Below are 144,179 nucleotides of genomic sequence, written 5' to 3'. Positions count from 1 at the left end.
TAATAGCCTCTCCGAAGTGATGTGCTGGATTTTGCTGAATATCTGCAAGCTCCCTTTCGTTTTACATCTGCTCGACGATTTTCTGTTGATTGATTATCCATCTTCTCAAATCCGTCGTTTTGGACATTCTAAGAAATATTTTTAGCGACGTCGGCATTCCCCTTTCCGCTGAGAAAACTCTGGGACCCTCTACTTCATTAGAATTTCTGGGGATTACCCTAGATTCAATGCTACAGCAAGCTTCTCTTCCCCCCGAAAAACTAGGTCATTTTTGGAATCTTTTCCCTCCCTACATTCCATATCAAAACGCGATTTGCTTTCACTACTTGGACACCTAAATTTCGCTATGAGAATCATTCCTCAAGGCAGGGCTTTCATCTCCCAATTGTTAACTCTCGCACATTCCATGGAAAAACTAAGCGATCAGATCCAACTAGACGAAGGCTGTTTATCTGACATTAAATTCTGGAAAAGACTGCTTAATGAGTGGAACGGTATTTCTTTTTTCTACAACGACAATTTCGAATCATCACTCCAACTCCAATTATTCACAGACGCGGCCCCTTCAATTGGTTTCGGGGGGTTCTTCCAAGGGCAATGGTTCGCCGAAAAATAGCCCAACGACTTCCATAAAACCGATTCCGACTCCGTTTCATCCGCGCTTTACGAGATTTACCCTATAGCTGTCGCCAGTGTCATCTGGGGCTCAGAATGGTCATGTAAATGTATCTTGATGCTCTGCAATAACGAAGCCACAGTCGCCATCATTAATAAAGGGAGATCCTCTTGCCTTATGATCATGCCTTTTCTGAGACGGTTAATTTGGCAATCAGTTGTTTTCAATTTTATTATCAAAGCTGAACATATACCCGGTCACTTCAATGTTATTGCTGATGCGCTCTCTCGATTTCGATTTCAGACGTTCAGACAGCTGTGCCCCTCAGCCAACCCGGATCCTTTAATCTGCCCTCCGTTAGCAGACATAATTCTGAACTAAACGACCTGCTTACGTCAGCTAGAAATTACATTTCTAAAGGCGTCGCTCCCTATACACTCAAAGCCTACACGTCTGCATGGTCCGCTTTTCTAATGTTTTGTTTTTCCTTCCAAATTTCTGTTTTTCCTATTCTAATTTCGACCGTTTGCTCCTTTCTCGTCTCTAATTTTAAAAATCGCAATCTCAAAATTTCTTCTATTCGCAGACTCCTCGCCGGCATCCAATTCTACGCTAAATTTTATAATCCCAATTTTCAAAGCCTTTTTTCTGATTATTCCATTCGATTACTTCTCAAAAGGCTAGCTAAATCTTCCATAAAAATTAAAGATAAACGTCTGCCTATTACCCTGCCTATATTACATAAATTAATTACTTCCGTTCGCTATGGACATCTCTCTGTGTACCTCAATTTTCTTCTCGAAGCAGTTTTTTTATCTGCTTTCTATGGGTTTATGCGTCCAGGGGAATTCACTTCTGAAACCAATCAATTTGATCCTGCTCGCGGTATTTCCTTTTCTGATATACGATTCGGAACCTAAATTCTTCACTCTCTTCCTCAAGCACTCAAAAACCGATGTGCAAGATTCTGGTGTTACCTTAACAATTTCTAAAATCAATAATAAATTCTGTCCCTTCTCTGCCATGGTGAAATATCTTAAAATCCGACCTAGAACTTCAAAAAACGCACCACTTTTTATTTTACCTAACGGAGCACCCCTTTCTAAGGCCAGTTTTAGATCTCACTTAACTACTGTTCTCAAAAGCTGCCGTCTATCCCCCTCTCTCTATACTGGCCATTCATTCAGAATTGGTGCAGCTACCTCAGCAGCTGAACGAGGGATCTCTACATCAGCTATTAAGATCATGGGCAGATGGTCTTCCTCAGCATTCGAATCATACATCAGACCTGATTCCAAATCCATTCTTGAAGCTCAGCAAGCTCTCCTGTAACTAATCAGGTAAATTCATGCAATTACTGGTGGTGGTGTTACTACATCTGTATGGTCTATTAAGGCTGTATATGTCATGGCTATTTTGTACGGTCTTTCGAGGCCTGTCCGTGTCTGCCTATCGTGGCTGTCTGTGTCTGGCCTATCGTGGCTATTTCTGTACAGTCTATCGAGGCCTGTCCGTGTCTGGCTATCATGGCTATTTTTCTGTACGGTCTATCAAGGCCTGTCCCGTGTCTGCCTATCGTGGCTATTTCTGTATGGTCTATCGAGGCCTATCTGTGTCTGGCTATAATGGCTATTTCTGTACGGTCTATCGAGGCCTGTCCGTGTCCGGTCATCATGGCTATTTTTCTGTACGGTCTATTGAGGCCTGTCCTGTGTCTGCCTATTGTGGCTATTTTTGTACGGCCTATTGAGGCCTGTCTGCGTCTGCCATTGTGGCTGTCTGCGTCTGGCCTATCGTGGTTATTTATGTACGGTCTATCGAGGCCTGTCTGCGTCTGCCTATCGTGGCTAATCATGGTCTATCGAGGCCTGTCTTGCGTCTGCCTATCGTGGCTGTATGCGTCTGGCCTATTGTGGCTATTTCTGTATGGTCTATCGAGGCCTATCCGTGTCTGGCTATCATGGCTATTTCTGTACGGTCTATCAAGGCCTGTCCGTGTCTGCCTATCGTGGCTGTCTGGGTCTGGCCTATCGTGGCTATTTATGTATGGTCTATCGAGGCCTGTCTGTGTCTGGCTATCATGGCTATTTTTCTGTACGGTCTATCGAGGCTGTCTGTGTCTGCCTATCTTGGCTATTCTGTATGGTCTATCGAGGCCTGTCTGCGTCTGCCTATCGTGGCTGTCTGCTCTATCGTGGCTATTTCTGTTGGTCTATTGAGGCCTGTCTGTGTCTGCCTACCGTGGCTGTCTGCGTGTGGCCTATTGTGGCTATTTATGTTGGTCTATCGGGGCCTGTCTGTGTCTGCCTATCGTGGCTGTCTGCGTCTGGCCTATCGTGGCTATTTCTGTTGGTCTATTGAGGCCTGTCTGTGTCTGCCTATCGTGGCTATTTGCGTCTGGCCTATCGTGGCTATTTTTGTTCGGCCAGTTGGGGCCTGTCCGCGTTTGCCTATCATGGCTGTCTGCGTCTGGCCTATCGTGGCTATTTATGTTCGGCCTATCGGGGCCTGTCCGTGTCTGCCTATTAAAGTGTTTAAACTAAACTCTCAGTTGTTTGGACACACACGATCACGTGGACATTACACTAATTACAACGGGGCGTAGGTCCCGCCCAAGACAATATCTGATTTGCTATCGCACTAAGAAGGACGGGTCAGATGGACACGCTTATAACCCATTGACAAGCAGCTTTTTGCCTTGCCTTTTTGCCCTGCTTGCAGTGACTTGGGCTCTTACCTATTTTTTGTGCTTACCTTTCCATCGTCCAGCTTCAAACCACCAAGAGCTCACTCAAAACTCATAAACTCTTCCGTAAGATCCTTCGCTGAACTTCGTCAAAGAAAAAGTCACTCCAGACTTAGAGAAAACTCTGTTGCATAGCAACCTGCAATCCAGGAAGTGTCGAATGTCACGAAGTGCCACCCATTGACAGTAAAATAAATGGACACAGTGACCCCATTGGAACTCAATTGAGACAAGTGAAGCCCATTTTTAGCTATCTGACGCGCAGACTCAAACTAAGTTTGATGACATCAGCAACCTGTCTGACAGATGTAAATCTTCTAGTAGCTGTGCATGCAAACTGCCATCATTAATCTTTTTTGGTCTTCCTGTTCTTGTTTTGGTTAAGTGATTGATCCCCACCGGTTTCCAGTTCCCTCATCACCTCCTGAGTGTTTAAATACCCGGTCTGTTCAGTTCTCCCTCGTCCGTGATTAAATGTATTGTAGATGTGTAAATGTGTCAATGAATGTTAATGCTGAATGTAACCTAGTATATTGTCTGTATTCCCCTTCGTCGTCAGTAAACTCCTCATTTATTCCAGATCCTCCTCTTGCACTTTGTTTTACGTTTAACACTACCATAGTTTGTAACAGAATCACGGACCTAAACAGTTTACTTAATTTAGCGGCATTTTTCTTTCTTTTTGGTTTTTTATATTTTTTTTCCCTCCCCCGGAATGGCCATCCCAGCAGTCCGTCTCCTATGCCTGGAGCAACTGGACCGTTCACTGGAGAACCACACCAGGGACTTTTTAGATCTGTCGTGCCTTACTCACTTCCCCGATCGCTCGCTCTCCAACTTCTTCTACACTGGCCTGAGCGAGCGGTGTAAGGCACGCCTACCAGCGAACGGTCCCCGAGAGGATTTCGCCACTTTCGTGGAGTGGGTGCTGGAGAATAATGGATCTTCATGGACCGTCAGCACCGCCAAAGAGGATATCTCCAGCCCCACTCCCGATCCAGAGACCAGCCAGCCACCATCATGCCGCACGGAGCCAGAGCCCACCGGAGCCGCAGAGCCTGAGCCATCCACTGACAGGAAGCAGGATCTCGAGAGCGTGACTGACCAGGTGTGCGAGCCGGCAACACCGTGCATCGTGGGCGTCCTCGTGGAGATTGAGGGCGTGGAGGAAAGCCCTGCCCACACTCCTGCGACTGAGTGTGAGCTGTATGCGATCTCGGGAAAAAACATGGAGCAATTTATGGATCTGATAGGCTGGTCTATGGAGGCAATCCCTAATTTTCCTGTTTCTCCGCTGGTTCCGTCCAGCACTGATTCCCCTGTATGACCTTTCAGTCTCCCACTCCTACCTCCTCCAGTCATTTCCTCTGCTCCATTTCCACTGGTTCCATCCAGCTATGAATTTTCTGTATTTCCGCTGGTTCCGCCCAGCCCTGAATTTTCTGTTTCTCCGCTGGTTCCGCCCAGCCATGAATTTTCTGTTTCTCCGCTGGTTCCGCCCAGCCCTGAATTTTCTGTTTCTCCACTGGTTCCGCCCAGCTCTGAATCTTCTGTGTGTCCGCTGGTTCAGCCCAGCTCTGAATCTTCTGTGTGTCCGCAGGTTCCGCCCAGCTCTGAATCTTCTGTGTCTCTGCTGGTTCCGCTCAGCTCTGAATCTTCTGTGTCTCCACTGGTTCCGCCCAGCTCTGAATCTTCAACTTCCGGTCGATTTCCTTGCCGCCTGGTGCCACCCGGCAAAGCCAACCAACCACTCACCATCGAGTGCTGTCCCTCAGAACGCGTCATCGACCGACTGCCAACCAATCAATGCCAGAAAATCCCTCTCCAGCAACTTCGTTACAGAAGGGAACGCATGCACCCACAAGGAGCATCCAAACGCAAGCACACAATATCTCCTAATTCTAGCTGAAACTGGTGCAAATCTTATTAAGAAAATAAACTAAGATTAAAGTGCTAGTAGATTGATTCTCTCAGGTTGCGGCCAAGAAATAGTGTCTAACGCTAGACACTTGGGACTCTATTCCCCCTCCGTTAATAACATCACTTTTCTCTGTCACTGTTTTTATGAATTTTTGTGTGTTTTCGTTAGTTTAGTTTGTGTGTATTAGAGTAGTTTAATAAAGCTTGTTTGATTTTACATACCACTGTCTTGTGCTGTGTTACCTTGCTCATAATCAGTTATCATAATTTCATGATATTATTACCGTAGGCCACGGGATAATATTTTGTCCAGAATTGATAAAAACCCTAACCTCAACTTATCGGTGGACGAATAGTTGATAAAGTGTTAAATATTAATTCTGAATAATTTGCATAGTAATTTGGTTCTTATTCACTGTAATTCAATCCCCTTTGAGTTATATTGATCTTAATTCCCTTATTAATCTTACATATAGCCTCCATAAATAGTACACTTGTGTTCTCGTTTATGCATCTCCTTCTGACAGAGACAGATCTAGATTCAGTGGTAGCAGACCCTTATGAAAAATAACCATGGTTTTATTATAGTAAAACTGTAGTAACCCATGGTTTTTTGGCGTATTGACTGCCATTTGTAAAACCACAGATTTACTACAAATACCATGGTTAAACTATGGTTAATGTACAAAATTCCCTGCTTTACGCATGCGCGAGTCCAGACTTGTCCAGACTTGTCTGGTGCATGCGCAAAAGTTTTCAGTTAGACGCTACTGTCCAGCATAATAGTTTGATACGGAGTTTCCCTGGCTTTATTCCTTTAAAGTCTGTTTTTCCTTTGTGTGGTATTGCTGTGCGTTTATAACTCCGTAAGTAATAATATTTATTATCATAGTAGATGTGTTTCAGAGTGTGTCATAGCGTAATTCAGTTTATTTTACCTCAGGAAAATAATTGCATCAATATAAGTACCATAGATGTAATCCTCACGTATATGACGAATTTATTTGTTTATTTGCAATCAAAGATGCTTATTTATTTGTTTAAGAGCATCGCTTGTCATATGTGTCAATGTAAATATTTATTTAGTCTCTGACCAGCATTTTAATAATTATTACAATGAGCACAGCGGAGCGCTAGAACAGCGCGCGCACACACAGTGTAATTTGACACCACTTGTAAGCAGCAGCAGTCCCGGTCTGCTAATAAAGCTGCATAAGTGTTCAAATGTGAAAATAAGCTCTTGTTTATTTTGTTTACTATTTCATCAGACAATTAGTTCTATGTAGAGTTCCTATATCATACAGTATATTGTTTTATCTTTGCATCTGTCATTTCTCATTTCATATTATAACATGTATATTTATCATCTTTATTTGTTTCCTGACAGAAACCACATTTTGTGCATATTCACACAAATAAACATTCAGACTTGACATGTTCACTCTGGAGTAGCTGCAGTTCTTTCTAACCGGAGAAATAGGCCAGCTGAGTTCCAACCACCCAACTGCGCACAGAATATCCCACAAATTGGTCCTTCGAGCCGGATCGGGACATCAGCTGCGCTATGGCTACATCCAGAGATTACTATGAGGGAGAACAAGTACCAGATCCTCGTCCAAGTCGTACCCGGCGGGTACCCACCTACTTGGAGGATTATGTGCTTGATTATCCACATCTGATGCATGCTCATCCATCACCAGCAGATGGCACTCAAGGAATACCTAATGTAAGCCAGGACCCATATAAGGGCTATATTACTCCTCCTCCCTTGGAGAGAGACTTTGAAGGTGGAAACCTGCACCACTTGGAGGCACGATGGAGAGATTTAAGCAGTGAGATGAGAGAGCTTCAGATCAGAATGGACAGTGCTAGACAAGCATCCTTCGCTTCTAGATCTCCTGTTTATGCACATTATAAGAGCATTTCTCAGGCTGAACTCAAGAACATGGGATTACAACCTTCTATGACTGTAGCATCATCTCCACACTATGAGGAAACACTCTATCATGAGCCCCCTATGCAGCAGCGCCCACAATCAAGCATGCAGCCAAGTAATATAGCTCGTGTAGCTTCTCTGCCAGGGCCGAAACCTCAAAGGCTGCTTTCTGAACTCCGACGGGCAGACTCATGGCCTCCTACAGCTGCCCAGCCTGCCCATCCTCAGATACAGCATCAGCCAAGCCTGATACAGCCTGCGCCTTCTCGTGTGCAGCCCCAACGTCAGCCAGTTGCTGCACAATCTGTTCCAGTCTCACTGCCGCCACAGTACCAGCAGACAGTGCCAGCTCCAGTTCAGCCTGTGCCAATTCAACCAACAATGCATCTGCATCACCCTTTTCAACCACCACCTCCTCCTCCTCGGCCTGGACCACAATCACAACATTATCATCCTACAAACAATGTGACGCCTGGACTGATGGAGATGGTCATTGCTTCTTCCTATGGCATACCAAAACCAAGGCTGGCAGTATTTTCATCAGGGAAGGAAAGTGATTTCCTGATGCTCAAGAAAGGGTTGGACAGCGTCCTTGGCCCACACAGACATTTAACAGAGGACTATAAGTATCAAGTGCTTTTGGATCACCTACATCTGCCTGCTGCTTACCAGGTAGCTAAGAGGTATGTCAACAGCCCATATCCTTACACCAGTGCCATGCAGGCTCTTGAACAGAGATACGGTCAACCAAGACAATTAATTCAGAGCGAGCTTAGAGCAATCCTTAATGCTCCAGCTATTCGACCAGGTGATGCACAGGGATTTGAAGACTTTGCAGCAACTGTTAACACACTTGTGGGCATGTTGAACACAATGGAAGGGCCATCTAGATATGAGCTGCAGTGTGGTTCCCACGTTGACACTTTACTGACCAAACTTCCTGTCAGTTACAGAGACTCATTCATAGAATACTGTCTCAACCAGCACATCATCATGAGTGGCAGTTCTAGAACTTATACATTGTCAGAATTTTCGGAGTGCCTGGAAAGGAAGTCCCAGGCCATTCAGATATCTCGACGGGTAAAAGGGCCAGTGCAACCAGAAGCCTTTCGGCGAGAACAGAAATTCCTTCCTCACTCTAAAGCCAAGTCAGCCACAATTCTCACAGGCAGTGAACAACCTCAATCCATCAATTTGCCCTCTAGCTCATCCACAGGATCTAAAATGGCAGCTACAGCTAAAAAGCAGGATCGCTTTAAGCCCTTTTGTCCCTTCTGCAACAACCATGAACATTACCTCAATGCTTGTCCAGCTTTTTGCAGGTTGAACCACACTCAAAGGGGAAGCTGGGTGAAGGACCACAATAAATGCTGGAGGTGTGGACGAGGTCACAAACCAGACAGCTGTACTCTTAAGAGAGCGTGTTCTACATGTGGGGGACTCCACTTGCCCGTTCTACATGAAGTTGCAGTTGCTGTGGAGAATCAGAGCATACTAACAGTGAGCACAACCAATTCTCAAGTTTACTTGGATCAAACCTGTCACTCAGGCAGAGTCATGCTGAAAGTAGTTCCAGTAAGACTTGCAGCGGCAAAAGGTTTCTGGACACTCATGCAGTGCTGGACGACGGGTCTGAAAAAACAATCATACTACCTGCAGCAGCCAAACATCTGCATTTAGAAGGACCTGAGGAAGTGCTGGCTCTTAGAACAATAAGACACGACCTTGTTCACCTGAGAGGTACCACCGTCTCCTTTGAGGTATCAGCTCTGTCACACCTGAATGTAAAACACCAGATTCATAAAGCTTTCACAGCTGCAGATCTTAATCTTGCTGAGCAGTCTTGTCCAGTAGACACGCTGAAGAGAAGATATGGACACCTCAGGGACATTCCTTTACAAAGCTTCACCAAAGTACAGCCTCTGCTGCTCATAGGATCAGATTATCCGCAGCTGATTACACCAAACTGCCCAATTCGTATGGGTCCGCTTGGTAGCCCTATAGCAGTACACACACAGCTTGGCTGGACAGTGCAAGGACCAACAACCTTTTTCCAGCAACCCTCAAACATAAGCTCATGCCTTCACACCACATTCCTTTCACCTACACAAGAGTTACGTCAACATGTGGAGCGACTGTGGCAGCTTGACATACTGCCATCAAGGAACGAAAAAGAAGTAGTCCGTTCTAAACAAGATAAAGCTGCACTTGCCATGTTGGAACAGAAAACGGTACAAGTAACAGTTGATGGTGTGAATCGCTACGCTACTCCACTGCTGCGAAAAGTGGATGCACCCAAATTTCAGGCTTCACCAAATGCTGTCATGGCTCTTTTAAGAGCCACAGAACGCCGCTTGATTAAGGACACTAACCTGGCAAATGTGTATAACAAGGAGATTCACAAACTTGAAGAGGCTGGCTATGCAGTCCGAATAACCAGTGCAGAAGCAGCCAATTCCACTGAGTCATGGTTTGTTCCTCACCACATTGTGCACCACAATGGCAAAGACCGTGTGGTGTTTAATTGCTCTTTCAGCCATCTGCAGACAAACCTAAATGACAATCTACTGCCTGGTCCCACCCTTGGTCCACCACTGCTGGGAGTCCTGCTTAGATTCAGACAGCATGCTGTTGCCATAAGTGGAGACATACGAGCCATGTTTCACCAGATCAGACTGCTACCTGAAGATCAGCCACTGCTCCGCTTTCTTTGGAGGGACATGGAAAGAGAGCGCACCCCTGACATCTATGAATGGAGAGTATTACCATTTGGGACCACATGTAGTCCATGCTGTGCCACATATGCTCTCCAGAGGCATGTCAGAGACAACACTGAGGGCAATGAAGAGGTAGTTGAGTCTATCCAGCAGTCTTTCTATGTGGACAACTGCTTACAGTCACTTCAGTGTCAGCATCAGGCTAAGAAACTCATTGACAAAATGAGAACATTGTTGAATACTGGTGGGTTTGACATAAGGCAGTGGGCTAGCAATGTTCCTGATGTGATTGCTCACCTACCCTTCGAAGCAAAATCAGAGGGCTGTGAACTGTGGTTGTCAGCTAATAAAACTGATCCACAAGAGTCAGCACTTGGATTGATGTGGCACTGTTCACAAGACACTTTCAGTTACAAACACAGACCTGTCTCTACAAATGGTGAAACCTCAATGAGAACTGTTTATCGCATCCTGGCAAGCCAGTATGATCCACTCGGATACATCATACCCTTTACTACAAGGGCCAAAATTCTGGTTCAAACATTATGGAAGAGGGTTGAAAGCTGGGATGAACCTCTACCAGCTGATCTCCTTTCAGAATGGCATGCATGGGAAGAAGAGCTTCCAAACCTACAAAAAATAACAATACCTAGGTGTTACACACCAGCATGCAACAACACATCCTCTACTCTCGATATACATGTCTTCTGTGATGCTTCAGAGAAAGCATATGGCTCTGTGGCATATTTACGGGCAGAAACGGATGACTCTATCCAAGGTGTGTTTATCATGGCGAGGTCACGCGTGGCACCTAAGAAGCAACTCTCTGTGCCACGCCTTGAACTCTGTGCAGCATTGTCTGGGGCTCAGCTTGCCAAAACACTGAACTCCGAACTTACTCTTAACATCAGACAGACAGTCATGTGGTCAGACTCAACCACCGTGTTACACTGGATAAACTCTGAGTCATGCACCTACAAAGTTTTCGTAGGCACACGAATTGCAGAGATTCAAGACCTTGTTGGATGTGAAAACTGGAACTATGTAGATTCAGACAACAACCCTGCTGACGATATAACCCGGGGTAAGACCCTCACAGATCTGTCCCACACCTGCCGATGGAACCAAGGTCCAGAATTTTTGCAACAGTCTCCAGACCACTGGCCTATCCACCCCTCAGTGCCAGTGGAAGACTCAGATGAACTCCGCAAATCCAAATTCTGCGGTAATGTCTCAATCAATCATACCTCTTTACCTAATGTAGATAACTGCAAATCATGGGACAACCTTATCATGACCACATATGAGTTTCTGCATGGTGCTGCAGCACCCCCTATGTCTGCCACAGACCGCATAGAGACTGAAATGGCTGTACTCAAACGTGCACAGACTGAAAGCTTTCCTGATGAAGTACATGCCCTTCAAGCCAACAAACCTGTGCATTCAAACAGTCGATTAAGTTCCCTTGCTCCAGCATTAGACCCTGATCTAGGCCTGATTAGAGTTGGTGGTAGATTACGGAAAGCTGCAACACTACCAGAGGATGCACTTCACCCTATTGTGCTGGCACCAGAACACCCCATAACCAAACTGTTAATCCAAGATTTTGATAACCGCCTGATGCATGCAGGTCCTGAAAGAGTCTTCGCTGAGTTAAGACGAACCTATTGGGTTCTCAGAGGCCGTCAGATGGTCAAAAAGCACCAGAGACAATGTGCTGAATGTAGGAAATGGCGTGGCAAGCCTGTTATACCTAAAATGGCAGACATACCAGTTTCTCGTCTGAGGATTAATCAGCCTCCATTCTGGTCGACAGGGATGGACTGTTTTGGTCCCTACGTGATCAAAATTGGCAGACGGCAGGAAAAGAGATGGGGCATAATATTTAAATGTCTCACTACAAGGTGTGTACATCTCGACTTGTTATGCAACATGGATGCAGATTCCTTTTTATTAGCCCTCAGACGCTTCATAGCAAGAAGAGGAAAGCCCTTTGAACTTATCTGCGACAGAGGGACCAACTTCAGAGGGGGAGAGCGTGAGCTCTCTGAAGCTTTCGCAGAAATGGAACCATCCCTCCGAGAGCAGCTAGCCAACCAAAAAATTTCCTTCATATTCAACCCACCGCACGCGCCTCACTTTGGAGGAGTATGGGAGAGGGAAATTAAATCTGTCAAGGCTTCCCTCCAAGTTGTTCTGAAAGATCATACCTTCTCAGAGGAAGTCCTGAGTACAGTGTTGATCGAGGTGGAGGGTATCTTGAATTCAAAGCCCCTGGGGTATGTATCGTCTGATATAGCGGATCCAGACCCGATTACCCCCAATTTGCTGCTTATGGGGCGGCGAGATGCTTCCCTACCTCAGGCTGTCTATGGACCCAGTAATCTGCTTGGACGGCGTCGCTATAGACACAGCCAAGTGATCGCTGATCACTTCTGGACCCAGTTCCTCAGAAACTACCTACCAAGTCTTCAACTTCGACAGAAGTGGCAGAACATCACACCAAACCTAGCAGTCGATCAGGTTGTATTGATTGCAGATTCCCAACTTCCCAGAGCCCAATGGCCTGTCGGAAAGATAACCAGAGTCCTACCAAGTGATGATGGTGCAATCAGAGCTGCTGAAGTGGACATTAAAGGCAACACATACATCCGCCCTATGGCCAAACTGATTGTGCTACCAGAAATGCCTGAAGATTAGCTTGTAGCACCAGTCGCTAAGCTGGACATTTTGTGGAGTTACAAATTTCCTGTGTAAATTTGTGGGGCGGCTGTACAAAATTCCCTGCTTTACGCATGCGCGAGTCCAGACTTGTCCAGACTTGTCTGGTGCATGCGCAAAAGTTTTCAGTTAGACGCTACTGTCCAGCATAATAGTTTGATACGGAGTTTCCCTGGCTTTATTCCTTTAAAGTCTGTTTTTCCTTTGTGTGGTATTGCTGTGCGTTTATAACTCCGTAAGTAATAATATTTATTATCATAGTAGATGTGTTTCAGAGTGTGTCATAGCGTAATTCAGTTTATTTTACCTCAGGAAAATAATTGCATCAATATAAGTACCATAGATGTAATCCTCACGTATATGACGAATTTATTTGTTTATTTGCAATCAAAGATGCTTATTTATTTGTTTAAGAGCATCGCTTGTCATATGTGTCAATGTAAATATTTATTTAGTCTCTGACCAGCATTTTAATAATTATTACAATGAGCACAGCGGAGCGCTAGAACAGCGCGCGCACACACAGTGTAATTTGACACCACTTGTAAGCAGCAGCAGTCCCGGTCTGCTAATAAAGCTGCATAAGTGTTCAAATGTGAAAATAAGCTCTTGTTTATTTTGTTTACTATTTCATCAGACAATTAGTTCTATGTAGAGTTCCTATATCATACAGTATATTGTTTTATCTTTGCATCTGTCATTTCTCATTTCATATTATAACATGTATATTTATCATCTTTATTTGTTTCCTGACAGAAACCACATTTTGTGCATATTCACACAAATAAACATTCAGACTTGACATGTTCACTGTGGAGTAGCTGCAGTTCTTTCTAACCGGAGAAATAGGCCAGCTGAGTTCCAACCACCCAACTGCGCACAGAATATCCCACAGTTAATATAGCAAAACCATGGTTAATTTGTGGTTACCATGGTTTAACTACAGTAACCATGGTTTTTTGGTTTTATTTGTAGTAAAACCATGGTTAATTTTCGTAAGGGGAGATCAATATATCAAAGAAAATACAGAAGTGATCAGATAGTGCTACATCCTTAATAACAATGGATGAAATGTTTAGACCCCTACTGATGATTAAATCTAGAGTGTGTCCACCTTTGTGTGTAGGTCCATGCACATGCTGAATCATGTCAAAAGTATTTAGAACCGTAGTTTTGTTTTCAGCATTATTTATGTAAATATTAAAATCCCCTGCAATAGCAAAACATTTAAACTCTGAGGAAATCATTGATAACATTTCTGTGACCTCTTAGGCAAAGACTGGAGAGCATTTTGTAGGCCTGTAAATAATAATAAACAGAATGCATGGAGCACCTTTCGGCACAATCCCTAGATATTTAAAAGACAAGTACTGACCAAATGACACTTGCTTGCATTGATAGACATTTTTAAAGGGGGGGGGGGGGGGGTGAAATGCTCGTTTTCACTCAATATCCTGTTAATCTTGAGTACCTATAGAGTAGTACTGCATCCTTCATAACTCCAAAAAGTCTTTAATTGTATTATATTCATAAGAGAAAGATAGTCTGTACCGATTTTTCCCGGAAAAACACGACCGGCTGGAGGCGTGACGTGTGGGCGGAGCTAAAGAATCACGAGCGCCAGTAGGCTTTTGCGTTGAGAGCATGTGGAAGCTGTGACATTACCGTGAGGGAAAAACCATCATCCAAAACAAACCATGATTCAGATTCAGCTGTTTATTTATGATCCAGAATCAGATCCCGAAGCTGAAACTGAATGAGAGCAGCAGCAGCAACGACTCGCTCTGAGCGTGGCTCGAACCCGGGTCTCCGGCATGAGAGGGGACGCACTAACAAGGAGGCAGAGATATTTTAAGCAGTTTTACTCAACGCCTGCGGTTCCAACACACGATCGTGACCCTTTTTCGTTGGGATTGCATCAGCCTTAAGAAATAAACGATACGCAAATCCGTCGTCAAACTGGGCCTTGTTTGTAAAACAAGCATCTTCGAAATGCAGGGAACAAACAAAAACACTTGCACAACTCCGTTGATGCTCTGTAAAAATAAACTCCATCCACTGGTCCCTTAATGCTGTTTTTGTTTTGGTAATCTGTGCAGGGTTGTCTTGCCCTGGCAACCAAAAACACACTTCTTTTGTGACTTTTCGCGATGCTCTCGCTCTGATCAGTGAATCGATCTGATCAGTGAAATGTCTGTGCTCAGCCTCGCTATACGGGAGCGCACGCTCTTCCGGCAGAAGTTCCCTTAGGACCCATATAAGGAAATTCCACTCCTTCCAACGTCACACAGAGCCATACTCGAAAAAAACTTTCCGAAACTTGTGACAAACCGGAAGGAGTATCTTGGGAACAAAAATACTCCTTCAAACATACAACTTAATTTTTGAAACTTTGTCAGTGTTTAGCATGGGAATCCAACTCTTTAACAGTGTAAAAAACACAGTATGCATGAAATAGCATTTCACCCCCCCCCCCCCCCCTTTAAATAGAGCAGCTACACCTCCACCTCTCCTAACAGTCCTGCAGACACTCATGAAAGTAAAGTTAGGAGGGGCTGCTTCATTGAGAATTGTTGCACTGCAGCTGTCTTCTAGCCATGTTTCGCTTAGAAACATAAAATCCAGATTGTTTGTGGCTATAAAGTCATTGTTTAGAAATGATTTATTTTTTAGTGAGCGAATGTTTAAAGATGCTAACTTGATGGCAGTGCTTTGTGTCTTTACATGAATCTTAGTTTGATGCATAATAGGCAGCAGATTAGATGTGTTTGCCGGGGATGGAAATGCCAAATGCGGGTGATTTTGTGTTGTGGCAGGTAAACTCGTTTCACCTACCGGCCACCTTGGCGAGTAAATAAAAATAGCATACTGTTTCACCCGGTCGGTGGACAAAAAAGTTCATTTCCATTCCCGGGGTGTGTACAACATGCAATGAAGTGTTCCGGTAATATCATCCGAAGCAGCTCCGTGGAGAAAGGCAGTGTAAACCAGGCTCGAAACGGCGGCGTTGTTTCCAGTACAGTGTTTGCAGCTGAAGTTAGTGCCGCTGGTGGAGTGATATATCTGTTGGTTATTTCCAGTACATTTTATAGTACGCTCTCATGATTTACAAGATCGCGTGAAGAGTTTCATTTGTTATCGTTCACAAGTTTCTGCATACTTTCATGTCTCTGTCAAACCCCTGTAAGTTCATTTTCCTCCAGCATTCTGCAACATTTTAGATTAAATGGACAGTTTGTGTTTTTCTTATTGTTTTTAATGGCATAATAAGCAAATTAAGAAACAGTATTATCGGTCACGTGTCTAATAACTTCTATCCGGGGGATGCATTTTATTTCCAGTCTTCAGGTACTTTTTCAGAAGTTAGCTCTGTTGCTAGTAAGTCAATCCTCTACATTGTGAGTAAATCACTCACATATGTGACTAAATCTTCCTTCTGGTTACTAAAGGATGTCTAATATTAGCCAATGGCTAATAAATTCTCAGATTTTACTCACCAGTGTGTTCCTGTTTAGCACAGATATTTTTACTTGCGAACACTCTGTGACTCTCCGTCAGATGATCTGTGCTTTTTTTTCCCTCAATGGATCTGCAACGGACCTGTATAATGTACTGTAAACTAGTGTTAAGGAGCACAAATCATCATCGCTTTCTCTCATACTCGCATAGAGAAAGAGAGAGAGAGCGAGAGGGGATTGATGTGCTACATTTAAACAATATTATTTATTGTATATTCCTGTCAAAATAGCGAGTTCCTATGGAAGACTTCAGCTTTTAAAAGAACTAAGAACAGCTGAGTTTTCCGGTAGTGGGTGGAGTTAATGCGCGAATGGCAATCTCAATGGCTGGCGCTCACCTATTATCGTCCATGTGTTTTGATTTTAGCAAATCAGTTCGAGTGAAGACACAAAACCTGATTAATATTCATGAATCCAGCAGCTCATTAATCCTTAGTAATCATTAGAGTGTTTTATAGTTTTTATTAGTAGGAATCGTATTATTATTATTATCCTATCAGTATTTTGTCCAAGATTTCTTATAGTGATACAGTGTTGAACAGGGGACTTTTCCCCACGTGTTCCCACAACCACAAAAAAAATAACAATAATACACTTACAGATACAGATACAAATACTGGTGAATCCTTTCCTTTGGAATTAAATACAACATTATTAATGCGTACAAAACTGTTTATAATGTTGTAAAAATGTTTCTGTACATTAAAAAAGTTCAGTGCAGTGGTTGGAGCTGAGAGAATGAGCTACTTCAGGCTGTTTCAAAACCTATAAACTGCCTAGATAGGCAGCATTTTTGAGCATCACTGTAAGAGAAAATGTCCCTATTTCACTGAGACTTTAAATTAAACTGCTTAAGTATTGTAGATCTTGTAGTATTAATTTTCACATGCAGTTACACATTGTCGGTTAAAAACAAGAAATTGGCTGGTAAAAACATTGTGTGGCTGGTAGATTTTGAAATCAACCAGCCACAGTGGCCGGTGGACAAAAAAGTTAATTTCCATCCCTGGTGTTTGCCCTTTGGCTTGAAAAGGCCTTAGACTTTCTATCACTGAAATAGAGAAAGCTACAGGCACACTGGGTTCCCGCTTGTTCTGTAAACATTTGTGAATCTTGCTGCTATTATAGCAGGGACCCGACCCATATCACTGAGAGCTGCTATCAGTTGTTTTTGGTTCACCTCCAGCAGCGTTGTGGCAGGGGTCAGAGAGCTCTCACAGGAGCAGGGCCCATGGGATTTAGTGGTTGGAGGCCCTGCCGTTTTTTTTGTTGATATCTGCGGGCTTGCGGCGAATGAGTGTGAGAGTTTAGTCCCAGCATACACCAATTCCTCTGCTGGAGGGAGGGATAATGTGTCCGGTAAGTGGGGCTGTGTCTCTGGTGTTTCCGGTGACTGTGATATGTTGTAATGGCTTCCCTTGCTGTTTTCCAGAAAGTCGTCCTTGGGTGCTGAGTCTTGTAGCTGTTTTGATACATCACAGTCTGTCTGTGAGGAGCTCTGTGGGCAGGGCTCAGCTGGCATGGTGTCCATCGTCTGTGCTTGTTGTGGCTGCATGGTGTTATCAGTGTCCTTGTGGGTTATGTCAACCACATGATGACTCAGACCTGGTGTGTGTGTGCTGAATGGAATGACACACTCTGCTGAAGGATGTCGGAGGGAAAAGTAGATATTGTCCTTAAACACTCTAGCACCAAGTTTGTTTGGGTGGAGGCCATCCGTTTTAAACAGTTGTCTATGACCCCAGGAAAGGCAAGGCAAGGCAGGTTTATTTATATAGCACATTTCGTACTCAATGTTATTCCAAGTGCTTTACATAAAAGAAAGTAAAATAATCATGAAGAATAATAACAAAAATAAAACAAGCAATTTTAAACTTTTAAAATTACTTAAACATTTAAAAACAGTTAGAAAATGATTTTACATAAAAATAATAATAAAATAAAACAGTGAAAATATAGTGCAATCAGTTCGGACGTTGCACAGTGCTCATTCAATAAATGCACAGCTAAAAAGATGCATTTTGAGTCTAGATTTAAATGTGACAAGTGTTTTAGCACTTCTGATCTCTTCTGGAAGCTGATTCCAACTGCTGGCAGCATAGTAACTAAAGGCGGACTCCCCTTGTTTTGTGTGAACCCTTGGTATTTCTAACTGACTTGATCCTAGTGATCTGAGTGCTCTGTTAGGTTTATATTCAGTGAACATATCTGCAATATATTTCGGTCCTAGGTCATTTAGTGACTTATATACGAGTAAAAGTATAAGATTGAAGTTGTCAATGAAATTCACTCCTTTTATATTACAAGATCTTTGTAGCCAGATGTTTAGCCCAAGCAACTGTGAAAACACATTTATTCTCCTTGCTGGGAGTGGTCCATTGATGAACGACTGAACTTTGAGTCTTTGAAGTGTTTCAAAGAGTTCACTGAAGTCCTTCTTAAGGAGCTCTGACTGCTCTTTCCGAATATCATTCTTCCCCACATGGATGATTATTCGATTTGCAGTCTTATGCTTCATCAGAATATTCTGAAGTTCCTCTTTCACATCAGAGACTGTTGCCTGAGGAAGGCAGCATGTTGTTGTAGTCCTGCTACTGATGTTTCTGATAATAGAGTCACCCACTATCAGAGTCCTGGGCTCGGCTGCACTCTGAGCTGAATGTCGCCGTCTGCTCGACCTTGAGCACCTGTTTTTAGCAATGTTAACTGATCCGATCCATGTTTAATCACATTTGGGGATTCCTCACCCGCATTCATTAATGCTTCAAATCTGTTCTCAAGATGTATAGGGGTTGTAGAAAACGTCTAAGGTTCCTTATGTAACCCTAGTTCCTCGAAGGAATGAGACACTGTGTCGATGACACTTTGGGGAACACATCCAGCATGATGTCTCTGAATAGTGTTTGTAATCAGTCCAATGGATGGGTGAGACGTCATAGGTGGTTGACGTCAGAAACCAGGAAGCATAAAATCACGAGCACCGAAGCCGGCAACCACCAACAAAGGATGAAGCAAGCGCCAGCCAAAGATGCTGGAAGTGTGGCACTGCGACGCAGCGTCTTTTTCCTTCGAGGAACAAGGGTTACATACTTAACCATAGACGTTCCCCTTCAGGAACTCGAGCTGCATCAATGACGCTTTGGGGAACGAGAAAACCCCTGCTGCCAGACTTTCAAATCTCTGCCTAGTGTGGAAGAGCACAGCTAAAGCGAGAGAAGGAGACAGGAGCCTGACAGTAATCGGGGACAACCCATCCAATGGCCAGCTTCAGAAGCAGTGAGTCTTGACCCTCAAGAGAGGGACGATCAGAGGACTCGAGGCTTAGGATAGCATCCTGATCACCGCTTAGCATACGCTTCTTCTCAGCCTCAGCGCACCATGGAGGAAACATGCAACCACAGGGTTTCTGCCCACTGACTGGCCACCGAGAGGGGCGTGGTAGGCCACCATGGCTGCCACATAGACCTTCAGGGTGGAGTGAGTCAACCCTGCTGAGAGCCTGGAGGAGCTGTGGTCTCTTCAGTCTTTCCAGAACTCCCAGGAGAAGAGCAATCGGGGAAAAAAGTACAAATGAAGCCTCGGCCAGTGGGGCTGGATGAGTCCGAGGAAGCCAGAAGGCACAGTGCAATGTCTCTCGAGTTGTAAACAGATCCACCCGAGTCTGGCCAACCTCTCCAACTTTGCTTCATCACCTTGGTGTGAAGCCACCATTCCCAGGGCCTAGGCAACTGCCTCAACAGGTTGTCTGTTCCCATATTAAGATGCCCAGGAATGTGGACTGTTCTCAGCGAGAGGAGTTCACACTTGGACCACACAAGGATCTGGTACCTATTTAGGCAAAAAGGTTGGGCAGGGACAGGTGTGTCCTGTGGAGGAAAAAAATATCTGCCGTTGTTGAATTTCCTATTCCTACCACCAAAAGAGAACTACGTAGATTTCTGGGGATGACCGGCTACTATAGAGGTTTTTGTAAAAACTTTGCCTCTGTAGTTTCCCCACTTACAGACCTTCTTAGTACCTCTAAGAAATTTGTTTGGACTCCAGAATGTGCTCATGCTTTTAATGCTGCCAAGGATATTTTGTGTAATGCACCAGTGTTGTCTGCTCCAAATTTTGCCCTCCCGTTTAAACTACAGGTGGATGCAAGCGCTGTTGGAGCTGGAGCAGTGCTTTTACAGGAGGACCGTGATGGAATTGACCACCCTGTGTGCTATTACTCAAAGAAGTTTTCAAAGTGCCAGCAGAGGTATAGCACTATTGAAAAGGAGGCATTGGCACTGTTACTAGCCTTGCAGCACTTTGAAGTGTACTTGGGAGATCACAGTAACCCAGTCATCGTTTACACTGACCATAACCCCCTGGTTTTCCTGTCCCAAATGGCTAATTCCAACCAGAGGTTGATGCGGTGGTCCTTGATGGTGCAGGGATACCATCTGGATATTCGCCATAAGAAAGGCTCAGAGAATGTTGTGGCCGATGCCCTGTCCAGGGTCCATTCAGTGGAAAAATAAGTGTACTAATGGGTTGGGGGGGTTGTTTACAAACTTTTTGTTAGTTTGAAATCTCGTGGTGGGGGTGTTACGTCCCAGGGCTTACTTAATTGGGACTGTCTCTTGTGTATGTGCCTTGTGTTCTTTTCTCTAGCCCTCTCAAGTGCTGACAAGGACTAACAGGTGAAGACCAATTAGTGGATGATTCTTCTGATGACTGCCCTATCCTGATTGGCCCACAAGAGGAAATGCTTGAAGATAAAAGACAGAGTTGCGATGTCTGAAGGGTGGGAATTTGGAGCGAGAGTACCTTCTGCTGATGTCACCAGAGTTTGTAGCTGATTTTGTTGTGATTAGAAGTTTGTTGATGAATTTCTAGTGGGAGGATTTATTCAGCCCAAACGTGAGTTATTTTCTTTTGTTGTTAGAACTAAGGTTTATTTTTGTTTTCCTTTGTTTTCATGGGAAGCTGTAGGGAGGTGGTTGCTATTTATTTTGATTATGCTTTTTCTCCTGTTTAAGATCAGTTAGGGAGTTAGGGTAATCTTTTGTATTTTGTTTTCTTTTTATTTTGTAGGTTAGTTAGGTTTGTTTTTGGGAGTTAGTAGGTTTTGTTTGTTATGTTGGCCTGGACCCCTCCTGAAGTTATATTTGCTTCCTTGTGTTTAATAATGTGGCGAGTGGGGCGGGGCCGAGAGGCGTGGGAACGAGGAGTGAGGCCAGGTGTAGTGATTGGAGATGAGCTACACCTGCGCCCCACCGCCGGTCTTGAGTCCTTCACGGTCGTCACTCCAGTTATATATCCTTCCATCTCCTACGTGGGACTCAAGACCGGCGGTGGGGCGCAGGTGTAGCTCATCTCCAATCACTACACCTGGCCTCACTCCTCGTTCCCACGCCTCTCGGCCCCGCCCCACTCGCCACACTCATCTCCAATCACTACACCTGGCCTCACTCCTCGTTCCCACTCCTCTCGGCCCCGCCCCACTCGCCACATATAAATTCTTGGATTCTTCATATATTCTGTTTTCACGTTACTTGCGTGGTTGTGTGAGTCAGTAGAAGGGAAAAACTCCCTCCATTTTTCCTCCATTTTCTTTATTACTCCCTCCCATCCCCTAGACTGGGGAGGTATAAATAGTTTGTATAAATGGCGTGACCGCAGAACTCCTAGGTGGTTGACCTAAGAGACCACTGCTGTGTTGTCGGTGTGCAGCAACACATGGTGACATCTTAGGTCTGGGAGAAAGTACAGTAGTGCTCAAAACACAGCCAGCATCCTCAGGGCAGATGATATGCCATGTTGGATGGTTGCCACTCCACAGACCGAGGACGGGGTGGCCACTCATGACCGCACCCCAGACGATGAGGGATGCATCCGTTGCTAGCATTAAGTGGTGACAAGGAGATCCCAGCACCGGGCCCTGAGACAAAAACCAAGGTTTTCACCACATGTCTAAGGCACGGCCGCATGACCTTTAGCATGCAAAGTGGGTTTCCCCTCGGGGAGAACCCCTTGGTTTTGAGCCACCACTGTAGGGGTCTCATGTACGGCAGGCCAATAGCATTCACAATGGACTCAGCTGCCATCAGACCCAGCAGTCTCTGAGACTGCTTGAAAGTGAGTGACCAGCCTTCTCTCACTCTCATGACTGCAGTGAGGATCGACTTGATCTGAGCAGGTGACATATGTGCCTGCATTGTGGTCGAATCCCACACCAAGCCCAGATAAGTGGTTCTCTGTACTGGAGAAAGCACACTTTTCTTGGCGTTAAGTCTTAACCCCAGTTCTTTCAATTGAGCGAGAACGACACCTCGATGCTGAACCGTCATCTGCTCTGATTGAGCTAATATCAACCAATCATCAATGTAGTTGAGTCGTGAAAGTGTGGGGTGAGAGTACAAGGCCAGAGGAATATCCGTATTGGTAGGCTTTTGCCCCAAAAAGCAAACCTCAAGGACCTTCCGATGAAGAAGGATGGAAATAAGTGCATCTTTCTGATAGATCGTGACACACCAGTCCTCAGACTTAGCCTGTGCAAGTGTGCTGAACTTCAGTCCCCTGACTGAGCGGTTCAAAAGCACAGATCTAAAAAAGGACACAACACCTCATCCTTCCTCGGAACAGTTAAGTACCGGCTGTAGGACCCAGACTTTGCAACCCGAGGAGGGACCACCTCGATGGCCTCCATCCTCAGGGAGAGTCTAAAGTGCATCAATTAAAGCAGCACATTAACGGTGATTAAACTGAACTGTTTTAATGCATTGGCCTTGTCACAAACACACACACACACACACACACATACTGTATGGCACATTGTGTATCTGTTATTCACATTTTTCTTAAAGTTTAAAAAACAACTTAAAAAAAAATAAAAAATAAAGTGCTATCGCCAGGCCCTGAGATCGGCTGAAAGGATTAAAAAACGGTATAACACAACTTGTTAACCTTAAAAAGCCTATTTTCAAAGTCCTTTAAGAGGACTTCTGAGGGATTGATTGAAGCAGGAATAGTGATTGAATCAGCCAGTTATTGTGATATATTCACATTGCCAGTTGCGAAGACATAAAATTAAAATAGTGTTTAGTGCATGTTATAAAGCTAATAACAATAATAGCTTAACAATCAAAAATATATGCATAAATAAATGTAGATAAAAATTTAGATTATTTTTTTTTTTATTAATAGAGGCCATATACTAAACGTATTGCATTATTCCACAGTACTGCATAGATAAGTATAACATTTGAGTACTGAATAAGTCAAATTCAAGTCTTCTTGATCTCACACACACCATTTCACCATTTGCCGCCATTTTCCTCACACCGGAATATAAACAACGGCTCGTTCAAGATCCCCCGGTGAAGAGGGTGGTGACGCGATGGTCTGACCAATCAGAAGCAACGGTACAGGCGGCTCTTGATGACGTAGACTGGGACATGTTTCGCGCAAGTTCATCTGACGTCAGCGAGTTCACGGATGTAGCGTTAAGTTTTGTAAACACGCTAGCCGAACAAGCTACGGATACAATAAATATAAGGACATTCTCAAATCAGAAACCATGGGTGGACAGATCAATCCGTGCAGCAGTAAACAAACGCACTGCTGCTTACAACGCCGGTCTTCTATCGGGAAACATGAGCGAGTACAAAGCATCGTGCTATGCTCTCCGGCGCGCAGTAAGAGCCACCAAACACAGACACAGGGAACGCATTGAGTCACATTTCCAGCTAAATGACTCCCGACGCATGTGGCAAGGACTAAGGACCATCTGTGACTTTGGAAATAAATCCTCTGCAGAGGCGAGAGCAGATCCGTCGCTGGCTGACGAGCTAAACACTTTCTACGGCCGCTTTGAAAGCAATCGAAGCAGTGCGAGTCTGCCGATCAGCGCGTCAGGAAGCAGCAGTCAGAGCAGCGATGATCATGCGATCACCGTGTCAGAGGACGAGGTTCGGAGGGCACTAAAGAGAGTGAATGTAAGGAAAGCAGCTGGACCTGATGGGATTTCTGGCCGTGTTCTGCGGTCCTGCGCTGATCAGCTCGCTGGTTTGTTTACATCCATTTTTAACGAGTCTCTTGCTACATCGGTGGTTCCCACCTCACTCAAAAAATCGGTCATCATCCCTGTGCCTAAAAACAAACTCTTGTCTGAATGACTATCGTCCAGTTGCCCTCACATCAATAGTCATGAAGGTCTTTGAGGGACTGGTTAAAAACGTCATCTGCTCCTCCATCCCGGATACTTTGGACCCTCTTCAGTTTGCTTATCGCCCAAACAGATCCACAGATGATGCCATCTCTCACATCCTGCACTCTTCTCTCACACACATCGACAGCAATAACAGGAACTATGTGAGGCTGCTATTTATTGACTATAGCTCAGCTTTTAATACTATAGTCCCCATAAAGCTAGCTTCCAAACTCATAGACCTCGGACTGAATTCTTCACTCTGCGACTGGATCCTTGATTTCCTCACCGGCAGACCTCAAGTGGTGAAACTAGGCCAGCACACCTCCAGCTCCATCACCCTGAACGTAGGAGCCCCACAGGGCTGTGTCCTGAGTCCCCTGCTCTACTCTCTTTACACACATGACTGCGTGTCTTCGCACAGCTCCACATCCATTATCAAATTTGCTGATGATACTGTGGTTCTGGGCCTCATTCACAACAATAATGAGACCGCATACTTGGATGAGATAGAGAAATTGACATCATGGTGCCAGGACAACTGTCTCTCTCTGAATGTGAGCAAAACTAAAGAACTGATTGTGGACTTCAGGAAGAGACAGCAGCAGCCCTACACTCCTCTTATGATCAGCGGGACCCCTGTGGAGAGGGTGAGCAGCTTCAAGTACCTTGGTGTAAACATCTCGGAGGACCTCACTTGGACTACTCACATTCAAACACAGGTTAATAAATCCAGGCAAAGACTGTACCATCTGCGACAGCTGAGGAAATTCAGGGTCTCACCAGCAATCCTGAAAACTTTCTATTCTGGGGCTATAGAAAGCGTATTGACTCAGTGTATCTCAGTGTGGTATGGGAACAGCTCCAGACAAGACTGCAAAGCCCTGCAGAGAGTTGTGCGCTTAGCTGAGCGCATTTCAGGGTCTGCTCTCCCCTCTCTGCAGGACATCTACCTCAAACGCTGCAGAAGTAGAGCTGCAAAAATCATCAAAGACTCCACCCACCCCAGTAATCATATTTTCACTTTGCTGCCATCTGGTAAGCGCTTCCGTAGCCTGATGGCAAAAACTGAGAGACTCAGGAGGAGTTTCTTCCCCCAGGCCATCAGGCTCTTAAACTCTAAACCAGCTTCTTAACATCCTCATGCCTCCACTTAATGTTCACTTTATCACTTTCACTTTATTCACTACCTCACATAGACACACTGACAGTGTCGCCCTGTTTTGCACATTTGCTTCTTGTACATTCCTGGGTATCTTAATATTTAAGACTACAGTAAAATGCATATATGCACATTGTACATCCCTGTACATCTTAATATTTAAGACTACAGTTTACACTCATGCACATTATTTTGCGTTCTATATTTAATTCTACAATATACATTTTTTATATTTTATTCTTATATTTTTATTGTTTACTTTTATTTCATTCTTACATAGCTTTATTTATGTATATTTTCATCTGTGTTGTTTTCTTTAATAATTGCACTGTCCATGGAGCGGACCTGACTCACATTTCACTACTGGTTATATATGCTATATATAATTTTGTATGTGACGAATAAAAATCTTGAATCTTGAATCTTGAATCTTGAATCACACAACCTGTTTACTGTGCAAGCACAACATTTTACTGTTTGCTTTTCGACTAGTACAACCCTCTTTCCTTAGGTCAAGTATGTAAACCTCTTTGCCACATGCACTCGAATATATTGTTACAGAATACCCGGGTGGCTGAGGAGTAATAGAAAGATATACGATATACTCTTCGTAATCATCGCGAAGAAGGAGGCAGGGACCGGCAGACAATCAAATCAAACTTTAATGATAAAATAAATACAAAACAGCGCGTCAGCCCCTCACGGACGACTGACGCGCACAAATAGAAAGCAAACACAAACTAAAACCTAGGCCTGGTCCTCTGTCGTCGCTCCGGTTTTATATCCCTCCATCTCCTCCATGGGACTCGAGACCGGTTGGCCGAGCAGGTGTCGCTCATTTCCAATCACTCTACCGGCCTCGCTCCCGTTCACACGTCTCTCGGCCCCGTCCCACTTGTCACACATAGTTTTATTGAAGGCACAAGCAGAGGAGCGGGTAGTGCAGGGTAGAGTGATGAATGGTAGTGATGAATGGATCCGTGATAGCTGGGTGAAGACGTCAGAGGAGGGAGGTGTACCACACACATGCACGATGGAGACTTGGATCTTCGGGGGATCGCTGGAGAGAGGTAAGTAGAGGTTAGAGTTAGTCCTTAGAGTTAGCATACAGGTAAGACCTTGTGTATTTATAGTGCTGATGTAATTGGGTCGTGATGAGGGTCAGGTGGAAGTGATTAGTATTCCGGTGAGGGCATGCACTGTGAGTGAGTGGAGGTGGAACCTGCCGTATTTCTAACAGTACCAGAACAGTACCCCCCTTCCCATGGCCCGCTCCTGAGGGCTGAGGACCCCGACGATGTGGTGGACGTCCTCTTCCCCTGGGAGCTGGTCAGTCAGGATGATTGGAGTGGAAGGTGTTAAGTAAGTTAGGATCCAGAATGTCATTGCGTGGGACCCATGAATGTTCCTCTGGACCATATCCTTCCCAGTCCACTAGATATTCAAGTTGTCCACCATGCCGCCGGGAGTCCAGGATGTCTTTAACTTCATAGGCTGCACCGTCTTCTAGGAGGAGTGGGGGGGGGGGGGGGTATTCGGTTTCACCAGGTTCTGTGGAAGGAGAATAAGAGGGATGGCGAGGTTTCAGGAGAGACACATAAAAAGTGGGGTGAATCCGGTACTCAGGAGGTAATTGCAGTTTATAAGTGACCGGATTGATCTGCTGAAGGATGGTGAATGGGCCAATGAATCTGGGACTTAGCTTGCGGCAGGGCAGGTGCTGGCGGATGTCCCGGGTGGACAGCCAGACCTTCTGACCAGGTTGGTAAGTTGGGGCCTTGGATTGGCGAAGGTTGGCTGTCTTTCTGCGTCTGCGTAAGGCCTGCTGGAGTTGGTGGTGTGCCGTGTCCCAGACCCTCTCGCTCTCCCCCGGAACCAGTAGTCGATGGCGGGGACATCCGAGGGTTCACCTGACCAGGGGAATAGTGGAGGTTAGTAGCCGAGTACGCACTGGAATGGAGTGAGTCCAGTGGTAGGTTGTCGAAGGGAGTTTTGTGCGTACTCGGTCCACCCTAGGAACTGGTTCCAGGAGTTCTGGTGGCCGTGACAGGAGGTACGGAGGAAGCGTCCAATCTCCTTGACCTTCTTCTCCGTCTGCCCATTAGACTGGGGATGGTATACGGAGGACAGGCTGATGGCCACACCTAGGAGTGAATGGAAAGCCTTCCATACCCGGGAGATAAACTGAGGACCTCTGTCCGAGATGATGTCCTCTGGGATGCCGGAGTACCTGAAGACATGATTAAATAATAACTCAGCCATTTCCATGGCCGTGGGCAGACCTTTCAGGGGGAGAAGACGACTTCATCAAGACGACGATGATTTAGAAAATGTATCCACTATGACAAGAATGCAGGTATTATTATCTGAAGGAGGAAGATCAGAAATGAAATCCACCCCTAGGTGTTTCCATGGGCGTTTGGGGACGGGCAGAGGATGGAGCTTGCCTGATGGAAGATGGCGTGGGCTCTTGGATATGGCGCAGTCTTTACATCCGTTCACGTACCTTCTGACATCCGAGGCCATGTTGGGCCACCAGAAGCATTCTTTAAGCAACGAGAGGGTTTCATTGACCCCCTGGGTGACCTGTGCCAAGAGATGTGTGAGTGGAATGAATGAGTGGAGTGTGCCGTGTCCTGGGAATGTACTGATGTCCCGGTGGGCAACCCGGCAGGGTGTTTGTAGCAGGATCGGTTGGAGGAAGGGTCTCTGCATACCATGTAATGGGGCAGATGATGACCTTTTCAGGGAGAATGGTTTCGGGTTATTTCGAGATTCTCTTCGGGGATGTGACAACAGGACAGGACATCAGCCTTCACGTTCTTTACCTCTTGGCGATAAGACTTGGTAAAGTGGAAGCGGGTGAAGAATAGTGCCCAGCGGGCTTTTTCTCGGGTTTAACCTCTTGGCAACTCGAAGATACTCCTAATTTTTGTGATCCGTGAGAACCAGAAAGGGGTGTTTGGCTCCCTCCAATGCCAAATGCCAATGCCTCCATTCTTCCAGGGCCAACTTGATGGCCAACAGCTCCCGGTTGCCAATGTCATAGTTTACCTCCGCTGGGTTGAGCTTCCGGGAGAAGAAGGCACATGGGTGGATGCGACTGGGATTCCGCTGCGGCTGAGACAGGACCGCTCCTACTCCTGTGGTTGAGGCGTTGACTTCCATGACGAAGGGTCAGTCGGGGTCAGGATGGATCAGGAGTGGAGTGGTCGTAAAGGGCTCTTTGAGGGTGTTGAAGGCCTCTGTGACAGCAGGAGTCCAAGAGAGTGATTTTGGTTTGTTTCGGAGGAGACTAGTGAGAGGGCTGGTGATGGTACTGTAATTTTGGATAAACCGTCTATAGAAATTGGCAAAGCCAAGGAATCGTTGTAGTTCTTTGATGGTGGTAGGAGTGGGCCAATTTCTAATGGCATTAACCTTCCCCTCATCCATCCGGATCCCACTGCTGCTGATGTTGTACCCAAGGAACTGCACTGAGGGCTGATGGAAAGAGCATTTCTCGGCCTTGAGGTAGAGCTGAAAGGTCCTCAGGCGTTGCAGGACCTCCGCAACGTGGCCTCGATGTTCCGCTAGGCTCCGGGAGTATATGAGGATGCCATCAATGTAGACGAGGACGAACTTATGGAGGAACTCCCGGAGCACCTCGTGAATAAAATCCTGGAAGACGGAGGGGGTGTTAACAAGTCCATACAGCAATACACAATACTCATAGTGGCCAGTAGGGGTTATGCAGGCAGTTTTCCACTCGTCCCCCTTTCGTATCTGAATAAGATTATAGGCGCTGCGGAGGTCCAACTTGGTGAAGAAAGTGGCATCACGGAGATGTTCCAAGGCAGCTGGGATGAGGGGAAGTGGGTATCTGAATTTGACGGTTATGTTGTTGATAGCCCGATAATCGATACAGGGACTCAAGCCTCCGTCCTTCTTTTCCACAAAGAAGAAGCTCGAAGCAGCATGATGTAATTGTTAGATGGACAAATGTAACCCTGGGCCAGTGCCTCCTTGATGTATTCCTCCATGGCCTTCTCCTCGGGAATGGATAGGGGGTAGATCGTTCCTTTAGGCACTGGATCACCCGGCAGCAGATCAATGGCACAGTCCCACGGTGGTATTGGAGGCAGCATGGAAGCCCATTTGGGCCAGAAGATGTCACTGAAGGGGGGCGTAGCAGGTAGGGATGGAAATTGATTGGTTTTCCACTGGGCTCTCTCTTGAGGTAGAATAAACTGGAAGAGGTGCAGGAGAAGGTTTGGCTGGGACAGGACAAACGGAGATGCAGCTCTTGAAACAGGCATCGCCCCACTTCAGGACTTCTACCGTTTTCCAGGAGATGACAGGATTGTGCTGTTCCAACCATGGGCGCCGTAGAATGACATCAGCGGTGGATTCCTCCAGAACCAGCAGATGGATTTCCTCGTGGTGGAGTAGTCCGGTTTGGAGGGAAATGGGACCCACACTATGACGTACACATCTTTTACTCAACGGCCTGCCGGTAATTGTGTGGACTTGCCAGGCTGACAGCTTTGCCGTGGTAATGAGTTTGAGTTGATGGCAGAGGGTGCCAAAAATGAAGTTGCCGGCTGACCCAGAATCGAGGAGGGTGGAAACTGGAAGAGAGATGTCAGCGGCAGTAAGTGTCACAACAATGATATGGTTTCATTTGGTATTTTGAAGGGAGGATGGCACTCACCATGGGACGAGGAGGACGGACGGGGCATACAGTGATGATATGCCCCGGGGCTGCACAGTAGAGGCATAGATTCTGGGCCAGCCGTCTTTGTCTTTCAGCTGCGAGGGTCGATATGAGTCCACTAGCATGGGTTCGTTGGCTGGTTGCCGGGTCGGCAGAGTGGTGAGGTGGAATACACCTGGCCCTGGTGCTATTCTAAGCACGACTGCATACGGGTGGCGAAGCGGATGGAAAGCTGGATGAACCATTCAAGTCCGATGGTGTCCTCGTATGCAGCGAGATGCAACCGCACTCGAGGTTCCAATCCCTGACAGTAGGTAGTCAGTTAAGCCTGTTCGTTCCATCCACTGGAGGCCGCTAGAGTCCTAAACTGAAGGGCATGTTTATTGACAGACATTTTTCCCTGTTTGAGATTATACAGCTTCTCACCAATTGACGAGTCCCAAGCTGGTCTGCCAAAAACGTATCGGAAATGGTCAATGAAGCTGGAATAAGACTGGATAACTGGGTTATTTTGAGTCCATATAGAATCTGCCCACAGTAGTGATTTCCCTTGCAGTTGAGAAATTACGAATTCTACCTTGGATCTCTCGGTGGGGTATAAGTGCGGATGCATCTCCAGGACCAGCGAGGATTGTAGGAGGAGTCTAGTCCTGTAGGCTACACAATCATGGAAGACTGCTGACTTGACAGTTGTCCAAAAGACAACCATCCACACCTTTGCACAAGGAGGGCAAGAAACAAAAGAGGCTGGCTGTTCACAGAGCTCTGTGTACAAGCACATTAATAGAGAGCTGAAGGGAAGGAAAAAAGTCTACATGCAGCAGGGATAACCGCACCCTGGAGAGGATTGTGAAACAAAACCCATTCAAAAATGTGGGAGAGATTTACAAAGAGTGGATTGCAGCTGGAGTCAGTGCTTCAAGAACCTCTATGCACAGACGTATGCAAGACGTGTTTCAGCTGTCGGATTCCTTTTGTCAAGCCACTCTTGAACAACAGACAGTGTCAGAAGCATCTCGCTTCAAAAAGGACTGGACTGCTGCTGAGTGGTCAAAAGTTCTGTTCTTTGATGAAAGTAAATTTAGCATTTCCTTTGGATATCAAAGGAAATGTCCCAGAGTCTGGAGAAAGAGAGGAGAGGCACACAATCCACATTGCTTGAGGTCCAGTGTAAAGTTTCCACAGTCAGTGGTCCACTGTGTTTTCTAAGGTCCAAGCTCAACACAGCCGTATACCAGGAAGTTTTAGAACACTTCATGCTTCCTCATGCAGATTTCATTTTCCAACAGGACTTGGCACCTGCACACAGTGCCAGCTTCCAATACAGGTTTAAGGATCATGGTATCCCTGTTCTTAATTGGCCAGCAAACCTGCCTGACCTTAAGAAAATCTATGGGGTATTGTGAAGAGGAAGATGTGATATGCCACATCCAAGAATAAAGAAGAGCTAAAGGCCACTATCAGAGCAACCTGGGCTCTCATAACCTGAGCAGTGCCACAGACTGATCGACTCCATGCCTAGCCACATTACTACAGTAATTCAGGCATAAGGAGTCCCAACTAAGTATTAACATGCACTTACTTTTCATTTTCATACTTTTTAGTTGGCCAATATTTCTAAAAATCCTTTCTTTGTATTGGTCTTAAGTTATATAAAAGTTTTCTGAGATACTGAATTTGGGATTTTCCTTAGTTTTCAGTTATAATCATCATTAAAATAAATCAGTCTGTGTGTAATGAATGAATATAATATACAAGTTTCACTTTTTGAATGGAATTACTGAAATACATCAACTTTTTTTGATTGGTTTACTCAAGTATATATTTGTTTAGATACATCCGTTTCTTCAAGAATATATTGGTTTGTGTATACAAATATATTGGTTTATTCAAGTATATATTAGTTTATTTACAATCAGTTTCCCTTATGTATTGGTTAGTATATATTGGTTTATTCAAGTATATACTTGTTTAGTTACATCGGTTCCCTCAACAATGTATTGGAATAGCATATTGGTGTAAACTACAACACACACATCTCACTAATTCAGAGAAATAAGTATTCTTGGTGACAGCAATGCATAGTGCAACATCTTACACAAACTCATTAAATGGTCATTAACAGTCCTTAAATGGTCACCAGTGGAGTCTGAATGTCATCTAGTAAAAAAGTTTGGCGCACAAAAAAATCTTACTGATTTTTTCTTTTCTTTATATATATATATATATATATATATATATATATATATATATATATATATATATATATATATATATATATATATATTTTATTTATTTATTTATTTATTTTTTTTGAGATATCAACCTAAAATTTGTCACAGAACTTGTTCAGTTGTTTAGCTTTGATTTTCTTTAGTTAGAAAGTAAGTGTTACGTTTCAGAGTTGCAAAATATACATTTTATAAAAAACTTTAAAAAATTTAAAAAAAATTCATAATCTTTTACTATTGCAACAATCTGTGAAGCGTTCCCTTTAAAAAGATACCATCCTTAAGTCTGTGCTCTGAAATAATCAAGATTTTTTAACAGTTAAGTTGGAAAAGTATTTTCAAGTCTATGCTCAAAAAATGGGATAGACAACTTTTTATTTGCACAAAATTTGAAAATAAAACGTTTTTAAACTAAGCAAGACACTGTAACTACAGGACTACAGTTGAAGAGCTCTGATATTCAACACAAAAGTGTTTTGGGTTTGTATAGTCATCTTCAGTTCTCTCTTCACAGCAGGTCAGTCAGTGTACCATTTGAGTAAATGAATTACTTCGGGATATTGGTTTGTTTGAACTCAGAGGGAGTGTCAGCCACATTAAAAAAGTTAACATCTTAAGTCATTTGTGGATTAATGCGTATTGGAGATGCAAACTGTTTAAAATGATTCAGTTTCAATTTGGTGAACTACAAATGATTAGTTCGCGAACCGGATATCACAAACTTCTTTGTTTTGAATTCTCACAAAAAACACAAAAGAGAAGACGATGCTGAATGACAGCAACAGAGTCGTAGTTTTTGCTATTTTTGGACCAAAATGTATTTTCGATGCTTCAAAAAATTCTAACTGACCCTCTGATGTCACATAGACTACTTTGATTATGTTTTTCTTACTTTTCTGGACCGTGCACACAGTATCAATTTGCAATTGGTGCGTGCAGTATATAAAAAAAAGCGGAGCGTCACGAGCCTATGGTGACAAAGCCTGCCAGAGCCCACCAGAATGGGCAGAGCCATCTGGCTATTTAAACAGGCGTTCATCCCACAGAATTCTCAGGTTACTTCAACTGATGCAACGACGCTAGCAATGCTGTATTCATTCCCGTACCTCAGGGAACCAAGTTTATGTTAGTGACCAATTACATTCCCTGTCAATTCTACACTTGTACTGCATCTGCTTAAGACGCTATGGGAAGACAGTACAATCACGCCCTGCTAATGTAGAAGAACGACTATAAGTATCATAACTTCTGTAAGTAAGCAATGCCCATAGAGAAGTTAATAACAACCCAAGGGCTGAGCTCCTTGAGGTCAGACCCGGCCTGGTTAATCGTTTCTAGAGTATTATTGCAACTTCGGCACCCAAGGGGTTGAGAGCTAACATGTGAACTAATGCTAGAGAGCTTGAGTGCGATATCCGTAGGGGCCCAGGAAGGGGACTTTATCCGCATCTTGATTTCTGTTACCATAAGCCATAAATGGCGCTTGAGCATCACACCACCATTAACCCTTTTGAGTCGATTAATGCATATACGAGTCATTTTCTCCTGATAACCCCGAAAATAACTTAAATTACACTTTCAGTTTTGATAGTACAGATACGAGCAATACATCAATAGAATCTGTAAAAGGTCTACTTCTTTGTGCATTTATAAAATAAAGATAACAAACAAGGTGTGTTGTCTGCAGCCTTTGTCTGCAGTGATCTTCATTTACAAACACATCATTAAAATGAACTGTAACTCAGTGAATATCAACAGGGAACTTTCTTTGCAGTCCTGACAAGGTTTCTAACCTTAATATCTTTAGGCTCAACTGCTCCAATATTTGCTTGTTGAACTCAGAATGTCCTTTTAAGTTGATACACAAAGGCCATTTCCAAGTTAAGCTCATTCATATTCATTGGTATTTCAACCATATCTACCTGCATATCTACCTAATTAAACTAAAGAATAACATGTATTTCAACAAACCAATGTATAAATGTACAAACTTCAACAAACCAATGTATCTAATCCAATATATAATTGAAGAAAACAATATGTTCTAACTAATATATACTTGAGCCAACCAATGTATTTGCCGAAAACAATACATAAAAACTGGAATATAATTGAATAAACCAATATATACTAACCAATACATAGTTGAGGAAACCGATGTATCTAAATAATATATACTTGAATAAACCAAAAAATCCTAACCAATACTTGAAGAAACCAATATACATAGAGGAAACCGATGTATCTAAGCCAGTATATAATAAATTGAAAAAATATCTAAACGTGAGTAAACCAATGTATCTAAAACAATATACAGTTGAACAAACCAATGTATACCTTAGCGAACCATTGTATCTAATCACTTTTAAAGACTTTTAAATTAAATGTTTCCTCCTGGTGGAATGACCTCCCCAACTCAAGTGTTCCTGTAGCTCAATTGATAGAGCATTGTGCTATCAAGCACAAGGTTGGGGGTTTGATTCCCCAGGAACACATGATAGGTAAAAATTGATAGCCTGGATGCACTGTAAGTCGCTTTGGATAAAAGCATCTGCTAAATGCATAAATTTAATTTAAATTTAATTTAACTCAATCCGAGCAGCTGAGTCCTTAGCCATTTTCAAGAATCAGTTTAAAACACCTCTTACATCTTTATTTGACCCTCTAAGTTTAGCACTCACTATTTTAATTCTAACTACCTTTCTAATCTTTTTGTATTCTATCTATTTTCTTTTTATTTATTATAGAATTACAAACAAGTCCTCTAAACACTAGCTTGCGCTATTCTTTTTCTATTATATAGGTTTTCTTTTTATTTATTATATTATTTAAAAGCCCTTGTTATGTGTACTACATTTAAGCTAACTGAGACTTGTTATAGCACTTATATATCATAGAAAACAGTGGAATACAACACAAAACCATACTGACTGAAACAACAATATATTCGCAAGGCCTAAAAACACAATGCCAAAAATAATAGCGGAAACATGCAAGTGATAGTTCTGTGGTACATCCTAATTATTGAGCCCTGGCATGTATTTATCATTCAGTACCATGGTGTAATGTATTAAGGGCTGTAGGTACGTTATATATGTGATTTTTGTTGTTGTTGTTGTCGTCTTCATATTTCTAAAAATGTTTTTCGAGTGCACATTTGAATGAAAAAAAAAAAAAAAAAACCCGGCTGAAAAGCCATGAGTGTACACACACACCTAGCTGCTACCATTATTGTAAGACTTTTTACACTCTTTCATCCTGTCTCTTTATTTTGTTCTGTTGTTCATAAAGGAATGGTTCAGTTGTTCATTCCAAACCTGTATGCCTTTTTTTTCTGTAAAAATCAAGATTACTTTTGGAAGAAAACTGGTTACTCTTTTTCTATGTAATGCAAATGATGTATTTTATTTTATTTTATTAATCCTCTGCTTTTGTACCATTTATAGCACATTGTTATTTTTCTAGTCATTTACATATAGCAGCTAATAAATTGATAAATAGTTTTGAAAAATATAGTCTCCTGCTCGCATACAATAGCTTTGTGAGACTGATGATTTTTTTTTTCTGTCTCATTAAGTCATTAGATGCGTATCACTTTATGTGAAAAGCCTATTGTCATAACTTTGCAGACTATTCTTGCACTGTGAAGGGCTACACATTTGTAGGATAGAACTGGATGGAGATGTAATCCACAAAAAATAATAATAATAATAAATAAATAAAACAAAATAGCCTAACTTTACAGAAAGATAGAAAATATTACTATTGTAATTGTTTTGTGTTCCATCCAAGGATTTTATTTGGTGCATAAATTCTATAATTCAACTGTTATGAAAAACTAGTTTGGACTAGGTTTTGTTGAGAAAAAAAAGGCTTTAATGCAAATGGATGTGGTGTCACAACAGAATTACAGTCTATAGTCATGTTCAAGGGAGCATTACACCATACACAGTGAAATGGCTTAGCGAAATCTATTACAATAGTATATAATAGTACTACTTATTGATCAGCTGAATCAGAAGTCGATGAAATATCAAACAATTGGTGTTTAAAGAATTTTCAATTTGAAAATAACAGACCTTATTGTCTCTTTTAGCTGAAACCCTGGCCAAAACGCTCCCTGGCATCCTGTCTGAGTGGCAACAAACCAAAAAACAAACATCAAACAAAAACTTCAAATTCATGTGTATCTTCGTTGCCACAAAAGTAGCCAATCAGAAACTACTATGAATCCTCAATTAATTGGTCAGTTTCATTCTTTCAGCTCTGAAAGTTGTAAAATTCCAAAACCAGACTTCCCAGAAACCTCCCATAGTTCTGAGCCCATTAAATCAGAGAGCATTGTCAGCCATACAAAAACAATGTATTCTGAACTTAATGACCCTGCAAATCCAGTGGTTCACCTTTTAGAACCGCGGTTAGGGTAGAGTCCAGTGGTCTAGACTCTTGAGTCATATTACGGTGAACCCAAGTAACTTTCTAAAGCAAAATTTCCAAAGCAAAAGTTTTTGGAGTCTGAATTAATACACTTCTGTATTGAAATTGCATAGTTTTTTATTGTTGTTTGAAGTCATTTGAGTTATGAAGAGATGCTGGGGTCTCTGAGTCATGTTTTAAATTCTTGTTCGAAGTCTCTGCTCTTTTCTGCAATTCTTTAGCAGAAGCAAGCCGAAGGACACACATGGCAGCACGACCACCACGAACCACCGAAGGTTTTGATACAAAGCCAACAGGCACTGATATCCTCTCCACCATCTGTGTTAAGACTTTGTCCTGTTTAAAAGGAAAACAAAAAACAAAACTAAAATTATGCAATCATAAAACATATTACTATGGCATAAATCATTGTATTGGAACAAACATTAATACACACAATGATTCTCAAAATTATTTATTTTCCTCAGTTAGCTCATAATCCAGAATGGTAGTTTCACTGGTAAAAGGATGATTTACACAGCCTCACAGATAGCTTACATTTTTTGTATGGATTTTTGTATGTATATAAATGCTATGAAATTAAGAGCTGTATATATTGGCTGGTAATACACAGCATAGAAGGTAGAAAGTCACTTTCCAGAATCTTAACATTCTCTGTTCTTCTGCAGTGGAATAAACTGCCAAAACTGGCCATTGTTGTGGGATCTTATAAATTGCTCACACTGCTCTTTATTTGTTAGTTTCGCTGGTAAACTTGTCCCATAGACTTCCACCATATGCATATTTATGTAAAGAAAAGTTATTACTATATTGCAGTGTCAGAGACAAGATATTTGTCATTAGTCTTGTTATGGTTCTGGGACATTCCTTCAACTAAAGACTTTCTTTGTGCACAGTGAAACACTATTCATTTTAAACAACAAACTTAGCTGATGGACAACTGAAAAATAGACTGAATTACTAAACAAATGCATATTCTGTTTCCATACCAGTGGTGTGCCACCGTCAGTTCTTGCTCTGATGGTGAGTCTGACGTGGTTGTTTTTTTCCAGCCAACTGACAACTTGCCGCAGTTTAGTGTCCAAGTCATGAAGGGATATATCGGAGGAAAAAATGAGCTCCTTTGATTGGACAGGCCCTGCAGATGCAATAAAAAGTTTCTTCAATGAAGCACAATAAGGAGCTAGAGAATCATACACTTGCAAGACAAAATAACTAACCCCAAAATGACTTAAGAGTTGTAAATAATGTAAGAATGTACATTTTTGGCTCAACTATCACTTAAAGTGATAAAGTAAGTATATTTTTTAAAATATTGGAGAATTGTTGGATATTGGAGTCTGATTCTCACTGTAGTATGACTGCAATATTGCAGCTTTGATTATATATTCAGCTTTTTTTTTTTTTTTTTGGACTGAAACGCACCTTTCTTGGCTTTCTGTGTGTCTCGAAGTTTCATCTGCTCTTCATGGATCTGTTTCCCTTTCATCAGTCTGTATAATGGAGGATCACAATCATCATTTATGGCAACAAGCCGCAGCCCTGTTTCGTCCATCAGTCGTATCACATCAGCACGGTGCATTGTACCCAATTCCTCTCCATCCTCACCCAATAACTGTATATGACGCTGGCCAATCTTCCTACCCACGCTGGCAAAAGTGACTCGTGCTCTCGGGTCCGACTTTTTAGTTTCCTTCTGGAAATCGGACACACTGGTGCTCCCGCCCTCAGTGTCTGTGGAGAAGTGGCAAGAACATGCTGGCCTGAGGGTTGATGGGCTCCTTGCCAGACGTGAGGCAACCAGGCTGACGGGTCGAAGAGGACAGGGGCTTAGTGCCTGACTCAAAACAAACCTCAGGAATCCCAGAGACATCCTAGAAGAAAGTGTCATGAACATTACAAAGAAGGGTCTTTCATTTTTTTAGTCCACCTCAGATTATAATGTCAGTGTACACTACTGGTCAAAAGTTAAAAATAATTCAGTTTTATTTATTTTTTTATGTTCTTGAAAGTCATCTCTCCTGGTCAGCAAGGTTGTGAAATATTAGGCTACTGTTTTCTATTTGAATATATTTTTTTTTAAATGTAAATAAATTATTTTAATGCAAAGCTGAATTTACTCCAGTCTTCAGTATCACACGATTCTTTACATTACATGAATATTAAGAACATATATTACAATTGAGAATGCAGACATAAGAAACGTATTACAAAAACATATTAAAAGAACTTTGTAAAAATGCTTTTGACCAGTAATGTTAACAACTGAAAAGCGCAAAGAATTGGTGAAACCAAACAGACACTTATTCAAAATGCACCATATACAAATCATAAAATACTTACTCAAAACCATTTACTCCATTATTAAAGTTTTTGATAGAGTAACGTTATAGTCCTTTGATTTTCACTAACAAACACAAAACTGACCGAAGCGGAGTTACTTACACTAGAGTCGTACGGAACCGACGTCAAGGACGAAGAAAATGATATCAGTCAGGTAATTTCAAGACAAATAATCTGGGTCATAAACATAAAATTTGACCTCGGAATGAATAAATAAAACTAGACTTCGCTGACTGACAAAACGTATCTTGGCGCACACGTGTGACATCACGCCAACGCGCCGTTCCATCTTCTTCTTTGGTGTTTGCGGCAGCTGGCATCCAATTTGTTGCATTACTGCCATCTACTGTACTAAATTCCCTTTACTGTCCAGACAGTTTCTTTTTAAAAAACCTAATAAACATTTCCTGCACTTCTGTTTCTCTACAAATTCTAAAATACTTGAACGCGCCGCTGCAGTGTAATTTAAAATGTTATGTAATTTTCTGAGATTTGTAGATGTCTTTTGGAAAGAAGTACAACGTTGCTTAATATAAAAAGTTATTTATCGGTATGTTTTGAATAGCCTATTTAACATGCAGCGTGAAAAAAAAAGTATAATACTATAGGCTATTACATTTTTACCAGTAGGAAAAATCTGTATAAAATATGCTATTATATAAAAGACTAGAATTGTTTGTAGAAGGGATATTTTGCGCATGTTATTAGACGTTTGTGTAACAACAACATTAAATTGCCTAGTTCATTTTAATTTGGGAATGCATTTAATAACCCAAGAGCTCTTAATAGCATATCATTGCGTAAAAAGATTGAGCTCTCGTGGGTCAGCTTCTGTGCGCTCGTCTGTGCTTAACTCGAGTTGACACAATTTGACCCGGACCACAACGCTCATTGGTCCTCTTTATACCTTTATACTGCTCTCTTGACACTTTTTTTTCAAAGGCTCCATTGAATTAAAAAAAATAAATAAATAAATAACTACGACACGATCAACTTTATAATAAAAGTAACTCTTTTATATTTTGTGCTAGTTTTGTTCTTTTCTTGCAAAACATAACTTTTAAAAAAATATGCTAAATGGAGCAATATTTTGTTTCTGATCCATGTTTGTAAATTAATAAATTGTTATTATTATTTAAATGTATTTATTGTAATTATTATTTTGTCTCTTTGCAATTTATTTATATTAGTTTTATTTTATTAATTAATTAATTTATTTTAAAATGAATCCCCTAATAGAGATACGCATACAGCTCTTTTTATGTACTTAGTCTTAAAAAGCAGACAAAAACTTTGTAAAGGCTTTCTAATATGTGTTTTAGACATTGTGGGAAAGGCAGCATGGGATGACCCTGTGGCTTAGGCCTTAGCTGCATTGAAACAGTAAATCTAGAGATTTTACAGTCAGCTGAGCAGCAATAGATTAATTTGTTTAACGCTGATGGGTACAAAGAGCCTCTAATCTTTGCTGTTCTCAATGGCTTTAACCTTCGTGTCAGAGAGAAGCTGCTGTGTTTCTAAGGCTCCATTTCACCCAGAATTCCTCTGTCACCTGCCCAACTGCAGGTGCACCGACAGATCCCTCCCATCAGAGAGCTGTGCACAGGAAGTGCAAATAGGCTGAGGTCATAGGCCATAGCGGAGGCGCTTGTTATGTTTCCATCAACAAGGTTTGAGTTTCAAAGAGCAGGCAGGAATAGAAAGAAGGGGGAAGAAAGAGTCTGAATGCAAAAAGAGCCTAAATTTAAAAGAGAACAGTAGAATAGGACTATTCTTTTTTATTTTGTGGGGGTTGGGTGATTGGATGGTTAACTGTGTGTTAAAAAAAAAAAGAAAGTACTTGCAAGTATTTAAAAAAAAAGTTTTTTTCTATAATTGCATTGTTCCATTTATTCGGTAATGTTTGAGTCTATTTAAGTATATAGTAATGGTGTAATTTTCTTCTTTAACCTGTTAAATATAGGAGTAATTTTAAAAGTTAGATGCAGACCGAATTCAACAATGCTGCCCTTTATTACAGAACTAAAGTGCATAATGATGAACCTCCAGTCTATTCAGCAAATGGGACTTTAGACTAAGGAAGCTGTGAGGGCATGAACCACAAATGTTTGGAGAAAGAACTTCGTCGCAAAGGAGATGGTTGACAAAAAAAATGTGCCGCCTGCAAGCAGCAGGTGGATAATTGTACACGCTTGACTGCGCCAAGAGAAAGATGCGCTTGCAGAAAGAGCATTCATGAAGCAGCCTTAGGAGCTTCCTAGTTTGCTAATTAGTGCAAGGATACCAGTTCTTCTAACTGGCACCCTGGATAGTGGCACACCTTTCAAACAAAAAGGATGTTACCATACAGAAGTTGCACAGTATCTTGTCGAAAGGGAATCTTATACTATCCTAAACACTGCCTTCTTTTCAACGTCTCTCTGTTTTTGGGTTGTATGAGTCTTTGTTTGTTGCTCATGCAGCACATCTTTGTTTGACTATTAACAGTATTTTGAGTGACATGTCTAAAGAGATTTTGTCAGGCTTGAATAGAATATTCCTCTGCAGAGTTATACAGAGTTTTTATGGTTAGATATTTGAACAAATAACACACCGTAATTTTTTTTATTTTTTCAGACGAAATATGAATTTTTCTAAAAAAAAAAAAAAAAATACGGACATTACATAAAATCATTTAAACATTGATAATGCACTTGATTATATAGCTATAGACAGGTTCTAAAAACTGCCAGGGCTGAGCATTTCCACAGATTCATTGGAAATTACCAAAACAGTCCAAGGTTTATATTTAGCACAGTGGCTAGAATATCAAATAACCCGATGAAACACGATTTAAATATTCCCTCACAGTTTAATAGTAATGACTTTATGAATTTCTTCACTGATAAAATAGATAACATCAGAAATACAATAACAAATGTAGATTCTACTGCGTCTAATACTCCAGCTTCATTAATTGCACCCAAAGGTAACTGCTGTGCTTTACAACTATAGGACAGGAAGACCTACATAAACTTATCTAAATCAACAACATGTTTATTAGATCCTGTACCCACTAAATTACTGAAAGAGTTGTTACCTGTAGCAGAAAAAACGCTTCTCAATATTATTAATGCCATCATCTCCCAAAACCATTCAAGCTGGCAGTTATTAAGCCTCTTATTAAGAAACCACAACTAGATCCAAGTGAACTGGCAAATTATAGGCCTATTTCAAATCTTCCATTTGTGTCTGCTCAATTGTGCTCCTTCCTGCAAAAAAAAAATTCTGTCAGGTTTCAGGCCCCACCATAACACAGAAACTGTACTTGTTAAAACTACAAATTACTTGCTTCTTGCGTCAGATCAAGGCTGCATCTCACTGCTAGTTTTACTTGATCTTAGTGCTGCATTTGACAACATAGATCATGAAATAGTCATAGATTGTTTACAAAACTATACGGTATTCAAGGACAGGCTTTAAGATGGGTTGACACTACCTGTCAGATTGCTACAACTTTGTTTATATTAATCGGGAGTAATCTAATTTATTATCAGCAAAATATGGAGAGCCACAAGGATCTGTCCTAGGCCCTCTAGGCTATTTTCAATATAGATGCAGCTCCTTGGTAATACTATTAGAAAATACGGGATAAGTTTACACTGTTATGCTGATGATTCTCGACTATCTCAACGAGACTATATGAAACTTCTAAATTATCTAAGCTTACAGAGTGTGTTAAAAATGTAAACAACTGGATAACCAATAATTTTAATTATTTATTTTCCATAAAACAGTACACAGAATCTTGTAGATTACAATCTGCAACTAGATGGATGTATTATTACTTCCTCTACTGTCAAAAATCTGGGTGTTTATTTGACAGCAACTTATAATTTGAAAACCACATTTCCCACATTACAAAAACAGCAATGTTCCATCTTAGAAACATTTCCAAGCTACGAAACATGTTACCCGTTTCTGGTGCAGAAAAGCTAGTTCAGGCATTCATGACCTCTAGACTGGACTATTGTAATGCAATTCTAGGTGGTTGTCCTGCATCTTCAATAAACAAGCCACAGGTAGTCCAAACCAGTCCTTACCAGGTCAAGAAAATATGATCATATTACCCCAATTCTACAGTCTCTGCACTGGCTACCTATTAAGTTCCATATTAGTTAAAAAACATTATTACTTACCTAAAAGGCCCTTAATGGTTTAGCTCCTTTGTACCTAACTAGCCTTATACCATACTACAATCCATCACGCTCCCTAAGGTCACAAAACGCTGGACTTTTGGTAGTACCTAGGATAGCAAAGTCTACTAAAGGAGGTAGAGCTTTTTCACATTTGGCTCCCAAACTCTGGAATAGCCTTCCTGATAATGTTCGGGGGTTCAGACACATTCTCTCTGTTTAAATCTAGATTAAAAACGCATCTCTTTTGCCAAGTATTCAAATAATGCATCTATCTGATCAGATGTGCATTATTATTCTTTATCTTGGGTTAAACTAATTAATTTTACTTGGTTGGAACAGCAGCTACACTAATTATGTCCCTATTTGTTTCTCTGTTTTACCATGGTATTTATATCCCAAGGTAACTAGGATTTACACAAGCTCCAATCTGGATCCTGAACACCTGAGAAGAGATGATGTCACCCCCTCAGAGGACCTCAGATGATGCTAACCCTGAAACAACATACAGAACTACCCAATTTTGCTATAAGTGTGATTGCATCGTATAATAATTGCTGTTAATAGTGTTCATTGCCTCTTTGATTTCATCTGTTTGATTTTTCTGTACATTTCTGCCATATACACATAAACTGACCACTGATAATCTACTAAATATTATAGAAATTATTATTTTTTCCTGTAAAGTTGCTCTGCAATGATTTTAATCATAAAAAGTGCTATACAGATAAACCTGAATTTAACTGAATTGAACTTGAATGAAAATTAGCAAAACAATTAATCACCCTCAGGCCATACAAGATGCAGAGTTTGTTTCTTCATCTGAACAGATTTTAAGCATCACTTGCGCACCAATGGATATTCTGCAGTGAATGGGTGCCACCACAATGAGAGTTGATAAAAACAGCTGATAAAAACTTTACAGTAATCCACAATAACCAAACAACTCCAGTTCATTAATTAAGTTCCTGTGAAGTGAATATTACTTTCTCCAGTGAAAATCTTGTCTTGTCTGAATAAGGAGAAAAATATGCACAGGCATATCATGCACAGCAAAATGTTTTAAACTTATTTAAATTCTAATATTAATGAAAATGCAAAAGTAATTAATTTCATTAAAAAAAAACTTAAAAATTATTTCATATATTTTTTATATAATAATATACCATATAAATACCAGAGATGTATATAAGCTTAGATAGGAGGCTCTTCGAATATTTTCTTGGACAAAGACAGTCCTTGGAGTCAAAATTGTCTCTCATCAACCAAAACTCTTTTCCACAGCTCGAGTGAGGAACCATCAATCCCCTCTTGAAATTCTGAAGAAAAGGGAAAGAAATCCTTCCTCGCCAAGCACGAGTACTCTCAACATTTTCTGATTTATATCAGTACTTCATAGTGCCTCCAACTGTTTTAATCCAAATAAAATCAAAGGTAGTGTTTCATTAGCTGTTATTTTTACATAATGATCCTTTATCAGTGGAATGATTTTTTTTGTATTAACATAATTATCCAGCTCTCAGCGGCTTGTGGGGTCCTCAAGGTCTAATTGGCCCTGTGGCATGATGGGAAATAGCACAAGGTGTCGCGTTGGGCAGGTGTTGATGGTGGAGGTGAGTGGCAAACGTGGGGCAACGCAGAGGCGGGTAATTACAGGATGAATTTCACTTTAATAAATGTGGGAGATGCAGATAGCGGGGCTTTCTACCTAATGGCTTCTGCCTCTGGAGCCACTTTAGACAGCGAATGATCTGAAAGAGTGTTTAATTAACACATGCACTCTGATCCAGAGAGAGAAAGAGAGAGGACGAGAGGATGAGAGAAACAGAATGAGAGAAAATGTAAAACGAGTAAATACAAAGAATAATTTAGAGAATATAAGAGGAGCAGACAGAAAAGAGAATGGAGGAATGGAAGGGGCAATAAGAAGATGCAGAGAGAGGTTACTTATAAATATATATATGTATATATAATTGCAGCTGCAATGCTAGAATGTTGTGGTTTATTGCCAATGTGTCACTGTGTGGTTGCAAGTGTATATTACTTAATAGCCAAAGATGTGAGCAACAGAAAAAATGCAGCAATACCAATATGAAAGTGTAAGTGAAAAGCAGTGTCACATACTAGAAACATAAGCTCAGACTTGCAATTTGCAGTGAATTAATTGCTGTTGAGCTTTATTTTCACTGTTTGCAACCTGAGGATACAATTACCACAATTCATCACCTGGCAGTTGAAATGAACTTTGAAATTGTTTGTAAAACAACTGTGTTTCTGTTTTCATCTCCTTTTGACCATGATGTTAAGTTTGATTGCCTAATTTTGGAGGCAACGTATTATGGGGACTGAAGTATTAAAATCAACTAATTATTTTTGATTTCTTTTCATAACCATCCTTTCTACAAAAGTTTTTAAATGATGTAAGACAATAAACTGTCTGCACACTTGAATCCTTAAAGCAAATTTAATCAAACGGTCAAACGGTTTGACCGAAAGCTTGGTGATTCAATTTGCTTTAAGGATTCAAGTGTGCAGACAGTTTTTTTTTTTTTTTGAGATTTGCAGTCTTGTTTGTCTGTCACCTTGGTGATCGTGAGTGTGGTGTTACTCCTTCTAAATGATAAAAGACAAAAATGTAATCACTGATAACACTAATAGTATTGTATTTGTATTTTTTTTTTAATGTATTTTAATGTTTGTTTGTTTTTGCAACACTTTATAGCCAGTTGTTTGTCAAAAGCAATGAAAAGGCAGCTTAAAGTAACAAGAGAAATAGCATCAAATCTGTTTCATCTTACAGTTATGTATACAACTAAGTGAAACAGATTATGGAAATATACATTTGGTGTTACGGCGACTTGGTTTCAATAGCTTGTTTGGATGAAAGCAGATCTGTATGCGAGTTTGCAGTAAATGGGAAGAGGAGATGGTGGGGGGTGGTTGCCTATAGGCCTGTGTTAGCCAAGAGAAAGTCTGCTGTTTTACCTGAAGTTATGAAATGCTATTTTTAAAATGACAAAGACATAAAAAATGGAACATGAATGAATAGTTCACAAAAATAGCCACAACTTGTTTTAGAATTGAGTGAATTTCCATTTCATTCCAGCAGCTTCAAGGTTGCAGACCCTTGGGCTACACCAAACCAAAAATCTCCTTAAATGAACAGTTTCACTTTTTTACAGTGTAGGTCGGGGAATCCACTTTCTTCAGCATTATGCATCACTGTTACAAAACAGTAGGCCTAATGCTATTTTGAAAATGAAACGCAAGTTCACTTTGCCTGACACGGGTTCACATAACGCGTCTCTGTTATCGGCTCCTATGCAGACTTGTATGTGGGTGTGGTGGTGGTGGTGATGATGGCGGCGTTCGCGTCTCACTCTCTGTTGGCGTCTGTCTGTGTGAGTATCCGAGTGTGTGTGTGTGTAGTGTGTATCTGTGTGTAGCTCCGTGGAGTACTCCGGGCCGCGCGCTCGCTCTCCCCACTCAGCTCGAGCTAAAAGCCCTGGAACGGGACGGTAATTGCCCAATTAGGCCTCTCGCTCGGCGGCCCGTACCGCTCTCTCCGCGCCTCCACGCCACCGCTCGCACCGATAATTGAGCTGAAAGCAAACGAACGGCCGGCAGACAAACAAGCTACTAGAAAATAATTACTTGGAGTGTTTCTTTTCAGTAGCTGTACAGCGGATTTCATTATCGTGAATAGCCACTAAAGCTGCTCGAAACGCAGGTAGTTGTCTTTTTCATAGGGACTTGATAATGACATTAATTTGTCTTAATGGCTGGTTCTATTGTTATAAATAGGAAAATGAGCCGAAATTGTCTTGCTGTGGCGAGGCGAAGAGGACTCCGTCGAGCTCCAGGCAGACATGAGGAGTTAAATTGGTGTGCTTGTCAAATTTCCAATAATTTGTTATATGGAACACGAGTAATGCCAGTGCCATTAGGGTTCATTTTCCCTAAATTCATTACTGCCCTTGTTTCCCTTTTATGTTTATAATGCCCAATCACATTTCTCTCTGCTTCAAGTGGTTTTACAAGGATTGGGCTGACTGACAGACAAAACACACGCGCGCAAGTACGCGCGCACACGTATGCCTTCTTGTGCAGTTATGCGCTCACTCACTCACAGAGAGAGATATGCATACTGACACACAGGCACTACTAACAAAACTGTGATATTCATAGTACCAGATGTTGTGAGATTACTTTGGTACCAGTGCGGATGAGAACTGTCAAGTGTGTATTTCAGTGCTGTTAGCGCGCTAATGCGGCTGATTCGGGGATGCTGGAACCTTTCCCCCAATAATTTAAAATGACATTACAGCAAAGTAGACATAATGGTGAATCAGTCCTGAGGAGATGACTGCAAGCATTAGCTTCAACAAAGTACCATGATCTAGTACCTATAATTGCTGTTGCTTTTGTTTATCAACAGGGGGCGACGTAGTAGCATTCAGCTGAAGATATTTCAGTTAATCTATATACACATCCTAGACATTTAACTTCTAGAAAGCATGCGGACATTAATAGGGCAACACAATTACATTGTAAAAAATATTTTAACGAAATGAATTACAACATCCCTGTATCTATCCATTCAGCTTGTCACAATCATTTCTTTAATTTTAGGATTTACTCTTAGTTTTGGCACTAAATTATATTAAGTGTATATTTAATTATATATTGTATCTATTATGTACAGTTTAGAGGACAGCAGCATCAATAATAACAGAACAAAAAGGAAAGAAAAACAGTAATAAAAGTAGCAGGGTAGAAATTTTGATAAATTCATTTTTTTTTTCAGATGTTACATTTGCTTTATCTCTGAATAGTTTTTTGTAATGCATGCATTATACAAGGATAATTTTAGAATTTTATTAAACATTTTCTATAAGCATTATTGCACTACACATGATTCAAATCCAAAAGTTATTGGTTTGCCAATTCATATTTAATGAGTAAATAAAGATATAAAGAAGTGAAATTAAAGAAATTGTGCTGAGCTTCTATCTGATTAATTTCATTCATCTTTTATTATCTTCAACCCACCTTTTTCACTTTTTCATATAAACCGTAAGAAAATGCAAAATAAATAAATAAGGTGCTTAATAGTCTTAAGTGGATTGTAATTGTTCTAATGAGCATGATTCTCTAATCTGTAATATTCTCTTTGAGTGGGAGCCACCAACGAAAACACAAACGCTCAACATTTTAGCAAGTCCCTGTTTTCTGCATGCTGTCCTACTGAGTTGTTTCATTTTGAATGCCATGGTTAAATATTTCTAGAGCTTTTCATTTGTGCCTTAAATATATTAATCATTATGAAATAATGATTATGATATTATGAAATTGTGTTTTTAATTAAATATAGCACAGGTGGGTATTTACTACAATGCAGAGCATTTTACATGTCATAAATTGTCTCGAGAGAGAAATTGGAATCACATTGGTTCACTTCCTTTTATATAATATAACAATTAGATAAAAATATAAAATACAAAATTTCTAAAATGGCAAACTAAAAGGAAATGTTAATGTCAATTTTACTGTGTTTCAAACAAATTAACCTTTTGCCTTTAAAAAATGTAATAACAGTAGTAGTAGTAGTAGTAATAAAAACATTTACGTTAATTTCTACATTTTTGCGCATTATTTATCATTAAGGCTCATAGAAACAACTCCAACCTCATATTTGTCACTATTTATAAGCATGTAATACATTCAAGAGATTCTGACATTTTATTTTTAATGGACTGTGATTTTTGACACACTAATTCTAGTTAATTCTGAATGCATCGATCGGACATTCAACATATTCAGTAAATTATTCCTAAAGCTTTTTTTGACTGGAAAAGTGAACTCATGCCACATATAATTCAAACACCTAGAAAAAAGTGCCATAAATATCATAGCTGAAAAAAAAAAAAAAGATTAATGAAAGTGCTTCAACCAAAGTACAATCTTCACAATTCTGCTTATGATTTTTTTCAGCTCTCTTGCCTGTTAAGCTTACATTGTAAATGAATACTTACAAACCCATGTCTGACCTTTTATATAAACTGGGCCATACATTTAAATGTGTTTTACAAATGCACAAATTTAAAGTTTATATGATATGATAATCAACCAGACCACAGATACTGGAAGAGCTTAAATTGTATTTAACCATTTTAATTAATGACCATTAGTCACAAAGACATACAAAATTAGTATTTATATTTTTAATGTCTAAATGAAGTTGCTTGGTGTAAAAAGTATAGTATTTAATCTTGGAAATGTTATGAATTCAAGTTAACTGTTAAAAAAAAAAAAAACTATTTGAGAATATTCAATTTTATTATTAGTTAAAAGTATTTTTTTTTTAATCTTTAACATCATGTTCTGTCACGGTATTCTTTGTAATTTTCCTTTAAATAAAAAAGCCAATCAACCTACAAGAGGTGAGAAATTAGATCCAAGAAGCAACATTGTGTGAAATCTGTGACATTGGTTTGTTTCACTCTCAAACATTACACCATGTGACGAAACAACATAATAAAATATAACACATTATAATATCAAAATCTAATAACAGAAATTATCCAAAAAAATCTTAACATTAAACTTTTTGCTTTCAAGTCCAAGTTCATTTATTTTGTATAATATGGATTTGGAATACAGTGGGGAAAATATTTATTCGATCCCGTGCTGATTTTGTATGTTTGCCCACTTACAAAGAAATGAAGGGTCTGTAATTTTTAAGGTAGGTTTATTTTAATGGATAGAGACAGAATATCAACAAAAAATCCAGAAAAAAAAAACACATTATGTAAAGGTTAGGAATTGATTTGCATTTCAGTGAGTGAAATGAGTATTTGATCCCCAAGCAGAAACCCTCGTTGGCAAGCAGAGGTAAGACATTTTTTGTAGTTGGTCACCAGGTTTGCACACATCTCAGGAGGGATTTTGATTCACTCCTCTTTATAGATCCTCTCTAAATCCTTAAGGTTTCTTGGCTTTTGTTTAACAACTCGAAGTTTGAGCTCCCTCCACAGATTTTCTATAGGATTGAGGTCTGGAGACCTTAATGCAGTTCTTCTTGAGCCACTCCTTTGTTTCCTTAGTGGTATGTTTCAGGTCATTGTCATGCTGGAAGACTCAACAATTACCCATCTTCAGTGTTGTGGCTGAGGGAAGGAGGTTCTCGTCCAAGATTTTACAGTACATTGCCCTGTCTATTTGCCCCTCAATGTGATGAAGTTGTCCTATACCCTTAGCAGAAAAACAACTCCAAAGAATAATGTTTCCCCCTCCACTCTTGACTGTAGGGATAGTGTTCCTGGGATCATAGTCATCATTTATCTCCCTCTGAACACGGCGAGTCGAGTTAATGCCAAAGAGCAAAATTTGGGTCTCATCTGACCACAGCACTTTCTCCCAAGCCTTCTGTGAATCATTTAGGTGTTTTTTGGCAAACTTTAAACAGTCCTGTTCATGTGCCTTCTTGAGCAGGGGGCTTGCAGTTGCTGCAAGATTTCAGTCCATTGTGGCGTAGTGTGTTATCAATGTTTTGCTTGGTGACTGTGGTCCAAACTGCCTTAAGATCCTGAACAAGATCCTCCCGTGTAGTTCGGAGCTGATCCCTCAACTTTCTCTTGATCTTCCTTACCCTATTGAGGTCAGATCTTGCACGGATCTTCAGACTGAGGCCAATTGATGGTTATTTTTTTATTTCTTCCACCTTTAATCGCACCAACAGTTGTCTCCTTCTCACCAAGCTTCTTGCTGATGGTCTTGTATCCTATTACAGCCTCATACAGATCTACAATCTTGTCTTTGGTCTTGCCCATGGTGGTGGGAGAAGTTGGAATAGAAGATCCAGATTGTGTGGACAGGTGTCTTATACACATAGCGAGCTGACATTAGGAGTAACTTCTTAAAGTGACAGAATTAATTTGTGTATGGACCACTGATCTATAATATAGAAAATACATATTTCCTTTTATAATTTTTCATCATTGCTTTTTCCATTTCATTTTTAATTTGTCAAATGTCTCATTATAATTACCCATATTCATTCTAAAAATAACTGTTCTCAAGCATCTTTTTTCAAAATCACTGGTTGTACGTCGCACATTATATTCCTTTTGTAGGCATTCTGCCACAGTACCTGAAATTATTTTTCATTAAATGTAATTGACAATTATTAATAACAATTTAATAATTTAAGGAATGACATTGCTGATGTTTTTCTTATATGATTGCATACATAACAGAATAGCAGACACAGCATTTGTCAAGTTAATGTATGTCTATATCACATTATTTGTTAGTGTGGTCATGTTGCATTCTGTGTATTTTATTTTCTTGTATATGTGTGTGTGTGTGTATTTCTCTATGTGATGTGTAGATTTTTGTCTTTGTATTTCAACCGTGTGTGTGCTTGTGTGTATTCATGTTGGTTCAGTATGACTCACTGATATGAGTGCTTTGACTCTGGTGGGAATGTTGTGCTCTTGTGAGCTGTGTGTTGTGTAACTGCTCTCTAATAATACTTTTTAAACAACTCTCTTTAAACTTCCCAACGGAACTGTCAGCCAACAGTGCTGACCTGCTGCTCAATAAAACACCATTTTATATCCAGAGGGTCACACTGGTGCCACATTAGAGCTGAGCAAAGCTGAATTCAGCATATTAGTCGCCCACTGGGCCAAAGCATTAGATTAGAATGTTATGATGATTTTACATAAACGATTTAAACTCTTGTGGATTTTACTGAATGGTAAGACCTCGTTTTTAATTGTGCGTAACCATTTGAATTAATCTTGTCAGAGTTGTAAAAGGTTCATATGCAGACAGATGTATACAGTGGCCTTAAAAAGTGTTTGGACAGTTAAGCTACATTTAAAAGAGTATGAATTTCATTACATTAAATACAAAGTGGCTTGTGCAAACAAATTAAAGAATATCTCAGCAATTTCTTCTATTAACGAAGTGATTTTAAGCATTTTTTTGTGGATGTATAACATTCACAAAAAATATTAATCTACTTATTATTATGCTTTACCAGCAGAGACAACAGGAAAATCAGTACCTGTACCACAGAAGCCAAATGAAAACAAGAAATCTGTAGCTGTCTTGATGAATTTATTCAATAAATGAAGCAGTTTGTGCAGCTTTTAGTGAATAAAAAAATTATAAATTATAAAACAAGAAAACAAAAAATTCTTAAGAGAATTTTTAAGACAGTTGACAGACCCCAAAATACTTGCATTGAATTATCAAGTTTGCTCAAAAAATTTTACAGCGTAAAATAACAGAAAGAGAAAGACAAAATACGAGCATAAATGGTACAACATGCACAGGGTAGAATGACTTGATGAAAGAGAAAATCCTGGTGCATGGCATTGTTTTTTATTGAACTGTGTAATTTACTGTACATAAAAATGAAATGTGAGAAGGTAATGCAGCATCTAACACCATTTTGGAATTGGTACTTAAAGTACCAAACAGTGATGCTAACGTTATCTACTGAATGCACATTCAGTTTTTGGTATCTACTGTGTAGTGTACGTTTTTAGCTAGCTTTAGGGTCTAAATACTTTATGGGGCCACTATATATTTTTCGAGCCTCTGGTTTTCATTTGAATTTGCGTAGGTGTTTGTATGCACACGACACACTCTCCATACAGCCTCATCTCCAAGATACAACACACACACTCAAATACGCAAAAAAAAAAAAAAAAAAGTGAAGGATGGGTGACTTTTATTGGTCCGGCAATAAAAGAGTCGGATGAAAGGAGAGAGGGTCCAAAAGAGAGAAAGAAGCATTCAGAGGGAGGGGCAGAGGAGTGTGAAACAAGGTCTCATCCATCAGTGGTGTGGAGGAGCGACATTCCAGCACTGTTAAACGGGAGGACACACTCACTCACTGCCACAATGGAGGGGGGGTGCAGCTGGGCTGCAGCTGGGAGGAGCGAGGAGTCAAAGCACAACCTCCCTCACCTCCTTCTTTAGCTTTCTGTTCTTCTCACAGCCAATTCAGCAAACTCTATGGCCATGACCAATGTAAATTTCAGACGCTCAAAGCATGCATACCAGCAATAGGGTCTTTGAAGACTTTGATATTTGGCTTTTGGCTGTCTTTGCTGAAGATTGTGAGATTCAGTCAATGGTATCGTGGTTAGTCGATTGAGTTTGTGCTTGAGATGCAGTTGCTTGTGTGTACTTGGAAAATTTCCTGCCATTTTTCCAAACTGTTGCCTTTTCGACAAAGATTCTTCATTTCTCCTCCTCTTGCCTTTAACTCCCATCCATCGTTTTGCGAGCCGATTCAGCAAACTCTATGGCCATGACCAATGTAAATTTCAGACGCTCAAAGCGTGCATACAAGCAAAAGACCCTTTGAAGACTTTGATATTTGGCTGTTGCTGTCTTTGCTGAAGATTCTGAGTTTCAGTCAGTGGTATCGTGGTTTATCAGTTGGGTTGGTGCTTTTGATGCAGTTGTTTGTATTTTTGGAAAATGTCCTTCCATCTCTCCAAACTGTTGCCTTTGTGACCAAGATTCTTCGTTTCTTCTCATCTTGTTCTTAAACCACATCCAATATTTGGTGAGTCGATTAAGCAAACTCTATGGCCATGATCAATCTAAAGTTCAGATGCCAAAAGCGTGCATACCAGCATTTTGGTGCTTATTATCAGTTGTTTGTATTTATTTTAGAAGAATCTTTGGAAAAGGTCCTCTTATCTCTCCCAACTGTTGCCTTTATTAAACAAACTTCCTCATTTCTCCTCTCGCTCTTTAACTCCAGTCCTTCAACCAATTCAGTGAACACTATGGCCATGACCAATGAAAATTAAGGATGCTTAAAGCATGCATACTAGCGATGAATTCTTTGAAGACTTTGATATTTAAGTAAGCGTTCTGGCCAATTATATTGTGGTTCAATGATTGGGTTGGTGCTGAAGTTTAGTTAGAAAGCTTAAAATTTATGTTGCTTTATTATCCAGTTGTTTGCAACCAGTATTGAAAAATGCCATCCCATCTCTCCATTTGGTGCCTTTACAGCTAATATTCTGCTCATTTGTATGGTTTCCCACTCTCTTTAGCTGCCTCAATCATTGAATGAGCAAATGGCCTGTTTGAAGATTTGGACTTTTTGCTTTTTTTATTGAGAATGTGAGTTTGATGAAGGGTATTGTGATATAATGACTTGTTTCATATGCGGTTTTCTAAAATTATTTTAGGGTACTGGAAGATTTAATTCCACCTCTACATATGTTGCCTTTGTGATCCAGATTCATCACGTTTGTCCTTTTTTCTCAGTCCCTAACTCTTTGGCACATGCAGGTGTTCAAGTTTAATCTGGTTTATCCATATTTAGAAATCCAATGTTTTGGTGTCCAGGATCAGGTAATTCATCTTATTTTTAATATGCCAGTTTTTCAAAGCAATATTTGAATTGGATAACCCTAAATCATATACATACTTTTCCAGATGACTTGATCTGTATTATTCTACCTATAATGGTAATAAGCCCACTTGCTGTTTTATTTTACGAGAAATATATGCAGTGTTGGGGAGTTACTATAGTTACATGTAACAGAATTACATAATGACAAAATAAATGTATCTGTAATCTGTTATAGTTACTGAAATAAAATTTGTAGTTTAAATTACAGTTACTTATGGAGATGTTTCTGATTACAAAGGGGGTTATGTCTAAATATTTTCAGACACACACAAACAGATTTAACTGATTTCGGTAAAACTTTATTTTAAGGTGTCCTTGTTACACATTTTACATGTACTTACTATTGTAATAACAATTCATTATGCATAATTACATGCAAGTAACATATAAGACAAACCCTAATCTTAACCATATAATAAGTACATGTAGTCAGTTAATATTTTGATTTTGAAAGTCTGATAGTAATCAGTTTTGAATACTACAGTAAGGTTATCCCTGTCTGTTTTAATGCTTTGAAAGTGAATAACAGTTGAAAACATTAATTAGAAGCTTAGATAAATAATCAAGTTATATTATTTAATAAAGTAATTGAAATAGTTATACTACCTATTATATTTCAAATAGTGTAAATAATAATCTGTAAGCTATTACATTTCCAAAGTAACCGTCCATACACTGAATAAATGTTATGCTGCATGAAGATGGAACATTATTTCACCCATATTTTGACATTTTATTTTCACAAATGTTATTTGTAACATTAAGACATTTGGCTTGCATTTAATATGCTTTTCATGTACGGTATATAAAATAACTTTTGTAAAACTAGGACATGTTTTTGACTTACTGTATAGAGGACGAGTTTTGGTCAGCCGGATCACACAGCGATTCATACATATTTTGCCAGGTGGCTAATTCGTACGAATTCGTACGACCACACTCGTACAAATTCATATGAGTTTACCAAATCGTAGGTATTTTATGAGTTGCACAATTCTTATTAAATTGTATGAATGACCTACACCTAACCCCGCCCGTAAACCTAACCGACACTGCGTTTTAAGATAAATCATATAAAATCGTATAAAAAAAGAGTGAGGTCATACAAATCTGTACGAATCAGCCACCTCATAAAATACGTACAAATTGCCGTGAGATAGTGTTGGTTTTGGTCCAGAAATCTTTTTGTGGAATCCTGAGTTTTTGGATCAAACTGTCTTACTAAAACATGTTGAAAAACACATAATGATGTTCAAGATCAAGACTGAATTTCATGATCTAATTAGATCTTTCTTTTGAACAACCCATTTCCAGATTTGATTCAATCTGATAACCAAAATCTGAACATATTTCTTTTGAATTTGAATGGTAAGCTATTTCAGTAAATATGTGTTCATAAAATTGCTCAAAGAATGCATGCTTTATATCTTTTTGGCACATTGAATCAGGTGAGTTTCAGTGGTTTTATGGCTAGTTTGGTGATCTTCTTCTAAAAAGCCAAACCAATCATTACCAAATCTTGTGAGTTATATTGTTTCCTGTATACTAATAATTTTAGGAAAGGCCTTTGCACTTCCTTTGAAACCTTTTGTTTGAACTTGTTTGTTGCTCCCCAACTCTTGTCCATGTTTGGTGTGCATGTATGTTAATGTTTTGCCAATCTGAAGCATGATTGCTCAGCTCTTGGAGAGCAGGGATTGGTGGATGTAGTCTGTGCATATTTAAGAAAGTGTTTGGTCAAATTGTAGGGAGCAGGTGATGGCTTTTTGGAGTGCACCCTTTCACACCCCTCTTATTTTGCGGTTGAGCAGCGTGAAGAGGTGGGAGAGGCAAAGGGCCTCCATCCCTCTCTCTCAGGAGCTGCACCTGCCCAGAGACTGTGTGTGTGTGTGTGTGTGTGTGTGTGTGTGTGTCTGTGTGCGTGTGTCTGTGTGTGTGTGTCTTAGACTAAGTGTGAGAGAACTTTGAACTTTGACCAAATGACCCCAGGGCCTTGCAAATGGCAACCTGCCCTGAATAACTGTAACACATGCAGATGCACTAACCAAAACATTGTGTGATTTTACATATATAAGAGATTTTAAGTACAACATGAAGCAGAAGTCCCTGAAATCCATGGTAAAGTGCATGATAGTCTATGATAAAAACATGTAACATACAACACACTTTATTTTAAGGTTCAATTCTCATTACTAACTAATTAACTACTTTGAACTTTTGCCTCAATAGACTCAGAATTACTGCTTATCAATAATAGTTAGTAAGTAGTTAGGTTTAGGTATTGGGTAGGTTTAGGGTAGAATATGGTCATGCAGAATATATTATTTTTAAGTATTAATTAATAGCCAATATGCTAGTAATATGCATGCTAATAAGCAAGTAGTTATTAGTTAGAATTAACTAGATTAAAATAATTGCACATAATAGTAGAAAATAATACAAAATGAAAGTAAACCCATCTTGGTAACACTTTAGAATAAACACATATTCTCTGTTTTTCTTGAACAAACAAATCCTTGTATTCTCCTCATTCATAGTTAGTAAAGTAGTAGTTAAATTTAAATAAAGGTATCTAAAATATGGTCATGCAGAATAAGGCATAAATAAATGCTTTATTGGGACTCTTAAACAGCCAGTATGCTAGTAATATGCATAGTAATAAGCATCTAGTTGATAGTGAGAATTAGTCCTTAAAGTGTTCTTGGCAACATCAAGCTTGGCTTATCCAAACAGAGCCAGTTAGACAATCAAATGTTTTAAAAATATCTTCTCTCATGGTTTTAACACTGTAAAAAAAAAGTTAGTGATTTTTACATAAAGTCACTGTTAAATGCTATAGTAAAAACCCATTAATTATAACCATTAACTATACATTGCCTTAACATATGGTGAACAATGTAAACGGATTATCATCACATTACATTAGCCTACCATTTTACTGTAAACCACTGTAAACCATGAATCCGGTCTGTGTCCTTTTGTCCGATTGCCACCAGAGGTGACCCTTCTATTATATTGACACGTCACCCTGGACTACATTTTTCATGTTCCATTGCACTGATTGGACTCACCTGCAGTCAATCACAAACACTATATTATGCCCAGTCAGATCCTTCTTACACTGCCGAGTGTTGTTTAGCGTTTATCACTCTCTGAGCGATAGCTTCATTACAGAACCAGTTTAGTTTAGTTTTGTTTTGTCTTAGTTCCCAGTCTAAGTTCTTGGTCTTGTTTTGTCTTGTGATCACCTGTTTCCTGATTATCTGCCTGTATTGGTTTTCTTTTGTCTTGTCATTTGGACTTTTTGCACATTGCCTGGACCATTGCTCATGTTATCGGATTACCCCTCTTGTCAAGCCCTTTGGATATTGTTAGCCTTCAACCTGTTTTGGATTACCTTCTTGCCTTGCCCTTATCTGTTTGCTCTCGTCTGAACCTTGTCTGTTCATCACTCTGTCAGTTTATGGACTATGCTTTGTTGTGTGTTGTCTGTTTATTCACTGTGGGTGTCGCTGAGGAGGAACGTGACACTGCCTATGTGACTGAGATGGCAGATGCACCAGTTTACACTCGTAAAATGGCAGCGACAGCTGATCTTGTTCGCAAAATCGCAGCCACAATAACGCCTCGTCATGTCTCAGCTGCCATTCCTGAGTCAAGCCAAGTCAAGTCACTGCTGCTCTTCATGAGTCAAGTCAAGTTACATCTGTTCATTCGAAGTCACATCCAAAATCAAGCCATGTCTCAGCTGATCGTCTAGAATCAAGTGCAGAACCTCCAGAGATGTCGGTGCCCATTCCATATTCCAGAACTCTCTGACTGTCATGTAACGGCTATGGAGGCTATCAGTGAACTCTCTGACTGTCCTGTCACAGCTATGGAGGCCATCAGTGAACTCTCTGACTGTCATGTTATGGTTATGGAAGCCTTCTGTGAACTCTCTGCCTGTCCATTCATGGCTATGTAGGCCATTTATGAACTTTTATCCTGCTCTGAACCAGCCTTGGTGGCTGATTGGCTTGTCCATCTTATCTCAACCAATGTGTCTGATTTGGACAACTCAATGGTCTGTCTTGTCTGACAAGGAATCTAAATCGGAGCTGTTTGTCTGTCCTAATGCTTCAGTAGAATCTGAATTTATTGTCAGTCCCAATTTAATCAAATCTGATGTTGAACCATCCATCGGTCCAGTTTCTATTGATGAGCATGTTTGTGACATGTCAGCCTGTCCAGTTATAATCAATGCTCTTGACTTAAATCTATCTGTATTCCCAATTTTGAATAATATTTATGAATTTTCTGAGTCCAGTTTCAGTCACTGAACTGATTGCCTGTCCAGTTTCACTCAGTGAGTCTAGTTGTGAACTGTTAACTCAATCAGTCTTTACCAAGGATTCCAATGTTGAATTGTCTGCCTTTTCAGTTTTAGTCAGTCAGTGGTCACCAGGGAAAAGCTGGATAAACCTCCCCTGTGATTATGCCACCTGAGGACCACACTTCCACTAAAAATCTATTGGAACCAGTTGGTTATTTTCACTTCTGAGAAGAGGCTTAGTATTTGTTTGGAGATGTGAACTGTTTTGATATTTTTTATCCAGTGCAATGACAAACACTTTTTGGGGGCACAGGTTGTGTGCTATATTAGTCAATTATGATCTACTGTTGTATTTAGATCATATTTAAAATACCAGAAAATTTGTACTAATGGTTTAGATGGTTTAGAAATAGAGTCATCAAAGTTTAAGTTTCATTCGTAAACTCGACAGTATGGTCTGTGTGTTGTTTTCTCTGGTGTGGTCTATGCATGAGAACGCTGGCTGCGGGATACAATACTCATTTATAAGGTCTGTCGTTCTCATGACAAACTGTCATGGTGATGCCGGCAGCTCTTGTTATGTTAGACAAACTGGGTACAAATGGGGTATTATTTGCCACACAGAGGTCCGTTCGGGCTTCATCTGGATCTGGGTCTGTGTCATTGCACCCCTGGTTTGCTCTGGTCCACTGAAAGCTGGTTTCCAGGGTGATAGAGAGGAGGAGGGGGTCGTCAGTGGCCCCTCCTCAGGACTGCGTCCCGCCGCGTGTCGACCCCTCAATAATGCGCATCTGCAGAAAGGCAGGGAGCCTCTGCTTTTGCCCACTGACCCGTTCATACTGCAGCCACACAAAAACACACCCAACAAATTTTATACCCCAAGCACAGGCCTTCTCTCTAGCGTCGCCTGTTGTCATAACTCAACACACACACACACACACACACAGAGTAAGAAAGAGAGAGAGTGAGAGAGAGAGAGAGAGAGAGAGAGCAGTTGCCCTGGTCATTAGTAAAGGGGAAAAGTCAGATGCAAGAATGAAAGAAACCAGGGAGAAAAAAAATCAAAGGAAAAGTTAAACAAAAGGCAGCTCTAAAACACAAAACACTCCATGGAGATTTGGGAAGAAAAGGGGATATTGGGTTATGAAAATGAATCAGGAGGCTTTTATAGCACATGCAAATGGGGCTTTTTAGATTTCTCATTTATTACCCTGAGAGAGAAGCTTTCAGCCCGCTGTCTGTACAACCATCTCTATATAGTCTGATATATGCAACCCAGCTTTAGCTCTGCCCTGTGATAGGGCAGCATTACAACACAGTTGTTATTTAGTGTTTTGTAATATTTAGTCTGTCATTTATAGCTAATTTCTTTCACATTTAGTCAAGCAAAAAGTGACAACATATAAAAGGCTATTATACATGAAAAAAAAAACAATAAGGCAAATAACATATTAATTATATTTCGTAATATTAATGATCAGCCTGGCTGCAAATGATCACTTAATTTTCAAAACTTAGTGTGAAAGGGGAATGCTAGATAGTATGAGAAGAATAAATCCTTTAAAATCGTGAAGAAAAAGTTCAACTAAAAATGACAATTCTGTTATAATTTACTCCCAAGCTGTTCAAACCTGTTGGAAGATTTTAACTAATGTAAAAAAATTTTTTCAAAGAAAAGGAAATATCTAACAGATTTGAAACTATTTGAGTGTGAGTAAACAATGACAGAATTTTCATTTATTTTTCACAAGAGATTTATCTACATATAAGATAATACTCATTAAACATCCACTGTTAAAGCTGGTTCCCCCTTGTGTTATTTTCAAAATATGGGTAACACTTTATTTCAAGGACCTATTCTCACTATTAACTAGTTTCTTATTAGCATGCATATTACTATATTAGCTGTTTATTAGTATTTCTAAACCATATATTAATATAATTATTCTTCATGACCATATTTTAGATCCCTTAATCCGACCCTATATGTAGACTTGCATTTTATGCAACTAGCCACTGCATATTTTATAAAGTTGAACATTAATATAAGAATTAAATCATAATCCTTTTATTAATTTTGCATAGGAACAGTAACAGCTCCCAAATTTGCTTTGTGTGGTAACAGCGAAATTACAGATTTATACTAAATAATTGGATTATTGTTAATTAAAAATTAATAGTTAATTTGATTAAATCAATATGATACACTGAGTTACACCAACAATATAATTTTTTTTAGAAATAATAGAAACTCTTAAAGTAACAAGGGCACATTTTCCCTGTTACATTGTAAAAACAGTAAAATCAATCGATTTAAGCGTGGACATCAAATAGCAGGTGATTCCAATCAAACTCCCTCCCATCCGTCATCCCTTAATCCTATCCTGTACCTCCCTTTTGATCCCTCTCTCTACTCCTCCCACTATCTCTTCCCAAAAGATGGACAGAACAAGTGGGAGGCAGATGCTGAAGGACAGGCCATTGAAGGGAAGATTTAAGAGAAAAACACAGAGGAGGTGGAAATGATGAGAAAAGTCAAACACATCTTTCTGTACCCTGCGACAATTTAAGGACCTTCTGGAACCGGTTTTGCTTGGGCAGTCACTCTGAGAGGTGGAAAATGTGGTTTGCATTCCTTGACTTTTGTTGTCTGGGAGTGTTTTGGGCAGTGAAAAAGGAACTGGCTCAAATTGGGAGAACAATAGCGAAACCTCGGATGACAGGACCATCACTGCCGTCCTCAACACTTTGAACAGTCTTGTCAATGGGGACACTGAAGAGGTCTGCATTCTAAACATTGTCACATATGTGTACAAACCTCTTGAAAGAACTTTGCTGACCTGCCTATCTGCCTTTATGGGGGTTCAAATGGCAAAACACTTTCTTTGTGTTGGAGAGTTCATTAAATTCATTGGTTTGACCCACCATTTTTTTAAAGACCAAATGTCCACTGAATTGGAAACTAACTTCCATGGATAAAGACAAACCCCTTTTGAAGCGTATGTCAGAGCTTTGAACACAAAATAGGGGGGAAAAGATGACTTCTCAATCGTTGCTGTACCAGAACTAATGGATTCACATCAACTGGCAATTCAGATTCACAATGAGATATTAAAAATCTTAGATACCATCTATCAATCCAACATTAGTTTATAAAGTTAGGATGGTTCCCTTGCTGATTTCTTATTAGTTTTATACCAACAGCATGGTTTTCTCACACAAGAATATGAGGAAATTTCCTCTTTAGCAAAGAAACTTTGGCACTGTTAACAAATCATTTAAGTGTTTAATAATTACACTTATTTATAAAACAGTTCATTATAAGACATACAGACTTGCATTATAAAACCAGTTTTACTCTTTTATTTTGTAAACAAAAATATATTAAAATGTGTATAATGTTGGGGCTCATTCTTCCAAATCTATCCAAACAACTCCTGTTTTTATTTAAATGCCATTTTTTTTAGAGATTAAAAATGCAAATAAAGGTTTGTTTTCATGTGTTTCAGAAAGTTGTTTTTCTGTGTTTAATAAATGTAATGCTATTTCAAATACAATGGCCCCCAAAGGTATTGGGACATTCCAAACAAAAAAAATGTCTCATGCATTCAATAGAAAATATCTGCAAAAATTATTATAAAACATTTATCTTCAGCTAGTCCTTTTTGCAACTGCTTTTAACCAACTAGTCTCAATGTGTCAGTGGATGTATGAAGTTAGTTCTAAAGTTTGCACAGGTGTCAAAGACAGTATAGATATACATTTGATGACTACGAAGTGTCCAAATACCTTTGTCTTCATTTTGACAGTGTATGTATTTTTTTCATGCTTGAAAAGTGTGTTTGTGCCAGGGGTGCATATCCCAAAAGCATCATTAGCTAACTGTGGTTGCATTTTCCATCTAGCTCTTTTGGTAGCAACAACTTGTGATCATAGTTGCTTTTGGGAAATGCACTGCAGGACTGGAAATTATATATTGTTGGAAAAAAAAGTTATTCTTGTTTTTTACATTTTAAACAGACTTTGAGCAATATCACAAGCAAGCGTGCTGTTTTCCCCAATAGCAGCACAATTAAAATGTGATATTGGTTTTATACATCAATTAAGTTACAAAAAGGATGTTTTGCCAAAGAAAATACACATTAAAATTTTTCAAACATTACATTTAGACAGTTAGCAGATGCTTTTATATAAATGACTTATAAATGAGGACAATGGAAGCAATCAAAATCAACAAATGAGCAATGAGAAGATGTTTTTTTTTTTTTTTTGTAAAGAAAACAAGCAGTAAGATTATTAAAATAAAAAAAAAAGATTATTAGCGTAATGTTTCAAAGTAATCCTACATGGTTGACCAATTGATTCAATTACCAATTTATATAGTCTACGGCTGCATCTGAGTATATGTACTTTCCTACTAGACAGTAGGCGAAAACAGTAGTTTGTCCGAATTTACCATATTCATCAAACAGTTAGTGTGCAATATTGACAAGAAATGGGATTTTATCTATAATTATAATTAGATGATACGTGTGTTATTGTGCGGATATCTTAAGGACGGCCATGGACAGCTGACTGAAGTTTTTAATATTCTTCATATTCTGTGTTGGTCAGTTCACATTGAGAGTAATTTACCTTTTCCAATAAGTTTAAACTTATTTTTACATTTTGTGGGCATGTTTACCTTTATGAAGCCTTTTTTTCTAAACGTTTCCATCATCTTTTGAATGAAATTCTTACATTTAATCAGTGAATTAGAATAATCTGTGTTACCAAGCAAATGAAATCAACACAGAAGCTGCATGTGCAACACAGAAGCTGCAGAAGTGGCAGTTAGATTTACACACTGTTTAATGCAAGACATGAATGCATTTAACCTACAATTACAAATGCACAAATTTTGTTTTGATACATTAAACATAAAACATTGACTACTGATATTTGAAATTATTTCAATAATAAAAGATACTTTATATGTGAAATTAAAACCGACAGCAGGTTGCAGCAAGTGACTGTCAATAAATGAGTCATTGCGACTGAACCAAATCGTTTAAGTGGTTGATTCATTCAGGAACGAAACATGTCATGTTGCTCAGAGATGGATCGTTGTGGCTTTGTTTGGAATTATTTTTGTTGTCGAAATAGTGCAAAAACAGGCAATATCGTGTCTAAAACATAAGTATCTTAATTAACTTGTATATTGAACCGTTGTAAAAAAAAAAAAAAAATCTAAATCGCAATTGTAATCATGGTAATATTTTTAGAAAAACGGCACTCTTGTGTGAAATTGATTTTTACTATATGAAATGGTATAAATATATACATGTTCCGTCATCATGTCTTGAATTTGTGATCATTCTAAATGCATTTAGAATGACTGAATCATACAGTGAAAGAACACACTTTTGAATGTTTTTTGCAAAATACTAGATAATGTCAAATCGCACATTGTTAAAAAAAAATTACGATATTATCGCAGACCAAATATATCGCACACACCTACAAAATGTACCTGGATGTCCTACTACAGCCGAGATTCTGATATGCGCATTCAGTGGACACTTTATAATCCCATGATGTCAGGATTTGTGAATAGCACTGAAATGAGGCATCTGACACTGCAAGGTCATGACAATCATAACATAATGAATGTAGTACATCCTGTTTACCTCCTGATTAATACATACTTACACATGCTCATACTTTTCATACATACTTTTTAAAAGTAACTACTTATTCAAAAAAAAAAACTATACAAACAGAATGTGATTTCAACTACAGCCAGTCACTTGTGCCATTCCTGAATGAATCAGCCATTTTGGGGAAGAAAAATAAATTGAGTGAATCATTCAATGACTTACTTCTAGCTACTATAATTTCATATTTTAAAAAAACGTAACTTAATTTTTTTCCCCATCTTTTCATATTTCTTATTTTATTTTAAATTGTATATTTAAAATGTTAACAGTATCATATATGCATTTTTAACTGCTGTATACATGCATTCATGTCCTCTGAGCTAAACAGCCTGTGTAAATAAATTTAAATGGCACTTCAGATGCAGCTTCTGTGTCACCTCTGCAGCACAATAATGGATTTTGTTGGTGGTGATTTCATTTGATTAATAACATCCCTATAATATCTTATTTTACTAAATTAATTTTATTAAATGTAAGAATTTAACATATAGATGACATATTAAATAAACGCTATATTAAAAAATACATTTAAGGGCGAGATATCATGGAAATATTCATTTCTCAAAAATGGTTTGATATCGTATTCAGTGACACTTTTACATTTTTACAAGTGTCCAAAATACATGTAAAGAGAGCACTCTCCCAGCGCTAATTGAATTGATGAATAATAAACAGATTTATGAAGTTTTGCATCTGCATTAGCTTGTTAAATAAAAATGGTAGAAACGATTCCATTCCATCAGTATTACTTTAATGGTATATAATAAGCTCAAAATTAAGGCTACATTTTATTACCAATAAATGATATTTTCATTATTGGGTGATTTTGATGTACTTGAATGACACTTCAATAAGGCCCCTCAGGAAAAAAAGTGAAAATATAAAAAATAATTACAAATAAATAAACATAAAAAACACACAAAAAATGAATGGATGTACAGAAAGGAGATTATTTACATAACTGTGTTTTCTTACCATCTGGTGTTTAGGTGTGATGTCTGGTTGGAACTCCTAAGCATAAAATGCACATTTAACAATTTAACACCAGTCTCTCAGTTATAATGAACTGCAACAAGGGCTGGTGGCTGAGCAGCATATGAAAGATACTTTTCAGAGCTTTTCAGCATCCATCCCTTATAAAAGCAGGGGAACCTGCAGCAGTCTGTGTCATAGCCCCAGGGGTAGATCTAGGAGGGGGACCCACAGACAGCCACAGCGCCCCTTCCAGCTAAGGCAAATCCCAGTGGGACTCTAAATCCTGTTTCACTGTTAGCTCACGACAGATCCCTCCATACAGACAAGTGGGGGCAACAGGACCAGCATGCACTTCAACCTGTCTCTAACCAATACAGTCTCCAACCATGAATAATTCACACCATACGGAAGCCATTGACCCCCAAACCCAATGAACTTAATGCTCACTTAATTTTATTTTATTACTCACAATTGAGAGGAGAGAAAACAAATGGTGTGAAAAAGGAGCCGGGTGAATCTGGCAGCTGCAGGCCTGCAGAACAAAACAACATCCCAGAATAGCCCCAGGCATGACTTGAGTAGCTAAATGGGTTTTTATTATTGATATTTTAAACTTTTGTCAAGAATGAGGTATAAATTCATAAGCATAGAGATTATCAATGATCTGTTATTTTTATTCATACTGTTGTCAGTTTGAAGTTCTGACCATGAACAATCTTACATTACAGCTTTTGCTGCAATGAAAAAATGGTGTATAAATAATTTTCACTCAGAAATTCAAACTACAAAGAAAAGCAACACATTAAATTAAAAGTAGAGAAACAGAAACAATGGGGAAAAAAAATCAAATTATGTTTTATTTACACCTTTAATTTTCTATTATTATTATAATTTATAAGTTAATGACCTTTCTAAAAATCTTTTTTAATGCTGTGCATATATATATATATATATATATATATATATATATATATATATATATATATATATATATATATAGTTCTATAATGGATTTAATCACATTATATCTGTATATATAATGTGATTAAATGCATTATAGAACTATAGAATACATTATATAATTGGTGTTACTATTGGTAAATTTTTTGTGCTCTTGTACAGATAGTAGTAGATTATAAATAGCCTATTATAGAATTTAAGTAATACAACAATCAAAATTATATTTAATAATAATCTTTCATCACAAATACTTAGTTTAATTTTATAATAAATTCGTTGAAAACTAATTTATCCAATTTCATGTCATAACTGTACAAAATAATTCCTTGCTTTATTTAATTTAATACGCAGATTTGCAAAACGCACTCCTTGGTGCGCGTCCCAGCAACAGTTTAACAAGCAACAGTTCGCTTGTGCTTAGACAGAACACCTCTGGAGGGCAGTGTCCATCTCCTGCGCGGAGGTCAAAGTTATTAGTCGGTCTCCAGTCGAGAGGACAAATGAGGATGAGCTTCCCTGAGCAGAAGCGCACACTGGCTGATAAAGAGATCGCAGGTGCTTCGCCATGGGAACTACCGTGACTCATTGACGATTTTCACTATAAAAGGTAATAAACAATTTAATGTATATTCAGTCAATTAAAAAAATTAGACTGAAATACAAAGCCATGTGCAGCATGCCCGCATCAAAACCACGAATGAGGTATTTTAATATCTAAACTGTTTCTGCAATGACATTAAATGGAGAACAGAAGAGGTTTCAGATCTCAAACATTATCAAATTGTGCTTAGCCTGTACCATGCGCTCTTAAAAAGGAACTCAAAATATTTCCCATCGAATTCTTTAGAATGAGGTCTCATTTGTTTCTATTTGTACCCCCTAATGAATTCAGGAGAACTATATCCTGTGCTATGACATGCGCAACCTCTGAGCAATGAAACGATCTTCTTGTGGGGGTTTTATAGCCTTAACAAATCCCCAAGGAGACTCTAATGGCTTTAATTGATGTTATCAAAATAAAGCAAAATGTCTTGATATTAAGTCCGCTTTACATTATAATAACATCATCAAGCCATTTGGTAATTATTGACTAGGAAAAAACAAGGTCTGGTGGGGCACGGGTGGTGAAGCTACTCTCCAATTAGTTAATGGTGAGCGCCTGGCACGCGGTGTCGAGGAAAATGAAAGGCTTAATCCCCCTATCTCACCATTCCTCTTTCACTCCCTATCGGATAACAAGCTCTTGTCCGTGTGACTCTGTACCTGCCGCTTGTTTAAGGGTTTAATTGCTCCTAATTTGTCCGGCAAAGACCTGCTATTACGGTGCTGCAAAGTTGCAACAAAATTATACCCCTTATGTGAGTCGAGTGGTGATTCCAGTGGAGTGAGGTTCGGACGAGGGTCCCTCGTCATTTTCCACAAAATAAAACAAATGGCTGAGCCTATACAGTCCATTACCAGGCTCGAGGCTTGGTTCTGAACACAAGAGCTTTCTATTACGCGAGCCGGCTCGGTTCCGGGGATATACAGAAAGAGGGCAAGAATAATTGTTGCATTTGTCAAGAACCATCAGTGTTACCCGGACTGATATTAGCAGTGTTAGACGTATGTATAGGTCATACGTATACTCACTGAGTAGCTACGGTCCAATAAACTGCACAGTTGCACGATCTGGTGTTTTGGTTGCCTCCATCATCCATCCATCTATCCATCCATCCATCCGTGGCGCGCATTTAGCAATTGTCAAAGCTTTCACTGAAAGCGTGGTTTGTAAATCTTTTTTTAGATTTTTTAGTAGGCTAGATTATTCTAGTTTTAAAAAAGTAAACTACGACTGTCTGTAAAAGAATTAAAATGAGGTTAAAAACGTCGATTAGGCTTTAACTAACTTTTCCGGATAGGTGTTTACACTCATCCTAAACAGCAGGAAAACGCAACAATTTTGTTGTTATGAGAATGATGTATACGAATGTATGTATAACTACTGAAATTCAGTTTAATTTAGTGACGTTTGTTTCTGTTTTAATTGTCGTTATGTTACATTCAGTGTCTGTGTAATGTTAATAACGTCTATGGCTACTCGCCATATAGTGTATTTTTCCAACTTTAAAATATATTCAAAATAGAATGTTAAACGCACGTTTCGCTGTTTACTCACACATTAGTATCTCCTTTTCCTTTGAACATCTTGTTTAGCAAACCTAAAGTGAAAGAAAATGTTTTCCTATTACTTAATTCAATCAGGGCGCGGCGGGCAGGGGCTTTCACTCGCCGTGCATTCGGGCCCTCACTGACAGAGTCGGCTTTGTGCCACTTTGTCCGCCGCTGTCACACACTTTAATTCGAGCCTTTCTCTCTCGCATTGAAAACTCTCCACAATGACATTCAATAAGGGCTGGGAGAGTGAAAACCTGGTTATTTTTATATATTCCTTCCCGGACTCTGCGGGGGCCAGCGCGAAGGAATTAATCACTGTTTTTTAACCTCATCGCTTTGAGGTTGTGACGCGACGCGTATTTTTCTTCTTTATCTTTATCTTCTTCTTTTTATTTTTTCGCTAGTGGAAATTATAAATTACCCCAGAATGCATACACATCCTTAAAATGTATATTTAAAAGTAATGGTTAAATACTAATTGTAAAATAATAATAGGCTAATAATAATAATAAATAACTAAATAATATACTTTCTGTTGTGCGCATCCAAAACAGAGATTTGCATATAGGCTATTTTAATTTGATTTAGGCTATGCATTAATGTAATGTAGCCTAATGTTGTCCCTGCATGTGGGTAAAACATTGAAAACGGACATAGACTCAAATGAGGGAGGAAAAATAAATAAACCATCCATATAAAAATATCAGAAGAATGATATCTGAAGTAATTCTTTTGGTTCGAGAAAGCAAAGAGCAAAGATTCCCATGCAAAAACAAAACGTTTATCAGATATTGAAAGATGTTTTTTTTCTTAACTATGTATTATGTCAGTATCTTAAACTATAATGCAATCCGATTTCTGAAACCCTCTCTCAGAAACAAGTCGTTTAATTGTTAAAATAGTTAATGATGGGCTGAGTTGCAGGTGGAACTTTGCCGATGAGCCTCGTGACATACGTCATATGCACCGAATGTCTAATGAGTTCACGCAGAACAAATTAGGAACCTCTTTGAATGAAATTAATTAAAAGAGCAATAGTGTCCATGTGATCGTGTGAGAAAGAAAATAAAGTTTAAAGCGACTCTAAAGAGTAATAGTATAAAAGGAGCGCAAATTTTAAAAGGGAGAAGGGGCAGTACCGCCTCTTGCAGTGTGGGTGGGGCTGACAAGAATAGACTACATTATGCAGTTCATTTAGTTAACAAGTGAAATAATAGGGAAGCGTGCAGAGTGAATGCCGAGAGAAAAGGCACAAAACCCTATTGAGAGCTCTCAGCCGCTAGTAGCGTAACCGTCACATGGGCGCACTGGCTCTCCAACTATTTAAGCAGGAACTCTTTCTCTTCAGCACCATTCCGCCATCCAGCCTTGGGTACGCATCCTGGTACGAGACTGACAAAGAGAAACTTTTTCGAACTCTCAGACATTAGGTGAAGAACCTCAGGGCAGCCAAGATGCCAAGATCGTTTCTTGTGGATTCCTTGATTTTGAGGGAGAACAGCGACAAGGGAACTGAGAACAGCCCGCCGTTATTTCCTTACGCCGTGCATCCGTCTCATCCTCTCCACAGTCTCTCCGCCGGCTCATGCCACTCTCGAAAAGCCGGGTTGCTGTGCTTTTGCCCGCTGTGCGTCACGTCTCAGCTTCACCCGTCGCCTCCAACTCTCCCACTCATCAAGGCTTCCTTTCCTGCATTCGGCTCCCAATACTGTCACACTGCGCTATCCAGACAGCACTCGGCGACTAGCGGCGTAAACCTCAGCGGCTCGGGGTTATACCAAGCCACATACCCTGTTCCAGATCCACGACAGTTCCACTGCATATCCATAGGTAAGTAGGTTGTGACTGACGTCATTCACCATAAAAAGTTTACCTTTGTAACTTAAATGATGTTTTAATGTCACACGTATCGACAAATGTAATTTAACTCTTTTTTTGGTCTCTTCTACAGAGAATAACAGCAGTCAACTTCAGAGCAGCAAACGCATGCGCACTGCGTTCACCAGTACGCAGCTCCTGGAGTTGGAAAGAGAGTTCACCTCCAACATGTACCTGTCGAGACTTCGGCGCATAGAGATCGCGACTTACCTCAACCTCTCCGAGAAGCAAGTCAAGATCTGGTTCCAGAACCGCCGCGTCAAGCACAAAAAAGAAGGCAAAAGCGGCTCCCACAGGACGGGCTCGCACAACTGCAAGTGCTCGTCTTCCCTGTCCTCCGTCCGGTGCTCTGAGGAAGAAGATGACCTCCCCATGTCACCTCCGACATCAGAAAAAGAGGACGCAGACCTGTCCGTAAGCCCATGAACTCTAGCGCGTTGCTGATGACCGCCACCTCAAAAGACTCCGTACGCCACACCAGTGGAATCTTGAATGCAGCCAAAAAGCGACGGTCTCTGCGTGCGCCGTCACCTGTAAATAGCGAGAAAGAAGAAGAAGAAAAACAACAACAAAAACAAAAAAACTTTATATATGTTCGGGGTCTGCGTATCCCTTTAATGTTGTATATTTGTATACATGTTCTATGTTTGTAGTTTTTTCTGAAAACAACTTAAGCCCATAGTTACGCATTCAAATACATTTCCTGTCACCAAATTGTTCTTTTTTTCTTTTAATCTGTATTATCAAATTAATTTGTACTTTTTTATTATTATCTTTTAATGATATTCAGTTGTTTTGTTTGTATGGATGGTGAGTACAGGGTAGCTTTAAGCACATTTTGGCGACGGAATGGAAATATGTTTGTTATTGTACTTTTATTGTAATGAGAATATTTATTTATTTAAAAAACCTTAATGCTGAAAATAAAGAATATTTCTTAGTGACAAAATGTCTCATTTCAGTTGGTTTATCCATTACACCTGTCATACGTTTAATGTTAGAAAGCAGCAAAAGCCACAAATGACTTTTTACCTCTAACGAGACTGAGTCTCCCAAGGTTATACATTTTAATTTAAGGTTTAATTGCCTGTGCATGCAGCACAATTCTTAAAGTTCTGACGCATTTTGTAATATTCCCCTTAAAACTTTTTCTAACATGTTATTTGAAAGAGCGCACAGCTAAAATAGAGGATGAACATTCTGGAAATGATGCTAAAGAAGCACAAGTTCTGTGCATCATATGCTCAATCATGACTGCAACAATTAGAAACACTTTATAAATAAGATGGGATCACGTTGCTATGATAATTGTGGGAAAAACATCCATAAAACGTTTCCAATAAAAGGTTTAATATTCTGAATTTTTATATTAATGTGTATTATATATAATATGTATCTCTACATAAAGGTTTCGCCAGGGGGGAAACCCTAAGGCGTAATTTAATAAAGCTCACCAACATGACCAGCGCATGTTAAGCGCGCGCCAACTAGTTTTAATAAACACTTATAAGGTCTTTTAATGGATGAAACAGGAGTGTCTGTGACCGTCTGTAAAAGATCACTAGGATGTCTAAGTAAAGATAACAACTAATAAAATACAGATATAACTTTTATACAAAATCCTGACTTTTAAAACTCTCAAGTTTGGGAACGCTGAGAGTATGTACGCTTATCTAAATCACAGATTCTCCGTGCCTCTATATTTATAACTCAAGTGCATCGGTATAGATCTCCGTCAAGAAGTCCAAAGAAACGCGTATTCATCGGGATCCCTGTGGTATTCCCTGGGGACGCAGCTGAAAGCGCCTGGTGTCCCCCAGGCGCGGGGCCTCTCCGTTAAACACTGAGCCATTTAGCGCACGGTTCTTAACAGTCTCGTGAGAGCGGGTTAATAAAACCCAAAGTAGTGTATTAATACACAGACAATAATGCGCAAATGAATAAAATATGCGAGTCAACGAGACAGATTAATCGATGTTTGTATTTAAATTTATTTAAAGGGGTCTAGACGGACACTTGGTGATTATGGAGATTTTTATGTTTGGATGTTGCGTTTGTGATCGGTGCTATAAGCAAAACAATTATTTTATTATGTGTATTTCAGGAAAACATACATTTGTGTCTATGATATAAATCGATAATTTCCTAAATAATAAATTACTACATTTTTTTTTTTTTTGTTCTATCATTCCAGTCAACTTTAGAAACTGATTCCTTTGGCAATTTAGAAACACCAGTGTGCTCTTTCGGGAATAAAATAAAATAAACAAACGCTATTTTATTTACGCGAAAAGGGCATTCCATGCTTTTTTTATTTTTCATCTTCTTTTGCGCACCAGAACTGGATCTCGGATTTTTAGTAAGGCACTGCCGCATTCTGGGATGCAGGTCTCGACGTGCCCTACTCCATTACCATGGCAGTTTAAATCTTCATTGAAATCACTGAAATTGGTTTTAAATGTTGTTTCCTTTGCTGGGAATTTATCATCAGCCATCGGTGTCAACAAAGGACCTGGTAAGATCAGCACATTTACTAAATTATTCCAGTCATTGTGTCCTCGGGATACTGCACGGCTCTTGGAAACGCTCGTTTAATTGTTCACTTAAACATTTTAACAAAACTCTAATATTTGCATTTGTGAAGATATAGGATTAGGCCATTTTGTTAATTACACCATACAGTCTCATTTTGCACCGTGCGTCCTCTGCAAAGCGCCCTTTATCCATTCAATAGCCCGGGGGTACGCGCCCTGGGGGAGTTTTAAGCCTGGTGCTCAAAATTCTCAATTTATTTATTCTTAATTTTGCGCCGATCAATTCATTGAAGCAAAAAGGGCTACAGTGTCTTTTTAGGGGAATAAAAGCGAATTGTTGACGTGACCCTGACAGGGGCTGCTTGGAGGGCTTGCCTGACGCTCGAGGGCCGCTTGAGTCAACAGACCCCCATCTAGCAGACTCGCCCTTGTCTTTCTTCCAACTAATTTTTCATTTACGGCTTTTCTTAGACTTGTCTCTTATCTATCAGATTAAAAGAGCAGCTTGTAACAAATCAGTCTGCCTGATTTACAAGAGCATTAAAAGCGGACAAAAGAGGCAGGCCGTCAGTACCTGAGTCTGGTAGACGGTGAGGCGCTGCAGCTGATTCGATGAGTTGAAAATGCGCACGAAACAAAATACTTGAATCCTGAAAAAGAGCCTTTGTATGTTTCTTTAGAAATCAAGCAATTCTGCATGACAAAGGACAATTAATAAGCCGTCTTTTCACGACCAGCAGCTGGTTTCCCTGTCAAGGAAAGTTGGAAAAAATTCGGACTGAATGCGCGCAAAAGCCCTTTGCGCGCAGACAGCTACCCAAGGTGACCCATTTGGCACAGTTAAAATAAGCAGGCTGAGGCAAAAGCGAGGGAACTGTCAAAAACATTTAAGCTGGAATATCTTGAAATTGCAAATCCCTTTATGTGGAGGGACGCTGCCGATCTGGGTTAGACGTACAATGGAGGTGGTTAAGTTGGAGAGGCTTTGGAAACGGACACGTGGCCTCTCAATGAGAGCTTCTTGGGAATCGCGTGGCTCGCAGCGCGTCTACAAACTTTAAACGAGATTTAAACTTGATATTTTCCCAGATTCTAAAAGAACGATTTAGTTACAGATGGACTTAAAGGTGATACGATAATAAAAATTAATTAAAAAATACACTATTTTAACTTTAATAAATGTAAATTTACTTATTAATCCGCATGTGGCAGAGACCCGCTGTAGCTTCTCCCTTTATCAGTTTCTTCTACAAACTTTAAACGAGATTTAAACTTAATATTTTCCCAGATTCTAAAAGAACGATTTAGTTACAGATGGACTTAAAGATGATACGATAATAAAAATAAATAAAAAAATACACTATGTTAACTTTAAGAAATGTACATTTACTTCGACATGTGGCAGTGGCCCGCTGTTGCCTCTCCCTTTATCGGTCCCCCCCCCCAAAAAAAAACCAAAACAAAAAAAAAGTATATTTTTTTTTGTACAATTTAACAAGTAGCAAGTTAACTGAATTCAGACGTAACATTACATAAAGTTAAAAAAAATCGAGCGAAACACAGCATTTTAATTAAACCGTTATAGTCCCCATTCGTTATGTAGGTGTATAATATTTTATATATATATATATATATATATATATATAGAGAGAGAGAGAGAGAGAGAGAGAGAGAGAGAGAGAGAGAGAGAGAGAGAAATAGAGAAGTGTGACAGAGTTAACACAGGGCTAAGCATTCGAAACTTAAAATGAATTCAGTGTTTATAAGCGAGCGTTTTACTCAGTGTCACACAGTTTGATGTTGTTCATGCAGAATTTAATCACTCCATACCACAGATACAATGCGAGGGAGAGAGGCTGCTATTCGAATCTGCACCTGCAATGTCAAGAGGTCGGGAAATAATGAACAGGGCTGACTTAGAACTGCGCTTTCAAGTGTTAACTCTTGTAAACTGATATAAAGAGACAAGACATACAATAATGCTATAAAACACACACACACACACACACACACACACACACACACACTCGCGTATCCGCCTGTATGTTTTTCAGCGGTGCTGTCCAAACTTTCACAGCCTTCTAAATTCTCTTTTTGATTGAATTTTGCACAGTTAAACAGTTCCAGCCACCTCCTACCCCCGGTGCCATTGATGTCTTTCTGGCCTGATAAAATGCGCTTGGCTGCCGTCAAATGGGCCAGCTTTGCCTGTTCACATTTAAATATGGGAATTAGTCATGAGCCCTGTCACAAGCAGCAGAAATTGCTAAATTGTTGGCCTCTTTTCAGCGACGAGAGCGCTGGGGTCTGCATTCATTAGATTGAATTTAGCGTCGAGGTGAGAGACCTCTGTGGCTGTCTTTTACCGGGATGTCATAACAAGGAATCGTTCTGGAAATGAGGGGGCGTGCGCAAAAGAGAAGAGGGTCGTCGTCACCGGTTGGAAGCGGCATAATTTCGGTTTGAAGCGGATTCTGTCATTTAGTTGAACAAATGAACTCACAAACACTCTGAAGGTGGGCACAGTGTATTAGTGAGGCATGGAAACATAATTAATGTAGCTCATGTCATTTTCAAGAGCTTTTGATAGCCGACCGACGGATAGATCATCTAACAATCGCAACAACCACATATTTAATGACTAAATGTATATTAAAAATTGCAGAGCGCCACAAGTCACGGTTGGCCACTTCAGAAGTCTCTCTCTCTCTCTCTCTCTCGATTACGCCCCCTTCTCTAGGCCTGAAGTTAATGTAGCAACTTTTAAAAACATACACTAACACGAGGTATTCTTCAGTGTAACCTTCAAGACCTTTATGTCATTCTGTTGCTTTCTTTTTTTCATGTTAGGAAGTTACCACATTTTTTATTATTGTGTCAAATAACTGTAGTAACGGTGGTGGAAAATATGATTAGCCTACCATGGCAATTAAACAAGGGGTCTCTTTCTCTCCTGCTGACTCATTGTCTGCCTACCATTCATAAAACGACTAAACATTTTTTAAACCAACTTCACATTATTTCATGCAGAAATAAACTTAGAGACAGAAATGTAAAGTTTAATCAGATAATGACTACAAGTTATAAACTGCAACATCAACAGCTTTAACGGCAAGTTAACTAACACAATGAGCATGTTACAGTCTAAATGTATCTGCCAACCACTTTATTTATAATTGGGAAACGTAGGTGAAATCATTACCTGAACTTCAGTTAGTAGGCTGCTGTCATTCTCTCTGCCCAGTGCCCATGTCTCTCCTGGTGCATCAGTCTTCAGGCGCAGTGCCAGCTCAAGCTTGAGAGAGAAACACTAGCTTTTGCAGTGGAGCTGCAGCGCCATCTGACGGTTTACCCAAAAATCTATCTATCCAATCTAAGTATCTTTCTGTCAGGATTTATGTGGCTTCATGACAGGAATGGTAAAATAAATAAATAAATAAAATTATTTACATTGCCAAAGCATTGGTAACATTAAATTACATACATGCACATGTACAAAAAAAGTTAAAATAACGAGAGGAAAAAGTACACAATGATTTTTCTTGATCTATCTATCTATCTATCTATCTATCTATCTATCTATCTATCTATCTATCTATCTATCTATCTATCTATCTATCATGCACATTTACACAGATAAAAAAAAGTGTGTGTGTGTGTGTGTGTGTGAGAGAGAGAAAGAGAGAGAGAGAGAGAGAGAGAGGAAAGCAGCAAAAAGAACACAACGATTGTCCATCTATCCATCCATCCACTCACCCATCTCTCCGTCTGTCTGGCCATATTCAAATGGCTTTATTCGTGGGGAAAGTATTTAGATTGCCAAAGCATTGATTAAATTACAGATTTTCACATCCACGTTTGACACAGATATACGCAAAACTAAAATATTAACAATGGTAACGAAACGGCAACATTACAGAGACCCGATTCCACATTTACACACAGAGAGAGGGAGAAATGTTCAAATAGTAAGAAGAAAACAGCGAATCTATCTATTTAGCTGTCTGTGCTCGCTGTGGCTCTCCGCGGCAGCAGGCGGCAGTGATGTGCAGTCAGGCTCTGATTGCTTCAGGACACTATTCGGACTGTATTCTTGTGTCAACCTCTGTGTCTCCGCAGAAAGCGGGGCAGCATGGCGTTAACTGTGCTCAGAAATTACTCAAAGGTTCTTAAAATAAACGTCCGGAAATTCACTGCTCTCCAGCACGTTTCAGCGGGTAAGCAGAGCTCTTGCAAAACGTGATTATGCAAGAACTTCGATGTGTTGCGACCAGGGGGCGTTATAAATGTGGAGGTGTGGCTAGCTTGTTTAGTATCTTGGATCAAAATGGATAACGTTACGTGTTTTTGTAGTAGTTTCAGTTTTCCCGTTGCACTGTAAATGCTCAGATTATATCATTGTGGTGTATTAGTGTAACTCGCCGTTTTCGATTTAGTGATTTATTTCTGAACTAAAGTGGAGCTAGCAAGGCAGAAGATTGTAAACCTGCTCTGGACATGGCTGAGACAACAGAGGGGAAATCATTTGTTTTTGATGTCCTGTCTAAGCGCCACCAACGACAATTATCAAGTTAAATCTTATTTTTCTATTACTAGTGCTTTTAAGGAAGAAATAGTATACTGTACAAATCAATGCAAGAGAACAGATCAATCGTATAGACATCTGTTTTGTCGAGCATTACAATATAAGATACTTTGTTTCAAATCTTTGTTAAAAATGCTTCTTCAGTAAATGTAGAATTCAGTAGAATATAAAATATATATACAGAATATTACTCTCATATTGCCTTGCATGTACTGTTAAAATGACAACCACTCAATCTCAAGAAACACCTTAAAAAGAGAAACCATGAATGTATTGCTGTGTTTTAGGTGTTCGACACAAGAGCACAATTCAGTATGCTACACGGCCTGATTTACCAAAGCTGGCCTACAGGAAGCTGAAAGGGAAGAGTCCTGGAGTGGTTTTCTTGCCTGGTTTTGCCTCTGTCATGGGTGGACAGAAAGCAGAAGCATTAGAAGAGTTCTGCAAGTCTTTAGGTCACTCATACCTCAGGTAATTATCAAGTACTTTTAAAAATTAAAAAAACAAGAGTTTTTGAGTATTTACAAAATTAAGGGAGGATTTTGTTATATTAAAAATAATTATATATTATAATATATTAAAATATTCTTATATATAATAATAATAATATTATAATTATTATTATTTTTATTTTTTTTGTCGTTTATTCATAACATGATATAGTGGAGTAACCGTACCAAGGCATATATTTTGCTGAATATTCTCACAGTTGCAAATGTTACATTGACTTTAGTTTAATAAACAAGTATTTAAGTAGTCAAGTATAGTTAGGATTAGTTCACCCAAATAGCAAAATTATCTCATTAATGACTCACCCTCATGTTGTTCCAAACCCGTAAGACCTCCGTTTATCTTTGGAACACAGTTTAAGGTATTTTAGATTTAGTCCGAGAGCTCTCAGTCCCTCCATTGAAGCTGTGTGAACAGTATATTGTCCATGTCTAGAAAGGTAAGAAAAACATCATCAAAGTAGTCTATATGACATCAGAGGGTCAGTTAGAATTTCTTGAAGCATCGAAAATTTTGGTCCAAAAAATAGCAAAAACTACGACTTTATTCAGCATTGTCTTCTCTTCCATGTCTGTTGTGAGAGAGAGTTCAAAACAAAGCAGTTTGTGATATCCGGGTCATAAAATGATTCATTCGATGTAACCGGATCTTTTTGAACCAGTTCACCGAACTTTTTTTTTAAACGGTTCGCATCTCCAAATACGCATTTATCCGCGAGTGACTGCGAGTGTAAAAACAGTAACACTGACTGAACTGCTGTGAGGAGAGAACTGAAGAACTGAAGCCAAGCCAGATAACGAACAACAGACTGACTCGTTCTCGAGTCAAGAACCGTAACTGTCAGACGCATCCGATTCGAGAACCGAAGAGCTGATGATACTGTTTATGTGTGATTCAGCGTGAAGCAGACAGACACACAGAGCGTCTGAACTGAACTGGTTCTTTTGGTGATTGATTCTGAACTGATTCTGTGCTAATGTTATGAGCATGGGTAAACCGAAGGCTTGAATCAAGGGCAATCATCGCCAATGACGTCATTATGTCGAGCGCAAAGGACCGGTGAACCGTTTTCTTCAACCGGTTTATTGAATCGAACTGTCCGAAAGAAGTACTGGTTATCCGAAAACCGATGCAACCTGTTCTTGACTCGAGAACGACTGTATAATAGTTAGTGTCTTCTTGACATTTTAACTCTCTTGCTGTTGTGATAAATGTACTTTCTCTAGGTTTGACTATTCTGGCTGTGGGTCATCTGAAGGGGATATGGGTAACTACAACATTGGTGCCTGGAAGAAAGATGTCCTGTATGTACTGGATGAACTGGTAGAGGGACCACAGGTGAGTGGATTAACAGCATGACAACACTGGATAGTCTGGACAAATAGAAGTTTACTTTCAATTGAAAAACATCATTTGATCTAATATTGTTTTACACAAATATCCCTTTGATTAACTGAATACAAATTAATCAAATTATGTACATAACCAAAGAAAAATCAGCTCTAGCCTAGACTTGTTTTGCCATGAGATGATGTCTACAGGAAGCAGTCAGATTCCATGTTTATTTTGTCTTTAAAAACACCCCAACTGTTCCTAGCACAGGACTGATATGACCAGTATCCCATGTTCATATTGCTGTTCTCCACTATGGAAAGGTTCTGATTTGTGTTTGTTAAAATACCTTTTTTGACTTAAATTGCATTTTTCTTTCATGTTCAAGATTCTGGTGGGCTCCAGCATGGGTGGGTGGCTGATGTTGCTAGCTGCTCTTGCACGGCCAGAGAAGACAGCTGCTTTAGTGGGCATCTCAACTGCTGCAGATCACTTCGTCACTGCCTTCAACTCCCTACCAATAGAGGTACCAAAATCTTCAATATCCTTTTAAATATTAAATTGAAAGAGGACATTTTGGACATGCAAGGAACATTCATATTTATGCAATGAACAATTAATTACCTGGCAGGCATAGATTGCATATATATATATATATATATATATATATATATATATATATATATATATATATATATATATATATATATATATATATATATATATATATATATATATATATATATATATATATATATATATATATATATAATTTTTTTTTTTTTTTTTTTTTTTATTTTTTTTTACTACCAATGAGTCTTATAAAAGACAAATCAACCAAATTGAAACCCAAATTATCCAAATGTACACAGACTATCTAACATTACTTGTGAGCAAAAAATTAATAAACTGTCAACTTAATACAAAGTAATCATATTTTTTGATTATATTTAGAACACCGGCAATAAAGACCAGTTATCTAAATTTGGAAACAACACCTTATTTTATGCCTTACAAGGGTATGGAAGAGTTTTAAAACAGACTTGCCATGTATAAATAATTCTGGCATGTCATATAACTCCATATATCCAAAACTTCTTTCCCTTTCATTAGACAAAGAAGGAGATTGAGGAACAGGGCTTTTGGAAATTCCCAACCAAGCACAATGAAGAGGGTTTCTACACACTTAGCGTGGACTTTCTGAAGGAAGCGGAGAACCACTGCATACTCCAGAGCCCCATCCCTGTTTCCTGCCCTGTTCGTCTGATTCATGGGCTCAAGGACTCTGACGTTCCCTGGCACGTCTCTATGCAGGTCGCAGAGCGAGTACTCAGCAATGACGTAGATGTCATTATACGCAAACATGGGCAACATCGCATGTCAGCGAAAGATGATATTAAGCTCATGGTGTACACTATTGATGATCTTATCGATAAATTGACCACACTGGGGTGAGAATGGGTGTGAGGACAGTATGGACTAGTTGGGATGGGGAAAGCAGTGTGTACAGCTTTCAGGTTTGGAGGTTAGGCTTTTAAAGTGAAAGAAGCCAAATGAATTGAATGAGAATCACCAAAAATTTCTAATTTCTTTCCAGAGACGTATGACTGACTTCCATGGAACACCATACAATGACCAGATCCTGGCATACGCAAAAAAAGTCATCATGACTTGTGTGCTTTATTCCTTCTATAGTGACCTGAAACCATATGATAGCTTTGTAAAAGGGACAGGCCAAAATCTAAAAGAATAGTTCATCCAAAAATTTTAATTTGCGGAGAATTCAGGACAGCCAAAATGTACAAGAGATTGGTTCTTCATCTGAACGGTTTTGGAGAATTCACATCACTTGCTAACTAATGGATCTTCTGCAGTGAATGGGTGCTGTCAGAATGAGTCCAAACAGCTGATAAAAACACAATAATCCACAAATAAACTACACCACTCCAGTTCATCAATGAACATCTTGTGAAGCAAAAATCTGTTAAAATAAGTTTTTTTTTTTATTATTCATATTATTGCTTTTTCACTGAAAATAGTACAGAACATTTCTTAATAAATATCCATCGCTTTTGATATGAAAGGATAACAGAATGGACTTTTTCAATTGGACGTATTTTGGGATGAAAGTTGAAATGCTTTTACGATTGTTCTATTTATTTTGGCTTCACAAGATGTTAACTGATGGATTGGATTCATTGTGATGTGATTATTGTTATTATTGTGATTGTGAGGGGGCTCTCATTTTGTCGGCAACCATTCACTGCAGATATAATTTTCCTAATCTGTTCTGATGAGGACTGTTCTGTTCTGATATAGACTCATCTATATATCTTGGATGCCCTGAGGGCAAGTAAATATTCACCAAATGTCAATATTTTAGTGAACTATTCATTTAAATTGTGATTCGCTGCAGTAGCTTTCAAATATAATGAAATGCATTATGCCAAGTTTAAATAGATAAGCATTCCTGAGATTTAAGAGCCATGACAAAGCAAAAATTTCAGTGATTAATTGCTTCAGTAACACTTTACAATAAGGTTTAATTTGTTAACATTATTCAATGCATTATCTAACAATGAGTAATATATATTTTTACAGAATTTATTAACCTTGGTTAATTGTAAAATAATATAGATTAATAAATGTAGAAGTATTGTTTATTATTCATGCCAACTAATGAAACTTTACTGTAAAGTGTTAACATGAGTTCAGTTCCATCACAAACCAAAATGCTAAAACATTGTAACCATAGTACTGAGAACTCCACATCTAACTTTTTTTTTTACTCCTGTTTCCCGTTACATCTTAATGTGATCATAATTGTAATGCTGTGTCACGTAGGGCCTTGAAAAAAAAATTATAAGGAGTTCCAACGTTGAGTTGGTTAAGGTTTGGTGGTTGTTCTGAAATGGACAGTAGCCATTGTTTTTCAGTGTCTTTGTCTTGCATTTTATGAAAGCTTGTCTCGTTTATCACTACCAGAGGGATACACTTCTGAAGAAAGTAGTTAGAAAGCTGTATATGCTAATGACAATGCAGTTTTTATTGTGAGCTGCTTAATCAGATTATGAGCAATCTTGGACAAAGAAAATGTTTTATATTTGACCATAGAAGGAAGGCTGTGGCTAGAAAATGCTGTTAATATAAGAAGGGATTTGGCTAATGGTACAGAGAATATTTAAGCATTTTGAATCACTTTGTGCACAAATGATGAAATATTTACAGGTAGAAAACTTTTGTGTCATATACTACAAGATACAGGTTGGATTGGTGAACCACACAGTATTGTTATATAAAGCCATTTATGTGGAATGCTAAGAGGGGCTTTATTTTACTGGTAATTCATTGTGTTGTTGTTTTTGTTTTCTTCCTTTGACTTCTTTGTTTCAGCACCTGTTTTTTCTTCATGCACTGGTGCAAGGATGCAGCCAGAACAGTAATAGAGAAGACAGTGTCTACCTTTCAAGAAGTTTTATTTTTATTTTTTTTGGCCAACTGTAATTTATGTGCTAGTCTGACGATGATTCCTCTGGTTACAGACGTTGTGTGTTCTTTTTACTTTCATTTTTGGAGCACAAATTTTCCCAGAGTTGGATAACCCACAAGTATTATCACTTTTCTCTGTCAGCATCTTATCTCATTCATTTCTAAGCCTTTCCAATTTCTGTTAGCTCATGTTAAACATTTCAAAATGTTATAAAACGTCAAATGTATCACGTCGTGTTTTCAAATATGTATAAATCTGTGTCATGTATAAAAATAAGTCTTTTTTTATTATTAAAGTAAAAGTCTGCAGCTTGGCATTTGATTTTCCATTTTGAGTTTGCAACTGCACAGTGTTTCTTTAAAAGCTTCCTGGCACCTATGTCTTTTGGGAGTACTTTATCTACCAGACAAAGGTTTGGATTAATTATTACAATTTTTATATTGTGACATCACAATTTAAACAGAACTGTTTTCTATTTTAGTATATTAGTTTATTAAAACTGAACTGAATTTTCGGGATCATTACTCCAGTGTAATCCATCATTATTCCAAATAAATTCTTAGCATCACAGGAATAAATTACATTTTATTTATGGCCTGTAGTGTATATTCGTGCAAAACTGATATATTTACTTTAAGATATGTGAAAGCTGAAGCTGTTCTAGTTGAATAGTTCATATCCGTGGTCACATATCCCCCAGAGTTGTGTGTTCAGATCTGTTCTGAAAGAGTGCTCTATTCGCTCTCACACCACAGCTCCAAATTCTACACACTGCCTCTCGTGATCATTTGCAGACTTCAGCCTCCTACAGCGCAGGTAAAACTCTGAACACTGCAATATTCAAAACTACAGTTTCAGCAGATCTTTTTCAGAAACTGATAGCATAGGTCAATTCAGGTTGCTTTTATGCAGAATGTGACTTTACTGCTGTCGGCACATAATTAATCTAGTCTTTTTTTGTGTGCCTTTTTTTTTCTTTCATGAACTTGTGACTTGCAATAGTTGTGGTCAGTGTAATGTTGGTTTCTTAAGTGTGTTCTTGAGAGCCAGCTCTCCAAATTACTTTTAAATGCATATTTTGAGGTTTACATTTGTTTGAACTTTAGTGATATGACTATAATAATAATATGCTTATGATTACTATTAGTGTACTTTTTCATATGGAGCAGATACTTCTCACCATTTTAAAATGTGTATTGATAATGTGTGTGAATTTTATTTATGCAGAGACCTTGCTTGTGCAAAAATGAAAAGCATGAGGCATATAGTGATTCTGATGACTCTCATAAGCGGTGAGTAAATCAGTGCAATTTAATTGTGCTTGTATACAGCAAAGAACATTTGAAAGACCATCATTGTGTGTATGTAAATGAGAATTGCATTTGACTAAATTTGTTGACAAATGAATAATCAAGATTTCTCATAGGTGCGTTCACTGCTCCATTTGTGAAGGGGGAGCAGGCCAAGAAAATTTTACGTCTAAAGAGGCAGTCTGGATACTGGGACCCCAATTATGCACAGAACCAATGGGGTTATACCTTACAGGAGCAGGTGAACACTAGCCTTGGACTTAATGGTTTGCATTGATCAGCTGATTATAGTGACTTTATGATGTGATGAGTGAAATTAACCTTAAATCATATTTGCAATCTCTAAAAGCTGTAGCACTATCTGCATTACCCCAAGGTTTTTCTATAGCCTAGTAAAAATGTTCTATTTGTTCTCTTCAGAGGTTCTAAACATGAAATATCATTTTCTAGATTTAGATTAATTCTGGATGTTTGAATTAAGATGTTGATTTATACAGTTATTTAATTAGCCTACTTAAAGAAATAGTTCATCAATTAAATTAAAATGTGTTGAAAATGCACTCATCCTCAGACCATTCAAGATGTAGATGAGTTTGTTTGTTCATTTGGACAGCACCTATTGGTGAGCAAGTGATGTGATGCTAAATGAAGGAACAAACTCTTCTACATCTTGGATGTCTTGAGGTTGAGAACGTTTACATTTTTGAGGGAATTGTTCCTTCAAGACCTAATCATTCATTTTGAATAGCCTATATTTACAATAGTAAAAGGAATGGAAAACTAATTTTAAAAAAGATATAGTCCAACACATAAAAGAATGAATATATTCATTCAAAGTAAGTAATTAGTATTACAGCATCATGTTGTCTTTGCGGCAGGCAAATGAATACTGGACTGATTTGAGAACAAATGCTCAGTATTACATGGACATGGGAAACCTGGTGTTTGACCGTTCTCTGGCTGAGTGGGTATCCTAAATAATTTCAATTACAATATTGAGAGCAATTCAAAGGAAATAAATGTCTTCTTTCTCTCCATAGTGAGACCAATAGGCTCTACATGGACATGCTGAGGGATGTAAGAGCACAGCTGGATGCACACACAGGCCAACAGTGATTGATATGGACAAAAACTGATTAAGTCAATGGCGAGTGCTGAGACAGCTTTGCTGATCTCATGGTTGTGAGCAGAGCAGCTGCCAGTTTTTGCTGCTGAGGTCTCTAAGAGATTTCAATTAGTCTGCAGCAATGCTTTTCAGCATAGTATAAAATGCTTCTAAATAAAATGAAGTAATCCATCATCAATGTATTAATTATTAAATAGGTTATGTATCAGATAAAGAAAAGTGTTTGGCAAAACAAAGTCTTAGTACAAAGTTTCTTTAAAAAAAATGTCAATACATTTTTGCTACAAATCAAACTAAATAAATATTTTTTAAAGGCAATTTGAACATTTATTTATTTACATTTTCATTTTTTGTTGGATTCAGTTTTAAGTGGCACTGAACAGCCTTCCATAGATTACACGACATGTTAATCATGGCACATTATTTTAAACTATTTTGTAGTGACTGACAGTTAACTGTAAAAAAAAAAAGTTATTATAAAAATAAACTGTAGAAATTGATGTCAGCAACTAAAATACGCATTCCTTCCCTCTTTACATATAGCCTGTTTATTTTATTATAGGTTTATGGTAGCCTATTATGTTTTATATTCCAATTTCCTGTTTGTATGTTCTTTTGTATGTAGGCTATAACATAATTAATTATAAATAACTGTACATTTACACCTTTGTTGCATTTATCAAAATCGCATTATAAATAGCCTATCACTGTGAAGATCAGCATTTGAGGAATGTAAAGATCACGCCAATTAACACGAGACCATATTATTGCATCATCCCCGACTGTATTATGATACCTTGTTCTTAATCATGACCTGTTTTTCTAAGTACGCACACTGATGTTTTCATGCACACAATTCTGCCATACTTCCGAACGGATTTCAATGCCTTTTTGGCTTAACGCGCTTGCTACTGCAACACGTCACGCCAATAATGCGCGCAACCTTCCCTGTTACGTAACCCTTAATGTAGAGCTCCATCAGCGAGGATGATGCGTTATGCTCTGCTTGGGCTGTTTCCACGTAATGACGGATGCTGAGCTGCGTCCCACCCCCCTGCCCCATACGAATGGTCCTTCATGGTGCCAACAGACGGACATTACACGGCCGAGGAAAACAACAAACAGCCTCCATCACAAGTGAGTTGATGCATAATATCTCACTACACTGTGGGTAAATAAGGGCATATTACACAATCGGGTGTAAACAAAGCGATGTAGTTGCCTGTTTTAATTTTGAACTAGAGTCCGTGGGACACAAGCTGGCATTTATGTCAGTTTGCTGTTAATAATCGTGACCAAATGGAAACGCTGGTCTATTTAATCAATATCATCGTATTGCTGTTGCATGTCTAGAAGGGACTCGTTTGGAGGACAAATAGCCGGTCAGTTTTTGAATGGATAAACAAATTAAATCTATCAATCGTTGACATACAATATTAAGTTCCAGTTAGAATCCAGAACAGGAATAAATCATTGGCGATTTTGACGAACTCTCCTGTCAGTATGATTCACAGCTTAAGCTGTAGCCAATCTGTTTTAGTAGGCGTATAGTAATTTAAAATAAGAAATAAAAGCCATGTTATGTGTGTTTCCACCCTATAGGGGTTGAGATTTTTTACCATTGTAGGTTGGTGTTAATGTCTGAGTGCCACCATGGCAAACAGGGGACCAAGCTATGGGCTCAGCCGTGAGGTCCAAGAGAAGATTGAACAGAAGTATGATGCAGAGTTGGAGGCTCGGCTTGTGGGATGGATCATGGCCCAGTGTGGTGACGACCTGGAACGACCTGAGCCTGGCAAACAGAACTTCCAGAAATGGCTCATGAGTGGAACAGTAGGTGTTGAATAAGGAATATGAGGAAGGAAGGGAGGTGTTTAAGAGTTCATTTAAAATCGTAATATTAATGTCAACAACTAATTTTTAACATGGGGAACCTAAAATTATTTGGTAAACCTTTCCCTATATCTTACACATCTGAGAGCTGGAATCATAATTTGGAATGATAATCACATTGCGGAACAATTAAATTATTATGTCACATGATTATAATACTGTACAATGAAAAGGAATTGTGGATGTGTGAATGTTGAGAAACAATTTTCACTCAGTATTTTACAGTATTTTACATTTAATTACAAAAATACAGCAATTCAGAACAAATTCGAAGTAGAAGAGCCAAAACAGTATTTTCTTGTAAAATATACTTAAGTAAAAATATTCAGGGCATTTTGTACCATATTGTTAATTGTTACTGTGCACTAAAAGCATTAACTTTGCTGATGATGGGATAGAACACTTTTTTTTGAATATGTAATAATACAGTGTAAACGTATTAGGACATCGTCTTCTTGAGAACACACACCTCCCTACTGTTGGTTTCTCATGCAAGCATTAAGCTTCTAACAAAATTTGTTATCATACTATTTAACTTCAATTTGTATATATATATATATATATATATATATATATATATATATATATATAATCCTGGCCATGTTTTTGTGTTTTTGAAATACATTTTGGGTAATATTAGCTGAACAATTATGCATGGATACACACTTCACAGATGCACCAGAAATAGAGCACCATCTAATCATGCTTGGAAAACTACTACTATGATTTGTGAAGAACTAATTGCAGTCTTCCTCCCGCTATTTAAGACCCATAAAATGCAAAAAAAAAAAAAAAAAACTGAGATCGCGTGATTTTACAGAACACCTTTCTAAGTATAAGACACAGACAGATTTTTGTCTCTTATTGTTTTAGTAATCAATAGGATGACATAGTATTATTAAGAATCTGGCAGAACTTATATTTCTCCTTTCACACTTCGCTCTTCCTGTCTCTTAACCCCTTCACAGATTCTCTGCCGGCTCATTAACAGTCTGTACCCCAGTGGTGAGGAACCAATTAAGAAAATTACAGAAACTAGTATGGTCTTTAAGCAAATGGAAAAGATTTCTCAGTTCCTGCAAGCTGCTGAAGATTATGGTGTTAACAGAGGAGACATATTCCAAACTGTTGATCTTTGGGAAGGTAATGTGCATGAACACACACAAACAGAATGGACTGAATTTGAACTAAATGCAAGGGAAGTTTATTACTCAAAAACCAAGTTGACACTTTTAACTATGTTTAACAAAGTTGACTCTTTTAACTATCTTTAGACCGTTTTGCTTTGATGAGACACTAAAATTGCTGCTTTATATGAATGAAGAGTTCCACCAAATATGTTCATTGAAGTAATTTATATTAGAAAAAATTGAGGATTTAAAATGCTTCCTTGAGGAACACCACACGTAATTGGTAACAAGCTAGACAACATACATTTAACATATACTCTCTGACTTCTATTTTCAAGATAAGATTGTACCCACCTAATAGTCTCTTCATTTTATAGTAGTCTATAGTAGTTTTATATATAGTTAATATATAGTAAAATTTAATAATCTACAGTAACAAAGGGCTTCCGAGATCTAACATAACTGTTCTGCATAATTTACCACTATCAATTATTTTTTTTATCCCCTCAGTTATACTGTATATAACATACATGAAGTCTAAAACATGACTAAAGATCATGCTAAATGTTGTTTCTATTTTATTCAGTCTGGTCATTCATTTTCATTATCTCTGACAACACGCATTGAACAGAAATGGGACAAATATTAACAATATCCACCTTACTGCCCTTTATATATACTCTGGCACTATTTAACTCATTAGGGATTTTGTCTATAGATATAAATGATGTCTACCGTATTTTCTGGACTATAAGTCAGACTTCTTTTCATAGTTTGGCTGGTCCTGCGACTAATAGTCAGGTGCGACTTATTTATCAAAATTAATTTGACATGAACCAAGAGAAATGAACCAAGAGAAAACATTACCGTCTACAGCCGCGAGAGGGCTCTCTATGCTGCTCAGTGCTCCTGTAGCCTAACCCTGAAAACATAGAGCGCCCTCTCGCGGCTGTAGAGGGTAATGTTTTCTCTTGTTTCTAAATAAATGTGACTTATAGTACTGTGCGACTTATATGTTTTTTTCCTCGGCATGACGTATTTTTGGACTGATGCGACTTATACTGTACTTAGGTGCAACGGTATTTTATGTAGCACGCATTGCTTTTAATCAAATATCTATAATTTCAAAATCATAAGGTTGCATTACAAATTATCCATATCCATCAGTTTGACTGAATGAGATGTAAATTTTCCTTCATGATTTATTTTTATGTCAAAAATCCTCATTAGGGTGATTAGGGTTGGAGCAAAACTCTGTAGGAAAGTGGTCCTCAAGGGCCAGAGTTGAGAACATCTAGGTTTACTAGCATGTAACACTCATTCTCTGAATGAACAGAGATGTTACATTAGAAGAGACTGTAGAGTGGAGTCTTGCCATAGAGCCCAGTCACCTTCGAGTGGTAACAGAATGAGCCAATGGTATGCGGAGTACCTTGGTCTGTGGAATTTGCATCCCAAGCTCCGCCCCGCTGTGTGGGTATATAACGAGCAGCATGAGCAACTCACATTCAAGCCTTCGCTGAGGAGCCCAGCCATGTGACCCAGCCATTCAGCAGAACAGCAATTGTGGAAAAGGGATGCAATGTCTCCTTTTCCTCCTAAAGGGAACGAGGGTTACATACGTAACCTAGATGTTCCTTTTCAGACACGTTCGACATTATGTCAGAAGAGACTGACGAATGGGGTCCCTTCCAAAACACCACAATGGCTGTCTTCCAGTAACCTGTGTAAGTGATAGCAGCCTGTCATGAGGCCAGCACAAGCGAAGGGCTATACCTAACACAGAATGCACTGGGTAGCATATTTCAGCTGGAAGTATGCTAATAGACTGCCTGCTCATAGGAAGTCTTACAAAGGACAAATCAACCAGCTATAAATATGAATCTCTGAGGTACTCAGACCACAATGTGGAAATGTTTCAACGTCAGAAATGGCAAGGGTGGCTTGCCAAGGGAAAGACACATGCTGCCGAGAGAGAATTACTGTGGAAATATACACGTGGGACTGCCCATGAGGGGAATCACAACAGATGGAAACACCTAGTCCAACACAGGGACTGACCGTCAGGGCATGCACGCAAGTGCTGGCCATGCGCCAGCGCCCAGGAGGAAGCCAAACTCCTAATTGAGAGAGCCCTCTCCTAGGGGGCATGGCAGGTCTTGAGATTGATAAGCCAAGATAATAGCATCCACTATTCAGTGGGATAACCTCTGCTTGGAGACAACCTTTCCCTTCTGCTGGCCTCCGTAACAGACAAAGATATGGTCTGAGGTCCTGAAGCACTGAGTTCTGTCTATGTAAGTGCGGAGCGCACGTTCTGGACAGAGTAGCACCAGGACTGGGTCTGCCTCCTCCAGGGGAAGTGCTTGCAAGTTCACCATCTGATTTCTAAAAGGAGTGGTGGGAACTTTGGGCACGTATCCAGGCCGAAGTCTCAAGATGACTTGAGAGTTGGTCGGCCCAAATTCCAGGCATGCTTTGTCAACTGAAAATGCCTGCAAGTCCCGACCCTCTTAACCAAAGCCAAAGCCGTCAGGAGTACAGTATTTAAAGATAAGAATTTCAGCTCCATTGACAGTAAGGGTTCGAAAGGAGCTCTCTGGAGTGTGGTCAAAACAACTGCGAGATCCCAAGTGGGAACTTGGTGAAGGTGAGGACTCAAGCCTACCTTGTGATGCGACAATCGACATTTGGTCATCCTCCAGAGCTCCGAATGAGATGCTGAGATCCTGGTGAGAGGACCCAGCAGACCACCGGGAACTCCATAGGCTGAGGCGTTTGTGAAGTGGGTAATGCCCTAAGAGGCTGTCTCGTCGAAGAAGTCCACACCATAACCCTCAGATCACCCAGGCCACCAGCAAAAGTAGCCTTCTTATGGAAAAAGGAACTAGATTGGGGTGTGGCAGAGGGTACTCTATACCATTTAAGGTAATCGGGTCTTGATCTTATCACTGAGATTGTCATGTCCCCACAATGAGAACATGAACCATCCACGAACGCAGCCTCAGCATGCTGAAAGCCCAGATATGTGACACAGCAATCGTGGCCATCACGAGGACCCATATATCGACTGCACAAAGACTGCAAAGATGTGCTCAGCTTGAATGCGAGTTGTTTTTGCTGCTTCTTATATACCCACACAGCGGGACAGAGCAAGGTACTAAGCATACCATTGGCTTGTTCTGTTACCACTCGAAGGTGATTGGGTTCTTGGGAAAGACTCCATTCATCAGTCTCTTCTGATGTAATGTCGAACATGACCAACAGAAAGGGAACTCCTGATTGAACTATTGTCATTACATGGTGTATATAGGACTGTACAAGATGCCTTTGGCAAGCACTGTCACAGGTATCATGTTCATGAGGCTTTTCACTCTGTTTTAAAGGAAAGGACATGGCTGCAGTCCAGAGGACACTGATGGCTCTGGGAAGTGAAGCTCTGACAAAGGATGATGGACATTACCATGGAGACAAAGACTGGTTTCATAGGTGAGCTGGACAAAGAAGGGTGTCACCCATTAGCACTATGACTGAGAACCCACAGATCTTATCTATTTCAGCCCGTGCAGAATTAACAACAGTGCATATACTAGTAGAATCTAAATTAAGATTCAACAGATTCATCAGCCAATCAAATTGTTTTATTTGTACCTGGTGGATACAGTCTTTGCAGAGGCTATTGAACTGGCTTTAAGTTGGTCACACATTAATTGATGTAGGCAATTAAATTAAATAGTCTTGTGACAGATCCATAGTCAAGTCAAGTCACCTTTATTTATATAGCGGTTCTCCTCTGACCAGACGAAACCAGTAGTTAAATTCCAGGCTGCAGCAAAGTCAGATTGTGCAGAAGAATCATCTGTTTCCTGTGGTCTTGTCGTGGTGGTCGTCTGAGACAAGGTCTTTACAGGGGATCTGTATCTGGGGCTCTAGTTGTCCTGGTCTCCGCTGTCTTACAGGGCTGTTGAGGTCCTTTCTAGGTGCTGATCCACCATCTGGTCTGGATACAGACTGAATCTGGTTGCTACGGTGACCTCAGAATAAGAGAGAAACAGACAAATATTAGCGTAGATGCCATTCTTCTAATGATGTAGCAAGTACATAGGGTGTTATGGGAAGTGTTTCCGGTTTACCTAATTAATGCAGCCTAAAAATCCTTTAACAGATTTGGATATTAAAAGCATATTAGTATGTTTTGTGTAAGCCAGGTTAAAGAGATGGGTCTTTAATCTAGATTTAAACTGCAAGAGTGTGTCTGCCTCCCGAACAATGTTAGGTAGGTTATTCTAGAGTTTAGGTGCCAAATAGGAAAAGGATCTGCCGCCCGCAGTTGATTTTGATATTCTAGGTATTATCAAATTGCCTGAGTTTTGAGAACGTAGCATACGTAGAGGATTATAATGTAAAAGGAGCTCATTCAAATACTGAGGTGCAAAACCATTGAGGGCTTTATAAGTAATAAGCAATATTTTAAAATCTATACGATGTTTGATAGGGAGCCAGTGCAGTGTTGACAGGACCGGGCTAATATGGTCATACTTCCTGGTTCTATTAAGAACTCTTGTTGCTGCATTTTGGACTAGCTGTAGTTTGTTTACTAAGCGTGCAAAACAACCACCCAATAAAGCATTACAATAATCTAACCTTGAGATCATAAATGCATGAATTAACATTTCTGCATTTGACATTGAGAGCATAGGCCGTAATTTAGATATATTTTTGAGATGGAAACATGCAGTTTTACAAATGCTAGAAACGTGGCTTTCTAAGGAAAGATTGTGATCAAATAGTACACCTAGGTTCCTAACTGATGACGAAGAATTGACAGAGCAACCATCAAGTCTTAGACAGTGTTCTTGATTATTACAAGCAGAGTTTTTAGGTCCTATAATTAACACCTCTGTTTTTTCAGAATTTAGCAGTAAGAAATTACTCGTCATCCAGTTTTTTATATCGACTATGCATTCCATTAGTTTTTCAAATTGGTGTGTTTCACCAAGCCGCGAAGAAAATAGAGCTGAGTATCATCAGCATAACAGTGAAAGCTAACACCATGTTTCCTGATGATTTCTCCCAAGGGTAACATACAAAGCGTGAAGAGTAGCGGCCCTAGTACTGAGCCTTGAGTTACTCCATACTGCATTTGTGATCTATACATCTTCATTCACTACTACGAACTGATGGAGGTCAAATAAATGGTCAAATTACTTTCCTGCCAAGCAATACGAAATACCTCTAGTTTTGTTTTCCTCCAGCTGCGCTAAATTTTTCGGGCTGCCCTCTTTAGGGTGCGAGTATGCTTATTATACCATGGTGTCAAACTGTTTTCCTTAACCTTCCTTAAGCTTAAAGGAGCAACTTTATTTAAAGTGCTAGAAAAGAGAGAGTCCATAGTTTCTGTTACATCATCAAGTTGTTCTGAGGTTTTGGATACATTTGGAAGATAACTTAAAAAGCAGTCTTTTGTGGTAGAAGTGATGGTTCTTCCATACGTGTAACAAGAAGAAGAATTTCCAATTTTGGCTATATGAAGTTTGCACAGAACTAAATAATGATCTGAGATATCATCACTTGGCTGAATAATTTCAACACTATCAACATCAATTCCATGTGACAGTATTAAATCTAGAGTATGATTTTGACAATGAGTAGGTCCTGAAATGTGTTGTCCAACACCAATAGATTTCAGAATGTCTATAAATGCTGATCCCAATGCATCTTTTTCTTTATCGACATGGATATTAAAATAACCAATTATTAAAACTTTATCTGCAGCCAGAACTAATTCGGATGTAAAATCACCAAACTCTTTAATAAAGTCTGTATGGTGCCCTGGTGGCCTGTATTCAGTAGCCAGTACAAACATAACAGGGGATTTATCATTAACATTTGCTTCTCTGGATAATGTTATATGTAGCACCAATACTTCAAACGAGTTATACTTGAAGCCTGCCCTCTGAGAAATCTTGAAAACGTTGTTATAAATTGAAGCAACTCCTCCCCCTTTGCCTTTTAGACGCGGCTCATGTTTATAACAATAATCTTGGGGGGTGGACTCATTTAAAATAAAGTAATCATCAGGTTTTAGCCAGGTTTCTGTCAAACAGAGTACATCTATATTATGATCAGTGATCATATTATTTACAAAAAGTGTTTTCATAGAAAGGGATCTGATATTCAATAAGCCAAGCTTTATCATTTGTTTATCCATATTGTATCTGTTTTTTCATTTGTTGAACCTCAATTAAATTGTTAATCTTAACTTGGTTTGGACGTTTTTTGTATTTTCTAGTTCAGGGAACAGACACAGTCTCTATAGTGTGATATCTAGGTGAAAGAGTATAGAAAAAGATGTGCTGAGAATTAGCTGACCTCTGTGATGTGAGGCAGCTACAGTAGCAGATGGTCTGTTTAGCCAGTCTGTGTGCTTCCTGACCTGGGCCCCAGTTAGTAAAGTATAAACTCTAAGACTATTTGCCATATTTCTAGAGAGAAGAGTGGCGCCACCCCAGGAGGGATGAAGACCATCTCTTTTCAACAGGTCAGGTCTGCCCCAAAAGCTCGTCCAATTGTCTATGAAACCTATGTTATTCTGTGAGCACCACTTAGACATCCAGCCATTGAGCGATGACAATCTGCTATGCATCTCATCACCACGGTAAGCAGGGAGGGGACCAGAGCATATTACAGTGTCTGACATCGTGCTTGCAAGATCACACACCTCTTTAATGTTATTTTTAGTGATCTCCTTCTGGCGAAGTCGAACATCATTAGCGCCCGCATGAATAACAATCTTACTGTATTTACGTTTAGCATTAGCCAGCACTTTTAAATTTGCCAAAATGTCAGGCGCTCTGGCTCCTGGTAAACATTTGACTATGGTGGCTGGTGTCTTTATATTCAAGTTCCGTACAATAGAATCACCAATAACTAGAGCCCCTTCACCAGGTTTCTCAGTGGGTGCATCACTGAGTGGGGAGAACCTGTTTAATGGTCTGATCGGAACAGAAGAGCAGTGTAGACTACCCTGCCTCACCGTCACCCAGTTGCCCTGCTGCAGGGGCTCTGTTTCCGGATCCGAACAATGTACAGGAATCCCTGAGCTAGACGCATCCAAAGCCGTATTTAGTGCCCTAACATTCTTACTGTCCTCAATTAAAGGATGTGTGTCTCTAATTCTGAAATCTTCTCTGTCGGCCTAACTATTTCCCTGCATTTATCACATGTGAATCCCTCATCTGCGACAGAGATGGATAAACTGTACATGTGGCAAGAGGTGCAAATAACAATAGCAGGAGAAGCCATTACTCACCGTGCTTGATGAAATATTCTTACTGCGGTTGTTTGATGAACTTGTGGGAAAACTGGAGCGAGAGAGAGGAAAGGAGAAAAGAAAACAGTGATAGGTTCGAATGAAAACGCTTATGATAAGCTAACGAGTGCTAAAGCTTTGCAGGTGTACTGCACTCACGGATATAAAATAAAAGTGAACGATCAAAGTTAATCTGATAAGATTGATCGATAATATCAGAAATATGGTGTGAATTAAGTTATATTTTATCACTTCAAAAAACAGAGAGTGATAGTAAGATAAAGATTCTAAAGAAAAAATAAAATAAAACCAGCTACAAGGAGCTATGATTAGCTACAGAAGGCCAGCAGGAAGTAGAGAAAACACTGTCCAACAGCGACACCAACAGCCAAGGAGTAAAACTGACACTGGAGGTTTCAAGGTCTGCATTAGCATTGTGGGCAGCAAAACAATAGTGTAGATGGGTAGTATAGTGTAGTGTGACCCACTCAAGCTCCAGCTCAAGGTCCGCATTATTATGAGATGAAAAGTCGTATGACATAAAGAGATATATTTTAACTTTTTATGTCATGATTTCAACTTTTTGTCATAATTGACTTTTTATTTTATTTTTTATTTTGTCCATTTTGACTTTATTTCACGACTTTTTAATGTCATGTTATAATATTGACATTATGTGTAATGATTTATTTGTATCACATAATAAAAAAAGAATTAATTAGAAAAGAAATAATAATAATAAAAATAGCATATACCATTTTCATGTCTTGATCATCAGATTTCTTTAGACTGCAAAGACAACCAGTGGCACTGCATTGGATTAACTTAAAAACAAAAATCAGTGATGGAAAATATTTCATTTATACTTGAAATTCAGTGTTTTAACACAGCTTTTGTACGTTGTGGACTGGCATGTGTTCACATAGAGCACAAGCCAGTAGTCTTGTTATAGTGTGCAAGTGTCCCAATCACGACATTACATGGCAAATGAGCATGTATGAATAATAATTAGTTTTGAGGTTAATAGCTTTGCATCTTTGAAATAAATTCTGAACATTCTGTTGAGTTACCAGAGGTAAAATAATCTATTTTTTTAATTTTCAAGACCAGAGAAAATCCACGAAAATGTATTTGATGTTGTCAACAACTTGGACCAGACTTTATTCCAACAGTCAGAAGTCTGGATGTACGGGACTAAATCTAATACAGCTGCTCCATTTAATGCAAGCACACACTTACTGCATTTTAATGTTTTTAATTATGTTTTAGGAAAGCCAAGGTCCACAAGAGGGAGTTTTCTGAGGAGCAGCTGCGTCAAGGTCGCAGTCTTATTGGCATGCAAATGGGAAGCAGTCGTGGAGCATCTCAATCTGGCATGGTAGGGTACGGCACCCCACGGCAAATCATGCGGTATGACTCTCCTCGACATAACGGACAACAGAGTAATCCCTAAACACCATATAGTTTAATATTTAAAAAATGTACTGGAGCCCAAAGCCAAATCTAGAGCTCCAGTTGTAGGAGGAATGTGTACGTTTGTGTATGTATATAGATAAACTGTGGACTGTTGCTGCTTACACCAGTCCTTGAATTACACACATCAGAATGTTGTCCCTTCATCCACAATGCACCTGTGCCGGCTGTTATTGTCTCTCAGGCAAGCTCCAGATCAAGGCCAAAATGTGCAAAATAAATAATTTAAATTGAATATAATATCAAAAGGCTCAACTCTTAAAGTCTCTTGTAATGTACATCTCTGTAAACATGTAGCCCTTTAAAAATGGTAAGCTGACAATCTGGTACTTGAATGTCTAGCGTTCATTTATAATTATGCATTAAGCTCATGATTTTACCTGAAGCTACATAAAAGTCAATTTAAGGAATTGTGTCCTGTGAAATTAAACCCACAATATCGGCATTGCAAGCCCATACTCTACCAGTTGGGCTGAATGAGTTGTGCATGCTGTGCAATAGGTACATTCTGAAGAAAAGTCTATTTTACTTAAAGTTATATGTAACCAATCAGTGTGTCAATATATACAAAATAAACAGTGCTTAAAATATAAATGTATTTGATTAAAATGATACTGTGCTCAGTTGCTACCAAATGTACATTATTGTTTATGTGTATACTAACTATAAAGGTTCATGCACCTGCTAGCAGAATGCGCCAAACTAATCGACTCAGGTCATTCAGTGTCTTCAAAAAATTTAATTGTTGTGCAGAAATTTCTGGTGTCACCGCAAGTAAATCTAATACGAAAGAATGTGGTATTTATTTAAAAGTAATTTTAAATGTAGCTATTTTCAACTTTTGTTAATTGTATGCATTAACATGCATGTAAAGTAAATATGTTTCTGATGCTAAGACTGCATTGCAGATTGTGAAGTTTGACGTCTATACACAGTACCTTTGACAATCAAAATACTTTCCAGTTATGACTGAAATGTTTGGCTGTTTAGTTCCGTGTTTCTAGTTTTTATTTTTGTGGTTTGATTTTAAATCAATTTATTATTAGAACATTTAAATTAACCATCATTATTGTTTTTGTGCTGTTTTCTAAATGTCTTGGTTTAGTTTTAATTTATTGGAATGTAGATACATTTGTTGTTGTTTTTATGCAAAATTGTTTGACTATTGTAAAAGTGAGGACTAGATATAAGTCTCAGTTGTGTGCACAAATGTCTATAATTTCGATAATTGTTGCAAATATATCTTGCTATTCACTGGAAGTTGTTTATGTGTTTGTGAAAGGTAAACTCTTGACCAGACCATTGTTTGTTTAAATTGGAACATTAGTTAATATATTTACACAAATGTGCCTCTACTTATACAAATCATTCCACGTTCATTTAATTCTGACCTTCACAGACACAAGCTGCAAGGTAGAGTGTATTGGTTTGTGGTAAGATACATTTGTAATGTCTGCTGACCTGATGGAATATTGTACACTCATTCATATAGCAATTTCTTTACAAATAGTTTTATTCTGTGAGGTTTAAGCATTTTAGATTTCAGTGTTGTGTCAAAGTAAATCTGCACTCTCACACACAGTGTATTTCATTACCGGTCATGAACACTGAAGAGGCATGCATAACTAATGGTACCCTGCTCTTATCAAGGTAGAAATGGAGAAGATTTCATATTATGCATACAGGTGACAGTAAACAAACATGAGTTTATTTCAAAGCTTAATGTAACATTCTCGTTTAGCTGATATACACGTTCGTTCTGCTAATTGTTGAACATCCAAACCATCACAATGGCTACACAATTTTGTCCACAAAATCTGCCTTACACACACACACACACACACACACACACACACACACACACACACACACACACACACACACACACGCACACACACACACACACACACACACACACACACTCACTCACTCACTCACTCTTGTAACATGGTGAAAAACAAAACATTTGAACAGAAAGAATATGGAAATTAACTGGAATGAAAACAAATAAAAAACAATGGCTCAAAAGTACAAGGCCTTTGTCTTCTTTGTGTTTTTTCACTCAGCCATCTTGGTGTCCATCTGCCTCTTCCACAACTTCAGCATGTTTAAGCTAAAAAAAACAAAACAATATGTAAGTTCATCCACATAACCAGGACAAGAGGCATAGGAAACATGTCATTTCATTGGCTGGGAGATTAGATGCCAGCTTGTGCCATGCAGTTTTATCGATGGCACATCACATGGCACTTATCTGTACTAGTCATAATTTTGTCCTACATATTATTTAAAATAAATTTAAAAAAGCACTATTAAAAGGATAGTTCACCCAAAAATGAACTCGTCCTCAGGCCATGCAAGATGTAGGTGACTGTGTATGGTCAAAAAACCATATACAGGCAACACAAGATTAATTGCCGTGGCTCCTGATAATATATTGAGTTCTTATGAAATGAAATGATCAGTCTGTACAATAAACTTCAAGTAATTTACAACATTATTATCTTTAATCCAGAGCCTCAGTAAAATGGGGAAGTTAACTTTTTCGCAAGCTGGTTCAATTAACTGATTCACCAGTTCATGCAAGCAAGCAATGACTACATATATATGCAGTTATATTAATAAAGCACCCAATAATGATGCAAAATGTGCTTGTGTTTATAATGTTGTAAATAATGTCTCTTGCACAGACCGATCGTTTTGCTGCATAAAGGGCTTTTCACACTGAAAGTGAAAATTCGGCTTGAAGACACTTTTGAATCTAAACAATAGATCCCTATGGGGCTATTCACACCAGGCACAAGCATTTGCGGTGTAAAAAAGTGAGGATTTTAATTTTTTTTTCCTGCTATGTGCCGTTTTTTCCCCCATTGCTCCACAATGAAATGATCCGTACAGTCAGATTTGAGCTTAGATCACGTTCCCAGAGCAGCTGCTGTTGCACAAAAGGGTGAAAGTGGTGGCGCCGTTTCGAAAAAAAACAGTGTATATACAGTATTGTTCAAAATAATAGCAGTACAATGTGACTAACCAGAATAATCAAGGTTTTTCGTATATTTTTTTATTGCTACGTGGCAAACAAGTTACCAGTAGGTTCAGTAGATTCTCAGAAAACAAATGAGACCCAGCATTCATGATATGCACGCTCTTAAGGATGTGCAATTGGGCAATTAGTTGAATTAGTTGAAAGGGGTGTGTTCAAAAAAATAGCAGTGTGGCATTCAATCACTGAGGTCATCAATTTTGTGAAGAAACAGGTGTGAATCAGGTGGCCCCTATTTAAGGATGAAGCCAACACTTGTTGAACATGCATTTGAAAGCTGAGGAAAATGGGTCGTTCAAGACATTGTTCAGAAGAACAGCGTACTTTGATTAAAAAGTTGATTAGAGAGGGGAAAACCTATAAAGAGGTGCAAAAAATGATAGGCTGTTCAGCTAAAATGATCTCCAATGCCTTAAAATGGAGAGCAAAACCAGAGAGACGTGGAAGAAAATGGAAGACAACCATCAAAATGGATAGAAGAATAACCAGAATGGCAAAGGCTCAGCCAATGATCACCTCCAGGATGATCAAAGACAGTCTGGAGTTACCTGTAAGTACTGTGACAGTTAGAAGACGTCTGTGTGAAGCTAATCTATTTTCAAGAATCCCCCGCAAAGTCCCTCTGTTAAAAAAAAGGCATGTGCAGAAGAGGTTACAATTTGCCAAAAAACACATCAACTGGCCTAAAGAGAAATGGAGGAACATTTTGTGGACTGATGAGAGTAAAATTGCTCTTTTTGGGTCCAAGGGCCACAGGCAGTTTGTGAGACGACCCCCAAACTCTGAATTCAAGCCACAGTACACAGTGAAGACAGTGAAGCATGGAGGTGCAAGCATCATGATATGGGCATGTTTCTCCTACTATGGTGTTGGGCCTATTTATCGCATACCAGGGATCATGGATCAGTTTGCATATGTTAAAATACTTGAAAAGGTCATGTTGCCCTATGCTGAAGAGGACATGCCCTTGAAATGGTTGTTTCAACAAGACAATGACCCAAAACACACTAGTAAACGGGCAAAGTCTTGGTTCCAAACCAACAAAATTAATGTTATGGAGTGGCCATCCCAATCTCCAGACCTTAATCCAATTGAGAACTTGTGGGGTGATATCAAAAATGCTGTTTCTGAAGCAAAACCAAGAAATGTGAATGAATTGAGGAATGTTGTTAAAGAATCATGGAGTGGAATAACAGCTGAGAGGTGCCACAAGTTGGTTGACTCCATGCCACACAGATGTCAAGCAGTTTTAAAAAACTGTGGTCATACAACTAAATATTAGTTTAGTGATTCACAGGATTGCTAAATCCCAGAAAAAAAAAATGTTTGTACAAAATAGTTTTGAGTTTGTACAGTCAAAGGTAGACACTGCTATTTTTTTGAACACACCCCTTTCAACTAATTGCCCAATTGCACAGCCTTAAGAGCGTGCATATCATGAATGCTGGGTCTTGTTTGTTTTCTGACAATCTACTGAACCTACTGGTAACTTGTTTGCCACGTAGCAATAAAAAATATACTAAAAACCTTGATTATTCTGGTTAGTCACATTGTACTGCTATTATTTTGAACAATACTGTATAAAAAACAACAACAACAAAAAAAAAAAATCGTATTCCAAAAGAGAAGAGATTGGATGCCGAGTTCCTGTTATCTTTGTTATCTGAGAAAAGATTTATTCTCTCAAATTCTTAATATCATTTCTAAATTCTCCATGGCATTATGTGATCTGGAGTGTCCGGTTGTCTTTCACATATATGAGTGTTATGAATTCTGCATTAAACTTACAATGTAGCCAATCACAGACCTATCAGGCCAATTAGAGGGGTTTTATTTAGTCAAAATTCACTCACCCCTGAAAACTGTTTTAAGCAGCAGTTTTTCAAGTTCATGAATAATCTCATAACAGTGCAGATGCGATTTAAACAATGGAACCTTATGAGACTGCCATAAACTAAGATGATTGAAAGCTTTTTAGTGATTATAAACGGAGCGAGCTTTGCTAGAAAGGCTATAATAAATTTAGAATTTTATGAAACTTGTCTTTCAGACAAATACACAATGCAAAGCTCCGGGGAATGGTGTCCTCTAGTGATGCTCTAGTGATGGTATCCTCTAGTAACCCGCGGATCGGGTCGGGGTGGGTAAAGAAATTGGCACTTTATTAGTGGGACGGGTTGGGGCGGGTCACTAAAAACCATTGTTTTTTTTTAAATTCATTTATGTTGCGTGGAATTTAGTGATGGAAATGTTTATTTCATTGATTCATTGATTTTCAGTTCTTTCACCAAAATAATTCTGATTCGTTCACTGATTCATTCAGTACACTGATTCAGCAGGTGTCGAAAAAGAGTGTCTTATGTGTTATGTCTTAAGTCGACAAATGTATTTACTTGTGACAAAAACTGATTTGGCTTTATTAAAGTGTGTGCATGATCACATTAAATAAATAGTCTAAATAAGTTGTTCAGATGAACAAAGCACAAGGTTTTCTTGCATAATTAAACATTTTAATTATTCAGACAATTCATATATAATATATTCACATTAATAAATAAACATGGAATTATGTTCTGTATGCTAAATATGAAAACAAATGTTTGTGCACCCATAACTGCGCTTTGTATCTGCTGATTGCTGATCGAGATTTACATTCTTGGCCCACTGACCCTGTATACTCTCATTCATTTTATTCATGAACGAGCTATGTATCAGTTCATTCAACTCGTTCACGAATGAGAAGATCGTATTCGTTCACAACATTCCCAACGTACTGATTTCATGACATATCAACCAGCAATTTCCAGTAACAGATGGAAGAAAGTTCAGGAATAAATGGTTTTGGTAACAACAATTCACAAACTGAGAAATTTCTAGTGACTGGATTGGAATGATTTAGCAGCTGGAAAAAAGACTCAAAAATACAATGAACATCAGAAAAGCAGCATCTACATTTCTGAGACACTTAAAATAAAAACCATCACCATTCAAATCAACAGCAAGAGTCAAAGAGGCAGCGTTGTACCATATTGACAGCTTTTATGCTGGGCTGTAAGGTTTTGTTTTGATACTTGTATCCTTAAAGACTTTTGAGAAATAAATTTTTGCACCTTCTTTTGCACATTTGTTTTTTTTTTTTTTTAGTTAAATTTCACCCGTGCTCACAACCAGAAGTGGGTAGATTACTTACAATTCACGAGTTCACACTTACATATAATTAGCTGAAGTATTATAATGCATATTTGGCGTGCTGTCCAGGGAAGGGGCTCCGAGCTCGGGAATGGCCCGAACCTAGTGTACCCCCCAAAAAGCAATAGCGGAAAGGACAGCCGCCAGACTAAGGACCCCCCCACAATAGCGTTGAGATCTGGCGGGGGATAATATTTAGAAAGTCAGCTGGTTGGCAGGTCGGAAGAGCCTATGTACTCCAGTTGGAGCAACTTTACCTATTTGGAGACAGTACAGCGAGTACTGTCACCCGTCAAACAGGAACGAAAAGTTAGGTGGCCGTGAGACTCTCGCCGATGTCCGATGGGAGCTCAATACTCAAGGCATTGGACGGGTAAGCCTCTCTGGACGTAGAAAGGAAAAGGTAAGGTTGTCTAGCCGGGAGGCTCTCGCCGAAGTCCGATGGGAGCTCAATACTCAAGGCATTGGACGGGTAAGCCTCGCTGACTGTAGGAGGAAAAGGTAAGGGTGTGTGGCCTGGAGGCTCACGCCAGCATCCCGTGGGAGCTCAATACTGATGGCATCTTATGGGTAAGCCTTTTTGACCAAAGGATGAAAAAAGTTGTCTAGCCGTGAGACTCTTACCAACATCCGACGGGAGCTCAATACTCACGGAGTCGAATAGGTAAGCCTCGCCGACTGTAGAAAGGAAAAGTAATGTGGTCTAGATGGGAGACTCTCACCGACGTCTGAAGGGAGGTAAATACTCACGACATCAAACGGGAAAGCCACTCCGAACGTGAGACAGAAAGGTAAAGTTGTATGGCCAGTATTTGGCCAGACAGTGAAGGAGGGAATTTTATTTTATTTTTTTTACGGAAAAGGCAAAGGTTGGATCAAGCCGGGAGCACTCTTGCAGTGCCTGACAGGGGTTCAATACTAGGAACAATTTGGTTGTCTAAAGGGTAGATGCTATGAGGATTACTGCATAATTGTTTAACAAATCCAATGAGCTGCTTCCGATATAGTCAGAAAATCTTGGTGCAGTCATTGTATTTGAAAAATTAAGTGTACAAAAAATAAATAGAATTTCCTGTGCCAGTGTACCCCAGATGAGTGCCATTAATCAGCGATATGGCCATTGTCAATCGTCATCTTGTCAGTGCGTGAGATCGACGATAAGTAAACATATGTAATTGTGCTTGGGTGGAGGAAGAGAGAGAGACTATGTTCTTGTCGTGGCATGACTTTTTGCTGTTTTAAACCATGCAGGTGAAAGAAATAAAGCCTATGGAATCACAGATAGTCTAAAAGAATATATACTTTCAGATGCACTGATAAACTGATGTTAAATATAAAATTATTATATTTAAAACAGCTAATCTGGGTAATCGGGTACTACTGTCATCTCGCTTGTCTTGTGAAAAATTGCCGCATCTGCACACGGAAGTTATCTATCTAAATGATCTGGAAATCGGTCAATGGTGAAACAATAGAGGATTTCATTTAAAGTTCAACAATTAAACCCTAATATGGACGTAAACGAACATGTTAAATATAGTATTCAAAACAGGTAAATATATTTGGAGTAAGGTTTAGTTGAAACTGATGCATTGGTCATACGCGCCTCATGATGAGACCGACACAACACCACAGAAACAAAAGAATGAGATACATTCTAACATAACTGTGGCATTAAACTTAGTTAGTGAGGCTTGTTTAGAATATTGTACATACCAGATTACTTGTTAAAGTGCAATGAAATACCTTGTATCTGCAGACGATGTATGTCTGTTTGTGGATTGAGACTTCTTCATCGCCTACAGGCTCGAATCATCCTTGCAAGCACTGGCAAGCGTGAAATGGAATAATGGAGCAGTTTGGTAGCTGAATTATAGTAGGCCGCCTAATAAGGATAATAAAATACAATAATAGGAGAATGAGTCTAATATCGTCTTGACTATAATCGATACGTAATACTATCACCACCACCTAGGATGAATAGGCATAACTGTGAAGCGGAGGTGATGTCGACTTTTGCCAGAGGAGAACCACGACCCATTGAATGGGTCGAATGAATTTTTTTTTTGTGAGGAGATACAGAAAAGGCTCCTGCGGGAGCAGACACTGCTGCGGCAGTGAGGAGATACAGAAAAGGCTCCTGCGGGAGCAGACACTGCTGTGGTAGATACAGAAAAGGCTCCTGCGGGTGCAGACATTGCTGCGGCAGTGACGAGATACGGAAAGCAGATAAGTAAAGGGGAGCACGAGAAGAAGAGGAAAGATAGCTGCTTTGGCCGCCTGCGGAGCTTGCTTCGACTGCTGTAGTTGTTGAAAGTGAAAAAAAAGTGAAAGTGACATGACATTCAGCCAAGTATGGTGACCCACACTCATAATTCGTGCTCTGCATTTAACCCATCCAAAGTGCACACACACAGCAGTGAACACACACACACACCATGGACACACCCCCGGAGCAGTGGGCAACCATTTATGCTGCAGCGCCCGGGGAGCAGTTGGGGGTTCGGTGCCTTGCTCAAGGACACCACAGTCATGGTATTGCTAGCCCGAGATTCGAACCCACAACCCTAGAGTTAGGGGTCAAACTCTCTAACCACTAGGCCCATCTTCCCCCTCCTTGGCTGTGGGAAGAGTAGACAGGTTAGTAACATTTGATGGGGCAACCTAAAAAATTAATGCGTAACCTACTGTGTTGCCAGCTTAGCGATTGGTTGCCTAATTTGATAATTCCTTAAGCCTCTGTCCACATTAGTATGTTCCTGTTGGAAAAGCATCATTCCTCTTGTTTTGGCCTTCCTGCCTTTTTAAACAGCCTCCAAAATGGATAAATTTGGAACACTGGTTTCACATTGTAGTATAGACTGTGGAAACAGAGGCTTCTGAAAACAATGAATATCATTTAGTCTTGTAAAACATACCAATAGACATGATTATGGCAATAACATTAATTGCAGTTATGTGCTATTCACTTCCAAGCAGTTTCTAAAGATATTTACTTTCATGCTTTTCATATTATAGTCCTAGAAAGACAACAGAATTTTTACTCACACTTGCTGCCCTACGGCAAAACGAGGGTAGTGGTATATTAGACAAATTCTAAGCGATCATGCCAGTAAATGGCGAAATATGTCCCTAAATAAATTGCTCCTGTCAGAATAATTGCATGAAACTTATGTCTGTGTGAGGTGTAAACATGCATGGTAAGGCAGATAATATCTTTGGACATTTCAGTGTGGATGACGACTCTGAAAAAAATGCCTTGGATGTGGTAAAAAAAAAATGGCATCATCATCCAACAGAACTACGTCATAACCTCATTTAACAAACTAAGCCACCTTCCATGGCACACAAAATTTGGACACGATTGTCACATTTCTCCCTCTAGGCAGTCGTGCAGAACTTTCAAACTGGTCGTGCAGCAACTGTTACCTTGGCATGTTCACCATGGTAAAATTAATAATTTTAATGAATATAATTTATGAATACATCGTCACAAATCAGATGACCCCCAAAATAAAACAGTAGGTTTTATGGGGCTAATCAAGTAAATAATGGTTTAATAATTATTTCTCCCATAATTATTATAAACCACCATTTTACATAAATAGTGTTTGAAGAATAATGTTAAAGTTAACAAAATATTGGTAATTCTGACCTTGCACAGATAGATTTGATTAGAATACATCACATCTGGTTGGGCGTTCGCATACGGTCTAGTCGCAGAAGTTCAAATATTTGAACGCATCCGAGGCTCAAATCGGATCTGAAATTTCCGTATACGTATGTGATCGGAACTCCAAGCAGATCCCACACTACTTTCTAGCCGCGAACCTGTATTTAGCGTCTTCACCTGAAAATGTATTGGTTACGACGCGCGGTCTGCGCCGCTAGAGGCGGCAGCCTCAAACTGCGCCTCGGCCGGAAAAGCCGCGGTGACAGGCTGAGCCGCGGTGGGTAAGAACTGAGGTGTGATTCCAGCGCTCGAGGAGAGCCCGGTCTTGATCGGATCAATCGTGGTGTCGAGCGAGGCGAGCTCGGGCTTTGCACGGTCTATTGGCCAAGACGTGTGGCTTGGCGAGAAGAGCAGCTGTCGCAATGACGTTTGATGGTGCTCAGCGGCCGTGTTTAATGATCATGGGTATCAGCAAAAGTAGCAGATCTGAAAAATCCCCGGTATGGATCTCCTCGGTGGAAGGAAAATTGGGTCTGTGATAAGATGGCAGACAGAGTGAACCAGGATGCTGATAAACCGTCAATGGAGACAGGTAGGCTAAATCAGCTGTATTTATACCCTAAGGTTGATTATCTTAAGTGGCTCCACCTGTGCTAATTAGGCTAAGTATCTGACGTGCTCCTCTCGAACCTTGTTATGAAACTACATATTGATATGTTACCGATTCCAAATTACATTACAAAAATGTTAGTCAGTAACATAATCCATTATATTACACATTTTAGGTAAATATAATCAGACTTTTTCATTACTTTTAGATTACTTTTGTCCTCGTTTATCACATTGCTTTAAAAAGAATAATACTGCTCTATAATGAAGTAAAAAAGTTAAACAGTAAAAAAATACATTATACTTATAGAATTAACAACTTGAAGTGTCTTAAACATTATAATATATCAAGGCTTCCCAAACTGGGGTTTGTAAAGGAACTGCATTTTTTTTTTTTTTGAGTTGAATGAAAAGCTCAGAATTAAAATCATAAACCATGTGAAATTAAAATAAATACGTTTAAAATAATCAAATTAAAAATTTATATTTTGTTTACCTGCATGCCATTTGACCATTAACCAATTTCAGAGAAAATGTTTACTTTTTTACTTGGTTTGTGACATCATAAACCCTAAAACCCTTGCCCCCGGAAGCACACAAGCTAACCAATCTGAGCCCATTACATATTTCAGAAGAAGTGGCTTAATAGAACCAAGAAGAACAGACCATTTTTAGGAAAATGGAAAATACATGGGAAAAAATGTATTGCAGTCACCTTGAGGTTGTTGTAGTGTTCAAGGCTGCGGCAGTGCTCTGATTTTGCTTTCTTCTCATCAGTGTAGAATATGTTACACAGCTTGCAAAAGAAGCCAGTCACTGGGATGACGTAGTTCACACCTGAATAAGGCAAACTAGTTTTAGAAAATGAAGAAAGAGATATCAAAGGCAATAAAACTTCAAATTATTAGATCATTTTTGTTGTTTATGAAGCACAACATTTAATGAAAAAAACATTTGAAGCAAAATTTTGTATAGTCAAATAATTATAGCCAATATAGTCCCCCCACTCTAGCTAATTTAGTTCCCCCAAACGGAGTTCATAATACATGCAAGTGTGTGATGGACTTACCAACAATTTGGTCTGGTTGATAAGGGTTGAGAGGGGTTTTGTCCAGTTGACTATTCTTTTCCGAATCTTTAGTTTCACAAACTGGATCTCCACCAACACCTTCACAATCCGGCAAAGAACTGTGCTGGTTCTGCACACACATATTTTCTCTTAAATGATTTTTACCGACAGAGATCAAATATTCCTAGGCCAGCTTTCCTTCAACTGACCCATTTAAGTTTAAGTTTTGCATTTAAGGGTGACTTTTTAGATCAAAATGGTTCTAGTTAAAGCATAAGAAGAATTTTGGTCAAATGTGTCCATGTTACCTCCTTTGCACCAGTTTTGATTACCTGGTCATTTTCTCTCCTTTCAGTGCTTGGTTTAATTTCTTTTGTTTCCTTTTTAAACTCGCTTTCCTCTGCATTTTCAGGGTATCTCCTATAGTAAAAGAGCATAAACTGAAGATGTCACTACCAAGAGAAAATAATAATTATTTGTTACTCTGCCAAGGGTAGTTACATTACATGCACACTCATGAAAAAATGTTCTCTGCACTAGGAAGATTTTCCTAGTTTCCAATTTTACATGAAAGTTTTATATGTCTGAATTTGGCTGAAGTAATTTTGTAAAAACTATTTCAAGGTAGTCAGTTACAAATAATGTTTATACACACCTGCAATAATATTGCTGATAATATTTTTTTAAATAGTCGTTTATAGTGTATCTGATGTCACCTTAATAATGTCAGTTATATTTTTAACATTACATTTACATTCAGTCATTTAGCACACGATTATCCAAAATGGCTTACAAATGAGGACAATGGAAGCAATGAAAAACATAAAAAAGAGCAATGAAATATAAGTGCTATAACAAGTCTCAGTTAGCTTAAATGCAGTACATGTAGCAATGGCTTTTAAATAATATAATAAATAAAAAGAAAACAGAATAGTAAAAGAATAGAGCAAGCTAGTGTTAGAGGTATTTTAATTTGTATAATAAATAAAAAGAGGACAAGCGAATATTGTTGCGCTCAGATGAAAGCTAGTTGTAAGTCCAGGTGCGTGAAAACCAGTAAAATGTAGAAGAGACTGTAGATGGTTCGCACTCTGAAAGACTAGACAAAGTCTTTGACAAAAAGAATCAATCATTTATTTAGAGCAAGAGCAGACGTTTCAGCCATCCAGCTATTCTCAATGCTCATGAGCTGGATGGCTGAAACGTCTGCTCTTGCTCTAAATAAATGATTGATTCTTTTTGATTCTAAAGTTGGGCAGGTCATTCCACCAGGAGGGAACATTTAATTTAAAAGTCCGTAAAAGTGACTTTGTGCTTCTTTGGGATGGCACAATCAAGCAACGTTCACTTGCAGAACGCAAGCTTCATAAGTCTGAAATAATGAATTTAGATAAAGGGGTGCAGAGCCAGTGGTAGTTTTATATGCAAACATCAATGCCTTGAATTTTAAGCGAGCAGCCACTTGTAGCCAGTGCAGATTAATGAAAAGGGGTGTATTCTTTTCGGGTTATGACAAATGTATCTTTCTGCCGTGTTCTGGATTAATTGTAAAGGTTTGATAGAACTGGCTGGAAGACCTGGCAAGAATTATTGCAATTGTCCAGCCTGGACAGAACAAGAGCTTGAACAAGGAGTTGTGCAGCATGTTCTGAAAGAAAGGGCCTGATCTTCTTGATGTTGAATAAAGCAAATCTGCAGGACTGGACAGTTTTAGCAATGTGGTCTGAGAAAGTCAGCTGATCATCAATCATAACTCCAAGGCTTCTAGCTGTTTTTGAAGGAGTTATGGTTGATGTGCCTAACTTGATGGTGAACTTATGAGGAAACGATGGGTTTGCTGGAACCACAAGCAGTTCTGTCTATTTATAAAAAAATAAATACATAGCACAAGCAAACAAAATGTATCAAAAAGCATTTTGTTAGGTTCCAAATAAAACAACAAAAGAAAAGACAAAAAAAAAAAACAGTCTAACTTAAAAAACTAAAAATCTGAATATGCCCACACTTTAAGGAATAGCACAAAAATGAAAATAGGCTGAAAATGTACTTACCCCTCTGACCACCCAAGATGTGAATTAGTTTGTTTCTTCATCGGAAGAGATTTGGAGAAATTTAGCTTTACACGATTTGCTCACCAATGGATCCTCTGCAGTGAATGGGTGCCGTCAGAATGAGAGTCTAAACAGCTGGTAAAAACATCACAATAACCCACAAGTAATCCACACCATTCCAATCAATCAATTAACATCTTGTGAGGCAAATAGCTGCATGTTTTTTAAGAAACGAATTCATCATTAAAATGTTAATTTTCAATGGTTGCTTCTGACAAAAACAAATCCTCTAACAATAATATTTCTTCCTCCAGTGAAAAAGTTGTCTCGTCTCAATCAAGAGGGAAATATGCATATATTAAGCAAATACGTCTGTGGATTTTGATGAGAGAGAACAACAAGCGATGGCCTTTTTTTACCACAAGAAGCATTTAATTGATGGACTGGAGTCATGTGATTGCTTGTGGATTTTTGTTCTGTTTTATCAGCTGTTTGGACACTCATTCTGACAGCAGCCATTCACTGCAGAGGACCCATGGGTAAGCAAGTGATGAAATCGGTTTTGATGAAGAAACAAACTCATTTACATCTTGGATGGCCTGAGGGTGAGTAAATTTTCCTCAAAATGTCATTTTTGGGTGAGCTACTCCTTTAATGACCTGTACTACAGAAAAGTGAAGTTAGTTCTGAAAAATGCTCCGGCAAGAATTGTTTGCATATTTCTCGTTCAATGACATTTTAAAGTGTGCTTAAATGCTGTCTGGGGCCAACTGTACATCCTTACTATTGCCTCAGTCAACAGTGGAAATGTATTTTATCATTTGTGTAACCACTCTAGTAAGTGACGGTTTTAATGTGAACACCTACCAGCGAATCAGAGAATCCCCTTTCCTGCACATAGCTATTTTCAGCACCGACCCCCAAAATTCGCAAGGACTCCGACTGTAATGTGCAACCATTTTTTCAGCTGCCTTTGTACTTTCCAGTTGCATGTAACACTGAGAAGTAACAAGACAAGGCACAGGAAAAACAAACAGCATGAAAAAGTGAATATTCACAAATTGTGCTCTGCTGCTTATCACACACTGCAAAAAAAGCTTATCTTACCATTTTTGTACTGTTTATACTAAAATTTAGTGCTGTCAAAAATGTATCACAATTAATCACATACAAAATTTAGTTTTTGTTTACATAATATATCCATGTGTACTGTGTTTATTATGCGTTTATTATGTGTGTGTGTGTGTGTATATATATATATATATATATATATATATATATATATATGTGTGTGTGTGTGTGTGTGTGTGTGTATGTATATATATATATATTAATATATTATATATATATTAAACTTTTGCATTGTTTAACGTGTTAAAGGTTGCAGATTTGGCTTTTTTTAAGTAGTGAATCAGTGTCAACAAATATATATATTTTTTTTTTACAGAGTCTCTTTGTAACAAATGCTGCCTTTGGAGGCAATTATGACTTTTCTTGTCACCAGAGAACTAAACATCTCTGTGCTAATATTAATAGATTATTATTAATGTTGAAAAGAGTGGAGAATATTTTTTTTCAGGTTTTTTCGGGGGGATAAATTGAAAGAATAGCATTATTTGTTACATTTGTTACGGTTACATTTATTTGTTACATTTGTATTATTTATATCAAGCTTTTGAATGGTATAGTATTGCATATTGTTATTGAAACTTCATAATGTTTCATTTGATTATACATTTAGTCAGGAATTATAGTTTGGAAAAAGCAAACAGTAAAATAAAAATAAAAACTTTATTTAACATTAGAAACTGAATAGCGCGTTCTGCGCTGGGTTGTGGTCGAATTAGATATAATGAAGGGTGACGTGAAAAACGGACATTCCGTTGTTTTCATACGGCACTTGTTTGGTTTTAAAGTAGACATGTCAGGCTTTCTATAGATATCTCTCTCATGTCTCTTCGTTGAGTATTCACAGAGTTACAGTTGATTTTAATGACGTGTTTGTAAATGAAGATCAGCGCAGACAAAGGCTGCAGACACCACACCTTGTCTGTTATCTTCATTTTATAAGTGCACAAAGTTTTGTTGTTATGTCTGTATACAAATAAAAGTAGACCCTTTACAGATTCGATTGATGTATTGCTCTTGTCTGTACGATTAAAACTGAAAATGTAATTTAAGTTCTTTTCGGGGTTATCAGGAGAAAATGACTCATAATGCGTATACGCGTTAATCGACTCCAGAGGGTTGAACAGAACAATTCAAAACGAAAGAAAACTGACTGCTCTCTGCTTATGTAACGTTAATCAGTATGAAATGTGCATTTCTCTGGCACGTTCACTACTGCGAAGATCGCGAGACAGCATCGTCAACTTTATCTTTGCAGTCGACACGACATTGTTACAGAAAACACTTGTTTATTAATAATTATATTCATAAAATATTCATAATCATTACTTTTGCCGGTTCTTTGAGACAGCTTTTAGGTGTGTTATTGGCAGCGCCACCCTTAACGTTACATGTTAACCTACATGAACGCGTGAATTGAACTGAGCTCGTCACGGCTGGACTGCTTGTTATGATGTCAAGGTCATTTTTAATGTTCATAAATTAAATTAGGCTAAACATAGCCTAACTTTTACCTTTATCTTACGTTAATCAGCACCTGGCCAGTCTAAAACCTTCTAGATTTCAAGCCATTCCACCACTTTTCTAACTGCCAACTAAGCTTGTGGATAGGAGGGGCAGGTGGGCGGCTGGTTAACATGCAGCGCTCTAATTGGCCGAAAGCTTTTCACTCCACTTATACGCTGTGGATCAGCGGCAGAATCAGCATCATAGATTGCATAGAAACTGAAATCGGCAAAATGCGATAAGCAACAAAATGCGTACCTAGAGAGCAGCGAATCGTACAAGCGTATTTATGGGTCAAAATGCATGCAGAGTACGAAAAATGCGTACATGTTGGCAGGTCTGTAAATTTATTTGGTATGTAAACATAAATTTTTGCATGTATTTGTATTTATTTACTAGGGCTGCAATATTAATTAAATGCGATTGTCATGTAAAAATGTTTAGTATAGCCGGATCAGCAGTAAATCATCATCATGTGCTTTCAGATGGAGCAGCATTTACTACACAAGAGCTGTAGTTCACTGACAAAACAAAACAAAAAACCCAACGCAGACGATATGAAATTGAAGAAATCATTCGGGATAATGACAGCTTTTTGCATAGCTTCTCAGTGAACTATGGCTCTGTGCAGTAAACTATGCTCCATCTGAAAGCATGTGAAAATACCACATTCAATTACATATTTTTACTCCAAACTAACTTTATAACATCGGTCGAGTGTTTGAAATAATTCTTTCTGTGAGATGCTGTGGCTTATTATTGTCATATATTGTGATTATTGTCATAATCATGTGTTTATTTGTCATGTTGAATCAATAAAAGCAGTTCAATCTTTTGATTATCCAGCTACAACTATAGGCATTTCCTGTGTTTCTTCTGTAAAGCATTTTTAGATTTTCAATGTAAAAAAATTACTAAGTTAAGATGCATTTACTAGATGAGCAAAATGACGTAAGATATTTAGTCGTTCCCAGGGGAAAAACAACCAAATTAAGTTAATTTTGCTGAAAATAAAAATTATAATCTGGTAGTGGGATAAGTACATGTATTTTGTTTTAAAAATATTTTACTTACAATATTTTACTTTTCAATAATAATTTAGGAATTTTTTAGATATTTTGAAACGACAAAAATAGTAGGATGAGACTTTTTTTTTTTTTTTTTTGCAGTGCAGATAGTGTTGAATGGAAGTGTGTATACGTACCGTTCCTTGATACCTGTGCAGAGAGTAACCAGTCAGTTTTCCAAAAGGTTTAGTCAGTTCGAAGAGTGATTTGTCTGTGTATTTCTGTCGTAGGTACCTCTGGTTGGGAAGACCGCTGATAAAAACAGATCTCCCACTTGGGCTCTAAACATGGTGTGAAGAATTGAAAGCATCACAGTCATTTTTAATTTAATTTGGTAATCATTTACGTTTGGAATAACTATATTCTCAAATGATCACAAATTATCCTTATCTTTCAATTATTTGGCCATTACATATTATATGTCAAATCATTTCAAAACGTATGTATTGAATGTTTTTTCCCCTTCCACCCAATATTCTATCTTTTCTCCTCTATTTATTCTATTCAGAACTTTCTTGATGTTGCTCATGGATGTGTAGCAATATTAAAATTCTTGTAAATAAAACGGCTCACACATTTGAGAGCACATGAGGGAAAGTACACAAAATGTTTTATCTCTTTTATTTTAGTGAACCAAGTTGTTAAGGGAAGCCGTGACATTATGACTACACTGGGAAACAATTTATAGTAAATATATATAGTAAAAACCATAATATTGTGAGAAGTTAATGGAATTTAAAGCACAAAGCAGTAACACATACCTCTATTGTTTTCATGGTGAAGCACATGGAAACTGACACCGGCCTGCCACATACTGTTGCCTTGTGATTTCTGTAGAACTGCACCATTTCCTGGGCTTTTTCAGCTGTTTCCAGTTCGATCATAGCCTACAAGAACACAAGCAAACATAACAGCCAAAGGCAAAACCTGAACATTTCATGAGAACTGTGATTAGTAAAACTGAAAGCATATTACGTGGTAGTATGGTTAAAAACACCTGGATAGAAGACACAATAACTATCAAGAGAACCAACAACTGCTGTTTTGGTTTTGGCTGTTTCAGTTATTGCATGATTAACATATAGTAATTACAGTGTGTTATGTGCACTGACTGCAAAAATCTCACTTATATAAAGTGAAAATAAAGTATTTATAAAGTATTAAATAAAGCTCACTTTATTTATTTTTTTGTAGTTATTTATTTTTTATCTTTAGCTCATAAGGCATAATAACTAATGCAAAATGTATTTATTTTTTTTTACTAAAATTGAAATCAAAGTTTTCGTCAATGAGTTAATAATTTAGGCAATCAAATTTATTCAATAATCAACATTCTAATAAATGTTTGTTGTTGTTTTTATATCAACTTTTTAACAGTATATTTATGTTTCTAATTTGTTGTTGAACCATGGCTGTTAAAAAAAAAATGAGTATTACACCGTATAAACCAGTGAATAGTTTGGTTTTTTAAATTAAATTAAGTTTAATTTACTTAATTGAAATATAGTAAAAATACTAAATATTACCTTTTAATATTTAAAAGGTAATATATTATTACCTTTTTATTACTATATCTTGCATTACTCATTTTTACACAACTGTAAACACAAAACACTGACCTCTTGTCTGAACATCGATAAAGTATGCTTCACCATACCGCCAAAGGGTGCAGAGAGACTGTAAAGATCCTTCATCAAGTCAGGGTTCTTTACAGGCCAGAGCACCACTACTTTACTATCCTGTGATTGTGCAATAAAAAATACACATTGCTATCACTCATGCTATTGAACAGAAAATATATTTTTATTTCCTAAGACATCCAACATTTAATGTAAATAAGAGATGTGATACTTACCTCTGGCACAGAAGAATCTGGAAAAAAGGGGAAAAAGTGTGACTGTCATAGACAAAGTACATTGTGGGAGAAATGTATATGATTTGAATTTAAATTCACTATGAAATGACCATTCATTATTTTTGAAATGCACATTAACGAACAATTCATGAATTCATATGTTTCATTTTTTTTTTTTTGACCTCCTAATATTTTATCAAAATGAATCACCTCCAGCATTGTTGTCCAGCTCATCCAATGTAACAAAATCTTCTATGTTCTTTGGAAATTCTGCATCATCCAAATCACCCTAGAGAAATAAGACATAAAAGCACACACGTTGCTGTTATAGCCAGACTGCATCAACATGCTTGTGTTGTTTCTGCATATTTAAAAAAATATATATATAATTTATAAACCATAACACTAGAAAACATGGTGAAATGTAATTAAAACATATTTATCTACACAGTATTGTGTAATGTCAGCTTTGTTTGGTCAGGTGTGGGTTGGTTGGTTGATGTCAGGCTTGATACACTGTAGGTAAATCTGAATGAATACATACGACAAATACATTTACAGTTATGCAGAGTTCACACTGCACCATTTTACCCCCGATTTCCACTCGCCAACAGGTTTGGTGAAATCAAAGACAAATGCTGCGAAATTGGAGGTGCTAGTTCTTGCGAGTGATAATCTCGCAGTGCGAATTATCAAAGACGTGATCTGAGAGATGAGATGCATTGCCGACGCTCATGAAATATTTTGCATGCTAAATATCTGGATGTGTCTGCAATTCAAAATCCTGCTGGGAGAAATTAGTTCTGAATGAAAAATACATTGGCGATGACCTACAGCCAATGTGAGAACATATATAGGGCAGCAGGAAGTTTGGGAAGGATGCTTTGTTAGTGTGAGTGTTAAATTAGCCATATACAATTAGCCATATACAAAAAAAAAAAAAAAGAAATCTGTAAAAATAATAACTACAAATTGTCATATTTCATTATTGTGTGCTTCAATACACGTTTTTTCCAAATAAGAAGATCAGCACTTGTAGAGCTGTGAGCAGAAGTATTGGAATAGCAGGCTCACGGGTCTCTCTAAGTAATCAGCTGTGTCCAGTTCCATTAACTGTTTAGATATTAAAAGCATGAAAAGCAGGAAATGGGTCATATCAGTTATATCCATTGCTTCTGCAGAGTTTTGCATGCATGGCTGTCTCTCTCAACTTTACTGATGACTTAATGTATGATGACAGTAGCAGAATGAATGCAGAAGTTTCCAGAATCATCTTGGCTACCAATATTCAAGAAAATGACTTCTGACTTATCGCATTGGATCAGGACAGTGACCCAAAACACCCTGCCAGTTCATTCAAGGAGTTTATCAGGGCAAAGAAATAGAAGGTCTAAGATTGCCCAAGTCAATCTCCAGATTTAAATTTGACTTAACATGCATTAATAGTAGGGGTGGGCAATATGGGAAAAATATAATATCACAATTTTTATTTTATTATTATTATTTTTTTTAAATCTCACGATTCACAAAGTTGTCTGAGCATTACAGCCAAACTAATTTCCATATTATAAAGACAAAGCCTCATAAAAAAAAAAAAAAAAAAAAAAAAAAAGAATGGCAGATATTTAGGCCAAAGAGGGTGAAGATCTAAATATAACAAAGATAAAATAATGACAAAGACACACATTACAACTAATAAAACTAACAGTGCTTTGTTCAGGAAATTGAACAAACAAATATAATTCCTAAAGCAATTGTATTAAATTTCTTCAGTCAAGAGCAGTGAGTGATTTTGCTCTGTGTTTTGTTGTTTTATTAATGTTAAATAGTTCACCAAAAAATAAAAATGAAAAAAAGTCAATTGTCTGTCAATTCTGTCATAGTGTTTTATTTTTATACCACCACTGACTCACTCAAAAGTGGTTTTAAGTGTCATTTGAAAACATTGCAATTGCATTTTAAAATACAACAACGAGCACCACAAAACCATTTAAAGAGGCACATTCATCGGTTTCCTTGACGGGAAACAGTCAACAAAGTAAAATTATCTCAAACATATGGCGCACTCTCTTAATTTTATCAAATTATCATAATCAAATCTATTCATTTTACAGTCCTGCTACTAGCATTTTATTCAGACTAAAACCCCTTTAATTCGGGCGAGACAGTTTTTTTTCCAAGTGGCTTTTGCAGATAATAATAATACCGCTGAAGACTCATTTTGCAGCTTTAAGGTTATTAATTGGTCATTAATTTAAACGACGATCGATAATGGAAATTATCGAATATTGACTTCTCTAAATGTAAATGTGTTGGATGGAAACCTGGCTATTGTCTGCATCAAACCATGCTTCTGAACAAATTTCACTCACATCATCTGGGCAGCTCTAGGACAGCTTTCTCTCTGAGCACGGTGCTGTCTGTGAGCGGGGCATAGTAACGTAGCCCTCAATCACGCTGCAGTGTTTGTGAGAGCTGCCAACTTCTCCACCCCATTTACAGAGTGATATTCTCTGATTACCTTTATCTCCCAGGACTGTTGTTGAATCTTCCAAAAGTTTTGGCTTGGGGTCCTTCACATGCAGCAGCAGCACTTTCCATCCCACCAATAACACGTGGGTGCCCGTCAACGTGCCTGACTTTAAATCGGCACTACTAAACACGGATATTGGACGATGCCGATATATTAAAAAATGACAAATATCGGCCTGATATATCGGCCGACCAATATATCAGTCAACTTCTAGTAACATCTGCTCTATGTGAAATCATGCACCTGATGGAATTTACCACTGATTAGATAACCAGCTTTACTAGCCGATTACCAGCCGATATTTATTGTGCACCCCTATAGAAAGGGTCTATTGCAGTGATCCTCAAATCTGGCTCGCGAGATCCAGTTTCCTGCAGAGTTTAGCTCCGACTCTAATTAAACACACCTGCCTGTGATTTTCTAATGATCCTGAAGACACTGATTAGCAAACTCATGCGTGTTTGATTAGGGTTAGAGCTAAACTTCGCAGGAAAGTGGATCTCGCGAGCCAGATTTGAGGATCACTGGTCTATTGCATTGCTGGAATTAATGGAAGTACATTAGCATGGTTCAAATCATACTTATCTGACCGCCATCAATTCACTGCAGTGAATGAAGGGATTATCATATCGATCACAAGTGTAGTATGGAGTACCAGTACCTCAAGGCTCAGTACTAGGGTCGTTACTTTTCATGCTTTACATGTTACCCTTGGGAGATATCATCAGATTAGCTTTCACTGTTATGCTGATGCTAAGCTCTACATTTCTTCAAGGCCCTGAGAAACATACCAATTTAATGTAATAACCTAGATCGCTGTCTTATGGTGCATTGACGCAAATTAAGTATTAACTGTGAGTGATTTACATGTTAAGTCAATGCAAAGATGTGAATAGACATCACATTCACACGAGTTGAAAAATCTGAACTTTGGCAAAATTTTGCGCCGCGTTACCAATCAAGAGCTTGCTCTAGTAGTGATGTGATTATCACATAGTAAGCGGAGGCAGAATCCGAAACAACATTGGAGGACAAAGTCCTCTTCGCTGTATGTGGACACCCGGAGCTGTATGATAGATAGAAAAATAGAAAAAATAGATTAATTTAATAAAGACCAAAGATTACTTTTAAGATTTACCCAAAACAAATTATATTTTATTTTTAACCACTAAAGAGACATCAGAGCCAGCGGCAAATGTCAGAAGGACTAGCCGTGTCGAGACTGCTCTCGTCGGTAACATGAGCTCTCAGCTCCAGCTGATCGTCTCCAAAATCGGCGAAACACATTTTTAAATAGGCGCTGTCTTTGTAAATAAACAGCATATTTGAGTTTAAAACAACTCAAATATAGAATTGATGGTTGCTCTGTCAATTCTTCATCATTATTAAGGAACCTAGGTGTGCTAGAGAGCCTTTGTAAAACTGCAATTTTCCATTTCAAAAGTTCTGCATGCTTAGTAAACAAGCTCCAGCTAGTCCAAAATGCAGCAGCTAGAGTTATTACTAGAACCAGGAAGTACTGTATGACCAGATTAGCCTGGTTCTTTCAACAATGCACTGGCTCCCTATCAAACATATAGATTTTAAAATCTTGCTTATTACTTATAACACCCTGAATGGTTTAGCACGTACTCAAAACTCTCAAATAATACCAAGAATATCAAAATCAACTGCGGGCGGCAGATCCTTTTCCTATTTAGCTCCCAAACTCTGGAATAACCTACCTAACATTGTTCGGGAGGCAGACACACTCTGTCAATTTAAATTGAGATTAAAGACCCACCTCTTTAACCTAGTTCACACATAACACACTAACAGATTTCTAATATTCAAATATTCAAAAAGGTTTTTTAGGCTGCATTAATGAGGAAAACCGGAACTGGGAACATTTCTCATAACACACCATGTACTTGCTAGAAGAATGGCATCTACTCTAATATTAGTCTTTTTCTCTCTTATTCTGAGGACACCAGATCCAGTCTGTAACCAGATCAGATGTTCACTGAGTCGCCGGGTCCAGCTCAGATGGTGGATCAGCACCTAGAGAGGACCTCTACTGTCCTGAATGTCTGTGGAGACTAGGACAACTACATGAGCCCAAGAGACAGATCCACAGTCAAGACCTTGCCTCCTATACATCCATCGGGACAAGACCACAGGAAACAGATGATTCTTCTGCACAATCTGACTTTGCTGCAGCCTGGAACTGAACTGCTGGTTTTGTCTGGCCAGAGGAGAACTGGCCCCCTGACTGAGCCTGATTTCTTCCAAGGTTTTTTCTCCATTCTGTCACGGAGTTTTGGTTCCTTGCTGCTGTCGCCTCTGGCTTGCTTAGTTGAGGACACTTCATTTCCAGCGATTTCGTCAACTTGATTGCACAGATACTATTTAAACTGATCTGAGCTGGATGATGACATCATTGAATTCAATGATGAACTGCCTTTTTGCTTTATTGACACACTATTTTCCTATTTAATGCTGTTCAGTTGCTTTGTTACAATCTGTATTGTTAAAAGTGGTATATAAATAAAGGTGACTTGAAACCCAGATAAAATGCATCTATCAACTCACCTCTTCCTCTTGATTCTGCTCTGAACCTCTCTCTCTATTCTCCTCCTCAGCAGTGGTAGGTTTCTCCTCTTCCATCTTTTCCTCCTCTTCCTTTTTTTCTTTCTCCTCAGTTTGAGCCACACTGCCTTCTGACCCCTCATCAAGCAGCCCAGTTTCATCCTCCAACTGAATTCCCTCCTCAACATCAAGAACCTTGTCTTCACTTTTGATCAACTCGTCTTCTTTCTCTGTGGCATCCTGGTTTGAGCTGTCGCCTTTGTCCTTTTTACTAGATACAGACTCTTCTCTTAGTCTTCTGTACTTGCTTGAGTCAGATTTTCTGGACTCTGGACTATTATCTCTGAAAAAAAAAAAAAAAAGGTTTTCAGTTAAGAAAGCATTTAAAATAATGTTGTCTTGAGCTCCTGTACAGCAAAATCTGAACTGACTGTCTTGACTAAAATAGTACTTTAAATGAAGCACCATTACATTTCCACACACTTTTTGCCCCACAACTAGACATATATATTCAGACCAAGCGGCCACCTTCCAGTCTCTCTCTTGAAACCACCACAGAAGAGACTAAAACTGATCATTGACTGTCCACTAAAGGCTGGCTCCAAAAGGGAGTCAGTTCCATAGACTCCCAATGTTAAAATGCCCAACTTTACACCAGAAAAAAAAAAAAAATGTTTACAGCCTAGTACAGAAAATGGTTTGGTCTATATAGCTAATTTAGCCCTTCATGACAACTGTGAGGGGGGTGAATTTTTTTTATAACTCATCCATTTAAATTAAAGGGGTCATATGATGCTGCTAAAAAGAACATTATTTTGTGAATTTAGTGTAATCTCAAAAAATAAACTGTCTGCACACTTGAATCCTTAAAGTGAATTTAAAGGGGGGGTGAAATACTCGTTTTCACTCAATATCCTGTTAATCTTGAGTACCTATACAGTAGTACTGCATCCTTCATAACTCCAAAAAGTCTTTAGTTTTATTATATTCATAAGAGAAAGATAGTCTGTACCGATTCTTCCCGGAAAAACACGACCGGCTGGAGGCGTGATGTGTGGGCGGAGCTAAAGAATCACGAGCGCCAGTAAGCTTTTGCGTTGAGAGCATTTGGAAGCTGTGACATTACCGTGAGGACAAAACCAACCAAAACAAACCATGGCTGACAGTCAGATTCAGCGTATATTTATGATCCAGAATCAGATCCAGAGGCTGAAATTTAACAAGAGCAGCATCAGCAACGAAGTCTCTATGTGGTATGTACTGAAACTGTATATATTTGCTTAGCGGTTTTGGAAAATGACTAAGTTCCACTTTGTCGTCTTTTTTTTTTTTAAGCTGTACATGTGGAAAGTGCAGTTTGATGACAACATCGAATGTTGTTTACTTGATGTGTTACGCGCCGATAGCTAAGTTAACAACACAAGAGATATTTGAAGCAGTTTTACTCGTGCAGTTTGATGACAACATCGCATGTTGTTTACTTGATGTGCTTTTACTCACCGCATGCGGTTCCTACACACGATCGTGACCCTTTTTCGTTGGGACTGCATTATCCTTAAGAAATAAACGATGTGCAAATCCGGCGTCAAACTGGGCCTTGTTTGTAAAACAAGCATCTTCGAAATGCAGGGGAACAAACACAAACACTTGCACAACTCCGTTGATGCTCTGTAAAAATAAACTCCATCCACTGGTCCCTTAATGCTGTTTCTCTTTTGGTAATCTGTGCAGGGTTGTCTTGCCCTGGCAACCAAAAACACACTCCTTTTGTGACATTTCGCGATGCTCTCGCTCTGATCAGTGAATGCCTGTGCTCCCAGTGCTCTGCTATACGGGAGCGCGCACTCTTCCGGCAGAAGTGCCCTCAGGACCCATATAAGGAAATTCGGCTCAATCTAATGTCACACAGAGCCATACTCGGAAAAAACTTTCCGAAACTTGTGACAAACCGGAAGAAGTATTTTTGGAACAGAAATACTCCTTCAAACGTACAACTTAATTTTTGAAACTTTGTCCATGTTTAGCATGGGAATCCAACTCTTTAACAGTGTAAAAAACTCAGTATGCATGAAATAGCGTTTCACCCCCCCCCCCCCCCCCTTTTTTTTTTTTTTGTGAAATCATTAAAAATAGTTTTTCCCTTCAACTGGGTAAAATGCACAACACCAATGTATGTAGTAAGCTTGCTGTTATAGATGGTTTTACCCATGTGAAGCCGCAACACAGGTTATGTCACTTGCCCACTGCAGCACCACCTCAACCGTCATTTAATTTTTTTTATAGTAATTTAATCGAAATAAGTATTTAGTTCAGTTAGAGAACAGACACTACAATTAAAACTGAACGTGGCTGCTCAATGGAGTGTGCCGAACGACAGTCGTATCAGATCAGATTTCATTTATCGCGAGCTGACTGACAAGAAGAGTGAGGTGAGACAGACAAGATGATGGCAAAAGATATTTGGGATTTTGAAAAGCCTGTTGACTTCTGTTGATATCGGAAGGTTTTTTAAACATTCGTTTCTTATTTATTTGGTTGCACAGTGTTCACTGATCTAAACTTTATTACTTTTTAATCTGGACTACAACATGCCCTAGATATTGTTTGAATTTTTTTTGATTCTTTAATATTTAGTCACACTTTACATTAAGGCTCCATTATTTAACATTAGTTAATTCATTAGTTTGTATAAACTGCCAATTCATCTTAGTTTAGCACCTTGTTAAAATCAAATATTGTAACTGTATGATTTAATGAACTCGAGCTAACATGAACTAAGAATTGTATTTTTTAACAAAGAATAATAACTTTCGTAACAAATGTAGTTATTGCTCATTTTTAAGGTTAATTAATAAGACCTTATTGTAAATTGTTACCTATTGTTCTTTATAATTATTTTGCACTTTAATCTGTTTAAAACATTTGTTTACTTTATTAAACTGTTTTGAATATTGCTTTATTGTATTTAAACATTACGTTATTTAAGTTATTAAACCGGTTATACTGTATATTGACAACACTTTTTTACAACAAAATTTTAACACCGTGATAATACTGTAAATGCAACATGAATATTTGATAACATCAAACACCTTGGTCTAAGTACCTCTTTAGGGATTGGGATATCAAAAGTCTCTTACCTCAGGGTTGTGATGTGCGACATGGACACTTTAACACTTTTGCCCTGAATCCTCAGTGGGTTACTGTAGTAATACTTCACCATGATATCAGCATCACGCCAGTCAACCATCTCAATCAATGCCTACACACACATAGACATACAAGAGTTTTACTGTTGAAACAAACAAACAAACAAAATGTATTTCTACAAAGGCTGTGAAAATGAATTCATACAATTAATTTAAAATGTTTAATAAACCGATTCAATTTAATAATCTCAGTGAAGTATCAATATATACGCACTGATCAGCCAGAACATTTAAACCACTCGCATGTGAAGTGAACAATATTGATTATATTGTTATAGTGGTACCTGTTACAGGACATGATTTACTGTTTTAGGCAGCAAGTGAACAGTCAGTTCTTGAATTTCACATGTACGAAGCAGGAAAAATTGGAAAACTAGAAGATTTGAGTGACTTTGACAAAAGGCTAAATAGTGACAGTTAGACAACAAATCTCAGAAACAGCAAATCACATGGGCTGCTCCCGGTACGCAGTGATTAATGTCTGCCAAGAGTAGTGCAAGGAAAGACAAAGGAGCTACCATAGCTTAAACTGCTGAAAAACTCAATGGTGGCTGTGAAAGAATACTGTCAGAACACAATGGATCACACTTTACTGTATATGGGGCTACATAGCCACAGACCCGTCAGAGTGGCCTTGATGACCTCTGTCCACCACCAAAACATCGTGACGTCTGACCTGGACCATGGAGCAATGGAAGAATGTTGTCTGGTCTGATGAATCACATTTTCTTTTAGAACAAATGGATGGCCGGATACATGAATGTTGTTTACCTGGAGATGAGATGGCAGCAAGATGCACTATGGAAAGAAGGCAGGCTGGCGGAGGCAGTGTTTTGCCCTGCACAATGTTCTGCTGGGAAACCTTGGGTCCTGACATTAATGTGGACGTTACTTCGACATGTACCACCTACCTAAAGATTACTGCAGACCATGAACATCCATTCATAGCAACAGTGATTTCAGCAGTAGCCACTAATGTAGTAGGGTAATGCATTGTGTCACTGCAAAAATTGTCCAGGAATGGTATAAGGAACATACCAAAAAGCTTACTGTGTTACTTTCGTCTCCAAATTCCCAAGATCTCAATCCAACTGACTATCTAGAGCAACGGTTCTCAAACTGGAGTAGGCGTATGTGGTGGAGCTTTCGAATTCTGTCAGTTTTATCACAAAATACAAACTATAAATGTGTTTTTTCAGCCACAGAAAGACATCTGTAAAATAGAAAATGTCACGTAAAGTCACATTTACCTCAAGAAAGACATTCATTGTACATAAACTTGATAGTCAGTTAGAAAAAATAACTCTAGAGAGAAGCATTGTATTACATGCATTTTATTTTACTTAACCTGTCGCCTTAATTTTTGATGTTTGTTTGAAGAAATCTTTCATATGGGAATGTGCAAGGAGATGCAGACTTGTTAGAAAATGTTTACTCAGTGAAATCATGGTGCTTGTTATGAAGTCTTGAGCAATTCAGTTTTATAGGCTGTCAGTAGTTGTAGCCATTGCAGTGTGAAGTTAGTCTCAGCTATCACTGCAGGACAATGTGTCAGGGTCTGCGTGCATCATCTATGCAGGGCGTAGTTGTGTCTGATCTTAGTTTTAGTTGGTGCAACAGTTGTAAATATTTATCGTAATGCTGGACATTGCAAAGCACAGCATAAGGCTTACACCCAGCTTTTTTACATCTAGCTGGTGCAACCGCTCCCTGGGGTGGTACACAACAGTAAAAAGTTTGAGAACCACTGATCAATAAATCCAATCCATTGAGGTCACACCTCGCAGGACTTAAAGGTCCCATGACATGGATTATTTCCTTTTCTTTAAATGCTTTTTAATGTTTCCTTGGGTGTACTTATATTGTTAGTATGATTTTTTACATTTAAAATTTAGAAATAAAAAGCATATTTATATCCTCATATTAGCCCTCTGGCTTGAATGTTCTGTTTGAAGGGGCATTGCTGTCGAATCCATATCATAAAAGTCTGTTTGTAATGCCTGTGCTGACATTGCGACTGAATTATATGTAAATACTTGGGCGGGCAAAGCAGAAAAAGGGGAGGTAACATTTCTCCTTATAACGTCAAAAGGAGGAGATTCAAGATCAGCCCGTTTGAGCTTCCATTTTCTCAAAGGCAGAGAAAGATTGCTAAATCTCGATTTACACCGATTAGAATTTCTAGAAACTTGGGGACCATATACAGGCTAGGGGAACTCATTATAATGTTAAAAAACCTCAGAAAGTGAAATTTTCATGTCATAGGACCTTTAAAGGATCTGCTGCTCATGTCTTGGTGCCAGAGGGCACAGGACACTTTCAGAGGTCTTTTTGAATCCATGCCTCGACGCATCAGAGCTGTTTTGATATTACGAGAGGGAGCTACACGATTTTAGACAGGTGGTTTTAAATGTTGTGGCTGATAAGTGTACATTTTCCACCGCACTCGTTTGTAAATTAAAAGACTTTACACTGACTTGACAAAGACTTCTTGAGTTTCACTACAAGTTGACATCACAAGTTCTTCAAGATGGTAATCCTCACCTTACAGTCAGTGAACTTTGACTGCCACACCTCACCAAACATGCCTGCAAGCTCCAGCACTTCAGCCTCCACGCCCTCCCCTGAAGGCAAACGTGAAAAACAAACCACCGAAGGCGCATTTGAACGTTTTGTTCGTTTTGGTGAAGGCGCATCAAACTTGTTGGGTGCCTGTCAATCAAATACATGCAAACAAAATGTAACGGTCAAGGAAATCCAGGATAAATGGATAGATTGTTAAACAAAGTATAGAGGTTGTGATTTGTGGGGTTCCTACTTACATGAATGCCTTCCACTGTTGGTGATAAGTACAGGATTATTGGGTTCTCCTTTATGAAGGCTGGTTTCAACTTGAAGTGACTGACCATATTCTGAGCCTCCTTGTGAGAATTAAACTCCAAAAATCCCTGTTACCCAGCAAACAAAATTAATGCACCTTAAACACCCATAAAAAAACTAACTTGTTTCACGTATACTAGGTGTGTATGAGTGTGACTGGAATGTGAATGGGTGAATGAGTGAACGGGCGCCATACCACCATAAGAATGAGAGTCCAAACAGCTGATAAAAACATCACAATAATCTGCAAGTAATCCACAGGTAACTCCAATCCATCAATTAGAGGGATAGTTAAACCCCAATATGAAAACTGAGGGTCAGAGAGCTCATGGAATTCACCAAAAATATCTTAATTTGTGCTCTGAAGATGAACGAAGTTCTTATGGTTTTGGAACATCATGAGGGTGAGTAATTAATGACAGAATCTTTATGGTGCTATCTGCTAAACCTCACCTTTCACATTCACACAAGTCGGTCATGCAGGTTTAAAACAATAGGAGTGCAAGTAAAATATTTTTACATTTTAATGAACTAACCCTTTAAATATCACTGTAATAAAATTATGTTACAGAAGTCATACAAGACACTGTTAAGCATGTTTACTGCTCAATCACAATACAAAAATAAAGCAATGGTGGGCAAAACAAAGTTGCAAATTTTTGTGAAATTACAAAATGGGTCACCACTGAGAATAAATGTACAGTGTCTTTCTGGTGTGTAATTACCTTTGTTGGGAACACCAGGTGTTTCACAATTGTCCCGAATGGTTTGCCAAGCTCTAAAAGCTCACTTAAGGCCACAGCACCCATAGGAAACTTGGCTACTACCACTCTTGTTTTGGACTGAGGATAACATAACCACATGAAAAAAAGAAGCTATTTGTGTGCAAAAATAACAGAAATGAACATAAGACAGCAACACACAACTTAAATTACCTTAGGAGGGTAGAAGTGGTCTGACATGGTGGACATGTAGTGATCCCCTTATAAAAAAAAAAAAAAGAAAACTAGTTAAATTTATGAATTTTGTGCAATTTAGTTGTTATAAAACTGTATACAGCACTACATATAAATGAGCCTGCACAAGTGAAATTTAAAATTGAAATTTAAAATTAAAACTTAAAAACCTTTTATAAAATGTAAGGAATTGGCATTTTATAAAAAGCCAATACGTTTTAGCTAATGTCACAATCATGAGAGCTATACAGAGGAATTGACAAGATCAATATTTTTGGTTTATCTCTACTATGAGCACTTAACTGCATCTTAATAAATAAATATCTATATATGCTTTCACTTTCCATTAATCCCTCCCTTTTCTAGCTTGTACTATTCTAAAAGATGTTTCTAAACTTTGTATTACAAGCACTCATATTATTTGCCTCATTAGGTTGAATAACTTGTATTTCTCATATGTAAGTCACTTTGGATAACGGAGTCTGCAGTTTAAATCAATGAATAACGAATAAATGTACATTTCAAGAAAAAAGGGAAATAAATTGTATATTTGCTGTAATTTTCTACATCTGTCCACTTCTAGGAGTACACTAGCTTGCAGATGATCTCTGGCATGAACTAAAAGACACAAAACCCTTTTCTGGGGTGTAAGTAATTAATTTAATAATGAAGTAATGAAATTATTATTCTTACATTCAGAGTTGCTGGGTCTTTTAGGGGGTGGAAATGAGCGAGTACTTCGTTCTGATTCACGCAATTTGTGGCGGACACCTGAAAGATGGTCTTTCCATGTCTGACAGTCAAAAAAAACAAAACATATGCATTTAGGATTATGATAAAAACCTTCATCCAAAAAGAAAATCATACATCATGGTACAGTGCATGAGTATAATATATTTATTTAAATGATGCAGCCTAACTTTGGATATTCTAGTAAATTAAATACATTTGTTTTTTAAATATTTTGAACTTCTTCGGACCCAAAGAAAACATGATTGAACGAGTCACATCTGAAGCCATAAAATGAGGGAACCAAAATGAAACTCTTCACATCATCCCTGTCTTGCCTTGACTTGTCTGGGTATTTTTTTTTTATTCCCTCACTTCCCAATGTTAAGCAGTACTACATGCTGATAGCAGCATGGATAGCTTTATCCATAAAAGTAAACTCTTTTGAACCATTAGTCACAATGCCCAGACTTAATACGTGATTTTACAAAATGCTAACATACCATTTTTAGGTATTTTTGTTGTTTTCCTTTAATTGTTTGTTTTATCATGGTGCACAATTTACCACATATCTTTTTATTTTTGCTAGCTACCTTCATGGAATTCAGCACACACTTGCAAAGAGAGCATTTGTGTGGGAAAACCATTGGGATGTCACCAGACTCCGTCTCCTCAGTCACATGACAGCCACTTTGTCTTTCCCGGGATGACTTCCTGTAACCCAGGTCCTTTCTTCCTCCTGTGTGCCTCTCAACCTTCCTATGCCCCTCCCCTCTCCCATGATGCTCATGGCTCCCATGGCTCCCAGAGCGCCGCGCTGAGCTGGAAGTCAATGGGCTTCTGCTTCTGTCACTGGTGCATCTTTCAGGTGTATTCAGCTTGTCCTGTGAAATTCCAGACTTGTCTCGGTAGTCGGTGTCTGCGGTAGCTGACTCTTCATGGGCTCTCTTCGCCTTGAGCTGCATGATTAGATGAGGGAGGGTTTCTACGCTGATTTCACTTTCAGGAATCTGAGCAAGTGCACCCAAATCTTCTGATGATAAGCCGAGCGTCGAATACAGGCTCTGCGCACCAATAGTCTCGGCTTCATTTGTGTCTTCACTGGCATTGCCATCAAATGTGTCCATCGCCAACCTTTACAGACAAGTTAAGAGAATCAGGCAGCAGTCGGAGAGTTCACACAGTCAGAACAGAAAAGGCAAATCAATTACGTTTGATTATGGATTTCTTAAACTGAGAAAATGGCACCAGAGATGATCATTAGACTACTACAGCAATACAAAAATAACATGGATGATATTATTATACTGTATAACAGATTTTATTATATTGCATGTATATGTTATCATGCAACACAGAAAAAAACTGAGACATTTTTACAATGATTTACACAGAATGGGGCAAAAAAAAAGATCCAAAAAATATTGATGCGTTAACACTCGAAGAATAGTATTAGTGACAAAACTGACCATATAAGTACTGGAAAATATTACTTTGTTTATATTTATTGCTATTATTGTGATTAAGCTGACAGTGGCACCAAGTCTTTACAGAGTCACAGAGAGAGTACACTTTCATGACTGTAAACATTTAAGTAAAATGTTAAATAATGTCACATTTAATTATTTATTTTCAATCATTGTTTTACTAATCTTTTGTGTTTTAAGTAATACACTTGATGTGACTAAATTACTAAAGCACATGAAACATACTTGATCAATTTAGCTGTAGTGCATTATTTGAAATGACATTTCGTTTCTTTTTTACGTACTAAATTAAAACATCATTACATGTGTAATTATAAATTTATGTAACCACATGACATACTAGTTTCAATTGAAATGACACTAAATATTTAGGGCTGCACGATTAGTCGAATGCGATTAATTGCGATGGTCTTGCACATTTTGTCAGTAAATCTGAATATGTGATTAGCAGCAGTAAATCTCCGTCACCTGCTTTCAGGTGGAACAGCATTTACTACACAGAGCTGTAGTTCTTTGATAAGCTATGCAAAATCGCAGACAATATAATCGTAGGATTATGAAAACGACAAAATCATTTGCAATAATGACAGCTGTTTGCATATCTACTCAGTGAACTACGTCTCTGTGTAGTAAATGCTACTCCATCTGTTAGCAAGTGAAAATACCACATTTAATAACATGTTTTGTCTCCAAATTCACTTCATAACTTCAGTCGAGTGTTAAAAATAAATCCTTCGAGATTATGTGGCTTCTTAGAATAATTAAGGCTCATAATATTTAATTTAGCAGTGATAAAGGCTATGTCGATTATCATTACCTGCTGAAAAAAACAGCATATGTTGGTTAGGTAGGTTTTGTCGATGTTATGCTGGTTTATGCTGGTCCTTTGCAGCACATGACTAGTATAAACCAGCAATGGACCAGCATCAAAACATACCTAACCAGCATATGTTTTTTTTTTTTTCAGCAGGGTTTCATCATAGCTATACTTTATTATGATGAAAATTATAATAAGAACTCCGATAAACCATATATTGCCAGTCGTGTTTTTATCTGTCACCTTGAATTATTAATGAAAGCAGATAAATCTGTTTATTCAGCTGCAGCGATTCCTGGATTTCTCTTTTTCGGGGCATATTTGGAATTTCATTTTGGATTTTCACTGCATTTAATATAAATTTAATTTATAAATTTAATGCATCAACCATTTTTATTAACTGCAGTTAATATTCAGCCTAAAAAGTAATGTTTTCAGACACTTGCAATATTCTTTTGGATCATTTTATTTCTGTAATATGTACTCTCTTTAAATGTACACTAAAGAGGGGTCAGACTTAAGATATACTGGAAGTGCCTTTTTTTGGTGGACTAGTGTGATGCCAAACACCTTAATAAGGTTTGCAAGAATTGAATTCTGTTAATGAGAATTTATTTCATCATTGTGATATCAGGACTTCTGCATCACCATAGCATAATTTTTTTTTTACAGTTGAATTAATTTTAATTTAGAAATTAAAAACATGTTCATATATAGAAGAGGCACATCAGCTGTATGTATTAACTATAAATTAATTAATAGATTTGCAATTCGCAAAAGCATTTGAAACTAAATTATTTCATTTATGATTATCAATTCACAAAGCTGGTAGAGATTAAGAAACTGACACACATAAAGTTCAAGCTTACACTAACTAGACATTGCTTATTAATCAATGTCGATATAATATTAAAATGCTAAATATAATCTGGTTTGTTATGACAATTAACACGTCACAAGATTAGAGTTCGCAGCTATTTACAACAGTATACTATTGGCCTGACATCACAATTTAAATGGTACATAAAGTAGAGCTTTCCAATTGTTGTAAAAGAGTAAATCTATCAGACAAGTGCTAATTACATAGACCCACCTCAAGTTAAATTACGTTAAAAAAAAATACTAAAGTGTGGGTAATTTTAATTAAAAAATGACAGGATATCCCTGTTTACAAAGTCATGGCCCAACCCCTTTTAGAGTCTGTTTTATGTGACAGGTTTGAGGAATGTTCTTCGGTTTTGTGATCTAAAAGACATTCTAGTTTAGGCTAGATTAGCATTGCTATTTTGTTACAATTGCACCTTAACATGAAATTTATCTTGCATGTGTCTTGCAGTGATTTAGAACAATAAACCATCAAAATATGACCGTAGCCAACCTCCTTAGTACAGTTAGCCGCAGAGCTAACCCATAGCTAAATATAATGTCTGTCAAAAGCATCTTCAAACGCTAAAACTGCCCAAGGAATTTACATTGTTCGTGAAGGTGCAGATGTAAACACGAGCAAAAAACATGTCGCACGCTGATAAATAACTAACTTACCGGTAACTTTGCAGAATGGTTTGATTAACTTTGGCACTGTTGATTATTTTTTTTACTTTACACCTTTAACAAATGAAACAACTAACTTACAAAAGAACATTCTGTTATTGCTCTTACACAACAAAATAATGCAAACAGTTTTAATAATCACCCAAATTTCCGCCAAGAAGCGCTCCTTGATCAATTTGTAAATATCGATAGGACTCTTGGATTTCTTCTTCTGAAATGCGATGGTTGATATTCACTCAAATGGCGCAAACACTGCCACCTTCTTTTTCTTCTTCTCCTTCTTCTGCTTATTGGCGGGTCATATCTTTACGATATATACCGCCACCTACTGCACTACTACACAGGAGTGTGTAAAAGGACGTTGGTAACTGACACATTAAATCATAAAATCATAAAATAATAGCAAAACCCCGCACCCCCCTCAAAATATAACATATATAATTTAACCCAGCTAAATTCTTCTACTTAAACTAGTATCATTAAGATACGTAATAAAATACTTGCTTCTTTTCCCCTGCATACATTGCTCCTGTATGAATGTAATTTTCTGCGTCTGAGTCTTTCCACTTCTGTCTTAGTTTATCAAATTTCTTACATGTAAATAAAACATGGGTGACATCCTACAATACTTTACATTCAGAGCATATTCCATTATGTTTACCTATTAATGATAAAGTGGAATTCAGTCCTATGTGGCCCAACCTCAATCTGGTTATAATACCTTCTTCATGCCTATTAAGACCCAATGAGGTGATTCTTTTCCCTCCGACACAGTTCTGGTTCCTATAATAGTGTCTGGCATTACTCTCTGAATCCCATTCATCTTGCCATCTTAGTATAATCTGTGATTTAATTAAAGCTTTAGCATCTCCTTTACTCAATGGAATGTGAATTTCTACTTGATCTAATTCCAGAGCTTTTTTTTTTTTTTAGATAACTTATCAGCAATTTCATTGCCATCTATTCCATAATGGCCTGGAATCCAACAGAACTGCACAGCTAGTCGAAGGCTTATAATATTTAAAAGAAGATGCTTTACTTCTAATACCAAATCTTCACGTATAGCATTATCTGTTATACAACTTTGTAATACTGCCATAGAGTCAGTACATATAACTGATCTAAAAGGTTTAGTCTCTTCAACCCACCTAAGGGCAGTTATTATTGCAGTCATCTCTATTGAATATACTGATAAATGGTCACTCACTCTATACCCATCTTTTTCAAATCCTGGTATCCCAATACCTCAATGACCTTTGGGTTCTTTAGAGCCATCTGTAAATATTTTCAAATATCCATAATATGAAGTATTTAAATAACTTAAGCAGGCTTCAGTAAAACTTTGCTTAGTGTGATGTTCACCTTTTCCCGCTAATAAATCAATATTTACCTCTGGAACTGGAAGCAGCCAGTGAGGAACACTACTTAAAGCTAATGCTGGGCCATACTTCAACTCTTTTAATCCATAATGATTCACTATATTGTCAAGATTCCAACCAAATCTGGACTTTTTAGAATATTCCCAACAATCACTAAGTACTGACAGAGCTGGGTTATTGAAACTTCATTTTAACCTACCCAATAAGTTATTGTCAATTTGTCATACCTTAAATTAATAGGGGTTTCCTTAGATTCAATTAATAAAGCACTTGTATGAGTTGTTTTAAAAGCACCCAGGGCAATCCTCAAAGCTTTAAACTGCATTCTTTCAATTTTCTTAAGGGATGTCTTACATGCTGAGCTATACATTATACAACCATAATCAATAGTTGATCTTATCAATGATTTATGTTAATCAGAGAGAGCCTGTCAGCTCCCCAACTATGCCCAGTGACCATTCTCATAAGGTTAATTACCTTTTTGCACTTTGTTTCAATATATTCAATGTGATATTTCCATGTAAGTTTGTCATCTAACCATATTCCTAGGTACTTAACCTCTTAAACTCTGCAGACCCGGTACCGGGTCCGAAAATAGCATGCCACGTGTTTGTGTCTCATTTGCATATCCTTCCTTATATGGCATTTGCCCAAAAATGGGTTCATTTGAAAGCTTAGAGTGTTTTCTTTACAAAGAATACCATTAATTGGGGTTTTATGATACATAAAGTAGTCAAATTAAGCTAAGAAATATATTTCCCCCCCCCATAAATTTCCATCTAACGATTGCGAATACGTTTTCGTAAGAATGTGTATTTAAAATATTTTTCACAAAACAGTCAAGTCATATATCACAAGAAAGCTCTCATTCTCAGGAATCTGATGATGTAGATCATTTTATTGTGTGACAATCACAGATCGAATGATCTTCAACATAATCGCGATGTAAAATTTCTCACCTTATTATTTATACATTTTGCACCGCTTCAGTCAGCCGCAAACAGCCACGCATACCTATATACTCGATATAATCTTTTAGATTAGAATCTCTTCTTTCAAACAAGACCATTTTTACGTTTCTGCGTGCTTCCATTGCTGAGATATAAAGCGTTCTGTACAAGTGCGCAATAGAGGTCCAAAGCCCTGTGAGCGCTGACCAGACCTCTAACTCATATGATGCGCACTAAAGCCTTTTTCCTGCTATACAGATCTGATCTCTTTGTGAAGCGCTATTAGTCCAAATAGCTGTCACTCAAAAGCCGTCTGAACCAGTCAGAGGTGCGAATAGCCGCAACAGGGGGGTCACTTACTGCCCCGTCCTGTTTCCGTCCGGTGACGTCACAGAACCGCTGACCGATGGGAAATCGAGTGTTTGGCTGCTTCTAAACAAAGACCACGCGAGGGGGAAACTACACGCGGAAGAATCTCCGGATTAACAATGAATAATATTCATAATACAAGTTATGGAGGACCACCGTCGCCGTGGAGAGGTCAGGACGCGCATCTGGTAAGCGTATACGCGTGATACTTGCTTTTATACATTTCATTCTTTATTTTGAAGCCTCGAAGCTCCGCTAGCCATAAGCTTATCTGTTTATTTTCATAATTTTCATATTTGACCGCATTTCAGTGAATATACAGTAAACAGTACAGTATACTGGGTGGATGAACATAAATTAGTTTGTTGACGCTCCGAAGTTCGCGTTGAAGCTTCGGGGACGCGGATTTATCGCTGGTTTTGAATAATAACAAACAGACACGCTATAAATATGAAATATCATACATGCTTGAGACAGGCAAGGTCTCCTAATCTTTACATGATGCAGAATAGACATAAATGAAATGATATTAAAGGGGGGGTGAAATGCTATTTCATGCATACTGAGTTTTTTACACTGTTAAAGAGTTGGATTCCCATGCTAAACATGGACAAAGTTTAAAAAATTAAGTTGTACGTTTGAAGGAGTATTTCTTTTCCAAAAATACTCCTTCCGGTTTGTGACAAGTTTCGGAAAGTTTTTTTCGAGTATAGCTCCCGTATAGCAGAGCAGAGAGAGGCTGTGCACAGACAATCACTGATCAGAGCGAGAGCATCGCGAAATGTCACAAAAGGAGTGTTTTTGGTTGCCAGGGCAAGACAACCCTGAACAGATTACCAAAGAAAAAACAGCATTGGAGTTTATTTTTACAGAGCATCAACGGAGTTGTGCAAGTGTTTGTGTTTGTTCCCTGCATTTCGAAGATGCTTGTTTTACAAACAAGGCCCAGTTTGACGACGGATTTGCGTATCGTTTATTTCTTAAGGATGATGCAATCCCAACGAAAAAGGGTCACGATCGTGTGTTGGAACCGCAGGCGGTGAGTAAAACTGCTTAAAATATCTCTGCCTCCTTGTTAGTGCGTCCGCCTCCCATCGGAGACCCGGATTCGAGCCCCGCTCGGAGTGAGTCGTTGCTGCTGCTGCTCTCGTTCAGTTTCAGCCTCGGGATCTGATTCTGGATCATAAATAAATGGCTGAATCTGACTGTTAGCCATGGTTTATTTTGGATGATGGTTTTTTCCTCAAGGTAATGTGAGAGCCATTAAATATGTTTTTCAACGGCTCTGGGTAATGTCACAGCTTCCAAACGCTCTCAGCGCAAAAGCCTACTGACGCTCGTGATTCTTTAGCTCCGCCCACACGTCACGCCTCCAGTCGGTGATGTTTTTCCGGGAAAAATCGGTACAGACTATCTTTCTCTTATGAATATAATAAAACTAAAGACTTTTTGGAGTTATGAAGGATGCAGTACTACTCTATAGGTACTCAAGATTAACAGGATATTGAGTGAAAACGAGCATTTTACCCCCCCCCCCCCCCTTTAAACTTTTCACTTCTTTCAAGTTGCTGATTATAAAGCATAATTTTATAAGTTTCAGGGACTTTTTTCCCTAGTAAAATACACCACCTGTGACTTTGAAATAGAAAATTTAAAACCCCAATCAATTCCCCACTGTTCCGGTACATGAATGTCCTTTTGAATCTTATCATTAACATATGAAATATTACGTCCTCTTCTCCAAATGACAGCATCATCTGCATATAATAGACCTTCGTGACTATCTCCCAGTTTTTCATATATGTCATTAATCATTATGTTGAACAAGATAGGACTGGTAACACTCCCCTGAGGAATCCCATTTTCAACAATAAACTCATCAGACACTGCATCTCCCACTTTGACCCTGATGGAACGTTGAGAGAGAAAGTCAAGTATGTAATTATACGTTTTTCCATTAATTCCCAATTTTCCTAATTTAATAAATAAACCTTCTCTCCACATTGTGTCATAGGCTCAATATCCAGGAAAACTGCCACCATTACTTCTTTCATTATCAACGACTTTTCAATTTCATTGCATACTTTGACCAGAGCATCTGTTGTTGACTTGCATCTCTGAAATCCAGTTTGATACCCTTTAAGTTAATTTATGTATTCTGTAAAATAATTCAAACGCATAATTTTTTTCTATAAATTTTCCAAAATGTGAAGTGAGTGCAATAGGCCTATAATTTCCTGGGTCACTTGAGTCTTTACCTGGTTTAGTAAATGAAAGGATTCTTGCCCATTTCCACATGCTTGGTAATTTACCTTCATTCCATACTTTGTTAAACACCTTTATAACTTTCTTTTCCAATATATGTGACAGCTGGTGAAAGGACAGTCTGGAAACAATAGCGAGTTTAAAGTTTTAATGAGAAGATATGGCGATGGTACATAAATAAACAATGACGATGAGACAGCGATACTCAGAGGGGATGGTGAAGCGGTGAGAAGTCCAGACGGTGGTGGAGAGAAGGTGAGTAATCCGGATGTAGACGGCGTGAGGCAGCAGGAGAGAGTGGCACAGGAACTGCGGGGAATAGAGCCGAAGGTAAGTGTCCGTGGCTGAGTGAACGTGCGAAAGAGTGGATGAGGTTCTGGGGAAACACAGACATCCAAATGCAAAACAACACTGAAGCCAGACGGGGGGTAAACACATTGAACATAGAACAACGATCTCATAAACACAAGACGTGAGACAAGCCATTATATAGTGGATGAGTAATGAGTGGCAGCTGTTGCTGATACAATTAACGGAGACACCCACAACTAATCAGTGCAGACGCGGAACACACAGAATTCATGACAAAGTGTAAACATCCCGAGAACCGTGACAGTACCCCCCCCCCCCCCAAGAACTCCTCCTGGAGTTCCCAGAAGCGCCTACCTGCTGATTGTATTCATCAATAAGGGAGTGATCCAATATGTCCCTAGCAGGTACCCAACTCCTCTCCTCCGGACCGTAACCTTCCCAGTCCACCAGATACTGGAATCCTCCTCCCCTCCGTCTCGAGTCCAGAATGCAATTAACCGAATATGTCGGTTCCCCATCTACGAGACGCGGCGGCGGGGGAACCGGAGTAGGTGGATTAATACGTGCATAAAACACGGGTTTAATGTTGGACATATGAAAGGCGGGGTGTATCCTCTTGTACGCAGGAGGTAGTTTGAGGCGGACTGTCACCGGACTAATGATTTTGGTGATAGTGAACGGGCCAATAAATTTGGGAGCTAATTTATCAGAAACGGATCGCAATGGAATGTTACTGGTAGAAAGTCACACTTTTTGACGGGAGGCTTTGACCGGTGGCGATCGGCCTAGGCCTTAGTGCGCTCCCTCACCCGGAGCAGAGTCTCACGGGCTCTGGTCCAGGTGCGGTGACACCTCTGGACAAACGCGTGGGCGGAGGGGACCGCGACTTCAGATTCCAGACTGGGAAACGCTGGTGGCTGGTACCCTACACTACACTGAAACGGAGAGAGGCCCGTAGCTGACACTGGCAACGAATTGTGGGCGTAATCCACCATAGAGAGTTGTTGACTCCAGGACGAAACATTCTTGGAGACCAAACATCTCAACGTCCTCTCTAAATCTTGGTTGGCTCGCTCAGATTGTCCGTAGCTTTGGGGATGATAACCCGACGACAAGTTAACTGACGCTCCTAATAATTTGCATAACTCTTTCCAAAATTTGGATATAAACTGAGATCCCCTGTCTGAAACCACGTCTACTGGGAGGCCATGAAGCCGAAAGACGTGATCTAAAACAGTAACCGCTGTCTCCTTGGCTGTCGGTAATTTGGGCAAGGGAATGAAATGTGCCGCCTTCGAGAACCGGTCCACTACGTTCAAAATGACCATCATGCCATTAGAGGACGGGAGGGCAGTAACAAAATCTAGAGCGATATGGGACCAGGGTCTCGAAGGGATAGAAAGTGGTTGAAAAAGCCCATCAGGAGGTCGATTAGATGACTTACCACTGGCGCAAACTGAACAAGCCAAAACAAAATTGCGGGCATCGCGAGCCATACGTGGCCACCAGAATCGTTGTCTAACAACCCATTACTTCTATTTATCCCTGGGTGACAAGCCATGTTGGAACAATGACCCCACTGGACAACTTCAGACCTTAACTCCTCCGGCACAAATAAGCGGTTCGGTGGGCAACCGGACGGAGGCATTACCCCTTCTAAGGCTGTCTTGACCTTCGACTCGACCTCCCATACGAGTGCTGAGACTACTAATTTCTCAGGCAAAATACACTCGGGAGTAACGGGACTGGCGGAGAGATCAAAAACACGTGCCAAAGAATTGGGTTTGACATTTTTGGAACCCGGGCGGTACGAGCCCACCGAGCCTGCCTGGAATTGAGTCTTTTGGCAGTTCTGATGTATTCTAAATTCTTGTGATCGGTCCAAACAATAAAGGGAACCCCTGAACCCTCTCGCCAGTGGCGCCACTCCTCCAACGCTAATTTGACCACCAACAACTCTCTATTGCTAATGTCATAATTACGTTCGGCAGGAGATAATCAATGTGAAAAAATGCGCAAGGGTGTACCTTATTGTCTGAAGCAGCACGTTGGGGCAACACTGCTCCTACCCCCACCTCTGATGCGTCGACCTCCACCACGAACTGTCGTGTGGGATCAGGGGCCACAAGGATGGGAGCCGAAATGAAGCGGTTCTTGAGGTTAGTTAACGCAGCCTCAGCTGCGTCAGACCACCTGAACAGAGTGCTGGGAGAGGCCAAGGCTGTCAGAGGTGAGGCTAGTTGGCTGAAATTACGAATGAAACGACGATAGAAATTGGCGAACCCCAGAAACCACTGTAGGGCCTTACGGGAATCTGGAGATGGCCAATCTATCACAGCCGTCAGGGTCCATTCGTATTCCCTCAGACGACACGATATACCCTAGGAAGGGGACCGACTGTGCATGGAATACACACTTCTCCGCTTTGACAAAAAGCCCATTCTCTAGTAACCTCTGGAGCACTCGTCTGACGTGTTGAACATGTTCCTGGAGAGATGAAGAAAAAATCAGTATGTCATCCAGGTAAACATATATAAACTGATCTACCATATCTCTCAACACGTCATTCACAAGTGCTTGGAAAACCCTGGGCGAGTTGGAGAGCCCGAACGGCATCACCAAATATTCAAAGTTCCCTCTAGGGGTGTTAAAGGCAGTTTTCCATTCATCCCCCTTCCTGATGCGGACCAAATGATGTTGTTCAACTCTCGGTAATCAATACAAGGTCGCAGCGAGCCATCCTTCTTACCCACAAAAAAGAACCCTGCCCCCGCTGGAGAAGAGGAAGGATGGATGATGTATTTCTCCATGGCCTCCCTCTCAGGAATAGAAAGAGACCTGACACTAAGTCTATGGCACAGTTATGACAGTTATGCACAGTAGGGACGATGTGGAGGAAGAGAAGCAGCCCGGGACTTACTGAACACTTCCTTCAGGTCCAGATACTTAACGGGCACGTTTGGCAAAACCATGGTCTCCTTCTGAAAAACAGAAACAGGAACAACAGGACAAGCAGAAACCAGACAAGACTCATGACAACTTTCACTCCACAATGTGACAGTGTTAGAACCCAATTCCACTCGTGGATTATGTTTGAACAACCAGGGGTGACCTAAAACAATGGGAGCAACAGGGGAGTCCATGAGGAAAAAGGATATGGTTTCTTGATGGTTTCCAGATGTGATCAGTGTGATGGGTTCTGTATGGTGTGTGACGTGAGGCAGTTCCTGGCCATTGAGTGTGGTGACATGGATGGGGAGAGACACAGGAAGGACAGGAATGTTCAGGTGATGTGCAAGTGAAGAATCAATGAAATTACCTTCGGCTCCGGAGTCCAGAAGGGCTTGACATTCATGATGTTGATTCTTCCACCGCAGTCTCACCGGAAGGAGGGTCGATGATGTAGGTGAGGACTTCTCAGCAGAGATCCCACCCGATAGTAGCCTCAGATTTACTATCAGGCTGACTCTTTTACCGGGCAAGAGTAGGTGCTATGGTCAGAGCCTCCGCAGTATAGACATAGTCCTTGGGACCTCCGCCGTTCCCTCTCCCTCCGGGACAGCCGAGCTCTACCCACCTGCATGGGTCAGATAACCCATGCATGAATCTATCCCACTGCACCGCCTCGTTCCACTGGCACGCGGCAGCCAGGGTACGGAACTCGATGGAGTATTCGGTTACAGATGAAGATCCTTGACGGAGTTCCGAGAGGCGATGGGCGGCCTCCCTGCCGGTTGTGGCCTGGTCGAAGACTCTCTTCATTTCGTCTGATAGGAGGTGGAACGAGGCACAACACGGGTGTTGATTCTCCCACACCGCCGTTCCCCATAAGGCAGCCTTGCCAGAGAGAAGTGTGAGCGTGAACGCTACTTTGGATTCCTCCGTAGCAAAAGTGCGGGGCTGTAGAGCGAAATGCATCGAGCATTTGTTAAGAAATGTTCTACAAAAGGTTGGCTCACCCGCATAGTTCTCCGGTGCCGGAAGTCACGGCTTTGGCCGGAAGTGTTCCTGGGGAATCCTCGGGGGAATGGACGGCACAGGCAGTGCGATGGGCGCAGTGGGAGACGTGAGCTGATGGATCTGCTGGGTGAATTCGGACACCTGTGCCACCAGCGCTTGGACAGCGCATCCGGTGTTCGAGATACTCTCCTGCTGCTGATCAATTCTTTTGACACTGTGGTGCATGAAGTCGGTGAGGGTATTGGTGCTCGCTGCTTCCATGTTGGTGAGATCGTTCTGTGACGGCTGGTGAAAGGACAGTCTGGAAACAATAGCGAGTTTAAAGTTTTAATGAGAAGATATGGCGATGGTACATAAACAAACAATGACGATGAGACAGCGATACTCCGAGGGGATGGTGAAGCGTTGGGAAGTCCAGACAGTGGTGGAGAGAAGGTGAGTAATCAGGATGTAGATGGCGTGAGGCAGCAGGAGAGAGTGGCACAGGAACTGCGGGGAATAGAGCCGAAGGTAAGTGTCCGTGGCTGAGTGAACGTGCAAAGAGTGGATGAGGTTCTGGGGAAACACAGACATCCAAATGCAAAACAACACTGAAGCCAGACGGGGGGTTAACACATCAAACATAGAACAACGATCTCACAAACATAAGATGTGAGACAAGCCATTATATAGTGGATGAGTAATTAGTGGCAGCTGTTGCTGATACAATTAACGGAGACGCCTACAACTAATCAGTGCAGACGCGGAACACACAGACTTCACCACAAAGTGTAAACATCCCAAGATCACGGTTTACCAACCGTGACAATATATTATCAGGCAATTTTCTAAACATAGCATAACACAGGTTGTCCGTCCCTGGTGCAGAGTATGCAGTATTGCTCAATGCCCTTTTAAGTTCTGACATATTAATTTCAGAATCCATAATAGACATATTAGACACCTTGGTATTTAAGATAATCCTATTTATTTTCATTACCTCTTCTTTCCTTTTCTTATACCTTTCCTCCAGGTGGCTACCCTTGTATATGTCTGCAAAAGCTCTAGCAAGCATATTGACTTTTTCCATATCTGAGATTGCATGTGTGCCTTCTTTAATTAAGACAGAAACCTGTGGAGGCTTAAAATCATCTTCTTAATCATCATCCATGTAAGAGCCATATGTTATTCATTTTATTTGTTTTTTTATATAGATGTGGAATAAATAAATAATTGTGTGTTAAGAATTGTAAATAATTATAAAAGTAAATAATTGAATATGTGCATTATATTTCATATTGACAATGATGTCATTTCCGGCCAGGGCCGTTAGTTTTTTTTTTTGTGATGCAATATTGAAGCGAAACAGTTTTTTGACTGTGTAACATTTTTCCAGTTAATTTTGTTATTAAACCTTACCTAAAGAAAGTTTCTGGATTACGGAATGTTATTCGAGTTCAAATCACCCTTATACACGAGGAAGAAGCAAAAAGGATAAAAATTTTACG

At 39.0% G+C, this 144,179-nt stretch overlaps 6 protein-coding genes across 12 annotated transcripts; 4 read left to right on the top strand and 2 right to left on the bottom strand.

The window, feature by feature from the left end:
- Nucleotides 1-36,981: 36,981 nt before the first annotated feature.
- mtif3 (mitochondrial translational initiation factor 3) lies at nucleotides 36,982-39,519 on the bottom strand. Of its 2 annotated transcripts, none has more exons than XM_052557928.1 (4): nucleotides 39,226-39,519; nucleotides 38,308-38,756; nucleotides 37,872-38,020; nucleotides 36,982-37,218 (listed from the first exon to the last, which is right to left on the bottom strand). In XM_052557928.1, the coding sequence occupies exons 2-4, from the start codon at nucleotides 38,753-38,755 to the stop codon at nucleotides 37,000-37,002; spliced, it is 816 nt and encodes a 271-aa protein (XP_052413888.1). In that variant the 5' UTR covers nucleotide 38,756; nucleotides 39,226-39,519; the 3' UTR covers nucleotides 36,982-36,999. The 2 variants fall into 2 exon arrangements, with proteins under 2 accessions (XP_052413888.1, XP_052413887.1); XM_052557927.1 differs by having other exon boundaries at nucleotides 39,328-39,518.
- A 30,703-nt stretch (nucleotides 39,520-70,222) lies between these two features.
- gsx1 (GS homeobox 1) lies at nucleotides 70,223-71,874 on the top strand. Its single transcript, XM_052557930.1, has 2 exons — nucleotides 70,223-70,794; nucleotides 70,916-71,874. The coding sequence occupies exons 1-2, from the start codon at nucleotides 70,419-70,421 to the stop codon at nucleotides 71,266-71,268; spliced, it is 729 nt and encodes a 242-aa protein (XP_052413890.1). The 5' UTR covers nucleotides 70,223-70,418; the 3' UTR covers nucleotides 71,269-71,874.
- A 5,553-nt stretch (nucleotides 71,875-77,427) lies between these two features.
- Nucleotides 77,428-83,601, top strand: abhd10a (abhydrolase domain containing 10, depalmitoylase a). Of its 2 annotated transcripts, none has more exons than XM_052557925.1 (5): nucleotides 77,428-77,593; nucleotides 78,249-78,432; nucleotides 79,698-79,809; nucleotides 80,192-80,329; nucleotides 80,917-83,601. In XM_052557925.1, exons 1-5 carry the CDS (start codon nucleotides 77,509-77,511, stop codon nucleotides 81,256-81,258), a joined length of 861 nt encoding a protein of 286 aa, XP_052413885.1. In that variant the 5' UTR covers nucleotides 77,428-77,508; the 3' UTR covers nucleotides 81,259-83,601. The 2 variants fall into 2 exon arrangements, with proteins under 2 accessions (XP_052413885.1, XP_052413886.1); XM_052557926.1 differs by lacking the exon at nucleotides 77,428-77,593 and adding an exon at nucleotides 77,677-77,946.
- A 947-nt stretch (nucleotides 83,602-84,548) lies between these two features.
- LOC127958170 (uncharacterized protein C3orf85-like) lies at nucleotides 84,549-85,917 on the top strand. The gene is made up of 4 exons (XM_052556974.1): nucleotides 84,549-84,585; nucleotides 84,720-84,844; nucleotides 85,482-85,567; nucleotides 85,644-85,917. Exons 1-4 carry the CDS (start codon nucleotides 84,549-84,551, stop codon nucleotides 85,717-85,719), a joined length of 324 nt encoding a protein of 107 aa, XP_052412934.1. The 3' UTR covers nucleotides 85,720-85,917.
- A 760-nt stretch (nucleotides 85,918-86,677) lies between these two features.
- On the top strand, nucleotides 86,678-99,571 carry LOC127958890 (transgelin-3-like). 2 transcript variants are annotated; one of them, XM_052557935.1, is made up of 5 exons: nucleotides 86,678-86,866; nucleotides 87,357-87,562; nucleotides 88,591-88,765; nucleotides 92,139-92,241; nucleotides 97,334-99,571. In XM_052557935.1, exons 2-5 carry the CDS (start codon nucleotides 87,383-87,385, stop codon nucleotides 97,515-97,517), a joined length of 642 nt encoding a protein of 213 aa, XP_052413895.1. In that variant the 5' UTR covers nucleotides 86,678-86,866; nucleotides 87,357-87,382; the 3' UTR covers nucleotides 97,518-99,571. The 2 variants fall into 2 exon arrangements, with proteins under 2 accessions (XP_052413895.1, XP_052413894.1); XM_052557934.1 differs by having other exon boundaries at nucleotides 86,680-86,866; nucleotides 87,332-87,562; nucleotides 97,334-99,467.
- Nucleotides 95,944-133,746, bottom strand: zgc:152816 (uncharacterized protein LOC777712 homolog). Of its 4 annotated transcripts, none has more exons than XM_052557899.1 (20): nucleotides 133,600-133,677; nucleotides 133,449-133,511; nucleotides 130,196-130,736; nucleotides 129,567-129,666; nucleotides 128,853-128,899; nucleotides 128,643-128,759; nucleotides 127,860-127,985; nucleotides 127,582-127,749; nucleotides 124,969-125,090; nucleotides 121,832-122,171; nucleotides 116,938-117,016; nucleotides 116,728-116,744; nucleotides 116,492-116,611; nucleotides 115,634-115,759; nucleotides 115,010-115,153; nucleotides 112,039-112,169; nucleotides 109,453-109,540; nucleotides 109,121-109,250; nucleotides 108,767-108,888; nucleotides 95,944-96,116 (listed from the first exon to the last, which is right to left on the bottom strand). In XM_052557899.1, the coding sequence occupies exons 3-20, from the start codon at nucleotides 130,727-130,729 to the stop codon at nucleotides 96,084-96,086; spliced, it is 2,544 nt and encodes an 847-aa protein (XP_052413859.1). In that variant the 5' UTR covers nucleotides 130,730-130,736; nucleotides 133,449-133,511; nucleotides 133,600-133,677; the 3' UTR covers nucleotides 95,944-96,083. The 4 variants fall into 4 exon arrangements, with proteins under 4 accessions (XP_052413859.1, XP_052413857.1, XP_052413858.1 ...); XM_052557897.1 differs by lacking the exon at nucleotides 95,944-96,116 and adding an exon at nucleotides 99,224-99,650 and having other exon boundaries at nucleotides 133,600-133,676; XM_052557898.1 differs by lacking the exons at nucleotides 95,944-96,116; nucleotides 133,449-133,511 and adding an exon at nucleotides 99,224-99,650 and having other exon boundaries at nucleotides 133,600-133,746.
- Nucleotides 133,747-144,179: the final 10,433 nt, after the last annotated feature.

This window comes from Carassius gibelio, chromosome B5 (genome assembly GCF_023724105.1).
Source record: "Carassius gibelio isolate Cgi1373 ecotype wild population from Czech Republic chromosome B5, carGib1.2-hapl.c, whole genome shotgun sequence".
Taxonomy (NCBI): Eukaryota; Metazoa; Chordata; class Actinopteri; order Cypriniformes; family Cyprinidae; genus Carassius; species Carassius gibelio.
This window is presented reverse-complemented; position numbering and strand designations above follow the sequence as displayed.

Excerpts from the sequence above, each read along its gene's own strand:
- LOC127958170 (XM_052556974.1), top strand. The coding sequence starts at position 84,549 with ATGAGGCATATAGTGATTCTGATGACTCTCATAAGCG. Across the intron at positions 84,845-85,481 it reads GTTATACCTTACAGGAGCAG|GCAAATGAATACTGGACTGA; the intron begins GTGAACACTAGC and ends TCTTTGCGGCAG. Across the intron at positions 85,568-85,643 it reads TTTGACCGTTCTCTGGCTGA|TGAGACCAATAGGCTCTACA; the intron begins GTGGGTATCCTA and ends TTCTCTCCATAG.
- gsx1 (XM_052557930.1), top strand. The coding sequence starts at position 70,419 with ATGCCAAGATCGTTTCTTGTGGATTCCTTGATTTTGAGGGAGAACAGC. Across the intron at positions 70,795-70,915 it reads GTTCCACTGCATATCCATAG|AGAATAACAGCAGTCAACTT; the intron begins GTAAGTAGGTTG and ends TCTCTTCTACAG.
- mtif3 (XM_052557928.1), bottom strand. The coding sequence starts at position 38,755 with ATGTCTCTGGGATTCCTGAGGTTTGTTTTGAGTCAGGCACTAAGCCCC. Across the intron at positions 38,021-38,307 it reads CACACAGAAAGCCAAGAAAG|GGCCTGTCCAATCAAAGGAG; the intron begins GTGCGTTTCAGT and ends TTGCATCTGCAG. Across the intron at positions 37,219-37,871 it reads CTGACGGTGGCACACCACTG|GACAAAGTCTTAACACAGAT; the intron begins GTATGGAAACAG and ends CCTTTTAAACAG.
- LOC127958890 (XM_052557935.1), top strand. The coding sequence starts at position 87,383 with ATGGCAAACAGGGGACCAAGCTATGGGCTCAGCCGTGAGGTCCAAGAG. Across the intron at positions 87,563-88,590 it reads AATGGCTCATGAGTGGAACA|ATTCTCTGCCGGCTCATTAA; the intron begins GTAGGTGTTGAA and ends ACCCCTTCACAG. Across the intron at positions 92,242-97,333 it reads GACAAAGACTGGTTTCATAG|GAAAGCCAAGGTCCACAAGA; the intron begins GTGAGCTGGACA and ends ATTATGTTTTAG.
- abhd10a (XM_052557925.1), top strand. The coding sequence starts at position 77,509 with ATGGCGTTAACTGTGCTCAGAAATTACTCAAAGGTTCTTAAAATAAAC. Across the intron at positions 77,594-78,248 it reads TCTCCAGCACGTTTCAGCGG|GTGTTCGACACAAGAGCACA; the intron begins GTAAGCAGAGCT and ends GCTGTGTTTTAG. Across the intron at positions 79,810-80,191 it reads AACTGGTAGAGGGACCACAG|ATTCTGGTGGGCTCCAGCAT; the intron begins GTGAGTGGATTA and ends TTCATGTTCAAG.
- zgc:152816 (XM_052557898.1), bottom strand. The coding sequence starts at position 130,729 with ATGGACACATTTGATGGCAATGCCAGTGAAGACACAAATGAAGCCGAG. Across the intron at positions 128,760-128,852 it reads ACCACTTCTACCCTCCTAAG|TCCAAAACAAGAGTGGTAGT; the intron begins GTAATTTAAGTT and ends TGTTATCCTCAG. Across the intron at positions 122,172-124,968 it reads TCGCACATCACAACCCTGAG|AGATAATAGTCCAGAGTCCA; the intron begins GTAAGAGACTTT and ends TTTTTTTTTCAG.